This window comes from Pinus tabuliformis, chromosome 9, assembly GCF_031772625.1.
Source record: "Pinus tabuliformis cultivar Carrire ecotype Pingquan chromosome 9, CPIR1, whole genome shotgun sequence".
NCBI classification, from domain to species: Eukaryota; Viridiplantae; Streptophyta; class Pinopsida; order Pinales; family Pinaceae; genus Pinus; species Pinus tabuliformis.
Window position 1 is genome coordinate 651,782,122 of NC_142307.1, and position 144,179 is coordinate 651,926,300.

At 35.7% G+C, this 144,179-nt stretch overlaps 1 pseudogene; it reads left to right on the forward strand.

Moving 5' to 3' along the window:
* Positions 1 to 61,504: 61,504 nt before the first annotated feature.
* On the forward strand, positions 61,505 to 64,853 carry LOC149150349 (LOB domain-containing protein 6-like; annotated as a pseudogene).
* Positions 64,854 to 144,179: the final 79,326 nt, after the last annotated feature.

Consider the following 144,179-nt stretch of genomic DNA (forward strand, 5'->3'; position numbering starts at 1 on the left):
GTATTATTATATTAGTTTGAACCAAAAATGCTCTATAGGTTACTTTGGGTCAGAGACATATACATTAACATAGTTTTGAGAAACGGTGAACCAAAGGAAGTTTTAAATTTCCATGTTATTTCATGAAAACAAGTTTTGTAATTGAATTAAACTCGCATATTTAAGTGACTTTACTAAACCTAAGTATTAGTAATGTACATCACATAATTTACGCACGCCATATTTACAACATAAAAAAATAAATAAAAGACTGAAATCCCACACAAAGTGAAATATGGAAATATGGACATTGCCACTCCTAGTGCATACAAATGTCTTCACATAGTGCAATATATTATTTCTTGCCATGTCGATTCTTGGAGTGGACATATCGTCCTTCTCTTCCAAACACAGTTCCAGCTTGTCGTGTCCACGTCTTGAATTGAACCTGATGCTCGACACTTCGAAGGAATGAACATGAGTGGTAGTGGGAGCATGATAGTCATTTCTGTTCTTGCAAGGAGAAAAGAGGTTCCGTTGGCCGAGTTGAACAAGGAAGAGACTCCAAGCCCTTGACATCTATTCAATTGGATTATTTTTCTTTATCGAGACTCCCAAACATGGGAAGACTTTCCTGGAAAAATCCAGAACTTATTCGATCGATGAGAGCTTCTGTATTTATATGCCTCAAAAGTTACGATACCACTAGAAGTTGATGGCTATTGAAGTGCCACATGAAAAATTGCACTATTGGTTGAAATAATACAAACTGCTCTAGGCCCTTGTTGGGAGAATGCCATTATTTTGGTTGCAGCATCAGAGTAAAACTTCAAAGGATTTTCACACACTCAAAATGTGCCTTCCTGCACAATGAAGCATGCATTTAATTGTAGAAATCAGATAAGTCAGGAAGGTATGAGTCACAAATGCAGACAATGAAAGGCGCGGACACGAATTTTGAAACCTTAATGAGCAACACAATATTCTTATGTGTACTCAAGGAAGCCATATTTCATTCTTCACGTATGCTTGCCATTTACAACATCTGCTGGTTTTATTTCGTCTTACCACAACATCTCTGCTTCTTCTGGTATCAAAATATTATCGGAAAGATAAATAAATAATACTAAATAATAGTATAACATTAACACATACTAGGTTGTTTCTCTAAAATAATGATGATCATCTTTTGATGTACTGGATAATTAACCCATCCATACATATGTATCCCATAATACAACTTTGTGTAGAATTCCTATAATTGCATAAGGGTTCCATGCGGGTTCTATCATGCACAAGCAATCACAATCCCATGTTATGCTTCTACCACTACCTCTTCTTTGGCAGTAAAAGTCACATGCATAAGGTATGTAACCACTTATCGATACATTGGCTAACACATAACTAATGCAATATCATTAAGAAACTCAAATACTTATTAGGTGTACTTCATCACAATGCATAGATTAGATAAATGATACCTTTGTCTCAATAATTACAAACTTAGAATAAAAATTATTCATCATGCAAAGATATTATTCTCCTACACAATTAGCACCCATACAAATAAAACAATAATTTGAAAGCATTACAACCATTTTCAGGATAGGGAGCAACATATAGTACAATCCACGGATATAATACCGACTAAAATTCACTTGGAGGGAAGAGCACCATCACCTAACCATGAATCACCTCTCATTCCCCCCGAGGCAAGGTTCTTTCCAAGGTTCAACTGTCCTTAATTGATAGATTCACTAGGTATTTAATACCCTCTTTCATGATTTAGTTTTCATTAGCGGCATCCTATTTTTATGGATTTTTCCCTTTTCCTAGGTCTTTTTTTGGAAAATCTCGTCTTTATCTCCCACGAGGCTTTTCCTCATAAAAAAATTTATTTACCACCCAAAAAGCTTTTATATTTGATAGATTTTTAGCTCCCATCCATTGATGGATCTTAAATCCATCCAAGCTTATCTAGAATCACATCTAGAAACTTTATCATGAAAGATTCATCTCTATTCCATTCTTAAATGGGAATGGGATTTGATAAGAATCTACTCTCTCTTGGTGCTCCACCCTCCAAGTAATTTATTTTATTAATTTATTTAATAACACATTTTCTTTTCATATTACATATGACACCTACCTTTCCTCAACATAGGTTTAGAATAGTTTAACCCACAAACGAGGGTACCACACCTGGCTTTCCTGAGCTTATGTTTACAATAATTTAGCGCGCTAGGGACAGGTGTTACACTCACTCACCATATGAGAGGTAAACACATGAGTAGTTAGCTATAAAATGTATTTTAAAATACTTAAAACCTTTAACACATTTTTAGTATAAATTTACATTCTGGCACAATTATCTAAATTAAATGGCTAGTAAATGTTAATAATTATCAATCCATAATAAACATCACAAAATGTACTTCATAATACATCTCACGTTGCTAAAATTTCAAAAAGTATGAAATTAACTATATTATTATTATTATTATTATTATTATTTAAACATATAGTCACTTGAGAAAGCATCATGGCTTCTCAATATCACATGTCCAAAAAATCACATCTCCTTTCATATGTAACTTTCTCATGTCATATTTTGTTAATTAATCAATTTAATGAAAATAACAAAAGCAACATAGCTATTTGCACATAAATCTCAGTATTTGATTTGTGTATACTACTAATTTTTTTTATAGAATATCTAATAGTCCTAGCATAAATATAATAATAATTAATAATTAAATTAAAATTTTGTAATCCCTATTTTAAAAGAAACATGTTTATCAATATAAATAAGTTTGACTTCATCTAACTTTGAGTTACCAATTACATTTGAAATGGGTTAACATATAATTTCATATAAAAAACTTGTGACTTTCAAATTAAAAAATACATATCAAACTTAAAAGTAAATCTATTACTATTGAAACCTAAATGAAGACATGCTATAAATAGATCTATTTTAATACTTATACCAACCCTATTTTATCATAAAATAAGCTCTAATTATTCATATGCGTGCGTTTATGTTTGGTGTCTAGTGCCTAACAATGCAGTCTAAGATATTCCCATAGTGAGAGATGCAAAAAAAAATAGAAATGAGCATTCCTTATTGTTGTTTAAATCATGTCTATAGATGACTATGATCAAATATGGAAATTATGTTTCCTTAAGCCAACTAAATTGAATTGTTTCCTATTACATTATATGAAATGAATTATAGATGTTATGTAATAATTTATAAGGGGATGCCCTATTAGAAATGCAATAAGTTGTTGTTATCAATTACATTGAAAGTATTGCAGAGATTCCCTATACATTAAAGTAGTTGAGAGGTATAGTTTTTACATATTTTCCACATAGGGAGAAATAAATGTGGAGTGGCCTCACAAGAGAGAGAAGCCATGCCCTAAATGGGTGCATTTTCAATCCAATTTTTTTTTTTATTAAAAAGAGTTTGCTAAATGGTAAAAATCCTTATGATCACGTATGATAGTATTATGAAGAGATTTCTTTCAATATGGATGTGATGTGAAATGCATCAAACCACTGGTAGAGACAATATAACCCTTGAGAGGTTTAGTTGACCATTATTATTCTCATAATAACAATGAATTTACTCAAGGACATGATATGTGGTACGAGTGAAAAGGAAAAATATTCTAAATATCATAATTCTCTAGAAAAAATAATAGTCGTTTCGAAAATACAAAGATGAAGATTTGGAGACTAGTTTCCTCCAAGGAATGCACTCTTTTAACTATGAATTTTTTTTTTCAACTTCAAAGATAATTTTTTTTAATAAATTTCAATCATAAAATATTGGTTGAAAAAAATAAATAAGATTGGACAAAATATATCTAAAATTAGAAGAAAAAACTAGAAAATTCTTTAAAACCACACAAACTATTTTCACAAAAAACCATTATATTATATTTTTTTAGATCATACAACAAAATAAGATATATTATCTCACTCCTTATATGATTAAAGAAGAAAACAAGTAATTCTCCATGAAATTTGTTTTCAAAATGTGTAAAACCTTCTAATAAAAAAATTAAATATAGTAAAATGTAAATATACAATTAGATGTTACAAATGGATAAATTAGAAACACACTGATTAAAAGGAACATATTTACATTGTAAATTTACATATTAAGTTTGATGTTGTGTTTACCTTGAGTTGCAAATCACATTAAACTAGGGAAAAGTTTGACTTACAGAGGAATATTTTGAAATTATTTATTTATTTATTTAAAATATATTTTTGAATGTATATATGGATTCAGTTCCCCAAAAATTATAATTCTGCATAGTAAACAACTTAAACTCAAAGTTTTACAAATTTTTACCAAATTTCAATTAAAATTAACTAGAAATAATTCTTGAAAAAATCATTTTCCTCTGTTAATTAAAAACACATAAAATTTAATTTAATATTGCAAATGATTAAAATATAACTTTGAATTGAAATAAATCTTACTTTCAATTAAAGAAAATAAAACTTAAAGATTAATTATATGATGGAAATAGAGAAATATAAGGATCATCACTACTTCTCAGATAAGCTTTTAATATTAATAGCTGACAGCGAAAAGGGGAGGAACAGAAAAGGTCCGCGCCAAGATTACATGGTTTATTTTGGACTCATGTGGAGAGAATTTCATGAAAAGCATGTCAGAATTTTTCCGCTATAGAAAATATGGTAAACTGTGATCACATGAGGGAGGGAATCTTTAAACCAATAAATATGGGTGCCTTTAAATGAATAGTTCAAAGTTTTTTTGGTTCACATCCTTCTCTTCTATCATATGTATGGTAAACTGTGATCACATGAGGGAGGGAATCTTTAAACAAATATATATGGGTGCCTTTAAATGAATAGTTCAAAGTTTTTTTTGGTTCACATCCTTGTCTTCTATCATATGTATTTGGAGTGGTTTTTTTTTTTTTTCAATGTGTGTACCTCAATGTTTGGATTTCACTCAAATGTTTGTGTACCTCAATGTTTGGATTTCACTTTGTATGAGTGGAATGCTTTTAACATGTAGTTTTCTTTTAATTTTTGTAATTGTGATATGATATATATTTGACTTTTTAACTCATGTTATTGAATTTTACTTCGGGTTGTTTGATAAAACTTTCTCCCATTCAGTAGAAATATAAAACCTTGTCTTTTTGTGATATTCCAATAATTTATTGAGAAGCTATGACTCTATAAAACACATGAACGTTGAAGTAAAAAATGGTTGCTACATAATCGCGCCCTATCTTATTTCTATTTTCATATTATAATGCTTTAATAACACTTTATTTAATATGTTTTACTGAATTATATATAAGCCCTAATATTTACATGTGCCCTAATATCTACATGTGGTCTAAGTTGATGAACAGCTACTACCTAATGCATTATAAACTATGTGATAATTTCAATGTTTGAGTTAATCCCTTGGAGTTTCGAGGTTACCAACACCTTGTTGTTTCATTTTTCTTGTTCATATTTTTCACATTGATATGCAAGTTAGGGTTTGGTGACCCACTCATTGTGCATTTTCCCTCTATGTTTCACCCTTATTCCTGGTTGAAACCCTCTTGGATTCTAACCATGGAAACACTTATCCAGTTTAAATCCATTGGAACTGAGATAGTAGAGGCATATGATAAATGTGCACACTTGTTTCACAAATTCAACTAGAGGGACTTCATTTAGTTGTTTTATGGTTATATTAAATGGGTTGTCAAGGGTTTAGCCTCTTCTTTCAAAATTAAGAAAGCCCGAGTGGGTGATCTTGAAATGGTTGCAGATATTGATTTTATTGTAGCAGAAACTGATCTCCCATTTGAGATAGAGAAATGTTCTAAAAATTGTGCAATGTGTGACATTCCTTGGAAGAAACTTATAGTCAAAAAGGTTGTGCATATCATGTGAAAGGTATGCCAAATTCCCCTTTGAAATCTAAATGGTGTAATTTACTACTTTTGTTGCATGAGCATGTTACTTGTGAAGGGTGACACAGAGTGATTTTTATATATCATAAAAGATTGTTAATGGAATTTCTCATCCATAAACAAAATTTTCTCTTTTATCTATACAATTGCCCAACTAAAATGTCCTTCACATACCAATCATGTCGTAAGAAATCTCCCATTTGAGAGGGGGAAATGTTCTAAAATTGTGCAATGTGTAACATTCCTTGGAAGAAACTTTCAAAAAAGGTTGTGCATATCATGTGAAAAGTATGCCAAATTCCCCTTTGAAATGTAAATGGTGTAATTTATTACTTTTGTTGCATGAGCATGTTACTTGTGAAGGGTGACACAGATTGATTTTTATTTATCATAAAAGGTTGTTAATGGAATTTCTCATCCATAAACAAAATTTTCTCTTTTATCTATACAATTGCCCAACTAAAATGTCCTTCACATACCAATCATGTCGTTAGAAATATCGAAGAACACTCTTTCATCACAATTTTATCTATATTCCAGTTAGACACCAGTTGCCAAAGACAAGGGATGAATAGGATCATTTCATAGATCGAAATGGTTTCGAAAAACCCCAATTACACAAGTATACTAATTCCTCAACTCTTTGTGCACAGAACCCTACGTTGGACAGTCTTGTTCAATCACAATGACGTCATTAATTATAGAATGATTGTGAAGAATCATTTCATGAAGAAAACCATTTTGTTCCAAATGATAACAACGTTGGAACCCGCAGAGCTAATTGTGTTCTCTTAACTAAAAGATGACGAAGGGTACTATTGTCTTTCATATGGAATTAAAATAAGAATTTAAGGATAAAAGAGAAGTGAAATAATCCAGGGTAAATCTCTGGCACAAAATTGTACCTAAAGAACCTGCAAATTCAGAGGAAAATTTCCTCAGCAAGGTGAAATAGATGTTATAATACTCCTAAAAATGATGATTTTTTCATATAAAGGCTCATCCTGAAACCTTTCCAAAAATAAATACGCCACAGGTCCAAGATAATTTGGGAATTTTAAGTTGATGTCGCTTGTTGTGGTGATAGTTCTCCAAGAAACGTCCATTCGAATGAGCTTAAATTAAGAAAATGTAATGGTACCCACAATACTTGCTCATTTTCTTGTGGGTTGAAAAGTGTATAAGTCAGCTTTTCCATGAAAATAACCAACTTAGAACTTCAATTCAAGCTAAAGAAAAACACACGGAAGATAAATCTTCCAGTACAAAAAAACAAATCACTGTCTAACGATACACATTATTATGAGGTCATCGATGGTGAAGGTAGTTATATATTCTGAAGTACATGGTTATGATCCTTATATGTAATGAATTCATTGTTATCTATGTTCGATATTTTTTAAGTTTTCAAGGTTTATTCCTATTTTGATTTATTTTACTAAATTTTAAAAAAATGACAAATATAGAATCCCTCATTTTGTAGAAGCCCTATCTTGTTGTCCATATAAATGTTTAATATAAGGACTTTTGGTTGTAACGAGTCCTCCATATATCTTGTTGTTCATATAAATATTTAAGATAAAGGTTGTTGGTTGTAACAAGTCCTCTTTATTCTCTAGATGGTGACCTTAGATTCCACAATGGTAGATAACAAAGGTATAAAGGAGAGAAGTCATAATGAGTAGATCTAAGTCATAAAGGAGATGAGTCATGCCTTAAATGATTCCATTGTAAATTTTTCTTATTAAATGGATAGGTTTATTTGTTTTATAATAGAGTTCTCACACTTTTAATTTAATTATTATTAATTATTAGGTGAATGGTAGAGATTTAACCTCCATGGAATATGCTATAATAGTCATAGTAGTATTCACATATCCATATCAAGCGTTAAGATTTATATCCAAGTTAATTATGGTATTTTAATTAATTGATGTCAAAATTTTTAATTAAATAAAACATCATATCAACACATGTCATATTGGACATGTGATATTGATAAGCCATGGTATTGACCCATACTATTGTAATAATAGATATTAACTTGAGTTAAGAATTTCTATGGTAAAATGGGGATAAAAATTTAAAATAAATTTATAATTTAGTTAAATTTTATGATTTCTTTTTATTTGGGTAATGTGAGATGTATAATAGGGAACGTCTTTTGATGCTTATCATGGATTAGTGTATATAGAAATCATTTAATTTATATGGTTGCACTAGTTAAAAAAAACTTGTAAAAGATCACATTATGGGGCATGTAGTCTTGTTGATTTGTTTCTTGTTATACGCTAGGGATGCTAAATACAACATCAACCAATGGGTAAAGACAATGTAACCTTTTATATTTTTACTAGACATTGCTTTATGTATATATACAAAATTGTTCTCAAAATGGCAGTGAAACTACTCTATAGTGGACATGCATATCATGCAAATATATTTGTATATGTCAAGTACATAATATATGGTATATTGAAAAGGAATAATCTTTAAAATCTTATAGTTCTCTAGAATAAATTATAGTTGTTTTGAAAATACAAGGAATAAAGTTTGAAGAATAGTTGTCTAAGGAATACATTATTTAAACTATGAATTTTATTTCTCGTGCTCTAGTACAAAATTGTAGCTATTCAATATTGTATAAAAACTAAAAAAATATTAAGAAAATATATCTAAAGTTACAAAAAAAAAGAGCAATGCGAAGCAAGAAGCAAAAAATAATCAAAATTCTTTGTACACTTCAAACCATACAAAGTAAAATATGCATGTTATTTTGAGAAGAAAACTCTATACTAAAAAAAATTGAACACACAAATCCAATAACCAAAATAAGTTAAATTATCTCACTCCCCATATGATTCACAAAAAGAGGTAAACACATGAATTATTCACTTTAAAATATATTTTCAAATATTTAAGACCCTAAGTATTCAAGTAGATTTAAAATATTTAAAATGTATTTAAATTATGAATATTAAAAAAACGCATTTTTAATATAATTTTAGGTACTAAAACAATTATATAAATTAAATGGCTAGTAAATATCACATATCACATGCCCAAAAAACCATAACTCATTTCATATGCAACTTGTTCATAAGATATTTTGTTAATTAATCAATTCAACTAAAATGAGGAAAAAAGCATAACTACCTTGCACATAAATCTCGGTCCTTGATTTCTCTATACTAGTAAAAATATTATAGAATATTTAATGGTCCTACCATAAATTTAATAATAATTAATAATTAGATTAAAAATTTGGGATCCCTATTCTATTTTAAAAGAAACATGTTTATCGATATAATTAAGTTTGACTTCATCTTAAATATGAGTTACCAATCACATTTAAAATGAGTGAACATATAATTTCATATAAAAAACTTGTGATTTTCAAATTAAAAAATTCATATAAAACTCAAGAGTAAATCTATTACTATTGACACAAAAATGAAAATATGCTATAAATATATTGAAACCTAAATGAAAATATGCTATATATATTATTGAATACATAAAATTGGAAGAAATAACAAAAATGTAACTAGCTCTCTTAGTGCACTTCTAATAAAGTTGAAGGACCATTAATTGTTGATAGTAGAAAGCACAAGGCCAGAAAGAGCGTATGAAAGTATCTGTTGTTACCAAGCAACACAGGTAAGATATAACTACTTCCAATTGGAAAACTTAAGATTTTCAAATTAAAGAAAATAAAACTTAAACTTAAAGAGAGTAACTCGAGTCTACTGGTATTGAAGCTAAATGAAGAAATAGGGAAATATAACGAGCTAACTCTCTACGATCACTTATTCCCTGGTTAATGTTGTAATATTAATTGAATTGATGACAGCCAAAAGTAGAAGACCCGGAAAGGCCTGCGCCAAGATTATATAAATTACTAATTACCGTTATAAAAAATGGAAAGTTAAATTTAAATTCAAATTCAAATTCGAGTGTAAACATTCTTACATAAAATACTATTCACCAAGAGTCAAAGATTCCACATTAAATTCAAATATAAATTCAAACCTGAACATTCCAAATTTGCACCGATGTTGATAGATGATATGGATGTGAAGAGAATTTCTCGAAAAGCATCCCAATCTTTTTGGTTAAGAAAACCCAACTTAACATATATGGAAAATCATGCCTTTTTAACATATATGGAAAATCTGAAAAATGACAAGGAGTTTAGGGTTAGTAAACAGTCATCTATTTCAAAGTCAGTTGAACTATTACCTGTATATTTGGATATGAATATCGTGGTAATCTCTGTAATTCTCTACACGGAGTATAACAATAAATAAATAAATCGATGTAAATAATACAAATTCAAACCCAAAGCATTAGCAATTGAGAGGGTTTCAGTCGCAAGATTTTCCTCCCAACACGTAACACGTCAGGGACCTAATGAGGGAAGCTGAGTGAGACAGGAGGAGGCAGTTACTTTGTAACTCAATATAGGTTCGTGATCGACGTTTAGCCAATTCATCGGATATGGTACAAACGCAGTTGCAATAAGTAGAAATTTCCAAAGTTTCATTGAATAAATATTTTATCATAAAATAATGTATATTGATAAGTAGAAGGACAGAGAGAAAGATTATTCATTTGTTATGCTTTGAAAAGGAAGAAAAGAGACGGAATACAGAGAAAGAAGAAAAATTACCCGCAGAAAAAAGAAAACAAAAATTGAAAATATCAGTAAAATTAGTAAAAATTTGTTTTTCCAATTCTCAATTTAGAAAAGAAACAGAAAATAAGTGAAAGTAGCTTATCCTTTCTTTGTTATAAGATTCTATAAATAGAAATAAATAGAGTTTAGATGACATATATAAAGAAGGAAGATAAAAATTTAAAAAGGCAGAACAAAATAGAAAGTAAAATTTATATTAGAAAATTTCTGTTTTTTCAATCTTGGAAACTGAAATGTGTGAAGTAACTTAATTTTAAGGAATTAGTTTTTATTTATGGAAGGATTGATGTTGTGGAGAAAAGATGAATAGTAAATTTTTTAGATAATTTTATTTCTAAAATTGTTATATTATTTAAAATTAATAAAAAATTATTCATAATTCAAAATAAATTGAGAAAAAATTAATTAAAAAAATGCTTTAATGATGTGTATTATAGAATTTTTTAGGAATTATTTTTTTCATTAGAATTTTTATATTAGAATTTTTATAGTATCGAATCAAATTCAAATTCGAACTTGGTAACTGTTCTTTGTTCACATCTCATCTGTATTTGCAGTGAAAATTTTTCTATTTGCATTTTGGAAGTGATTTCTCTGGTGTATGTGAATGTTTGTGTGGCTGTTACTCTATGTGGATTCCTCTATTTTTGTCTTTTCTGTCTCTGTGTTGTGTTTCTGTGCCGTGTAGATTTTGATGGAGTAGAGAAGTAGGATGAACGAAGAGCCGAATTGTTTCATCATTTGCAAATTCATTGTATTTGCAGCAAAAGAGCTTCGTCTTTGTGTACGACAGTTCATTTTATTTGCAGTAAAAGAGCTTCATGTTGTCGATGTTGATCTCTATGTCTACATGACTGTGACTCTATGCATTTCGTTCCTGTGGGTCTTTCTGTTATGTCTATATGTCAGTACCCTGTGATATGAATTGACTAATAGTCAGCGACAAGGGATGCATGGAAGAATGAAAGTCAATTTCATGAAGGGAGGTATTTACAGTGGAGACGAGGAAACTAGAGAGCCGTAATAGTGGGATTTGTTACAGCTATGACAAGTATTTTATTTATTTATTTTATATTTATATTTATGATTTATTCTTTGATTTTAGTTGGCATAGATTATAGTACTACCTGGCTCGCCTAATGTTAATGTTTTTAAGTATTTAGGATGTGTTATTGCTCCCTCGATGTCATTAATCTCCTTTAATCTTTTTTCTCTCTTCTTCGTCCCCCGCAAACCCATTAATTCCTCTTAAGTTTTAGCTTTCTTTAGATATTCTTGCTTTGTTCGTGGTCCTAAAGCCTTTCAATCTTCTTCTTGTATTCTGTTTGATCTCATTGCAATGTTATTTATCATAAATCCTAGTTTTCTTGAGATATTCTTGCTTTGTTCACGGTCCTAAAGCCTTTCAATCTTCTTGTTGTGTTCTGTTTGATCTTATTGCAATGTTGTTTATCATAAAGCCTGCAAAACAACTTTGGTTCTCGCTCTCCAACAATATATGAAATTTTTTCCGAGTCGGGCCTCTCAAACATGATAAAATGTCAGATACTCAGAGTCCGGTGAAGCTTTTCGTAAGCTCTGGCACGCTATATCCTTCCCTATTTCACCTTTCCAATTTTTTATTCCCTCTTGCAATACTATAAGTTTTTCTTGAGAACCGACGAATCTTGAAACCACCTTCAGAAACTTCGAGACTCCTCCACATATCATGACTATCTGCTTCAACAATAGGGTAGAATTATCTTTCTATTCAACCTCAATCTTCTGGCATTTATCAATTTTTTTTCCTGGAGGCAAAGTTACATTGTCTATATAAATAAAAACTATCTTTGTTTTTCACTTTGTTGTTCTCCCGTATTCAAATCTCTTATTATAATTGTTTATTGAAACTTCAATATATCTATAGTTGATGCTATATTGTCAAATAATGTAACAAAATAAAATCTATATGCTTCTTTGTTTGCATCAAACAGGTGCGCAAACACAACATCGGAAAGGGTAGACTTTCTGACTGCTACAAATGTTGTAACAATAAACTTTGATAAACTCAGTAATTATTTTTTAAAATAACATTTGTGTTCACCAAAATTACCTGCCTTTAGGGGAGCGTCATTTGAGTAGCTCCCCTCATTTTTCACTGCTCATATTGAACTAGTCATTGTGATTCTCATGTGGATAGTGGCATGTACCGAGATAATTCGAATTCTCTTTGTATATGGGTATCTGTTTCATAACTCGGGGACTCATTTCTCCTCTTAACATTCTCCTATGATGTAAGAAATTCCAGGGCTATATGCAATTTCTCTTCGCTCAATTCTATAATTAATATATTTTAATCATTTTTATATCTTTATACATTTTAGACCTGAATTTTTGAACTCTCATATCATTATTTATTGTAAATTTTTATGTAAAAAAACTTTGATATTCTTACTTATTTTCAAATTTTTATATAAATTATTTTTTTATATAAACTATTTTATTACCTTTCTTTCTTTATTTTCTCTTTTTTTTTAATATTTGGATTTTTTTAAATTTTAAATATTTAATTTATTTATTAAATACTTGTATTAAATTATTTTATATATAACAAATTAAATTAATATCATATAACTAAAGTTATCGTTCTATATTTTATTGTATTTGATTTATATCATTTATATTTATATGGTTAATTTTTTTTTTTTTTTTTAAGCTTGGCATGTTAATTCCATTTTCTATTAAACAAAGGCAAATTTACACTACATAGATTGGCTAGGTGGCCTCAACTTGCCTAGAAGGGAAACCAAGTCTCTTAGCCACCTATCCCCATTGTAATTCATACAAAAATAGTAGTGTTAATCTATCTAGCCAAATGAGATATGTCTCTGTTTTATGTCCATATACTAAATATATATTTGAACTTATATTTTCATAACAAAAATTGAAAGCTATCCTCATATAACAAAAGTATGCATGGTTAAGTGACTATCCCTTATGCTCCTTCGAGGTAGATTCGATGGGTGTCAGATCCTTAGCTGATGCCCTAGGAATCTCATTCAGTTCCAGTATTCACGGGATGTGGCAGTCAATTCTATCTAACCTGATGTCTTGTTTTTGAAGCTAGAAGAGAATTTTCTGCAAATATTTCTTGTAACTTGGCATACCTTGGAGTGTTATTGCCATTCCAACATAAATTTGTTCCATTGCTTTGCCCAATAAACTCTTCATCAACCAATAAAGATATAGAGTTTGTTTGAATTTCGTAATTCATCATTTGGTGTTCCCCGAGTCTGGGACTAAAGTCCTCCAGTTGTCCATATCTTATTTTGTCTCACTGCCTTGTTTTATTTCCTCCTCCCACTCTTCTAACAATTTATGAATTCCTTCATATGTCCCCTGATGGCAAGCCTCCACCACTTCAGTGATAAGGTGTTCTATCGACTTCCTTCTTCTGTGGGGCTCCAATGTGCTTGGCTCCTTATCCTTTTCTGGGTCCTGGGCCTCTCCTTCCTCATACTCATCCTCTTGCACGTCAAGCCATGTCTAGATTTCCTAAGTGACAACAACAATTTGTTAATCCAAAACAAATCACTACAGTTTGGTACCTTTACTGTTTTTTTTGCTAGCACAATGAGGCACTCCATACTTATCCTCTCCTCTTGCTCTTTGAGTCTCAATGCTAGGGTGGTCCACAGAATGAACACTACAACGAGGTTGTTTCCAGCTTTTCACTCTCACTCCCCTTTACAATACCCAACAACTTCCGTTCATATGCAGATAAGCCTTCCCTTGCCTAAACCAATTGTGCATTCCCTTCCTCCTCCTTACTGTATGCTAGGAAGAAATTGGGACCCCTTCCCCCTCTGCCCAGGAAATAATAGCTTTGCCTCTCACTTTCTCCCAATTAGATTTCCGGTCGAGGTCTTTGTCTTTTCCATAGCCCCGAGAGAAATTTTAATTAACCCAATGCTTGATTTTTCTGCAACTATAAGGTTTGTCTCCCATGCACTTTAACGACTACTACCCGCTTTCCCCATATTTCATCTCATTTCCCTTACCCATTTTCTTGCTACTGTCAGCCTCACACCCAGTGCAGTTTAAGGGGCCCGACATTATCATACGAGGCAGCATGAGTTTATCCTCCCATTGATCATACGCAAGACCCAACTGGAAAATAATATAGACACAGAACCAGGAAATTTCCACCAATTGCCTTCCCTATTTCCATCAGCAGTTCTCTACCCCCTAGGACATCTTCCTATTTTCCCCTATCTTATGCCAATGAAACGCCAACCATACCTGATTACAGTGAAGGAATAAGGTTGAAAAAAATACCCAAGTTCAATTGCAAGTCTTCTTCGAGCTTAAAGTCATGAGGTTCATCTCCTTCCCAGTCTACCGCAATACCACCTTTCGACACAGGCATACACTCTAACAATGCTCTCATACCTACCGTGCCTTCCTTTATTTCTCACCTCACCTCCTGTCCTGCCACCTTTACCACCACCCTCGCATGCACTCATGCCAAGGGTCACTGCACCCATTTCCCTGAGCATGTGGGGGGGTGATAGTACTAATTTCAGAGGTACTTGTGAAGGGTGACACAGAGTGATTTTTATATATCATAAAAGATTGTTAATGGAATTTCTCATCCATAAACAAAATTTTCTCTTTTATCTATACAATTGCCCAACTAAAATGTCCTTCACATACCAATCATGTCGTAAGAAATCTCCCATTTGAGAGGGGGAAATGTTCTAAAATTGTGCAATGTGTAACATTCCTTGGAAGAAACTTTCAAAAAAGGTTGTGCATATCATGTGAAAAGTATGCCAAATTCCCCTTTGAAATGTAAATGGTGTAATTTATTACTTTTGTTGCATGAGCATGTTACTTGTGAAGGGTGACACAGATTGATTTTTATTTATCATAAAAGGTTGTTAATGGAATTTCTCATCCATAAACAAAATTTTCTCTTTTATCTATACAATTGCCCAACTAAAATGTCCTTCACATACCAATCATGTCGTTAGAAATATCGAAGAACACTCTTTCATCACAATTTTATCTATATTCCAGTTAGACACCAGTTGCCAAAGACAAGGGATGAATAGGATCATTTCCTAGATTGAAATGGTTTCAAAAAACCCCAATTACACAAGTATACTAATTCCTCAACTCTTTGTGCACAGAACCCTACGTTGGACAGTCTTGTTCAATCACAATGACGTCATTAATTATAGAATGATTGTGAAGAATCATTTCATGAAGAAAACCATTTTGTTCCAAATGATAACAACGTTGGAACCCGCAGAGCTAATTGTGTTCTCTTAACTAAAAGATGACGAAGGGTACTATTGTCTATCATATGGAATTAAAATTAGAATTTAAGGATAAAAGAGAAGTGAAATAATCCAGGGTAAATCTCTGGCACAAAATTGTACCTAAAGAACCTGCAAATTCAGAGGAAAATTTCCTCAGCAAGGTGAAATAGATGTTATAATACTCCTAAAAATGATGATTTTTTCATATAAAGGCTCATCCTGAAACCTTTCCAAAAATAAATACGCCACAGGTCCAAGATAATTTGGGAATTTTAAGTTGATGTCGCTTGTTGTGGTGATAGTTCTCCAAGAAACGTCCATTCGAATGAGCTTAAATTAAGAAAATGTAATGGTACCCACAATACTTGCTCATTTTCTTGTGGGTTGAAAAGTGTATAAGTCAGCTTTTCCATGAAAATAACCAACTTAGAACTTCAATTCAAGCTAAAGAAAAACACACGGAAGATAAATCTTCCAGTACAAAAAAACAAATCACTGTCTAACGATACACATTATTATGAGGTCATCGATGGTGAAGGTAGTTATATATTCTGAAGTACATGGTTATGATCCTTATATGTAATGAATTCATTGTTATCTATGTTCGATATTTTTTAAGTTTTCAAGGTTTATTCCTATTTTGATTTATTTTACTAAATTTTAAAAAAATGACAAATATAGAATCCCTCATTTTGTAGAAGCCCTATCTTGTTGTCCATATAAATGTTTAATATAAGGACTTTTGGTTGTAACGAGTCCTCCATATATCTTGTTGTTCATATAAATATTTAAGATAAAGGTTGTTGGTTGTAACAAGTCCTCTTTATTCTCTAGATGGTGACCTTAGATTCCACAATGGTAGATAACAAAGGTATAAAGGAGAGAAGTCATAATGAGTAGATCTAAGTCATAAAGGAGATGAGTCATGCCTTAAATGATTCCATTGTAAATTTTTCTTATTAAATGGATAGGTTTATTTGTTTTATAATAGAGTTCTCACACTTTTAATTTAATTATTATTAATTTTTAGGTGAATGGTAGAGATTTAACCTCCATGGAATATGCTATAATAGTCATAGTAGTATTCACATATCCATATCAAGCGTTAAGATTTATATCCAAGTTAATTATGGTATTTTAATTAATTGATGTCAAAATTTTTAATTAAATAAAACATCATATCAACACATGTCATATTGGACATGTGATATTGATAAGCCATGGTATTGACCCATACTATTGTAATAATAGATATTAACTTGAGTTAAGAATTTCCATGGTAAAATGGACATAAAAATTTAAAATAAATTTGTAATTTAGTTAAATTTTATGATTCGTTTTTATTTGGGTAATGCGAGATGTATAATTGGGTAAGTCTTTTGATGCTTATCATGGATTAATGTGTATACAAATCATTTAATTTATATGGTTGCACTAGTTTAAAAAAACTTGTAAAAGATCACATTATGGGGCATGTAGTCTTGTTGATTTGTTTCTTGTTATACGCTAGGGATGCTAAATACAACATCAACCAATGGGTAAAGACAATGTAACCTTTTATATTTTTACTAGACATTGCTTTATGTATATATACAAAATTGTTCTCAAAATGGCAGTGAAACTACTCTATAGTGGACATGCATATCATGCAAATATATTTGTATATGTCAAGTACATAATATATGGTATATTGAAAAGGAATAATCTTTAAAATCTTATAGTTCTCTAGAATAAATTATAGTTGTTTTGAAAATACAAGGAATAAAGTTTGAAGAATAGTTGTCTAAGGAATACATTATTTAAACTATGAATTTTATTTCTCGTGCTCTAGTACAAAATTGTAGCTATTCAATATTGTATAAAAGCTAAAAAAATATTAAGAAAATATATCTAAAATTACAAAAAAAAAGAGCAAGGCAAAGCAAGAAGAAAAAACAATCAAAAATATTTTTACACTTCAAACCATACAAAGAAAAATGTGCATGTTATTTTGAGAAGAAAACTCTATACTAAAAATATTTAAACACACAAATCCAATAACCAAAATAAGATAAATTATCTCACTCCCCATATGATTAAAAAAAAGAGGTAAACACATGAATTATTCACTTTAAAATATATTTTCAAATATTTAAGACCCTAAGTATTCAAGTAGATTTAAAATATTTAAAATGTATTTAAATTATGAATATTAAAAAAACGCATTTTTAATATAATTTTAGGTACTAAAACAATTATATAAATTAAATGGCTAGTAAATATCACATATCACATGCCCAAAAAACCATAACTCATTTCATATGCAACTTGTTCATAAGATATTTTGTTAATTAATCAATTCAACTAAAATGAGGAAAAAAGCATAACTACCTTGCACATAAATCTCGGTCCTTGATTTCTCTATACTAGTAAAAATATTATAGAATATTTAATGGTCCTACCATAAATTTAATAATAATTAATAATTAGATTAAAAATTTGGGATCCCTATTCTATTTTAAAAGAAACATGTTTATCGATATAATTAAGTTTGACTTCATCTTAAATATGAGTTACCAATCACATTTAAAATGAGTGAACATATAATTTCATATAAAAAACTTGTGATTTTCAAATTAAAAAATTCATATAAAACTCAAGAGTAAATCTATTACTATTGACACAAAAATGAAAATATGCTATAAATATATTGAAACCTAAATGAAAATATGCTATATATATTATTGAATACATAAAATTGGAAGAAATAACAAAAATGTAACTAGCTCTCTTAGTGCACTTCTAATAAAGTTGAAGGACCATTAATTGTTGATAGTAGAAAGCACAAGGCCAGAAAGAGCGTATGAAAGTATCTGTTGTTACCAAGCAACACAGGTAAGATATAACTACTTCCAATTGGAAAACTTAAGATTTTCAAATTAAAGAAAATAAAACTTAAACTTAAAGAGAGTAACTCGAGTCTACTGGTATTGAAGCTAAATGAAGAAATAGGGAAATATAACGAGCTAACTCTCTACGATCACTTATTCCCTGGTTAATGTTGTAATATTAATTGAATTGATGACAGCCAAAAGTAGAAGACCCGGAAAGGCCTGCGCCAAGATTATATAAATTACTAATTACCGTTATAAAAAATGGAAAGTTAAATTTAAATTCAAATTCAAATTCGAGTGTAAACATTCTTACATAAAATACTATTCACCAAGAGTCAAAGATTCCACATTAAATTCAAATATAAATTCAAACCTGAACATTCCAAATTTGCACCGATGTTGATAGATGATATGGATGTGAAGAGAATTTCTCGAAAAGCATCCCAATCTTTTTGGTTAAGAAAACCCAACTTAACATATATGGAAAATCATGCCTTTTTAACATATATGGAAAATCTGAAAAATGACAAGGAGTTTAGGGTTAGTAAACAGTCATCTATTTCAAAGTCAGTTGAACTATTACCTGTATATTTGGATATGAATATCGTGGTAATCTCTGTAATTCTCTACACGGAGTATAACAATAAATAAATAAATCGATGTAAATAATACAAATTCAAACCCAAAGCATTAGCAATTGAGAGGGTTTCAGTCGCAAGATTTTCCTCCCAACACGTAACACGTCAGGGACCTAATGAGGGAAGCTGAGTGAGACAGGAGGAGGCAGTTACTTTGTAACTCAATATAGGTTCGTGATCGACGTTTAGCCAATTCATCGGATATGGTACAAACGCAGTTGCAATAAGTAGAAATTTCCAAAGTTTCATTGAATAAATATTTTATCATAAAATAATGTATATTGATAAGTAGAAGGACAGAGAGAAAGATTATTCATTTGTTATGCTTTGAAAAGGAAGAAAAGAGACGGAATACAGAGAAAGAAGAAAAATTACCCGCAGAAAAAAGAAAACAAAAATTGAAAATATCAGTAAAATTAGTAAAAATTTGTTTTTCCAATTCTCAATTTAGAAAAGAAACAGAAAATAAGTGAAAGTAGCTTATCCTTTCTTTGTTATAAGATTCTATAAATAGAAATAAATAGAGTTTAGATGACATATATAAAGAAGGAAGATAAAAATTTAAAAAGGCAGAACAAAATAGAAAGTAAAATTTATATTAGAAAATTTCTGTTTTTTCAATCTTGGAAACTGAAATGTGTGAAGTAACTTAATTTTAAGGAATTAGTTTTTATTTATGGAAGGATTGATGTTGTGGAGAAAAGATGAATAGTAAATTTTTTAGATAATTTTATTTCTAAAATTGTTATATTATTTAAAATTAATAAAAAATTATTCATAATTCAAAATAAATTGAGAAAAAATTAATTAAAAAAATGCTTTAATGATGTGTATTATAGAATTTTTTAGGAATTATTTTTTTCATTAGAATTTTTATATTAGAATTTTTATAGTATCGAATCAAATTCAAATTCGAACTTGGTAACTGTTCTTTGTTCACATCTCATCTGTATTTGCAGTGAAAATTTTTCTATTTGCATTTTGGAAGTGATTTCTCTGGTGTATGTGAATGTTTGTGTGGCTGTTACTCTATGTGGATTCCTCTATTTTTGTCTTTTCTGTCTCTGTGTTGTGTTTCTGTGCCGTGTAGATTTTGATGGAGTAGAGAAGTAGGATGAACGAAGAGCCGAATTGTTTCATCATTTGCAAATTCATTGTATTTGCAGCAAAAGAGCTTCGTCTTTGTGTACGACAGTTCATTTTATTTGCAGTAAAAGAGCTTCATGTTGTCGATGTTGATCTCTATGTCTACATGACTGTGACTCTATGCATTTCGTTCCTGTGGGTCTTTCTGTTATGTCTATATGTCAGTACCCTGTGATATGAATTGACTAATAGTCAGCGACAAGGGATGCATGGAAGAATGAAAGTCAATTTCATGAAGGGAGGTATTTACAGTGGAGACGAGGAAACTAGAGAGCCGTAATAGTGGGATTTGTTACAGCTATGACAAGTATTTTATTTATTTATTTTATATTTATATTTATGATTTATTCTTTGATTTTAGTTGGCATAGATTATAGTACTACCTGGCTCGCCTAATGTTAATGTTTTTAAGTATTTAGGATGTGTTATTGCTCCCTCGATGTCATTAATCTCCTTTAATCTTTTTTCTCTCTTCTTCGTCCCCCGCAAACCCATTAATTCCTCTTAAGTTTTAGCTTTCTTTAGATATTCTTGCTTTGTTCGTGGTCCTAAAGCCTTTCAATCTTCTTCTTGTATTCTGTTTGATCTCATTGCAATGTTATTTATCATAAATCCTAGTTTTCTTGAGATATTCTTGCTTTGTTCACGGTCCTAAAGCCTTTCAATCTTCTTGTTGTGTTCTGTTTGATCTTATTGCAATGTTGTTTATCATAAAGCCTGCAAAACAACTTTGGTTCTCGCTCTCCAACAATATATGAAATTTTTTCCGAGTCGGGCCTCTCAAACATGATAAAATGTCAGATACTCAGAGTCCGGTGAAGCTTTTCGTAAGCTCTGGCACGCTATATCCTTCCCTATTTCACCTTTCCAATTTTTTATTCCCTCTTGCAATACTATAAGTTTTTCTTGAGAACCGACGAATCTTGAAACCACCTTCAGAAACTTCGAGACTCCTCCACATATCATGACTATCTGCTTCAACAATAGGGTAGAATTATCTTTCTATTCAACCTCAATCTTCTGGCATTTATCAATTTTTTTTCCTGGAGGCAAAGTTACATTGTCTATATAAATAAAAACTATCTTTGTTTTTCACTTTGTTGTTCTCCCGTATTCAAATCTCTTATTATAATTGTTTATTGAAACTTCAATATATCTATAGTTGATGCTATATTGTCAAATAATGTAACAAAATAAAATCTATATGCTTCTTTGTTTGCATCAAACAGGTGCGCAAACACAACATCGGAAAGGGTAGACTTTCTGACTGCTACAAATGTTGTAACAATAAACTTTGATAAACTCAGTAATTATTTTTTAAAATAACATTTGTGTTCACCAAAATTACCTGCCTTTAGGGGAGCGTCATTTGAGTAGCTCCCCTCATTTTTCACTGCTCATATTGAACTAGTCATTGTGATTCTCATGTGGATAGTGGCATGTACCGAGATAATTCGAATTCTCTTTGTATATGGGTATCTGTTTCATAACTCGGGGACTCATTTCTCCTCTTAACATTCTCCTATGATGTAAGAAATTCCAGGGCTATATGCAATTTCTCTTCGCTCAATTCTATAATTAATATATTTTAATCATTTTTATATCTTTATACATTTTAGACCTGAATTTTTGAACTCTCATATCATTATTTATTGTAAATTTTTATGTAAAAAAACTTTGATATTCTTACTTATTTTCAAATTTTTATATAAATTATTTTTTTATATAAACTATTTTATTACCTTTCTTTCTTTATTTTCTCTTTTTTTTTAATATTTGGATTTTTTTAAATTTTAAATATTTAATTTATTTATTAAATACTTGTATTAAATTATTTTATATATAACAAATTAAATTAATATCATATAACTAAAGTTATCGTTCTATATTTTATTGTATTTGATTTATATCATTTATATTTATATGGTTAATTTTTTTTTTTTTTTTTAAGCTTGGCATGTTAATTCCATTTTCTATTAAACAAAGGCAAATTTACACTACATAGATTGGCTAGGTGGCCTCAACTTGCCTAGAAGGGAAACCAAGTCTCTTAGCCACCTATCCCCATTGTAATTCATACAAAAATAGTAGTGTTAATCTATCTAGCCAAATGAGATATGTCTCTGTTTTATGTCCATATACTAAATATATATTTGAACTTATATTTTCATAACAAAAATTGAAAGCTATCCTCATATAACAAAAGTATGCATGGTTAAGTGACTATCCCTTATGCTCCTTCGAGGTAGATTCGATGGGTGTCAGATCCTTAGCTGATGCCCTAGGAATCTCATTCAGTTCCAGTATTCACGGGATGTGGCAGTCAATTCTATCTAACCTGATGTCTTGTTTTTGAAGCTAGAAGAGAATTTTCTGCAAATATTTCTTGTAACTTGGCATACCTTGGAGTGTTATTGCCATTCCAACATAAATTTGTTCCATTGCTTTGCCCAATAAACTCTTCATCAACCAATAAAGATATAGAGTTTGTTTGAATTTCGTAATTCATCATTTGGTGTTCCCCGAGTCTGGGACTAAAGTCCTCCAGTTGTCCATATCTTATTTTGTCTCACTGCCTTGTTTTATTTCCTCCTCCCACTCTTCTAACAATTTATGAATTCCTTCATATGTCCCCTGATGGCAAGCCTCCACCACTTCAGTGATAAGGTGTTCTATCGACTTCCTTCTTCTGTGGGGCTCCAATGTGCTTGGCTCCTTATCCTTTTCTGGGTCCTGGGCCTCTCCTTCCTCATACTCATCCTCTTGCACGTCAAGCCATGTCTAGATTTCCTAAGTGACAACAACAATTTGTTAATCCAAAACAAATCACTACAGTTTGGTACCTTTACTGTTTTTTTTGCTAGCACAATGAGGCACTCCATACTTATCCTCTCCTCTTGCTCTTTGAGTCTCAATGCTAGGGTGGTCCACAGAATGAACACTACAACGAGGTTGTTTCCAGCTTTTCACTCTCACTCCCCTTTACAATACCCAACAACTTCCGTTCATATGCAGATAAGCCTTCCCTTGCCTAAACCAATTGTGCATTCCCTTCCTCCTCCTTACTGTATGCTAGGAAGAAATTGGGACCCCTTCCCCCTCTGCCCAGGAAATAATAGCTTTGCCTCTCACTTTCTCCCAATTAGATTTCCGGTCGAGGTCTTTGTCTTTTCCATAGCCCCGAGAGAAATTTTAATTAACCCAATGCTTGATTTTTCTGCAACTATAAGGTTTGTCTCCCATGCACTTTAACGACTACTACCCGCTTTCCCCATATTTCATCTCATTTCCCTTACCCATTTTCTTGCTACTGTCAGCCTCACACCCAGTGCAGTTTAAGGGGCCCGACATTATCATACGAGGCAGCATGAGTTTATCCTCCCATTGATCATACGCAAGACCCAACTGGAAAATAATATAGACACAGAACCAGGAAATTTCCACCAATTGCCTTCCCTATTTCCATCAGCAGTTCTCTACCCCCTAGGACATCTTCCTATTTTCCCCTATCTTATGCCAATGAAACGCCAACCATACCTGATTACAGTGAAGGAATAAGGTTGAAAAAAATACCCAAGTTCAATTGCAAGTCTTCTTCGAGCTTAAAGTCATGAGGTTCATCTCCTTCCCAGTCTACCGCAATACCACCTTTCGACACAGGCATACACTCTAACAATGCTCTCATACCTACCGTGCCTTCCTTTATTTCTCACCTCACCTCCTGTCCTGCCACCTTTCCCACCACCCTCGCATGCACTCATGCCAAGGGTCACTGCACCCATTTCCTTGAGCATGTGGGGGGGTGATAGTACTAATTTCAGAGGTACCGATCATTGATATGACTAGGTTGTCCCAGCTATTAGCTTGTATCTCGATTGAGGGCTTGTGTTTCTGGTGGACTACTATCCTGGCTTTATGTGAGGTCCTATTCTAGAATTTCCCCCAAGGTTTTGAATTTTTCATCCCATGGTTGCACTGGTTGTCAGTTTTCCAACGTATCGTTTTGGTGATAACATCCCCAACTAGAAAAAAATATGCCCCTTTATTCCCCTCTCTTGTGACATGTCTGGCGATAATGTAGTCAAACTTAGGGATTATTTCCCCTATTTCTTGGATAAGTCGGGGTTTCCTCCAAAGTTGGCTGAGCTTGACCCATTTGGTGCCATTTTTAAGTTTTTCCAATGTGTTTATGACCAAGATTGAGTCTCCTTCCACCACTAAGTTTCGGTACCCCATTCTGACAGCGATTAGGGGTCCCTTTCATGCTACTAGAAACTCAACCCCATTGTTGTTCGCTATCCCACATGAGTCAACATAAATTAGCTGAGGGTTTTCCTGAGGGTCCCTAAAGAGGCCACTAAGGCCTACCTCGACCAGGTTCCCTTTAGATGCTCCATTGAAATCAAGCTTCATGAAACCTTCTTCAGGAGGAGTGAATGAGTTTGGGATATCGAGCCTGCTCGATTTTTTTCCTGGCCAAAGATGCTATCATTTCCAGGGATAGGTTGAGTTTCTGTAGGATACGAGCTTTTTGTGGGGGAACTTGCCAATCTTCTTGGTGCCATTACTCAGCAAGAATTATTTCCCTAATGTTTTGGACTATTCCTTCTGACATCTTTTCTTGAGCTACGGATTTATTCTTAAATACTAGGTTTTGTTCCTTCCATATCGCCCATAGATTGAATCCTAGGGCCAGCCCCCATGCTCGATTTACTACCGTCTTAAGAAAATATGACTTCTCCATAAGAGAATTGTTTCCTTGATGCTAGTATGATCTGGGTCCATTCTTTCAAAAACTCCTTGCATTTTCCTCCACTTCTGCACAACAAACAAACATGTATTTAGTATATGCTCCATGTCTTCTCTGTGCTGATGACAGAGCTAGCAAAAGGAGGGGCCCTAAAATACCCTTTTCTTTAATTGATCCGAGGTCAAGATCCACCCTTTGCAGACCATCCAAAGGGAATATGTGACCTTGGGTCACCATCCTCCCTCCATATTTTTTTCCAAATGATGTCTTGTCTATCATGATCTTGTCTTACTTGAACGTTGTAGGCTTGTCTTATGGTGAAGATTCATTTTGTGGTATGCCCCCATCTCAAAATATATGGGTCATGTCAAATCATTAATTATCTCGATTTCATTTCTTTGTCTAACATTGTCCATTGTTAAGTCTCCATTCCTAGTCCCAGTCTTCCATTTTATTCTATCTCCTCCAACTTCCCATTCCTTGGCCTTCATTCTAGAATTTCTCAACCAAACGAATATTTTTATTGTAGGTATATTGGTATATGTTCCTCTGATATTGCCTATCTATAATTATTTCCTTTGGTTGCGAGGAGTCCATAAAAAATCTTGTTGTTTTTGCATTACGTATCTCCCAAAAGGTATGCCCATTTATAAGATGTGGATTTTGGGCTGCCAAGTTCCACACTGTCGATCCTTTCGGGGGCTCTTGATATCTCAAGATCCTTTGTTCTCTCAGGCATATTGTATTTTCTTTTCCATATTTGTTTCCATAGGTCTGTTCCTCCTTCAAGCCATCGCCACCAGAGTTTTTCTACAATTGTTTGGTTCAGGATATAGGGATCTCTGTTACCTAACCTGCCATCCATTTTATTTTTTCCAAGCCTTGCCATGATACCAGAGCCCATTTCCTTATCTGTTGAGCCCCTCCGCATAGGAATTTCTTGAAAATATCCACTATTTTGGAGCAATCCCCATTAGGGGCTGCTATGCCTGAAAGTTGGTAAATCGGTATCGATTGCAATACAACTTTGAGAAGGACTATTCTACCAACTATGTTGAGGAATCTAAAACCCCAACAACTTAACTTTCCTCGTAATTTTTGGAGTATATGATGCCAAAAATATAATATTAGAGGGTCATCTTATAGGGGCATACCCAGGTTTTGGACGGGATATTTCCAGTGCTAAACCGAAGGATCCTGGCTAGATGAGTCCTGACATTCCCTTGGGTATTGAAGAAAAAATACAAGATTTGTCGTTGTTTATCCTTGTCACCAAGGCCGCCATGAAAGTGATGAGAATTTCCTTTATTCTGTGAGCTTCCTCCAGGGAGACCTGACAGAAGAGCATGATATCACCTACAAACTGTTGGTGGGTGATGGCTAAGTCATTGCCCCATCTCATTAGGCCTCAAAACCTATATTATCTAACTTCATTTTTTATGTACCCACCTAGCCCTTTAGCTGCAATGATAAAAAAGAAGGGAGATATTGGACCCCTCTTACTTAGGCCAAGGGTTGGATTAAGCATCGATGTAGGTGTCTTGTTCAACAAAATAGGGATGACAGGGGAGGATATCATGGAGAGGATCCAATTTATCCATCCTTGGGCAAATCCATAGGCTTGGAGGATGCTAGATAGATAATCCCAAATAAACCTATCATAAGCCTTAGATAGTTCCAGCCTAATCATCATACCTGGAAGCCTTTGAGCCTTGAGTGAATGCATGACTTCCTAAGATGTGATGAACCCATCACGGATTTTCCTACCTTCTACAAATCATGTTTTCTCCAGAGATATAAGGCTCATCACTAGAGGTTTTAATCGTTTTACAATAAGAGTAGCAATAATTTTGTAAATAACATTACCCAAGGCTATATGCCTAAATCATTGAGGATCTTCAGATTTCAACGTTTTAGGAATCAAAGCTATAAAAGTAGAGTTCAAACTGGTGAATGCCTTTTGGTTTGGACGTGATTCCTCCACTACCTCTAGAATAGCCTATCTCGTGAATTTCCAAGTCACTTGATAGAATTTTGCAGTGAAATCATCAGGTCCTAGGGCTTTGTTCTTCTACATTCTGTTGACTATCTCTTGCACTTTGTCCATTGTAGTAGAACACATCAGGGCTAGGTTCTGATCTCGAGTTATTAGTTGGGGAATGTGTTGTGAAATTCTTTGTATGGCTTCTGTTCTATTTTTTGGGGGATCTGAGAGTAGGTCTTTGAAGTGTTGTACAAGGAGCTCCTCCATCTCTTCATGTTGAACTCTTCTTTGCCCTCTCTCATCTTTCGAGTAGATTCTATTATGTTGTCGATGATGCACCATCGCTTTGTGGAAGAATCTTGTGCTTCATTAACCTTCTTACAACCAGTGAAGCCGAGATTTCTGTTTCCAGAGGATCTCTTCCTATTTTCTTCTTTCCTCCATCTTGTTTATTAGCATTCCTTCTTCTTGGACAAGCTATTTACATCTCCCTTCTTGTATAATTTGTTTATGAAATTCCATCATGCACTTGTTTATCTCGTTTTGGTCTTTAATAATGTGTTGAAATTCTTTTCTCCATTTCCTGATTTTATTCTTTAACTCTTTGAGTTTCAATTGGAAGGTATGCATACAGTTCCTTTCATTATTTTCACTCATTTTTCACCATTCCTCGATTATTTTCATGATTCTCGGATCTCTTAACCAGAAGGCTTCGAATATTAAGGGTTGGTTCTTAGGTCATGCCTTTAAGTCCACTTCTAGTCATATCAACCACTAATCGAACCTCATACATGGGAGGATCGAGGCCTCCATAAAGATATATTTTCTTATAACTTGCTCTGAGAGGAGGAACCTATCCAATCGGGACATGATTTGATGTGCCCCTCCCCTTCTATTGTTCCAGGTGTGAACACCATTGATTATTGGCATGCCAATGAGGTGCAAATTTATTATGGTTTCACTAAAGGCTTCCATATCCACATACACCCTACGCATTCCTCCCTTCTTTCCCACTAGGGTTATGATATGTTAAAGTCCCTTCCAACTATCCATAGGTCCTCTAAGTAAAGATTTCTCAAGTTTGCTAGATTTTGTATGAAGGCTCCTCTTTCTATAGGGATATGAAGCCCGTATACCCCAGCAAGTAGCACCCATTCTTGAGAACCTAAGTTTCTAAATTTACTTGATAGAATTCTTGGTAGGCTGACCCAATATTCAGACCAAACTTATTCATGATTTCATAAAAATGCCAATACCCCTGTAGTGCAGCTTGCGCCATGGACCATGTGTTAGAAAATTATATATTATGGAGCAATGGAACACATAAAATATTGCAGAAATATAAACACAGAGAACGCATAAAACAAGAGAGACACAGATATACGTGGTTCACCCAGTCTGGGCTACGTCCACCCCGAACAGCCAGTCCTTCCTTTCTATTATCCAGCAAAATGAAGAGACACAACCTACAACAAATCCGCTGTAATATCCTCTGTTTTCTCTCACAATCTCACCTCTCAGTTTCTCGCTCACAGAATACACATCTATATCTTAGCCTCCAATACAATGCCCTCATACAAAGAGAGGGGTTGCCTTCTCGGGCGAAAAACCCTAAACTAAACATAAGTTCTATCGTCAGATCATCTGCCTAATGAACGGCCCAGATTGACTAGAAATTACTATACTTTTACAAGACAATTTTACATTTGTTTTTAGCTTTGGGGGCTGCCCCCGAGCCCCCATCGGGGGACCGCTGGCCCCGAACCCCCCAGCCGGGGGGGGGTCGGCCCCCCCGGACCCCCGTGGGGGGGACAAGTCCCCTTCGCACCCCCCCGCGTGGAGGGGTTTACAAACTTCCTGGGGTATACATCCGGCTGAAACAAAGACCTCTGAACAATCATGCTCCACACACAACAATCTCCCACTTGGAGAATGATTGTAGAAACTCCACCACTGCTTCATTCGCTGGACAATGACTCCTCTTTGGACCTGGCCGTTTCTCATCTTCTTCGTCATCCTTGAAGACCAATTGAAACTGAGCATATTCTCAGTTTCTCCTTGGTTACAACTTTTGTTAGCATATCTGCAGGATTTTGGCTAGTGTGTATCTTTTCGAGCTTCAACTCTCCATCTTCCAACACTGATCGTATGAAATGGTACTTGAGTTGTATGTGTTTAGTCCTAGAATGAAATGTTGAGTTCTTTGCAAGATGAATGGCACTTTGGTTATCACTGTATAACGTGCCCATATCATGCTCCTTACCCAATTCACCAATAAACCTTTGTAACCAAATCATTTCTTTACTAGCCTTTATAGCAGCAACATACTCTACTTCTGTTTTTGAAAGTGCAGCAACACTTCAGATTTTTGAAATCCAACTGACAGCTGTTCCACCAACAGTAAATACATATCCTGTAGTGCTCCTCCTGTTATCCCTGTCACCTGCCATATTTGCATCAAGATATCCCTGTAGAGAAATGTTTGCACCACCAAAGCATAATGCTTGATTTGTGGTACCTTTCAAATATCTGAGAATCCATTTCACTGCCATCCAATGTTCCTTTCCTGGATTGTTCATGTGTTTGCTTACAACTCCCATTGCATGTGCAATATCAGGCCTTGTGCAGACCATTGCATACATTAAGCTTCCAACTGCTGATGCATATGGAGCTTTAGACATATAATCCATGTCTTCTTGGGTCTTTGGGCACATTTCCTTACTAAGTTTGAAATGGCTAACAAAAGGTGTACTAACTGGTTTGCATTGTGCATATTAAATCTTTTCAACACCTTTTGTATGTACTCATTCTGAGACAATGTTAATTTGCGATTTTTCTTGTCTCTAGTGATTCTCATACCAAGGATTTGTTTTGCAGCTTCCAAATCCTTCATTGCAAATGAATTTGCCAATTTTCTTTTGAGTACATTTATTTCCTGCATATTAGATCCTGCAACAAGCATGTCATTCACATACAATAACAATATAATATAGCTACCATCATTTTGCTTTTTCAGATAAACACAATGATCAGGGTGACATCTAGTATAAACTTGTTCAGACATAAACTTGTCAAATTTTAGATACCACTGCCTTGGAGCCTGTTTTAAGCCATACAAGCTCTTCTTCAACCTGCACACTAGTTTCTCCTTCCCTTTCACCTCATATCCTCGTGGCTGCTGCATATATATCTCTTCCTCCAAATCCCCATGGAGAAAGGATGTCTTTACATCTAACTGCTCAAGATGCAAATCTTCAGCTGCTACAAGACTTAAAATAGTTATGATTGAAGTCATTTTAACAACAGGAGAAAATATTTCATCAAAATTAATACCTTTCTTCCGTGCAAACCCCTTCACCACAAGTCTAGCTTTGTACCTCTATTTTCCTCCATCTTCTTCCTTCAGCCTATAAACCCATTTATTCTTCATTTTAGTTTTTCCTGCAGGCAACCTGACTAAATCCCAAGTCTAGTTATGCATTAAGGAGTCCATCTCTTCTTCCATGGTTACCTCCCACTTCTTCCTGCTTTCAACCTGCATTGCTTCTTCATAACATTCGGGTTCACCAGAATCAGTCAACAATAAATAATATAATGAAGGAGAGTATAGTTCAGGGGGTCTACTTATCCTGGTAGATCTTCTAACACCACTTTCAGGTGTTTGGGGTGCCTGTTGCTGTTGTGGTGGTTATTGTTGTTGATTATTATTATTTTCAGGCACCTTTACCTTTTCAATGATTTCATCAAGAACTGTGTATTCCTTGTTTTCTTTTTCCTGTTTCTTTTCCTGCAACTAATTCTTATACAAGACCCGTTCATTGAATATTACATCTCTGCTCCTAATGATTTTGTGATTTTCGTAATCATATAAGCGATAACCAAAATCATTAACAACATATCCAATAAAGGTACATTTCTTTGACTTTGCCTCAAGCTTTGTTCTATTTTCTTTATCAATATGGACAAAGGCCTCACAACCAAAAGGCTTTAAAAAGGAGTAGTTTACCTTTTTACTTGTCCATGCTTCCTCCGGAACACCACCATCCAAGGAACTTGAAGGCCCTTTGTTTATTAGATAAACAACAGTATCTACAGCATCTGCCCAAAACTGTAAAGGAAATCCTGCATGCAATCTCATGCATCTTGCACGCTCCATGATTGTTCTGTTCATCCTTTCTGATACACCATTTTCTTGTGGTGTCCTTGGAACTGTCTTTTCTCTGCAAATTCCATGTTCTGAACAGTACCTATCAAACTCTTTGCTGCAATATTCACCTCCATTGTCTGATCTAAGACACTTCAATTTCTTTCCTGTCTCAATCTCAACCAAAGCTTTCCATTTCTTGAAAGTATCAAATACATCAGGTTTATTCTTAATACAATAAATCCAAGTTTTTCTAGTTGCATCATAAATAAAAGTAACATAATAACAAGAGCCACCGAGAGATGATACCTGAGCAGGTCCCCATACATCTGTATGCACAAGCTCTAATTTTTCGCTCTTCTTTTCTTTCCCAACTCTGAGAAATCTGACTCTCTTCTGTTTTCCATAAATGCAATTCTCACAGAAATCCAAATCAACATTCTTCAAACCCGACAACAAATTCCTTGAGTGATGAATCTTCATCCCCTTTTCACTCATGTGTCCGAGCCTATGATGCCATAATGCTACATCTGCTCCTTTGGAAGTTAAAGCATTAACTGAGTTAGAAATACCATTGCATAAATACAATGTACCAACCTTTTCGCCTTTTGCTATTACCAGGGCTCCTTTGGTGACCTTCCAAGCTTTATCTGTGAAAGTTGTCACACAACCTTCACTGACTAGCTGCCCTGTTGAAATCAAAATTTTCTTTAGATCTGGAACATGCCTTACCTCCTTTAGTAGCCATTGGTTTCCATTCCGTTGTTTTACAAGAACCTTACCCATTCCAATAATTTTACAGGGTTTATCATCACCCAAACGAACTTGTCCAAAATATCCTTGAACATAGTCATTAAAGTATTTCTTATCAGGTGTGGCATGGAATGAGCCCCCTGAATCTACCACCCAAGAATAAGTAATATTTTCTAAAGAGAGAATCAAAGCATCTTGTAACACCTCACCTGTCACATTTACTTCGTGATTGTTTTCTTACTGTGCATCTCCTTCTTTTCCCTTTCGAAATCTACAACCTTTCTTTAGGTGTCATTTCTTTCCACATTTCTAGCACACTATCCCCGATCTGGACTTGGATCTACCTTTCCTTGATTTACTGTGATATCCCGAGCTCTTTCCACTTTCCATTTTTCTTCCCCTAGACTCTGCACTCAAAGCATTACCCGATGTCTCACTGGAGCTTTTCCTTCACATTTCCTCGTTGAGGATAGCACCGACAACATCATCAAACTTTAAAGTACTAGATCCAGACACAAAGTTACTAATGGCCATTACTAAACCATTCCCACTTTCTGGTAATGAGCACAAGAATAACAAAGCTCTAACTTCATCATCAAAGTTTACCCCTACAGAACATAACTGACTTGTAATAGTATTAAAATCATTTAAATGGTCTGCAACAGATCCACCTTCCGACATTTTCATATTAAATAACCGTTTCATGAGAAATACCTTGTTTGAGGTCGAGGGTTTTTCATATAGTTTCGACAACGCCTCAATCAAACCCTCTGTTGTTGTTTCCTTTGAAATGTTGAAGGCGACTGATGCAGTGAGGCACAACCGTATTGTTCCGAGTGCCTTTCTATCGAGAAGGTTCCATTCTTCATCTGTCATACCCATCGGAATCTTTTTTTTTTTCCGCCCAATGGTAGGTACAGATCTTTCTGATACAGATAATCTTCCATCTGCATCTTCCACAGCGAGAAGTTTTGGCCGTTAAATTTCTCGACCCTAAACTTACCATCTTCCGCCATTGCTCTCGCTCGAACCAGGAACCCTTCTTTCCTGCGAGTTTATCAGCCAAATAGACCTTCGGCTCTGATACCAGTTGTTAGAAAATTATATATTACGGAACAATGGAACACATAAAATATTGCAGAAATATAAACACAGAGAACGCATAAAACAAGAGAGACACAGATATACGTGGTTCACCCAGTTTGGGCTACGTCCACCCCAAATAGCCAGTCCTTTTTTTCTATTATCCAGCAAAATGAAGAGACACAACCTACAACAAATCCATTGTAATATCCTCTATTTTCTCTCACAGTCTCACCTCTCAGTTTCTCGCTCACAGAATACACATCTATATCTCATCCTCCAATACAATGCCCTCATACAAAGAGAGGGGTTGCCTTCTAGGGCAAGAAACCCTAAACTAAACATAAGTTCCATCGTCAGATCATCTGCCTAACGAACGACCCAGATTGACTAGAAATTACTATACTTTTACAAGGCAATTTTACATTTGTTTTTAGCTTTGGGGGCGCTGCCCTCAAGCCCCCGCCGGGGGACCGCTGGCCCTTGGAACCCCCAGCCGGGGGGGATCGGCCCCCCCGGACCCCCACAGGGGGGACAAGTACCCCCCGCACCCCCCCGCGTGGAGGGGTGTACAAACTTCCTGGGGTATACATCCGGCTGAAACAAAGACCTCTGAACAATCATGCTCCACACACAACACCATGACATGATACTCAGGTTTAAAGTGTTCTAGAATCTCTTTCAGTTTTCTTTCACTCATTTTGGTCTCTTGAACTATCATAATATTGGGCTTATCTTTATGCAATCTGTTGGGTCCCTATAATACTAGTGATTACCCCATTACTATTGTAGTTATACCCCTTATTAATATTGTTGTGCCCCTATTGCCCCCATATTTTTATTACTGTGCCCCATAGAATCCCTCTATTGTTATTTTTGTGGCTTTATATTATTATTGTTAGGTCGGCTGGATTATATTGTGACTCTTTAGACTCCTATATATAGAAATGAGGTTTTGTCATTTGAATCATCCAAGAATTGTTCATTTATGTAATGTAAAGGAGGTTTCCCCCTCGAAGAAGCTGAATTCTAAGGCGTTGATCTATCTTTTCTTGAGTTGGTTTCATAACATTTGGTATCAGAGCTTTGGATTCTAGGGTTTTGCTGCTCCAAACATGTCATCATGGCATTTTCGCTATAATTTTTTTTCTGTGACGTTTCAAAAGTCACAAAAAAGCCCATTTGAGAAGAAATCACGCTGAACCTTGGGTCCAAATTTCAGAGACTTTCGCGCAATATTTGAGGATATATGATCTGAGGAAGTTGGTCTTTTTGCAGACTCCTGAATTACATTCAAAACAGGTGACCTGGGGAAAATCGTCATAACTTTCTCTCTGGAGATAAGATTGAAATTTCGTAAGAAGCAACAGAAAGAGGACGGACCGTAGTTTCTTGTATGCATGTTTCAGATCCAAAGGTCGAAACAGTGACTCGTGGCACGTCGTACAAGTTCGATCTACTGAACTAGTATATAAGCAAGTCACCGTGGGAGATTTCACATAACTCTTACTTGGAGAATCCAATTTGGGTTAGACTTGTGGCATTGGAAAAAGGATACAGAGGGCTACTACAACTCACAAATTCAGAACTAGATGATTGGAAAGTACAGATATACATCAGAGGCAATATCGAGCTCCTACAAAGTGAAAAATGGTGTGTAGAATTTCTTAATTTTTTGCTTAAGCTTGGTTTGAAAATTTATTTTGAAGGAATTCAAATGGCATAGTAGAGCATTATTATCGGTAACTGATGCCCCAAGGAAAGAAAATTCAAACACCTAGTAAGGAACCTGAAATCTCTAGCATGACTCATGAAGAAGAGGAAGAAATGCAACATGATATATCAAAATTACAAGACCAAGTGCAACAACTGTCCCTTGCACAAAAGGAACAGAATCTAAGATGGATGGTTTAAAGAAAGATGTAGAAGCTAAGATGGATGGTTTAAAGAAATGTGTATAAGCTAAGATGGACTGTTTAAAGAAAGGCGTAGAAGCTAAGATGATTGACGTGGAATCTAAGATGGATGATTTGAAGATAGATTTGAAGACAGACATGGACGAATTGAAGATAAATATGAATAAGTTGCTACAAGAAATGGTCCCTAAGGGTGAAATGGTACTAAAGGAAACTCATGATGAGAACAAAAGAAATGTTAATCATGATTCCATAGACACTAATGTTGGATCGAAGACTCACCATATTCCAAAAATCGATATGAGGAAGTTTGATGGCAAGGATCCTACCACATGGATATTACAGATGGAGCAATTCTTCGATCTCAATAATGTGCAAAACACACAAAAGGTACGTATGGCAACTTTATATTTGGAACCAAATCAGTTTGTATGGTATCAATGGCTTTGCTCTCGTAAACCATTTATCACTTGGGCAATTTTTACGGAAGAATTGATAGCACATTATGAGGATACAAAAAGCAACACTTTTTTTAGCCAATTGATAAGTCTCAAACAAAAGGGTTCAATAATGGAGCACATTGAGGAGTTCCAAAAATTGAACATAAGGGTAAAAAATATTCCAGAGGAGCATAGGATTGATGTGTTCATAGGGTTTTTAAAGGATAATATCCAACATGATGTTCGCCTTTGGGAACCTGATTCATTAGAGAAGGCATTCAGGTTAGCAAGAAAAATGGAAAGCAAAATTATGGCAACCAGGAAGCATACCACTCAAAACTATAAAGATGGAAGTGTTGTTGCCCCTAGTCTTCCACAACCTATAAGGTTGACACCACAACAATTGGAAGAAAAAAGAGCAAAAGGGCTTTGTTACAGTTGTGATAGCAAATACACTAAAGGTCATAAGTGTGCTGAGAAGAAATTATTCTACATAGATTGTGAAGAGGAAGAAGAAAAGGAGCAAGAAAGGTCAAAAGAAGAGGATATACTCCAGGAAAAAAGCCTAGATGAAGAACAAATAAATCCGACCATATCTTGTAATGCATTGGCGGGAATTACCACTCTTCAAACCATCAAGATAGAAGGACAAATCAAGAAGAAAAAGGTAATAGTGTTGATTGATTCAGGAAGCACCCACAATTTTATTCATTGTAAGGTAGCAAAAGAATTGAATTGCTTCCTATATCCAGCACCAGAGTGTCAAGTGATGATTGCAAATGGAGGAACAATAAATTGCTCTGGAAAGTGCCATAATATCAAGCTATCCATGGGAGAATATGTATTGACTAGCCCAATGTTTTCCATTCCAATGGGAGGTGCTGATGTTGTACTAGGAGTCCAATGGCTACAATCCTTGGGTACAATAGCTTTTAATTTTCAAGAACTTTTCATCAAATTTTCTACGGAAGGAAAGGAAGTTGAATTAAGGGGTATTGCAGGGAAACCAGGAAAGATAATCAGCTCTAATAGTATGACAAAGCTTCTAAAAAAGGAGAAAAGAGGTGTAATTGCACAATTATGCTCGCTAGATGTTTCCACATCGGAATCATCTATTTCTCCAGATCTCCAAAAAGTCCTGGACAATCATTCCAAGGTATTTGAGACTCCCAAAGGTCTCCCACCTATGCGTGATCATGATCATGCTATTCATCTGATTCCAGGAAGTGTCCTCCAAACATCAGGCCGTACAGATATCCCTATGTCCAAAAGAGTGAAATTGAACGTATGGTTCTAGAAATGCTAGAGGCTGGTATAATTCAACCGAGTCAAAGTTCTTTCTCTTCTCTAGTAGTATTGGTGCACAAGAAGGATGGATCATGGCGCATGTGTCCGGATTATAGGGAGCTCAACAAGCTCACTATTAAAGATAAGTTCCCCATTCCTGTCATTGATGAATTACTGGATGAATTGCATGGATCAATTTACTTCACCAAGTTGGATCTTCGTTCAGGATATCATCAAATCAGAATGAAGACTGAAGACATTCCGAAAACAACATTTAGAACTCATGAGGGTCATTATGAATTTTTGGTCATGCCTTTTGGCCTTACCAATGCACCTTCAACATTTCAAGGTTTGATGAATTCAATTTTCAAACCATTCCTTAGAAAATTTGTGTTAGTATTTTTTGATGATATACTAATCTACAACAAGTCTTGGAAGGATCATGTTGAACATGTTGACAAGGTGCTACAACTATTGAAGGAGAAACAATTATATGCAAAAAGATCCAAATGTTTCTTTGGAGTCCAGGAGGTGGAATATTTGGGTCATATTGTATCTCATGAAGGAGTTAAGGTAGACCCTAGCAAAATTAAAGCCATTAAGGAATGGAAAATCCCCACATCCATAAAGCATCTGCGAGGATTTCTCAGGTTGACAGGGTATTATCGCAAGTTTGTTAAGAATTATGGGAGAATAGCAGCACCTCTAACAACATTATTGAAGAAAGATGCATTTTCATGGACTCCGGAAGCAACAAAGGCCTTTGAACATCTTAAAGAGGCAATGTGCCAAGCACCGGTCTTAGCTACACCGGACTTCACAAAAACCTTTATTGTGGAATGTGATGCTTCAGGAAATGGAATTGGTGCTGTTCTAATGCAAGATGAAAGACCCATTGCTTTTGAAAGTCGTCCAATCAAGGGAAAGTTTTTAAGCAAAGCTATTTATGAGAAGGAAATGTTGGCAATACTCCATGCACTTAAGAAATGGCGACCCTACCTAATGGGAAGACACTTCAAGGTAAAAACAGATCATGATAGCCTTAAATACTTTTTAGAACAAAGATTATCCTCTGAAGAGCAACAAAAGTGGGTCACAAAGATGTTGGGTTATGACTTTGAAATCATCTACAAAAAATGGAAGCAAAATGTGGTGGCAGATGCACTCTCAAGAAAGGATGAGGATGTGGAAGCATTGTTGTGCGCGATTTCTATTATCCAACCAGATTGGATAAACGAAGCAAGGGAGGAATGGAAGAATGACGAAGAAGTGTGGGCACTTATTCAAAAGTTACAACAAAATTCCAGTACGTCTGGTACATTTAGCTGGCAAAATGATTCGTTATGGTACAAAGATCGCTTATACCTCTGTAAGAATTCCCAGCTAAAACAAAAGATTCTTATGGAATTGCACACTTCTCCCTTAGGAGGGCACTCAGGATTTTTAAAAACTTACCACAGGGTTAAGAAGAAATTTTTTTGGGATGGCCTTAAATCAGATATTCAAAAGTTTGTGGCTGAATGTTTGGTTTTCCAACAAAATAAAGTTGAAACAATTAAGACACCGGGTCTAGTAAAACCTTTATCCATTCCAAGCCAATGTTGGGAGGAGGTTTCAATGGATTTTATCACAGGTTTACCCAAGTTTGAGGGAAAGAGTGTCATCATGGTGGTAGTTGACAGACTTACCAAGTATGCACACTTTTGTGCATTATCACATCCATTTAAAGCCAGTACAGTTTCTACTGCATTTATGGAAACAATCAAAAGCTACATGGAAACCCAAAGATTATTGTAAGTGACAGAGATCCCATTTTCACTGGAAATTTTTGGACTTATTTTCTTGTCTTGGTACTCAGTTAGCTCATAGCTCATCTTATCATCCTCAATCTGATGGGCAAACTGAGATAGTAAACAAATGTTTGGAAGGATATCTTTGTTGCTTTGTATCTGATAAACAGACACAATGGGTCAAATGGTTGCCTCTGGCTGAATGGTGGTATAACACTTCCTTCCATACAACAACAAAAATGACCCCATTTATGGCACTTTATGGATATCAACCACCATCCATCACATCATATTTAAGAGAAAATTCTAAGGTTCAGGCAGTGGAACATCACATCGAACATCAACAACAAGTCCTCCAACTCTTAAAGGATAACCTCGTGTTGGCACAAAATAGAATGAAACAACAGGCAAATCAACATCGCAGTGAAAGAAGTTTTTATGTAGGTGATTGGGTATTCCTACAGCTACAACCATATAAGAAAATTTCCCTCAAGCAAGCTAAGAAGGATAATAAATTATCACCAAAGTATTATAGTTCGTACAAGGTGTTGCAAAAAATTGGTACTATGGCATACAAATTGGAGCTTCCTGCAGCTTCTCGATTACACCCAGTTTTCCATGTTTCATGTTTAAAGAAGGTTATAGGCGACAAGCTCCCAGTTCAAACAATATTGCCAAAACTTGACGAGGAAGGAAAAATTATATTGGAACCGGAAGCAGTCACAGAAACAAGAACTCGACAGCTACGAAATCATTCAATTTCAGAGTATCTTATCAAGTGGAAGAACTTATCCGCTGAAGATTCCACATGGGAGGATGAAAAGTTTATGTAGAAGTATCCAGAACTACTCAACCGTTGAGGACAACACTTTTTTGAAGGAGAGGGGCATGTTGGGTCCCTATAATACTAGTGATTACCCCATTACTATTATAGTTATACCCCTTATTTATATTGTTGTGCCCCTATTGCCCCCATATTGTTATTACTGTGCCCCATAGAATCCCTCTATTTTTATTTTTGTGGCTTTATATTATTATTGTTAGGTCGGCTGGATTATATTGTGACTCATTAGACTCCTATATAAAGAAAGGAGGTTTTGTCATTTGAATCATCCAAGAATTGTTAATTTATGTAATGTAAAGGAGGTTGCCCCCTCGAAGAGGCTGAATTCTAAGGCGTTGATCTATATTTTCTATCTTTTCTTGAGCTGGTTTCATAACACAATCTCTCTTTAAGGTACCTTTGTTTGCCTCTATTGTTGAGGCCTCTAATATGGCAGGTTGCAATAATCATTTCAACAATTTTAAAGGTTTTTTGAAGACTTCTTATAATGGAACTACTCTTCCAAAATTCACTAGTAGCTCTCCAACCATCTGGATGGGTTCATTCATTATTCTCCTTCCCCGCTTCTTCCCCCTTTTCCTTATGTTCATATGTATTTCTGTTCACTGACTTGAGGCCCTAAATGGTCTAGTTGTGTTATAATCACAGAGTGTTCTTTGTCTCTATATTGTTTGAAGTTTTATTTATAGAGTTGTTTCTGGTCTTTAGGAATGAATTGTTTATCCAAATTCCTCCATTCCTGCAACAAGCATTTCATCACTTGCTCCTCCATATTGAGGCCCTCTTTCTAGTTATTGATCTCCATTAGGTTATGCTCCACCATTTCCATTTTACCCTTCTTTCCTTTACTCAGTCCTACCTCCATTTTCTTCAACTTATTACCCTTTGGTTCCTTTTCTTTTTGTCATTCCATTTCCATGATGCTATCAGGTGTGAGCTCCCCCATTTCATCCTCCTAGAGAATAATGAACCTATCAGGGTTTCTCTTTTATTTCTCATTTTGGTTTTCTCTTTGGTTTAGCTTCCTCCATTGGACCAACTGAAACCCCATCTTCCATTATCGTCGTTTTCTCTACCCTTTTCTCCATGGAGGGGTTCTCCTTTAGGTTGAGCGGGCATGCCTGGTACAAGTGTCCGTATTCATGGCATCACTGGCACCTGAAAGGAATATTTTTATAATCTAGAGGTTGTTGCCATATCTCGTCATGGTATTCCAGTTCTATATAGTCTAGAAGCGGCTCCGTGATGTTCATGTCATAGATCTTGGCATAGGAAGTATGTCTACCTTTTCATGTAGAATCTCCCACTTTGACAAAGTTTCCAATAGAGTTACCAATTCCTTGAAATATTTCTGGATCCTAGAAGGCCAAACAATCATACGGAGATCGGGGCAGCCAGGAATTTTTCCTGGTTTGGGTTGTAGCATTCCTCCCAATGTCTAATTAAGATTCTAGCACTATTGAAGAAATATAGCACATCTTCAAAAAACCTCTCTTTGTCTTCTAGGTTAGAGAAGATCACTATGAAAAAACCCTTTTCCCCCCGTTTGAGATTGATGATCCCTTTCAGCTGCTACCATTACTGAATCCATTTTATCGGCTCTTTCTCTATTGGTCAGGCCCTGATGAATTTGCATATAACGGTGTGGTCCTTCATGTATTTTTGATATTCCTCTAGCTTAGTATTTGTAATAACGAATCTTGTCTTTTTGGCAGCCCTCGATAAGCATTTCCTCCCAAGCTCTCTTGTCATTTAGCTCCAAATACCGGTATTCCTTTTCCTCTTCCTCCATTGTCGTTGGTTGATCCATGCTTGTTAGATGCACCTACTGCAATATTCTGATAGGAGGGGATCTCCCCCCCTGCCATTCCGCTCATTGCTTCTTCAGTAACTTCTTCTTGGGTCGATTATCCAGTCCTTTATCCATTTGTCTTCTCACAGGGATGTCAGAGTGGCTCCATAGAAACCCCAGAACCCTACCTAATCACGTTTTCAAACCTCCCCATCATCTATCCAACTATATATATATGGTTATTAGTGAATGAAATTTTTAATTAATTATTGTATTTCAATTGTTTAGTTATATTTGTGTTTGTATCATTATTTATTGATATGAAATTATATAGGAATAGTTTTGTAATTTGAATTTTTTGATCTATAACTTATTATTTATAATGTGAAAGGATATATTTGTATTATTTTATTATATGTAATTATTTATTTTTTCGAAGTTGGATGATGTAAAATAATTTATTCATGAGTGGAATTGTTTTATTTTTTATAGGATATGTGAAATGGATGTGTTTGTTTATTTAAATGTGAACATGCTTAATTTTTTTTTTTTTTTAAATATAACCATAAATTGTAATTTTTTATAATATGATATATTTGTTATATGACATGACATTGATATTTATGTGTAGACATTATTTTTTATTTATAATGATATGTATATGTTCGTGTATTTTATGTGTTTTTTAAATGAAAACAATTTTTGTTTGTTTATGTGATATGATGGTTGTTTTTTTGCTAATTAGATAATATGATTGCATTGAAAGATAATATTATGTTAAATTTTGAACATTTAATGTGTCTATATTTATGTATGTATTTGTTTTATTGTTTGTTAGATGATATAATTATTGTGTTTCTTAGATAATATGATGATAATTGAGATCTAATTGATAAGGTGTTTTTGTTTGCTACATAATGTGTATTGTATTTGTTAAATGACATTATTATGATAATGATCATTATGCTTTTGTATGTTAAATGGCATGCTTTAGGCTGTTCGATGATATGATGGTGATAATGAGAGAGAGAGAGAGAGAGAGGGAGAGAGCGTTGGGGGAGGGAGAGAGGGAGAGGGGGTGGGAGAGGAGGGGAGAGAGGGAGAGGGTGTGTGAGAGGAGAGGGAGAGAGAGCCAAAGAGGGGGAGGGGGAGGGGAAGAGAGTGGGAGAGGGGTAGAGGGAGAGGGAGACAGAGAGTCGAAGGGGGAGCAGGAGGACGAGGGAGAGGAGGAGAGTCCAAGAGAGGGGTAGGGGGAAGAGAGAGTCAGAGATAGGTGGGGGAGAGAGGAGGATAGGAATAGGGAGTGGGGAAGAGGGGGAGGGAGAGGTACAAAGAGAGAGATAGGTTGGGGGAGGGAAGGGGAGAGGGAGAGGGGGAGTTGGATCAGGAGGGGGAGGGAGTGAGAGAGAGTGAAGGGGAGAGCAAGGGAGGGAGGGAGAGTGGGAGAGAGAAAGGGAGAGTGACCGGGAGAAGGGGAGGGGGAGAGGAAGATATTTGGAGAGGGGGAGAGGGAGAGAAGAAGGGAGAGTGAGAGGGAGGGTGAAGGAGGAGGAGGAGGGAGAGGTGGACAGGGTAGGAGAGGTGGAGGGGGAGTGGAAGAGATAGAGAGGGTGAGGAGGAAGATGGAGGGGGGGGGGAGAGGGAGATGGAGAAATATAGGGGGAGGGAGAGGGGAGGGAGGGAGATAATGTGAGAGAGGATGGAGGGAGGAGTGGGATACAAAGGTAGAGAGAGAGAGAGAGAGAGAGAGAGAGAGAGAGAAAAAGATAGAGAGAGAGACAAAGAGCAGTGGTAGTAGGGGGGAGAGAGAGACAGAGCACTGGTAGTAGGGGGAGAGAGGGAGGTAGGGAGTGGGAGAGGAAGAGATTGAGGGAGATAGAATGAGAGAGAGAGGGAGAGAGAGAAAGAAGAGAGGGGGATGGAGAGGGGGAGACAGAGGTAGTGAGCGAGAGGAAGGGGGTGGAGAGAGAGGGGGGCTATGGAGGGGCTGGGAGACAGAAGGAGAGAGGGAGGGGAGGGGGAGAGAGTGAGAGACAAGGCGAGAGAGAGAGAGAGAGAGAGAGAGAGAGAGAGCAGGGGGAGAGAAAGAGGAGAGTGGGAGAGAGGGTGAGGATAAGAGAGCGGAAAAGGGGAGGGGGGAAGGGAGAGGGAGAGAGGGGAGAGGTGAGGGAGGGGTAGGAAGAGGAGTAGAGATAGTGAGATAAAGCATGCGTGAGAGAGAGATAGAAAGAGAGAGATAATGAGAGCGATACAGATAGTGAGTGAGAGAGAGAGGGAGAGAGAGAGAGAGACACAAAGAGAGAGAGAGAGAGAGAGAGAGAGAGAGAGAGAGAGAGAGAGAAGTGAGTGGGGAGGGAGATGGAGAGGGGGGAGAGTGTGGGAGAGAGATAAGGTGAGATGGTGGGAGGGGGTTAGGGAGATGGAGAGAGAGAGGAAGGGAGATATCGGGAGAGAATATGGAGGGTGGAGAGGGAGGGGTAGAGAGCGGGAGTGAGGGGGAGACAATGAGAGAGAGAGGGAGAGGGGGGGAGAAAGAGGGAGTGAGTGAGAGGGAGGGAGAGAGAAAGAGGGAGAGAGAGAGAGGGAGAGAAAAATGCATAAGGATAGATAGGGAGAAAGGGAGGGAGGGAGAGGGACAAAGAATAGATGGGGAGGAAGGGCATGAGAGAGGGGGAGAGAGATCGAGAGAGTGGGAGGAGAGGGGAGAGAGGGGGAGAGAGAGATAGGGGGCAGAGAGAGAGAGAGAGAGAGAGAGAGAGAGAGAGAGAGAGAGAGAGGCAGATAGGGAAAGAGACAGGAGGAGATAGGGAGAGGAGGAGAGTGAGAGAAAGAGGGGGGAGAGAGTGGGAGATGGAGAGGGAGAGTGAGAGATGGAGTGGAGGATCGTGGGAGAGGGGGAGAGGTGAAAAGGGGATGGGAGAGAGAGAGAGAGAGAGAGAGAGAGAGAGAGAGAGAGTATATAAAATCATAATATGATAGAAAATAATCTACAGGCCATCATAAGAATACAAGATAATTATCCTTACATTGAAAGTATCTAGTAATAAATACAAAATAAAATAAAATATTGAGTTTTATATCCAATGCAACACCTTTCCTGAACAAAAATAGCACCATGGAACATTGAAATACATCACTTAAGTCCTAATTCCAATGTGCATTTTCTTGTTTATTTCCAATTTCATGACCAACAAGAGGCTATTTCATACTCAAAGGAATGTGTCTCATCTATTCTCTTTGTTTTATACTATATGAAACATAGATTAAGCCATAGTAACATATAAATTTGCTAGTCATAAATTATCCTTCAATCAACCCTTGTTTAACAAATTATGAAACATTACCCACTATTATTAAATACCACATCATCCTATCCACAACTAAATTCAAAACATTGTTATGCCTAAAAATTCACAAATCATAGTAATGTCCAAATTGAATATATCTCACAAAATGACATTCCCAACTAATTTTCAACTTATAAAAATCATTTTTTTTTATCTCTCTTACATAGTTTAATATATAAATGCACTTTAATGTAAATCCTACTCTTTAAATTTATTAGATGACTATAATAATTTTAAAATATATACCTCTATACCCAGTTACCTTCCAATATACATATTGATATATTATTTTTAATTTTAAGATTAATAGTATAATCTTAATTTCATGAACAAGAATCATTACAAAATTATCGATTACAATTCAAATTAGATTACATCCATTTTTTTTAACTGTCTAGCATTCATAACGCTAATATTTTAAAATTTCCATAAACACATTCCAAAATTTACTACCAAAATAAATAATTAATGAATAATATTAAACTTACTCATACTTATATCAAACTCTTTGTTCACTTAAAATAAAAGAAATATAAATTGATTTTAATTTTTATATAAAAAATATGTCATAATTTTTTTTTTAAATAACTTAAAATCCCCATTAAATTATATGTAATTTAACTAATAATCTACACTTTATTTTAAACATTCAATATTCTCATTTATTTAATGACATAAATTTTATTGCCATATATAAAATCCAAAATCTAATTATTATTTATTACTTTAACAATAGTAAACACATGACACTTATAAATGCTAAAGATGTAGAGTCATACATCTTATAATGGGTTGAATTAACTAGATATGAAGATTTGTCATGTGCGGCTAAATTTCTCTTAGATTAATGCCTCCCACCATGTGCCAAAACTTGAGCTATGCTTCACATCATGGTTCATGGCCCATTGCAATTGAAATAAAAAGAGCCCTGCAGTATGTATGTCTTCCTAAGGTTACTCAATTTTCTAAGAAAACATATTTTTGATCGCTCTATCAATTTGTATATTTTGAATTATGTGTCCCAAAAATTCATTGTCACTAGTTGTCTACATTATTTTTTTAGAAAGAAATAAAAAGATATTATGTCTTGCTATTCATATTAAATAATATATACATTATAGTTTTCATTTTACTTTCATACATTATAATTCCATTTTTCCGTGATCATGACATTAGCTTCATCTGAAACAATAGTAGCCTACTAATGTTCGTCTAAGGAGAACAATTACAAAAACCATTTTCAATGTATCACCAAAAGTGGAAAAATCTTATGCCAGGTCCAAGGAGCTTTGCTACAATCATGGGTGCTTTTTGGTGGTTTAAAATGATCAAAATTTCCTTCTATCTTGCCATTAATTAATAATATATTTCAATAACGTTCTAACTTTTCTTCAAACTTTTCTTCAGTTTTTTTCCATGTTTTTTTGGGGCAAATGTTTAAAGATGAAACATTATAAAAAAATATTATGCTTCTATTGACAAATGTATATTAAGTAAACCCTTCATAAAATGAATGTCAAAATGAAATAATGTCCTAAATTTTTAAAATATTAAAAATTTAAAGAGTAACTACATTAAAACATTATAAAATCTCAATAGAACATAGTAAATAAGGAAACATTTTCCTCAAATTCCATTAAACAAATCTATGTATATGTTTCTTATATTCATTCGATGATCTTCAAAAGTATTTGGACATACATCATTGAAAATTAATCTATTTGTCCAATGGAAAAGGATTTTTATGTTTCAATTAATTTCCATACAACATAAGTAACATTCCAATATAGGTCATTTAAAGCATGAGGAGCAATAAGAGATAAAAACATTAACATCTACAGTGCCTAATGAAATTCTTTATCTACTATTTTTTTAATCCTATTTAAATTTGAGAATACTCTTTGACACATTGTTGTTTTTGCTCGGATAACGAAAATAGCTTGCCATAACTGCATCAAATATGTAAATCCTTCAAACGATTCAGGTAGACCTCCACATAGATCCCATGTTTCATACATATGTTTTTTGGGGTATGATTTAGAAATAGTACAAATAGATTCATCTATTTCACTTAAACATATAGTAGTATCCACAATAGGTGATTCCCCAACACTAAAGTTTTGACATAAGCATTTCAAACATGTTTTTTCTTAGATTCTTTATCATTCACTTCATAATAATGCCAAGGACTAAAAAACTCAACAACATTAAATACATATAAATTTGTGAATATCCTCTCTAAATATTCAATCACCTTTATAACAAAAAAAATTCCCAAAAGAATACAATCATATAGTCTTCCCGATCTTTGGTTCTTTGGAAGACTTTCGAACTCCTAGGCATGTAAATGTACCATACTCATGTTATCTACAAATTCAATGGTTCCTCCTTGTACTTTAACTAAAAAATATGACTTATGCACTGCACTTACCCCAAAAATGCTTCCCAAAAATCATTTATGAAGCATGCTAATAGAAACATCTAAAATAGTACCAATAGATCTAATATCAACATGGTACTCTTGGAACTTTTGATTCAACTTATTAATTTAATGAGTAGATATGAAAGTACATGGATGCAAAAATGCACTTGAAATATTGTTTTTAACAAGTCTTTCCATGACCTTTCCTCTTGAGATCCACCCAATTTGATTAATTTGTAACACCTCTAACTTATTGATTTAAAATTATTCAATTGTCTCTTTCAAATTTTCATTTCTGTTAGTTGATTTCCAAAGCCACGAATAGACATTGTTTTCAAATTTGTCAGCATATTGCAAGTCAATAAAATGAGATGAAGCATAAATTTTTGTTAATTTTCCCCTATGAGCTATGCAATGGATATCTAATAAATGTGAAGCATATTAACCAACCTTTTAATATAAACCTTCATGAATACCCCTTACGGAAGATGCATCATCTAAACTATAACCAACTAACTTCATCAAAGATAGATCCATTTTTGCTAAAAGAGTTCTCACTGCATCATACATACACTGAGTTGTTATATCCTTTATGTGAAACAAATATATAAACTTTGTTACACATTCACCTCTTCCTCCAGTTGTAAAATATGAGATATAAATAATCAAATGGTGTGCCATAGTTCGATCAATGCTTTCATCAACTAAAATAGAGTAAAATGGGTTGTTTAAAATATCCTGTTTTATTTTGTTCCAATACACCTCTTTAGCATATTGAGCAAACTCTCTCACTATGAGGTATTTGTGTATGAAGAATATTCATTTGTTAGACGCATGTGTGGAGTTAATTTATACCTATTCTAGTCACATATTGACATATACATTTCTAAAGATAAATCATGCATAGCAACAAAATTCGTGTTTTCAATCACTGATATAATTATTTCCTTCTCAACATCTACCATTACTGTGACATGTAGATGAACATAAACTTCATTTTGAAGATTACATGGTTGATCAAATTATTGTGGGAGACCAACTGCATCAAGAATTGACAATTTTTTTTTATCCTTCTTAGCACTACTGATAGCAACCTTTTTTCAAGATTTACACCTATTCAATCAATAAAAGAAATAGAATAAGTAAACACATAAATTGGAAAGGAATAGCATATTCATTGGTGAAATAAATAAAAACAACTTCATATTTTTTTTTTCACTAACTGGTTCACGGATACCCGGGTCAGTGGGTAGCTGCTACGTCCAGGGTTTTAAACACTGAGTGGACGCCACCCGAAGGGCATCAACGCCCCTCGGCCTATTTACTGACCCAACCCCAAGAGCTTTCGGGATTCAACCTTGTGACCTCCCATTGGCGAGGCACTTGATTTGACCGATTGAGCTAACTCTTGGGGCTTAAAACAACTTCATATTAAAACAAAACAATTATAATTTTTTTGAATATAATACTTTATTTATAGGATAATCTTATATATGAATAAAAATTTTGATTTTCATTTGATTTATTAAATTTAGGATTACCGATATTTTATGCTTTTCCAATTATGTTATTGTTTTACACGTACCTCACATGAACAAAAAAATATAGAAGACTTAACCCATTAATCTACGACAAATTTCTAGCCCAATTTTGTTTTCAACTAAAAGATGATATACGTTCTTCTATCTTGTAGAAGCCTAACATGTTTGCTTTTTTTTTCAAAGAGCTCCTTTCATTTTCGAAAATGTTAAAAAAACACAACATTTCAAAAAATAAGATTCAAATCTATTAATGTCAGTTTGAGTTATTACTTTGTTATGTATGCAAAAAAAAAAAAAAAAACAAAGTGTATCGCCATTCACATGCAGTAGTGTGTAGCCAACAAGTTTAGATGTAGAGGAAAGAGAAGATTTCAAATGAAAATAAATTAGGTTCCCTCTAATTGACTTATTTTTAGTTTTCATATCACTTGAAGGGAAACTCACATATAAAAATGTATACACCTACCCAAAACATTCATAAATGTTTTTATGTACAACACACTTCTGTTAAGATAAAAGCAAAGTGCAATTCTTCCAATATCTATAGATATCTAAACACACAACGAACCACTATTTCACACAAACTATTGTATTCCAATAAATTAAATTAATTAGGTTGTGTATATGACATGTAACTAAAATATGCAAGAAACTAAAAAAAATAGACCAGAACCAGGATCTTGAAAAGGGGCTTGATTCCTGGAAATTCCTATAGGGTGCCTACAAGAATGACTTCAAAATCCATCCAAACGTCACATTAAAAAAATGTTTGGACTACAACCGGGCTCCTGAACATGGGATTTATTATTAGAAGTTCTTGCAGGGAACTTACAAGAATGATTTGAACATCGAGTCGAATGTTAACATTGTTAGCGCAAGCAAAGCTATTGCTAGTGTTATATTGATGGTGTTCTTCATTAATAAGATCCTCCATGCACTAGAAATTGGAGAATTAATGAGAAATTGTTATGGTAACCTTATCCTCAAATCCATATTCTTCTTCAACCTCACTGAGGAGTTTCTCAAACAGAGGATGGTTTATATGCACCGTTGGTATTACAAAACGATTTCTTTGTAGTCCATTCCATTTTACTATTTAATATGCTCCATTTCTTGTTTTAGAAGTCATCACTATAATCCATGAATACAACCACATAATTAATGAAGACCAAATGCATACCAGTGAGAGAAATCATGTGGTATAGTGAAAAGAACCATGAGGTTGAGCCAAGGGTTATGAGGCAGGAATATTAGGTGGAAAATTAATAACTTAATCGAAAATTTGGAGTGATAGAAATTGGATAGATTGGTCAAATAGGTTGGTAAAATGGTGCCTACCTCAATAGTGATGACAAGTTGAGATCTGATGGCACTTAGTGAATCAACAATTAGATGGATCATAAATGGAAAGGTGTACGAGATGCAGTGGTCATAGAGTCACGACTCTCAACATGAAAATCTTAGAAAAGAGTCTCAAACTTGTTGGTCAAGTCAACTAATTGTAATATTATTTATTATCATAGCTTAAAACTTCTACAATTCAAACTTTCATAAAGTTAAAAAAATATTGACTAGTTACTAAAAATTATTCCCTTCTTTTGAAATGAAGAAATTTAATATAACCTTGGTGATTGACAAGTGATTTTGATATTATAATTTTTTTCGAAGGGAAATGTTTTTTTCCCTTTTAGGACGAACTAGAAACCCAAGGAAGGGTTAGGACGAGTTCAATTTTGAACGTTGGTATTGAGCAATTTTTTTAGAGTTTGGGCTTACATTTTTTTGGCCAATCATAAACCTATGGAAGAACTAATTTTTTGTTAATTAAGATCATCCCATTAAAACTTTCATTTAAATTTCTTTACTACACTGCTTATAACAAAAATAAAATTGGTTGTCCTAGGGTTGGGATTTTATCTTTCAAACACAAAACACAACTTATCCTTTATAGTGCTCTTTTGTTTTTGTTTTTGTTTTTCTAAAATATAATAAGAAATCTATTCCAGGTCATGTTATCTGTTTTATCTTTAAGATTCAAAATTAAAATTATTTGATCTTGGGTATCACATTAATCATTGTTGTAAAAATCAATATATGTTATTTATAGTGATGTCAAATTAAAATTCTTGGAATTGGGTATGAATTTTATTTGTGATAAGGGAAACTAATTCATACTATATAATTTATTTATGTGATTTTAGTTAAATCATTAATATTAAATCCTTTTCTTCTTTTCCCATTTTCATAATTCATTTAATAGTGTTTTCTTTTACCATATAACAATTAATCAAATTAATTTATCAAGGAAATTAATCTTATTAAAATAAAACTAATAACAACAACAGTTAATGTGAAGGTTGTATAGGTTCTAAGTGTTTGAATCAATCTCTAGTACCATATGTGATGATCTGAAATCAAAACATACAAGCTATTTACATCAATCCATGTTATTAATAATTAAAACATAAATATTCAACTGATTAGCATATAATTTAAAGAAATAGAGAAGTAAAGACTTATCTATAAAGTGAACATCTATGTTACTGCATATTTTGATGTTGTTGTGCTACTTGGATTGTGTTGGCCGCAACCAGTGAAAATTTTAAGCATGGAAATTTATCTTAAAGATTACAATCCTTCGCGAATATTGCTAATCCATATTATGAAAAATATAAAATGCTCGGTCATATTTTAGTAAAAATATTCAAAATTATAATATTTTATATAATCTCTATAAAAATTTGGTGATTTCTAAGGTAAAATCTTTTTTGCTTATAAAATTTGGGTGAATCATTTTTAGGAAAAAATGGGAATTGGCAAATCTTTTTTTGGGAAAAAGCATGGAAAATTAGCCCATTTTCCAATATTAGCCACTAAAATTTTCCCTGGCCGCAATAGTGTTTTGGAGATGACTCTCCATCGAAATAGTGCTTTGGAGATGACTCTCCATTGAATTGTAGACTCAGCTGCACAGAATCTTTATACAGTTGGAAACCTCAAAGCCTTCAATCAACTACTATGGCCAGTTAATCTTCTGTCTCCCAAATTTTGCCTCTGCAAAGAATGAATGACTATCATCTTCATTTCATCCATTAAATAGAAAGGGTATTGGAAGAGGATTCGTGTGTCATCATGACAACTTCTATTTTTCTTTGTCTTATTTTTTCTTAAGTCAACTTTTTTTCTTAATTTATTCATGTTTACTATTTGTGAACTTATTATTACTATTTTTATAGTTTATTTTTATTTACTTATTCAAAATTTCACTTTTTTTATTTATCATATTATATATTTACTATTATTATCTTTATTTATTGTTTGCTATTTTATTTATTTACTATTATTATTATTATTACTTTCATTTATTTATTTATCTATATATTAGCGTTCTCACTTATTATTATTATTATTATTATTATGGGACATTACAATTTAAGACCTTCTATGAGTTGAGAGAAAAAATATCTAGGTACACACGAAAGTCACTTCAATTTTTAGAAGGTAGCAATGACTCCCCTCTTCCTATCCATTTATAAATAAATACCAAGCCCATTACAATCGTGCTTTATATGGTGCTCTACCATCTTCCATATGAATGCCTGATATTGAAACTGAAACTCATGTTACGGTAATATTCATATGATTTCCAAGTCTTAAATAGTTGTAAATTTTTTGTTGTTCACCCTTTCACATATATCTATTCCAAGAAAACAATAAAGGAACATGTATGCCATTTTGTGGGTCTCTTTATAGTCATTCTAATTACTTGAATATTGTTAAATACAATCATAACATTTTCATGTATAGTATCTGCATGAATGGTTATGTTTATAGAAACTTTAACAGGACAAACCTATTATATATTGATTGTCATCCTTGAATTCATGGGAAAATTGTAGGGTTCATAAATACGTATAAGTCTTCATTATAGGGTTAGCAATACTATTGATGTAATGTACAATATTTTAACAATTATGATTATAATGACGAGAAACTTAAATGCCTTGGACTATTACACTGTTAATATGACTTCAAATCAAGAAAATGTTATTTCATGAGAAAATATTATAGAGGAAATATACCAAGTTAAGGATGAAGGCAATGATATAGAGGTTGGTATGGATGATTTCGTATATAATACCCATGCCATGGAGGGAATATTGTTACATGCATTCCAACATAATGAACTAGGGGATGACATTGATATTTCCAATACCTTCTTCCAAATAATGAAATATACTTCCACCCCGCTCATTACTAAAAATAAGTATACTTTCTAATATTGTTTAGACAATCTTTTGATGACACACCATCATACTTCTGATGCCTAAGAAATGGAATATCCATCAAAACAATTTCATCGTAATATTGGTAACCACATATTTTTGTCATAAATTTAATAAGTTTAGACATCATAGTTTTTGTCTCACTTGTGACCCAAATCCCATCACTAGTCCAATGAAAAAATCATTGATTTTTCATCGCACATGTGATGGAAATTTCATAGACTTATCATGAAACTTGTGATGAATAAGACGTAAGAAGTTGTTTTTGTCACAACCCCAATGAACAAACATCCCAAGTTCTTCAAATTGTGGTCACAAGTGCAATGATACAAAAGTCCCAAGTTCGATGGATTATTGTCACAAGTTTGAAAAATGCTACATTGTAATTCTAGTGAATACGAGATATTTTTCCTGTTTAAAAAATGTGATCATGTTGTATTAAATGCGATGATTCAAACATCCCATGTATGTAAAAATGTGGTCATAAGTTCCTTGAACGCTACGTTCCAATTAAAATGAGCAGGGCATATTGTATATCATTAAAAAACATCATGTTCTCACAAATGTGACAAACTAGACCTCCAAAGTTCATGGGAGTGAGTTTACAAGCCCGACAAGCCATACATCAAACTTATAGCAAACATGGCATGATTTATAAAAAAATATAAATCAAACTTAATATTTGATCAAATGATGTGAATGTATTTTCTATCAAATAATGGCATAGTGTTTAAGAATGGCGCCCTTTTCCGAAAACCAATACTAGTTGTAAAAGGAAATCATGATATGTCACAATTTCGAATTTTTTTCATCACCTACATTTCTTAGCAATATTTAGTTATGAAATTTCTATCACCACTGATTTAGGAAGACTTGGATGTGCTCATCTATGGCCTTCACTTTCTTAAGAAGTTCTAAATTTTTACTCTCTTCTGCCACATTCACTTTCACTATTGTGTAGAAGTGTTGATAAGGGGGTTTCTTTATAAATTTACTTTTTTTATGAAAACCAAAATTATTGATGTATGGTTGTACTATATGTCTATAAAATAACCTCTTAACCTCATAGCTATTTTTGCATCCAAGGAACAAGAATTATCTTTTTTCTTACCATGCCTGGGCTTTGAAGCCTTCATCTTATCCTTCTTATCTTCCTCTTATTCCAACACTTTCTTCTCTCCTCTGCATATATTTTTGCACTTCTGAAAGTGATTCCTCATTCCTAAGAAAGGATGTTTTCCTTTAATTTTTTCTACCATTTTTCCATCATTTCTGAGTAGACTTGGGTCTCTTTTTTCTTAGTCAATTTTCTTCCTCTAATAGGAAACAAATACCTATTTGTGTGATATTTAATGGCTTGTAGTTATTGTATGTCAAAATGCTAACAATTAAGTTGTTTGCATTTATTTTCACAAGAAAATCGACGGGTTCCACCCTCAATATTATTTGAATTATAATTTGTTAGGTTTGATATGACTTATGTTTGTTTGTTTGTTTGTTTGTTTGTTTTTTTTTTTTTGTTTTTGTTTTTGTTTTTTTTTTTTTGTTTTTGTTTGTTTTTTTTTTTTTTTATGTCATTCACAGACTCCAGATATCGATCAACTCTAAATCAAAAAAATATTTATAGCAGGAAGATCCACTTGAACAGATTACTTCCTGTCAGGTCAACCATGGATCTTGACCCCGAGGGCATTGAGAGAGTTGAACTTGTGACCTCTCATTAGAAAATATGCGTTAATGACAAGGACTCAACCAATTGATCTAACGCTTGGGGTTAACATCAATTAAGTACTTATTGTTTAAATTTAAAGAATTATAATTATAACATACATAAAAATTGTTAAGCCTTTTCCTTGGAATGAGATAAATTTACATAAGAATTTTTTCATTTCATTTTAATTTCATATTTAACTCACTACTTTTTATTAGATATTCAATCTTTCAAGATGACTTGAAAATCCTATGTGAGAGTCCTTCTACTCAAATCTATATAACTATCTGGCACATTAAACATTAAATTTACTTGCCAATTATGGCTACTCAATGTTATGTGGATACCTAAACAATAATGTACTTGTCATAAAGTTATGCTTCTGTTTTCATTTTTAATTTTTATATTATTTTCTATAACCTTTAAGATGGCCTTTTACTTCCATTATTTGGAGCATTATATCTAATAATTGCTTATATTTATTGGAGACATTATTACATAGACAATGGATGGAACAATTTGAGTGTATTTATAGAGTTATTAGTGAGGTATGGAAAACCATTTCCTTATGCCTCATGATTTGTGTTTCATGATAATATACTAGTAGTATTAATACATTTTATAAATATGTATGAGATATGATGGTTATATCTTCTCACTTGAATACTTTCGAGTTAATCACAATTATGCTAGGAATACAACTTTAAAAAGGTATTACATATTTTGTCTTGATTTTCATCTCATATCTCATATATCATGTATATCTCATACTTGTTTGAAAAATGTTTTTTGAGATTGGATGCCTTGTGTACATGATGTAAGTGTGAACATCCATGGTCAATGTGAAGAGGAAGTACATTTCTTTTTACAACTTTGATTAGATTGAGGGATATAATGCAAGATAGTGGAGATCAAACAAATCCAATACTTATTTCCAAACTTGAAGGACATGAGATAAAAGAGCAATTTGTTGTTAGAAAGTGTGTATTCTTACTCAAGTAATAGGGGCATTGACCTTTAATCTATGGATTAGGACTCAAACCCATATTCATCTCTACCCCATACTCGATTATAGTGTTCTAGGGAGGCTCACCCTCATAACCTAGCTCATTGGGCAAACAAGGTATCAAAAAATTAGACTCTCTTATACTTCAGTGAGGAACTTGAGTGAACACTATATAGAGAAAATATAATTTTTCTTCTTCACATGCATGAAAAATGAGGACTGATATGCCATTGTATCAATAAAATAATAATAAGTGCATCATTGACCTATTTTTGAGCTTGTTTGTACTATGGGGAGCAACCCCGACCCAGCTTGTGTTATTATTTTCCAAGGCAATCACCGAGTCAATGGATCTTCCACTGCACATACCTATTTTGTACCATGCTTCTTGTATAACAACATTTAAGGACCTGTGTTTCACTAATGTTTGTGATGGGGTATACGGGGTGCCTTCCTAAGATAACTAGAGGACAACAACAAAATTTATGGGGATAATTGGTCGGGGACAACAATAAGATGTGTATGTGTGTGTATAAAAGGTTAAATATTAAAAAAAGTAAGCTTCACCATAAACATTTGTAATTTCTTTTGAGTGTAATATTCCATACTATATAGTATCATTTCCATCCTTTACACTTACTAATTCTAAAAATGTTTGGGCTATTAAAAAAGGGTCAAGGGACATTCTCACCTATGATAAATACAAAGTCTAATATTGATATATTCTAACATTCTTAATTACATACTTTCTAGAAGTAAAAACCTAAAGACCTAAACGCCATTTACATTCAATTTTGAATCCAAAAAACCTTATCACTAAAATTCAAAAAAGTAGGTACATATTGACTCTATATACTCTACCAAAACCTCCAATTCCCTTAAGACTAAAACCAAATGAGAACCAAAAAATTTTGAGATATTTTGAAACATTTAGCCATGTGTGCTTATCTAATGCTATAAGGGCCACTAGGGTGTTGAGGAGTGGCTCTTGGATACCTATTTGATCTTTCACATCAATGAGAGGGGTTAAAACTATGCCCACCATTATTGAGGAGGAATGCTTTTATGTAGCCAACTCTCCATGAATCTTCCTAATGCAGTCAACATAGTTAAAGTTTATTCCATTGAATTCCATTATAGTTTTTGGGAAGGTACATTTCATTTTTCACATTGGAGTTTTTTTAAAGTCACATATGTTGGGGAAACACCCCCCCCAAACAACCTATTTTGAGGATGGTACCCAAGGTAAATCTAAGATTCTTCAACATACATGTCTAGGTTAAGAAAGATTCAAATCCTTCACAAAAATATACTCATTATCAACTCAACACACCACTTATGGAAATAGGACTTAGGTGGGGAGAATAATAATCCATCACAAAACTACTTCAGTTAAACCCAATTGATGACTTTCACAGACTATATAGAGGCTTAGACGATATCTTCTTTTCACAATTCTCCGTAGGAGTTCATTTTCAGGTCCAAGTTTTGTAATACCAACAAAACCCAATGTAGTGTCTCCCATATGGCTTCTAATAGATCTTCTATAACATATTTATTCTCTCTAGACAAAATTTCTACATCTTCAAGTCTCAAGCCAATTTCAACATACATTTTCTTATTCTCCTGCTTTAGTTAGTACATTGTGACAAAGGGTAGAGTTTGTCTCCTACTAAATATTCTATTAAGATCATTGAGTTCTTTTATTTTCCTATGCATTCTTATAATCTCAAGCTTGATGGGATGAGAATGAATTAGGATAAATTTCTTATATGATGAATTTTTATCCTATTTAATGATTATTGAATGATATTGACCCTTGGATAGAATATGGTACCACCAAATATGGTACTTAAAGTTATTAATCCCCGAAAACAAGTGCAACTCTAGGGGTAACTCAAAAACATTTCCGAATGTCACATCAACAACACTTACTCACACATTAGGTTGGTTCTCTTATGTCATAAGGTAAATCCTAGGAAGGATTTATGATATTTGTTAAGGTACTTTCTCCATGCCATGTCCCTAATTTCATTATTGTAGGGGTTTTCACCCAATATCTCTTGTACCTTGTAATAACCTATGTTCTTCTCCTCTATCTCACCCATATGTTCTTTAGAAAAACCCAACGATAATGAAACATCTCTTGTACCTTGTGAGAACCTCTACTCTTCAACTTTATCTCACCCATATCTTACTTGGAATCTATAAAAGCATATCCTCCCAAATACAAATCAACAAAATTTACATAATTTGGCCCATGTGCGTCTTCAAACATACCTTCCTTAATCCATTTTCTAAATTAAGGGAAAATAACTTTAACACTAAAATATTAAAATTGAGAACACCATGGATTTATAGGGACTAGGGTGTCTTGGTTCTCATATACCCCTATCATTTTCAAATCCAAAATTTCTCTTAAGTTGATATTGGCCCTTTTTTATTCTTTCTATTCCAATCACTTGTTTTTTAAACTTTGGAAATAGATGTTTCAATTTTTCCATTACTTCGTCAACATTACCATTGCGTCTGTGGTTGAATGAATCATACATATTGCCCTAGGTTTTGTTTCAGCTTTGGAAGTTGATTGTGTTGATGAACCAAGAAAGTGAGCTTATCTCAAGGCAACTATGTTTTGTTTTATATTTATCACCATTTCTTGAGCCTCCCACAAATTCTTCAAACTTTTCTCGGTTAGGAAAACTTAACTCTTCATTGGATGCATCTATATAAGAAATAAGGATTGTAGCAACTAAAATTTATGTTTCTTTAAGAAAATTTTGAAATTTGTGATCAAATATCTTGATGAACTCTTTGATGGTCTCATGGAATTAGATATGCAAAGACAATATGCTAATTTCCCTAGAACAAAAGGTTCATATAATTTTTGTGTTTCAATTATTTTTATGCATAATGGTGTATTTTTTGCATCAATTTTTTTTAATCATTTTCCCTTTACTTTTTTTGGGCATCTTTGATTTGCATACCTCATGTACTTAGTAAATGTGCATTCATCTAGTAATGAACAACTTTCCCAATAAAAGGAAAAATATAAATTAACGTTCGTAGTCATGTGTGCTTGAGTTTTAAGCTCTCATGAGAGCATTTAGTTCCATAGATTGACTCTCCCCATGTGTTCTCCAAGAGTGAAATAAATGCTTTGAACATGAAGCTAGGAATGATTCTATGGAAAATACTTCCCTTATAATGGAGTGTCTTTCTACTTTTTCCAACATCTTTCTAACCTACATAATTTAAATGTAAACTGACCATTCCTTCGTGCTTGCATTAACTAAGGTATCTTCATCCCTCAATTTTCATAAACTCTACAGCGGTAGTAACTCACTACAATGAGAAAATCAATCAATTTGATGATGATATTATGAATAAACAATATAATGATCCCAATAACAAATAAATAACATGATGAATGAATGATACATGCCTACTTAATATTGTTAATTTCCAACTCTAGTGGAATCATCAATCATAAAAAAACATAAATGGAACCCACTATGGATGGGATGGTATTATTCACCATTGCAATAAAAACCTATGTCTATTCTCCATACTCCAAAATAAATCTCGGATGTCTCTATGCACTACTAGCTCCCAAGTTTTGCACTAGTTGGGTTGCTAATTCTATTGTCACATGCATACTCTCTGAATGCACGTCCTTATGCCATCATCAATAATTTCTCCTACACTCACCACATACTCATACACAACTCACTATCGTCACATCTAAGAATCTAGTGTTGTGCCCCTCCTACACAGGACCATAAACACACCCAACTCAAATAAAGGCATCCCCATACCCTGCTCATTGTAAGGTCCTCCAAGTGAAGTTGCTCCAATAACTCACCTAGATTCTCCATACCTAGGTCGATGAGGATAGCAAAAAACTTGTGAATCATCAAATCAATCATGCAACCCTCTCAAGGTCTCTTAGTTCTTGCAACATCACCTCAAGGTGCTCTACCGAGTTTGATTCATATCCATCTCCTACCCTTGTTCAAGTTGCTCCAATCTTGTTGTCCAGATATGAAAAAAATTGAAGCCTTCATGACTCAACTAAACCACTCCCCAAGTGTCTTACACCAATGTCTCACCACAGATGAAGGGACCCGTAATCCGTTTGAATCAAGGATGCACTTGATCCGTCTAGGTCATTTGATCCAAGCACATCAACAAGTCAGATATCCTTTAAGACTATACTCAACCATGTGAAGGCTCTCCTAGTCACTACCACAAATCCATCACTTTGTCATCTCACACATCATCATCCCATTTCTATTGGTATTGAAGCTAAATGAAGACCGTCAATTATATTGAATGCCTTAAAAGAGAAATAGAAAAATATAACAAGCTCTCTCTACGATCATTGTTTCTTAGGTTAAAGTTATAATATTAATTGAATTGCTCCTAGCCAAAAAGAGAGGACTAGAAAATGCTAGAAAAGGCTTGCGCCAAGATTACTTAAAGTACTACTTACGGAGTATCAAAGATTCCACCTTAAATTCAAATTCAAATTCAAGGCTAAACATACCAAATTTGTAGAGACATGGATAAATGACGTGGATGTGAAAAGAATTTCTTGAAAAGCATCCAAACTTATGTGCATTGGAATTTTTAATTTTTTTAAGAAAACCCAATTTCTTTGCACGGGAATTTCAAGAAAGCATCTCACACCTTTTCTGTTATAGAAGTTGTTATGTACGTTGTGGTAAACTGTGATCCGCTAACCGATACACTTGGAATCTTTATGCACAATAATTTAAAAAAAAAGCGTGTTAGGCGTTTTTGTTATAGACGTTGTGGTAAAGCGTGATCCGCTCCACCTTTAACAGATCACAGCTTTTTTGAGATAAAGATAACGTTATTGTGCGGTGCACATATATGGGTAAGTTCAAGCGAATAGTTCGAAGTTCCTTTGTTCACATCTTCGTCTTCTATCTATCATCTGTATTCAATCATGTGGTCCATACTCACCTTTCGTCTTCGTTTCCCAACACAGCCTTTCATTGTTTGGGAAAAGCTGATAGGTACTTGGAGTACCATCTCCATCTTCCAATCCATACAGGCTGTGATGCCAACATTGCCGAACCTAACCGTTAACTCCATTGCAATGCCTCCTTCCGCGTTGTTTTTAGCAACGGCGAAAGTTGAGCCCTTGAGGAAACTGAGTTCTCGATTTAGTCGTATTTATGTGCAGACGCTAGTGACGGAGATCGACCGGCGCACGACCAGGAAATCAAAATTATGTTATGATATTGATACTACTGTTTCCAGAAGCAAAAGGCTTATTTCTGAGATACAATTCTTCGAGGGTTGATCTGTACGCGAGAACGAAATATCTTTGAATTTCGAGCAGCTGTGGCGATTCCTATGAGATACAGGCGTACCATATGACAATCAAAGCACAGTGTTTTGATTTAGGGTTAACTATTCATATAATGCTTTGTTGAGCACAAGTTAGGGTTCCGGCCAATTTCCACTCAAAAATTGAGCCAAGATCACCACCAGGGTTTGGTACTTTGAATGCAAAATTCGTCATCAACGGCCACCGTGTGGCACTCAAATAAACCAAGATTTTCTCAGTTGCGTGTGCCTGTGAAATTTCAGCAACCCAATTCGGGTACTTACCTGGACGATTTCGATCTTGCAGCTAAGTGTGCCCCGTTGGGAATTAAAAAAAATTCTATATCAAGAAAAGGTGCGTTCTCTGGTTATATCAAGAAAATTTCTAGTTCTTTTCCACCATTGTAAACCATGATGGTTTATCTTCCATGGCAGAGATGGCTTCGAATTCGTCGAACTCACCATGCGCTGCCTTCAAATTCCTAAGAAGAAAGTGTACTTCATAGTGTGTATTTGCGCCTTATTTTCCTCCGCAAGAACCTCAAAAATTTGCCAACATTCACAAGATCTTCGGAGCAATCAACGTGGCCAAAATACTCAACGATTTGGAGCTCCATCAGCGGGGGCACGCGGTGAATTCTCTGGCATATGAAGCCGAAGCTCGTTTGAAAGATCCCGTTTATGGGTGCGTTGGAGCGATCTCCATGCTGCAGAGTTAGGTGCAACAGCTACAGAAGGAACTGGCGGCTGCTCATGTGGATCTCCTTCAGTACAGCTCTGCAGCGGAGCCTGTTCTTAGTCCACATAGTCTAGCCTCGACGATGCCAGCTTATTCCAGAGTTCACATGATTCATGCCGCAGCTAGGAAACAACAACAACAAAATTTAATGGAATTTCCTAATTCTAGAGAGGAGCTACAACTGAATAAAGATCCTCTTCTAGAATTGGCCTTGAGAATCATGCCTATGCACTATATTCTTCAGCCAGGCCTGCCAAAGATGGTGGTAGCGGTAGCAGTCGAAGGAACTTTTGTGCATTATCACATCCATTTAAAGCCAATACAGTTTCTACTGCATTTATGGAAACAATTAAAAAGCTACATGGAAACCCAAAGATTATTGTAAGTGACAGAGATCCCATTTTCACTGGAAATTTTTGGACAGAATTATTTTCTTGTCTTGGTACTCAGTTAGCTCATAGCTCATCTTATCATCCTCAATCTGATGGGCAAACTGAGATAGTAAACAAATGTTTGGAAGGATATCTTCGTTGCTTTGTATCTGATAAACAGACACAATGGGTCAAATGGTTGCCTCTGGCTGAATGGTGGTATAACACTTCCTTCCATACAGCAACAAAAACGACCCCATTTATGGCACTTTATGGTTATCAACCACCATCCATCACATCATATTTAAGAGAAAATTCTAAGGTTCAGGAAATGGAACATCACATCGAACATCAACAACAAGTCCTCCAACTCTTAAAGGATAACCTCATGTTGGCACATAATAGAATGAAACAACAGGCAGATCAACATCGCAGTGAAAGAAGTTTTTATGTAGGTGATTGGGTATTCCTACAGCTACAACCATATAAGAAAATGTCCCTCAAGCAAGCTAAGAAGGATAATAAATTATCACAAAAGTATTATGGTCCGTACAAGGTGTTGCAAAAGATTGGTTTTATGGCATACAAATTGGAGCTTCCTGCAGCTTCTCGATTGCACCCAGTTTTCCATGTTTCATGTTTAAAGAAGGTTATAGGTGACAAGCTCCCAATTCAAACAATATTGCCAGAACTTGATGAGGAAGGAAAAATTATATTGGAACCAGAAGCAGTCACAGAAACAAGAACTCGACAGCTACGAAATCAATCAATTTCAGAGTATCTTATCAAGTGGAAGAACTTATCCGCTGAAGATTCCACATGGGAGGATGAAAATTTTATTCAAAAGTATTCAGAACTACTCAAGCGTTGAGGACAACACTCTTTTGAAGGAGAGGGGCATGTTAGGTCCCTATAATACTAGTGATTACCCCATTACTATTGTAGTTATACCCCTTATTAATATTGTTGTGCCCCTATTGCCCCCATATTGTTATTACTGTACCCCATAGAATCCCTCTATTGTTATTTTTGTGGCTTTATATTATTATTGTTAGGTCGGCTGGATTATATTGTGACTCCTTAGACTCCTATATATAGAAAGGAGGTTTTGTCATTTGAATCATCCAAGAATTGTTCATTTATGTAATGTAAAGGAGGTTGCCCCCTCGAAGAGGCTGAATTCTAAGGTGTTGATCTATCTTTTCTATATTTTCTTTAGCTGGTTTCGTAACACTTTATGTATAAATACAAGATTATTCTCAAAATGAGTAATCTTTTAAATAATATGCTGCTCTAGAATAAATTATAGTTGTTTGGAAAATACAAGGATTCAAGCTTGGAGAATAGTTTCTTCAGAAGGAATATATTGTTTTAACGATGAATTTTCCTTCTCGTCCACTAGGATAAACTTTTAGTTGTTCAATATTGTATAAAAATTAAAAAAACATTAAGAAAATATATCTAAAATTATGAAAAAAAGGCCAAAACAAGAAGCAAAAAACAATCAAAATTATTTCTACACTTCAAACCATACAAAGTAGATTGTGCATGCTATTTTGAGAAGAAAACTAAGTTTGAAGTCATCTTAACTTTGAGTTACCAATTACATTTGAAATGGGTGAATATATAATTTCATATAAAAAACTTGTGGTTTTCAAATTAAAAAATACATATCAAACTTAAGAGTAAATCTAATACTATTAAAACCTAAATGAATACATGTTATAAATAGATCTATGTTAATATGTATACCAACCCCATTAACAAAGCAAAAGAACCGAGGTAGGTGGTAACAAAATAGTCCTGCCTAAGAACAAGCACTATTCAATTTAAATTTTGAATGGGCACACACTTGATAAGTGGTGGAAGTTCCATGATAATAGTCTCAAACATAGATGAAGTGATTTTACCATGGTAAGCAACAACTAGATGATTTAGGCTCCTTAATGAAATACATAAAAACTCAATTTTATCACCATAAGCAACAACTAGGTGATTAAGAGTCGTGAAAAAGTTTTCCTTAATGCACATGACAATTGAATTCAAATATGAGAGCTAGAAATAATATCAAATGCCTTCTTATTATTATCATGTCTACAAGTGATTGTGGTCATGAAAGGACAAAACAATCAAAATTGGTTTTAAGGTACAATAAAATCATTCTTGGGCTAAATTTTAAGAAGTAATCATATAGAAGTGTATTTTAGCTTAAACTAAACTCTTAGCATTCATATGTGTGCCTTGTGTCTATCGCCTAACAATGCAAACTAAGGTATTTCCATATATTTTGTAGCTAGAGATGCAAAAAAAAATGGAAATGAGAATTTCTTGATGTTGTTTAAATGGAAATTATGTTTTCTTAAGAGAATGAAATGATATGTAATTATTTTTTTTTTATGTTTTTCTTAAGAGGAGGAGGACAAGGAGGAAATCTAAAAATCTGTAAGTACTATAAATAAAGAGAATGAAATGCTATGTAATTATTTTTTCTTTTTATATGTTTCTTAGGAGGATGAGGAGGGGATGACATGGACGAGGAGAAATAGGCAGATGTTGAGGAGTAAGCGGAGGAGGTTGGGGAGGTGGAGGAGGAGGAGGTGGGGGGCTGAGGAGGTGGGGGAGCAGGCAGAGGCGGAGGAGGAGGAGGAAGAGGACATGTGGGAGGAGGCTAAATAGGTAGACAAGGAGGCAAAGGGGGGGGGAGTAAGAGGAAGGGGAGGAGGGGGAAGCGGTGGGAGAGGAGGCTGAAGAAGTGGAGGAGGAGGAGTGAGGGAGGGAGGGGTAGGAGGAGTGAGGGAGGGAGGGGTAGGAGGAGGGGAGGAGGCGAGGAGAGAGGAGAAGGTGAAGGTGGGGAAGGGGGGAGGAGGCAGAAGGAATGCAGGCAGAGGTGGAGGTGGCAGAGGACGGAGGAGGCAGGTGAGGGGAGGGGAGGAGGAGGATGGGGGATGTAGGGGAGGAGTGGGTGTGCGGTGAGGAGGAGGAGCGAGGGAGGGAGCAGTAGGAGAGGGGAGGAGGCGGGGAGAGATGAGAAGGTGAAGGTGGGGAAGGGGGGAGGAGGCAAAAGGGGGGAGGCACAGGTGGAGGTGGGGGAGGTCGGAGGAGGCAGACGGGGGGAGGGGAGGAGGAGGATGGTGATGCAGGGGAGGAGTTGCTGCGCAGTGAGGAGGAGGAGGCTAGGAGGGGGGGAAATGTGAGGAGGAGGAGGATGTGGGAGAATGTAGACGGATGAGGAGGAGGCAGGGGAGGCGGAAGGGGTGTGAGGAGGATGAGGAGTGGGAGGAAGGGCAAGTGAAGGAGGAGGAGAGTGGGTGGAGGACGAGGACAGAGAGGAGGAGGAAAGTGGGTGGATTACAAGGATGGAGAGGAGGAGGAGAGTGGGTGGAGTACGAGGATGGAGAGGAGGAGGAAAGTGGGTGGAGTATGAGGATGGAGAGGAGGAGGAGAGTGGGTGGAGTACGAAGATGGAGAGGAGGAGGGGGAGTTAATGGGATAGGAGGGGGAAGATGTGGAGGCAAAGGAGGGGGGGAGAAGGAGATGAAGGGGGAAGATAGGGAGCGAGAGTGGGAGGAGAGGGAGGAAGGGCGGTAGGGCTGGAGGGAAGGGGGTAAGTAGAGAAAAGAGGAGACAGGGGAGGAGGCAGAGACATAGAGTGGGGAGGTGGAGGTGGAGGAGGAGGGGGTGGAGGGGAAATAGGAAGAAGAGGTGGAGGGGAAATAGGTTAAGGAGGGGGTTGGTGGAGGAGGAGGAAGAGTGTGAGGATTACAAGCTAGAGGAGGCAGGGGAGGATGGGGCAGTGGGGATGGAGGAGGAGGGGATGGTGGAGGAGGTGGAAGAGATTGAGGGGGAGGAGGCAGCACAGGAGGCAGAGGTGGAGGGGGCGGACGAGGAGGAGGGGCGAAGTTGCAAGGGCAGGGACTTGGAAGGATGCAGGGGAGCAGGGGGAGGAGGCGGAAGAGGTGGAGCAGGAAGAGGTAGAGGAGGAGGTGAAGGAGGCGAGGGAGGAGGAGGGACAAGAGGAGGAGGGTGAGGAAACAAGCAAGGAGGTGGAAGAGGTGTAGGGGCAGAAGCGAGAGGAGGCGGAATAGGTGCAATGAGAAGAGGTAGAGGAGGAGCTGAAGGAGGGACGAGGGAGGAGGAGGGTGAGGCAACATGAGAGGAGGTGGAAGAGGCATAGGGGGAGGAGAGAGTGGGGGAAGAGGGGGAGCAGGAGGAGTCTGTGAGGGAGGGGAAGGAGGTGGAGGGAGAGGTGGAGGTGGAGGTGGAGGCGAGGGAGGGGAAGAGGAGGCAAGGGAAGATGCAAAAGTGGGGGAGAGGAGGTGGGGGAGGAGGAGGAGGAGGCCAAGCCAGAGGGGAGAAATGTGGAGATGGATGGAGGCAGGGGAGTTGGAGGAGCATTAGGGCGAGGGGGAGCTAAGGGAGGAGGGGGTGGCGATGGGGAGGAGGAGGAGGATGAGGAGGAGTGGGGAGGAGGAGGAAGAGGACATGGGGTTGGAGGTAGAAGTGGTAGAGGAGGAGGAAGATGATGTGGGGAACAAGAATCACCTAAAAATACCTATATTTAATAGTTTAGCAACTCTCTCTCATAAGAAAACTTGTTGCCGTTTTATTTGTATTGTTATAGTTTTCCTTATAGAATTACAAAATTAGTTCCACGAATTCTTTCATAATCTTTCATATTTTTTTCACATAATTATATGTTCATATTTTATTACATACTTATAAATATTCACCTTCTCTTCAAAATAAACAGTCAAACATATAACAAATCTTTTCAAAAATAGTTATGTTCTTAAATATTTTTATTAAAATAGTTGACCAACCTAAGTTATTTCCAGGAAAATAGAGATAAAATACTGCCATTCAGAACCCAACCTTGAACCAATACTCTATTTGTTCCCCTATTTAATCCCTAGCTATCATAAAATAAAAATTCATCATAGAAGGAGTCAAATCCTTATGTTTTGCAGCTCATGAACCCTTAGAAATGTCTTGCTAAAATCATTGTGTTCTAGCAGACTTTCTCTCCCATTGGTGTGTTCTGGTTCGAGGCTTGCCTTATTTGCCAAATATATATATTTTCTTACAAGTTCCAAAGTATGGAATTTATTTCCTTATCGCCCAAGTATATTCATTTTATTAGAATTTCAAAAGTATAGCATTAACCTCCTAACTTACATACTTTGTAATATGCCAATATGTCCTCCCTTCTCTTTCTCTTTTTGAAGCACAAACAACTCCCAATTTTTTTTTCCTGAGAGTTAGGAGTAATCTCTCATTTTAGATCTGTGATGTGCATACACCATAACACTCAATTTATTTATTTGTTGAATTACTATCAATTATCTAGTCATGAATTAATTTATGTTTTGGTCTTATGTCTTTGTATGATAATCATTGGGCCTACCTAAATTTACCCATAGAAAATAATCCATGACATATTGATGTTGTATTTATAAGTAGTTCCTTGGAGGAGTACTTACATATAATTTTTTTAGATTTTTGGGCTTGTTTACAAACATTTCGCACATCAAAGACTATACTATCATCCTAAAATCTAACATGAGTTGTCCTATCCTAGTACCGACCTAGTACAAAGACACATCACCACAGAGTTATGGCGATTCCTCCCAAATCCATTGTTGCGTTAGTGTGCTAAGATCTAGAGCATCGATCTGGAAAGGTGGTGATGGATGGTAGATATCACTCCAGGGTGGTTGAGGTAACTATTTTCCCCCTCTATCGGTTCTCCACTCACCATTCTCACACCTTCCCACCGCAACTCTCTAACTCTGATGTAGTTAGGGTTTCATGGAAGGTTCAAGGTGCAGATTGTTCTTGAGGTAAGTTGTTTGTTCCACCACTACGTCTGGTTTCCATACATCTTCTCTCGAGTTTTACTTCCAACAGTGGGGCTACTTTCTTTCTTCAGATGCGATTTCTGCAGCCTAGCCAATTCATTCTAAGTAGTTAACCATGAGTTTCATCTTTTTTTTCTAGTACCGATTAACTGTTTTCTTAATGTGAGTTTCGTAAATTGTTATGATACTTATCTAGTTGCCAATTGCATTGTTTATTTGAATTTTCATGTTTCCCTTCTCCACGAGGTCTGCCCATTTAACCCACCTAGGTGATGGGTTCTACCTGATTCCTTAACAATTAAGTCAGGTTCCATTATTTTTTTTCCTATGGTTGTTTCGTTGACCTAAGGTTTAAATGTTTTATTTACCACTGGGTTCATCTAACCCTTTGCCTCTCTTCTTGCCGCCAGGATTCCTTCGCAGTTGTTGGAACCATCAATAATCCTTTCGATTCATAGTGCCAGGTTACTTTACAAACTTCATTATGCTTGTTGAGGGTTCTGCCTGGGTTTATTAACTGATTTAGAAAGCGTTTCCCCTATAATTATTTTGGGAATTATCTTCTTATTTTTCCTAGGAATAGATATGTCTACATATTTGTCATTTTTGGATAATGTCTCTGTTATTTACTTGGGGAAAAAGTCTGCCACATTCTCATGAAGTTTTCCCTTCTATATCTTTTGCAAAGAGGGGGTTCCTAATTCCAGGAGCACTAAGACCCCTCCCAAGTTGATGAAGTCCTTTTGAGAGGAAGCTTGTACATCCACGACTGTCAATTTTCTATCTTTTATTTTTTAAGTTAAGAATGTCTCTTATTTTTATTACAAGTAGCACCATGCTCTATCTGGGTTCATGAGTTAATTTACTTCTGGTGATGGTTTCCATTTATTCTTTAAATCATGAGTCTGTTTTTGTTTTCCATAGTTCTATATGCAATAAGTGGTTGCTTTTATAGTTTCAGTATAGTTAGTCTCATTCAAATGCATAATTTTCCTCTTGGTGTTCTATTCCTTTCTCGTGTTTAGAAATTTTCTCAAGACCTCCACGATCTCTACTAGTGTCTGTAATGCTTCTCGCTTACTTGGTTACCCAAAAACCTACCAGATAATGGGTTGTGGATGAAAACGGAATTGCCAGACTCTGTTCACCTCCTGGTTATGGCTTAGTTTAGCGGGTAGTGACTAATGGTCTCGAGAAACTTTCCATTGATATTATGAGAATGGTTCTTTATGTCTATGAACTAGACTCGTTTTATTAAAACACTGATTAAAACACTGCTTCAACATTCTTTCTCCTTCACGAGTTATCTACATGCGTAAATTTCCACTTTGCAGACTATTGGCTGTTTCACAAGAAAATGTATAGAATTTACTTATTGTTCTTTTCAACCTTCACTTTAATTGATATTGACTTGTATTGTTCTTGTTTGTGCACATGAAACTCATTTTTTTTTTTTTGTATATTAACGGAATAGTCCCAATTCTTTGCATAAGAAATATGCTCCTTCATTTGTGTTTTAATGAATAGAAGCTTACTGTCTATATTCCATATTTCTAAATTTATTTAAAAAGAATATATATATATATACATATATTGTTGTGACACATCACTACACAACTATTTCCTATTTAACTAATTACGTTCTTGACAAAAGCATATAACACTATATACTTGTATTTATTATTATTATAAAATTATATGGATCACTTATTTTTATTTCATTTTTTTCTCAGTTAGATTCACCAATCTATAACACAGTAACACAACAACACAGTAATGTAAATTATAGTAAGGTAAATTGCATCAACTAAATGAACTAGAACCAGGAAGTCTCTCCTCCCAACCTTGAGACTAGCAATGACATCCAGTCTCCCCCCAAGCTTCCACTCGTCCAAACATTATAGGTTCAAATCCCAAGTAATCTTGTCTCCAAACCTGAAGACCCCCAATCCGGTTTAGAGTCCCAACTTGCAAGGATCTATCAAGGACTCCAGTGTCTCAAGTCTAGCTCAAGATCTCCTTAGAACAATAATACTCTGCTCACCTGCACAATGTCTTGTCTCAGGTCAGCATATCCTTTCACTCTTCTCCTCTCGTTCCTCTGGCTCTCCCTCCATTTCCAAAAAAAGAAGACAATTACTTCCTTGGAACTATCCTTTTCTAAGGAGGAAATGAGACTCAATTGACCTAACTGTCTGGAGAATTTTCTTTATTCAGTTATATATATATCAAACTTTTCTTTTAGTACTGAAGAACTTAACCAAGTCTGAGTCTCTACATTTATTTGGTCTTCCAATTAGCCCAAAATTAGGTCCAGAGTTTATAAAATGTAAATATTGTCAAGGTTAAAACATGAATTCATGAACAATCTTATAGGTGTCACATCTTCTCCTTGGACGAAACATTGTCCCCAATGTTTATTTCAAACTGCTTAATCAAGTTTGGATATGCTTGTCACATAAATTCTTTATCCTCCCAGGTAGCTTCATTTGGGCTCAAGTGATTCGATTGCACTTTAACCTGGGTGATATCTCGCCTCTCTAGCATTGTTTCTCTTTACTCTAGAATTTGCATAGGTTCTACCAACATATCTCCCTCTAATTCAACCCGCAACAAAACATTGATGGTATCAATATAAATCACGTCAGTAATGTTTTTTATTTTGCATTTTAATTCATTATGTGATTTACCTGCATATACTGCCAACTAATCACATGCCTAGGGTTGTAAAAATATGTTTTTAATAACATGACATGTAACACATCATGAATCTTGATTTGGGCAGGTAGAGTTAGGCGATAAGCTACTGGTCCAATCCGCTCTAGAATTTGGAAGGGCCCACAATATCTAGGTGCCAATTTAGTGAATTGCCCCACCAGAGTGTGCTTCTTTTAGGCTTAATTTGTAAATAGACGTTGTCTCCCACTTGGATTCTCGGTAGGTTCTCTTCTCATCTGTGTAAATCTTTTTCCTGTCTTGGGAAGCCTTTAGGTTCTAATGGACCTTTTTAACTATATGCTCCATTTCTGCGAGAATTTTGAGTCCTAATACTAACTTATTCTCGGGATTATTCCAATTGGTAGGCACTCTCCATTTTCTACCGTATAATACTTCAAAGGGGCTCATTCCCAAAGATTCACAGTATCCATTATTATAATCAAATTCAACTAAGTGGAGATACTCCTCCCACTTCATTGTTGCTTCATTACGCGCATTCTTAACATATCAACCAGCACTTCATTCACCCGTTTAGTCTGTCCATCGGTTTGTGGATGATATCCAATGCTAAATTGAATTTGGGTCCCCAAACTCGTGAATAAAGATTTCCAGAAAGAAGAGGTACATTTCACATCCCTATCACAAATCACCACTCGTGGTATACCATGCAGTCAAAATATCTCTTTCATAAAAATATCAGCAATTTCAATTTCTTTTATACATGGATTTCACAGGTATAAAGTGAGTTGTCTTACTTAACTTATCCACCATGACCATGATGGAGTCGTTCAATTTTCTTGTTTTGGGAAATCTTGTTATAAAATCCATTGTAATAGTATCTCGTTTCAATTCTAGAATGGGGAGAGGATGGAGCAACCCAACACAGTGCTGGTGTTTCGCCTCAACTTGTTAGAATTCCAAGCATTTTGCCAAATATTTGGTGAAGTCTCTCCTTATTCCGGGCCAAAAGAAGTTTCTTTTAATTGCGGAAAACAATTTCTGATATCCGGGGTGGGCAACATACATGCTCCAATGAAACTCATCTAACATAAATTGTTTAACATAATTCTTATTAGGAATATATATTCTACCCTTAAAATTTATAAATCCTTCATTGTTTAAAACGTAATCATATTTTCTTTCTCATTTCTATTGTTTATTAGCTTGCTGCCATAAAAATGTATATTCAGAGTCATTGTGGGCATCTTTTTCCAATTTCTCTAAGGATTTTGGTTCCACCCGACTGTACTGGACTTCATATATACAATATAATTTCCTACTCAATGCATCAACCTCTTAGTTGTCCTTTCCTATAATTTTTTTAATATTGAAGTCGAATTCACTCTGGAAAGTATTCCATCTCACTTGATGAGCATTCAAATGCAGTTGGGTAAAAAAAATTCATTAAACTACTATGATCTGTCATTAGAAAAAATTTCTTACCCAACAAATAATGTTGCCAAACCTTAAAGGCATGCACTACAGTATTTCATTCCAAATCATAAGCAGAATATCGCTGCTCATGGTCATTCAGCTTGTGGGATTCATAGGCTATGACCTTCCCATCTTGAATAAAAACCCCCTGACACCTTCCTGACATGCATCCGTGCAAATAATGAACTCTTTTTATGGGTTTGATACTCTTAAAACAAGAGCATAAGTTAATAATTATTTGAGGTGTTCAAAACTTTGTTGACACTTTGTCATCCACTTGAAAGCATCTCCCTTTGCATCTCTGAACATTGGGACCAAAATCACATCGTAGATCGAGCTTCGTTTAGTACATTACAACATATCAAACCTCTGAAAACATTCAGTGAAGAGGATGTTGAAATCTATTGAACGATCACATTGAGCATAACATCCACCTCTTTCACAAGCAAATTCCAAATAGTTGGTTATTGATGAGCCCATGTGGATGATGCTAGGGTGGTTAAGATTGACCATTACTCAAAAATACGTACTTATTTTTAATTTTAATAAGAGTTGAGAATTCAAACCGTAAAAAAAAATCACTAAAAATATCTCTGCATAAATGAAATCATGATAAATAAAAAAATATCTATGCATAAATGAAATCATGATAAATAAAAACAGTAGTAATTTATGTGATTAAAAAAAGGAAAGTTATTTTTGTTTGAATTTGGTCATTATTTTAAAAAAAAATCCAACCATAAGAGTGTTTAAATCATTTTTAAATTGTGGAAATGGATTTATCACCATAAAAAATTATGGGGCACCCAAATCCTAAAGCTTGACAGTGGTAACCTAATTTCATAAACTTTCAGTGAGATTGTTGTCAAAGTCTTCCCATAATTTACACTATTTTCCTAGCAAAAACCAAAATTATGCAGGAAATTAGAATGAAGTCATTCATTTATTTATCTTTGTTGTCTTTATGCCACATGTTACAGACTGAGGAGTCAAGGTAATAAATAGAGTAGTAATTTATGTGATTAAAAAGAAGGAATGTTATTTTTTGTTTGAGTTTGGTCATTATTTTTTAAAAAATTCCAACCATAAGAGTGTTTAAATCATTTTTTAGTTTGTGGAAATGGATTTATCACCATCAAAAACCCTAGAGCACCAAAATTCCTAAAGCTTGACAATGATAACCCATATTTCAAAAAATTTCAGTGACATTTTTTGTAAAATCTTCCTAGAATTTCCACTATTTTCCTAGCAAAAACCAAACTTATGCAGGTAATTAGAATGCAGTCGTTCCTTTATTTATCTACGTTGTCTTTATGCCACAGGTGACAAAGCGAGGAGTCAAGTTTACTTTTTTATTGGTCATACTTGTGATTGTAGGTCCAACTGATCTTCACCAATTTAGACCTATGATTAATTTCGTAATGTATAACAATAGATCAACCCACCAATCGATGGATTGCTTTGATAAAAATAATACAAAAAATTAAATGCTTTTTATCTTCATAAATTAATACATGTATTGTTGGTCTACTCCCAGTTGGACGAACCATCTGATAAATTTTCCTTATATGTTTTATGAATATAATGCTAAATGAATGATCTGCTATTTTTATTTTATTTTATTTCGACTTTCCATGTGTGATGAAGGATTATTTTCCTTAATAGTTTTTATAAACTAAATACATTTGGGAAACAAATGGATGATGAATTTCACAACAAAACCTTCTTTTCTATTAAAGACAAAGGAAAAACTTTCAACATTATTTTGAATGTTATAAAAGCAACTAAATTTTCCTTATATTTTAGCCACACTTCAGGGGGAATTGTTGGAAATGACCAGAGTCTTCTAAGTAGCCTTCTCTTATAGGATGCAATTAATTTGGTTTTAGTTTGTTTCAGTGATGTTGTTGTTCTAATGGTTTCCTCTTGCAGTTTTTTTTCCTAATCCTGGATCCAGTTCATGATCCCTTGCTCCAACTCATGATATAACTCAAAATCCATATCCTAAGATAGATCCCTCTCCAACAAGTAGGAGTTATACACGGTTTCCTTTACAATGGTTTTGTTATAAAGAGGGTTTCATTTGTAGTGGAAGGCATAGTGAGAAGCATAGTTCCTCCCAATTGTGCTCATCCTGTGTTGCAGAGAAAAAAATAGAGAGGATACACACCTTGCATTGCCAATTGTTGTTCCATCCACCCGCTTTAAGATTTCAAAAATTAGGTCACCATTCAAAACCATGATCCCTAAAAGTTCTTGAGAATTCAATGAAAATGCTAACGTAAGTTGAAATGTCACTTGTGATGCTTTCCACTTGACCAAAGAATTGAAATTCAAACTAAAGACTATGGGATATAAAATTCAATAATCTACGTCGTTTTTACCTTTAAAAGATACAAGGTTTCCTGGATTTTCAAACAAAGGTCACACTTGGTTCATAAACACTTTGAGAGTGAAGAAAGACAATGGAATTTCTAAGCATATTTACTTTTAGTCTAAAATATCTAATAGTAGGATTCTTTGTGTGCAGGGGAGGCATCCAAATGATGGTTCCCAAAATTCTTATGGGTTTCCCTAGCCACTGCAATTTCCACCCACTTCAATTATGCTTCCTTGTCTAACATTTGTATCTAACAAATGTTAATCCCTGGCATAGCTTGACAACATTAACAGGTTTTGTAAATTGGAATAAGTAAAATGAATGTACAGTGCTAGAAATATTTTTACTTTATCATTGGGGACAGATTGTAAAGAAAATGGGTTCCTAGATTTCACACATCCTGCATGTTTCTTTGGGTTGTAGTGTAGAAGTAGATCGTTAGAATATGGTGATGGGTTTATCTACTTTGAAAAGGAAGTAGTATGGCATGAGGATTTAGGGCCTATCTCTAGTGAAAATAAGACCTTGTTGTTTGATATGATCGGCTGCAAGGCATGGAAATTATGCAATGTTTTTGCACAGAAGCACTTTATCAATGAGATTTGTATTTTTAATTTAATTCTTTTTTCATAGACTGGAAGTAAGTCATTCAAAAATCAATCAAATGTTGAAATGTATAGGACATTCAAAAATAAATCAACTGCCCTATACGATATTCATAAAAACACTACATTACAATGTTAAAAAACATAAAAATAAAAAAACTTTAAAATTTTTTAAAACTCCTTATATCATGTAATTAGTAACAATAAAAATAATAAAAATAATTAAATAATGGATCGAATCCTACTGACCAATGTACCCACAACCACATGCAAAGTCGACTAAGAGATTGGAATGGATGGATTTTTTAATTCTCAGTTTTTGTTATATTGGACATGCCTACAACGTTTAAATGGTAAATATAAACCTTCTCATAGAATGATGGGTTTTTTTGAATATTTTTGTAAAATCAAATTTTTTTTTTGAGAGAAATTAAGAATTTTACAATATTTAATAGTGAGATTAATGTGTAACAGTTATTTTGACCATAAAATCTCACCAAGTAATACATAGTAGAAAGATTTAAATGTTTTATTATTTTGACCATAATATCTTACCAAGTAATACATAGTAGAAAGATTTAAATGTTTTATTTTCAATTACATTTGTGTTATAATGCAGGAGGGAAAAGCTATTTGTTGATGTGGAGATGTTATTAATTAAGATTGTGTAAAGTTCTGACAAATCTCGTGGGATAACTTTTATTCCCATCATGACTCTTACTCTCAACTCCTTTTTCTTCGAATTTAAACCAATAATCTAATAAGAACTAAACGATGCATAGATAACTTATAAGACTATGCATACTATTAGTAAACCAAAAAAAAATGCTTGGACTTAGTTGCAAATAAACCGAACCACCCTGCTTACTCCATTATTAGAAGGAATACTTCGATACATGCTTTGCGGAAACAAAAGTTGAATTTCTATTATTATAAGTTAAAATTAGGCCTCCTAAGTTCTAGTGAAATGCAAAAGTTATTGCAGGGTTGGTTAGGTGTAGTTAGATTCTTGGCTCACATAAAATTGAGTTGTCTAGGCTAAATCTTACTCCAAGGCACTGAATTTCTTGTAAAAATCAAGACATGAAGGAGTTACCTATTAGTGAACGTGGCTGCAAGCAAATAATATTGATAGAAATGACAATACGGAGCACAAAAAGTCAAATGGTGACAACCCTGAATTTCTCGCAAAAATCAAGATGCATGCAAATCAAGACACATGCAAGTTACCTGTTGGGAATGTGGCTGTAAGCAAGAATATTAAAAAAAATGGTAGTGCTAAGTACAAAAAGTTAAAATGGTGGTAAATTGAAAGAATGAAAGAAAATTAAATTATTTTAATTTTCACTAGGCTAAAGATAGTCTATGGGACAAATTGTTTTTTGGTATTAACCCAAGAGTTGGTTGTGTTGTCTTTGAAGGCTTCACATTCTAGATGTATGTATCACTAGTGCATTCATATGTATTTTTGTTTATGCAAATATACCGAGCCAGAGCTCTTGCTAACCAAAGATCTTGTTACTATTTTAAACTGACATATTACTTTTGGCTACCAAGCCAACCAAATTTAAATTACTTCATTTTATAAATATTCATTCTATTGTGAAAGACTCTGTAACTAGTTTCTTGATATCTATTTGACTCTCTGTTCTATGAGCTCGAACTCATTCAATGTATGGTTATAGTTATTTAGTTATATTTATAGATTGGAATTGTATTCATATAGGCTAATTAAACCACATAAAGCTCAAACTCAGTCAATATATGGTTATAATTGTTTGCTTATATTTCTAGGTTGGAGGTTTATTCATATAGGGTAATTAAACCCCATATTGGAATAATATCGTACAGAAGATCCTAAATAAGCTCTTATTCGCTCTTCATGTAAGTCTACTCAAATTATCATTTTATTTTCATTCCGAAGAATGCAATTCAGAGTAGTTTGAAGGAGTATAGATGTTTGGCATAATGTGCTCTATCACACGAAATGATTGAATTGCTTGTAAATGAATGGAAGGAGGAAGGAATATATGGACAAATTGACAAGAGAAAAGATAAAATAGCAATATGTTATAGTAAAAAATGATAAAGATAATAATTATGTTTTTGTTGAGAAATATAATAGTTAGTTATGCCTTATGACATTTCCTTTGCAAAATCTAGTACAATTGCTAGTATATATCTCTTTTAATAGATATATGATGACTTTATCCTAAAAATTACAACATTTTTCCAATATGCATCACTGCTAAATCAAGGTAAATGTGCCACATAAAAAAAATTGACTTTTTTTTCTTTCACTATTCAATATCCCATAATATCTTTTCTAGCTTATGTTTAAAAAATGACTAACTGATTAGGAAACTTCTAGTATTCTCATGGGTATTTTTGGTAGTAGGCTTCACCATGTACTCATAAAAGGTGTATATATATATCTATAACTTTTTCCTCTTTCAATTGTCTCAACATCTAGTTAAAACATGATATAAAGGACTCACATTTATCTCTTGAGATATATATTTCTTGCTTCAGAGAATTTTGGGTTAGGGTTATTAGGTTCATACATTAATATATTTTATTATCTCATTAGAAAATTTGATGTATCTACATAGTCCCTTAATCATTTTTTAATTATATCAATTACATCATAATCAAATGACAAGAAATTTATATCCATTCCTTACTATTATGATGTTTTATGGATGATTTATGATTTTTATTACACTAGTTCTCTCTTTCTAATGCCATTGACAAAATATATGGTTGTTACATTCATTGCGAACTAAGCACATTTGTTGAAATACTTATAAAAATAATCCTTAAGTCCCACAATATGGTTTTCATTTTAATATGGGGACCCAAAATGATATACACTAGGAAACAAATCTAATATAAATCATACTAATAACAAAATGTGTTTGGAAAAATATATTGTAATATTTTGGGCATGTATTTTTTTATACCAACTTATGTTATGATAAGGGTGAAACCTTGGTGATAACATCAATCTAAAAGCACAATAATTTTAATGTCTTTTTTCATTCGCACCTAAATTGTCATTTCCAATGTAGCTTCCAACCCCTTCGGTGATGGTACATGTTGAATTTCTATGATAACTTATTTACCTTTCACATACTATTATTTTGCTAAATCTCGAAATGCTCCAATAATTTTTGTTTTGGCACATAATGTATTTTAACAACGAGGTATGCTCAATTATATCTATATTTTATTTGTAATAAAATCATTACTTGGACTATCTACTCAATAAGGAAATACCCCCACATCTGAAGAATATTGATGAGAGATGTCTTTGTCATACCTCAATGGCATGTAGTCTTAGGATTAATCATGGGATCCCCTATTTTGTAATCTTTATGCTTTAAAAATGCTTGGTGATACTTTGAATATATTCTCAATGACATCTGAATCCCTATATTTCATTTTTGTCTTATTCAATATAGTAAATATATGGATTTCATTTGAATAATATATTAGTTAGACGCCTATCAAGAAACTTAAAACATATTATTAACACTCTCTAACAAATGCTATTATCTAAACAATATTTACTTACAATTGAAATCTATTAGATCAATATTTTTGATGCTATAAATAAATCACTAAAATATATTTAAACATCAACTAAACAATCATTTTTTATTTATATCAATACACATCGAAATGACAAGAAATTTCTCTCCATTCCTTATTGTTATGACGTTTTATGGATGATTTAAGTTTTTTATTACATTATACCTCTCTTTTTGTTAGGTCCCTATACTACTAATGTAACCCCTTATTGCTATTAGTAGAACCCCCTTATTATGTTGTTGTGCCCATGTACTCCTCATATTGTTATTATTGTGCCCCATAGAAGCCCACTATTATTATTATTGTGCCCTTACATTATTATTGTTATGTCAGCTCTCATTATATTATGACCCCTTATACTCCTATATATAGAAAGGAGGTCTTGTCATTTGTATCATCCAAGAATTGTTCATTTGTGTAATGTAAAGGAGGTTGCCCCCTCAAAGAGGCTGAATTCTAAGGTGTTGATCTATCTTTTCTATCTTTTTGTGAGCTCGTTTCATAAAATTTGGTATGAGAGCTTTGGATTCTAGCGTTTTGCTGCTCTAAGCAAGTCATCGTGGAATTTTCGCTATAACGTTTTTCTTGTGACGTTTCAGAAGCTCAAAAGAAAACCCATTTTAGACGGAATCACGATGAACCTCCGATCCAAATTTCAGATCCTATCTTGCTAGAGTTTCAAAGATATAATCTGAGGAAGTTAGGGTTTTTGCAGACCCCTGAATTACATTCAAAATAGGTCACCTTGGGAAAATCGTCATAACTTTCGTTCTGAGCATTAGATTGCATTTTCGTAAGAAGTTGCAGAAAGAATATAGAATGTAGTTTGTTTTGGTATCAGTTTTAGAACCCAAGGTTGAAACAGTGACCCATGGCTTCGAATATGAATATGAAGTTTGATGGGCTGTGGTCCCAAGTTCGATGGATTATTGTCACAAGTTTGAGAAATGCTACATTGTAGTTGTAGTGAATACGAGATATTTTTCCTGTTTAAAAAATGTGATCATGTTGTATTAAATGCGATGATTCAAACATCCCATGTATGTAAAAATGTGGTCATAAGTTCCTTGAACGCTACGTTCCAATTAAAATGAGCAGGGCATATTGTATATCATTAAAAAACATCATGTTCTCACAAATGTGACAAAGTAGACCTCCAAAGTTCATGGGAGTGAGTTTACAAGCCCGGCAAGCCATACATCAAACTTCTAACAAACATGGTGTAGTGACCAATCTAGGGTTCTAGATTAGACTAAATTTAATGTCAACCAAGGTAGGTAAACTTAGAGGCATGTGTCTAAAGTTTATAGACCTAAAAGGATCTCATCTATCTAAATAAGTGTCTATTGTGACAGGCTACAACACTCTTTTACAAGAGATTGAAATATGTTTCCTTTCACAATTTAAACACTTATATCATCTAATTTAATTAACTGTTCTAAAAACATAGTGCTACTCGTCTGAGTTCTCAATCCTCTTACAAGGACTTAATTCACAAAAACTCTTTCAAGACAACACACTAAGCATACCAAAGATCAAATTCATACTAAGCATACCAAAGATCAAATTCGTGAAAATAGAGTCCATAGAAATATCTTGAAATTCAATGTTCAATTAAACCTTTTACAAAGTCTGATTCAATAATTTTGCAATTGAATTTCCAAGGTACTACTACGAATCATAAAATAACAATAACAAGAACTTCTAATCAAACTGATCAACTCACAAGCAATGAAATAACATCAAACGCTATTCAGATCTAAAGACTAAATCCTATGAAACAGAAATGAAAGTGTACCAATCTTCACGTAGGGCCCTTCCACGCTTTGATGGCACACTTAGAAAAATTGAGATGATAAGAACGCTAAGTCATAAACACCATATGAAGTTCTGCCTTTTGATTAAGTTCTGAGAATCGATTAAATTCAAAACAGAGTTCTGGAATACGCTTACAGCCTCAAGTCTGTCTTTGTCTAATCTCCTTTCCTTACCAGTGTTCCTCTTATTTATTAAAATTTACAACCAAATGTACATTCATTATCACTTCAGATGTTTCTACTTTTACAATAAAAAAGGCTATTTTCGTTTTTCCTAATCCTAACTAATTTCTAAAAAAAACGAAATCAGTTTAGGTAACTTCAGATTTTTGCTGCTTTTACAACCAAAAAGGCTGGGTTTGACCAGCATTGACCATGTATTCAGGAGCTCCAAATTCGATGCTAAATAGATTTTCCACCATGTATGTACATCCTAGATCACGTCCTTATCTTTTGTTCCAATTTTCCTGCCATGCCACGTGTCACAACATAAACCAATTATAGGAAGTCATGACATCCCGTAATTTTGTCGAAATTTTCCAATTTTTAACATAAAAATCCATAAATTAAAGTTAATGTAAAATAACAATTATAATGCTTCATTAATCAATTTCAATGGACTATGAGGGGTTTATGGAAGAAAATGATAGATAAAGATGGATTTCTAGAAGTAAAGAATGGCAATAAAATAGTACCATCATCTCCCCCAAACTCAATGATTTAGCATGTCCTCATGCTAATCCTGATGTGCTCCCTTTATATTCTGTTCCCGCTTGTGCCTCTGCCGCTTGTAGCAATACATCTATATTCTTCTGAACTTGAGCATTCTTCTGAACTTGGAACTCATGTTTCATATTCTTATATTTTTCTTTGAGAACTTTTTTCTGAGTGTACCATTTTGTCGCCCATTTGCACGTTTCAGTTTGATCAGTCCTAAGTTCTTTGATTTTCCTCTTCAGTTTCTCATTTTTCTGCTGAATCTTCTTGCTCTGAGCTCTCAACATTTCATTTTCCTTCTTTATGACCTTCTCCAACATGTTTTCTTCCATCAATTCCTCTTTTAGCTCTTCAATCTATTTCTCTAACCTTATTTGTTTCTTGTTTGTAGGTGCTGGCTCTTTCCTTTCTCCCTTGTTACTCTCAATTTCCAATTTTGCTTCCTGTTCTGGCTGTGAATTAGACTGCTTTCAATTTCCATTGGTTCATTTGCATTCGGCTCTGTTTGATCATCTTGTGTTTGATTCCTTTTTATTCTCCTTGATCTTCTCTTATAAGTAGTGAAGATTTTTTCTTTTTCAATTTTCTTGGCAGTTTCTTGCCTCATCCTTCCTGTCCTTACACCAATGCTGGGTTGAGGAACATTGCTTGACTTACGCTCAGGGATTTCCTCATCAATATCAATCATAAACTCTGTGCGTTCTTATTGTTCCTATTCATCTTCTCTAATTTTAATTTGATTGTCAATCAAAAACTCTTTCCATGTTTTTCCTCTCCTCTGCAACTCAAATTCAATTAGAATTTTGATCAACCCAAAATGATACAAACTCCTATCTTCATTACCTTTTTTTTCTTAATGGTCTTCGACATTTTAGTCAAACTCTGTAACAGAAAATAGGGCAAACTGATGGTGCATTGACCTTTTAAGTGCAACGAAAGTTTTATGTGATATAGGTATACTATACTGTAACGTCCTTCACATGTAACAAATTTTTGAATAATGTATACCATTTCTTCCCACGGGTGAATTAGCCAGCTTCTAGGAACACCCTTTTTCCAATTGACAGAGGAAACCTTTGACCTAGACATAAACTGAGTCCATGATTTTTCCCTAAATTGTTTGGTTTTGAAATACTTTTCCCCTTCTGGACTGATTCCCAATGTTTGTGCTGTGGTATCCTCTGAAATTCTAAAATAGAAATTTCCTATTAAATCTTTCTCTACATTGAAGAAAAATGAAAATTGCTTCATAACTTCTTCATTGTTTCCATTGAATTTCTCTAGAAAAGACAACCAATGTTTTTCCCTTAAAATCGTGACACAGTCTTCATGATATTGTGAACTATCAAATCTTTTGGGCTCTGCTCTATTGGTCATTTTGTTAAAAAACTCTGTTCTAACCCCATTTTTTATGCTCAAAAATTCAATCAGGGCTTTTAACTTGTTACCTCTTTTCCTACGTTCCACTGAGCTGACCTGGTAACGTCCTCGATTCTCTGAGCTGACGTGGTAACGTCCTCTATTCTCTGAGTTTACTTCTTCAATTGCTTGAGCTAACTTGGTTAACGTCCTCAAATTCCAGGCAGATGTAAAAAACTCGGGATAAGCCTGTCTACTATATGTTCTCCCTTTATAGCACCTACTATCTCGGCCCTCTTTAAGAAACTCAAAGTCTGAATACTAACGCTGTAACTAACTTTATGAACCCAGAGTTTATAAAATGAAAAATCAACAGTCGACCTTCATCCAATTGCTATGATGATAATGCAAAGTTGGAAGGCACATTCAAATCATGAATACAGAGGAGCAATACTAATTTGCAGAAGCATAATCATGATAACACAATATGCAATTCGCGTGATGATAACGGATATATTTCATAAGAAAACTTGGGTCAAAATATTGTTTTATAACTCTAACAGTCGCAATGAATGAAATCATTTGAGGACAGACGGTTTAACACTTGTCTTTCCATTGAACGGACTTGTACATTGAGTATCCACTACTTGTTGGTACTTGATTTCCAGAAGGCCGATTTAAAAATGATGAGTTGATGACAAGGTTTGAAGAGCGGTGTATGAAAAGGTTTGAAGAGCGTAGTAGGAATGAAAATAGGCTAAGGTGTGATAGGAAATGATAAGCAGAGTGATAATGAGGTGAGTATTTAGGAATATGACAAAGGTTATGGGGATAAGGATTTTTGAAATTGATAAAAACCAATAATAATTATCATTTTTAACACTAAAATAATTTAAGAATTTTAAATGTTAAAAATGAAAATTTCAACAATACATTACACTTGTTGGTTGACAAAATGCTGATTTGGCGTGCACAGGTATGACTAATCTTCATTGTACAGGTATGACTGATCTTCATTGTCTAAAATAGGGCCCTTTGAAATGAAATTGAATATAACAGGTCCCTTTAAAATCTGAAGAACTCTGAAGAACCATGTTTGTGAAGCTTCTTTTATCCTTGGTGTTGATGTAGCCTTGATTATAATTTTGATGATAAGCAACCTTTGAAAACTTTGTTGAAGTAGCCTGATGTATCTTGAATGCAGTCTTTAACAGGTCCCTTTGATATTGGTGATGTTGACATAGGCTTCTGAACAGGTCCCACTGCATATTGGTAATGTTGACATAGTCTTCTGAACAGGTCGCACTGCATATTGCTTAAACATGTCCCTCTGATTAGAACAAAAACAACTCTTTTACTGAAATACTGAATTAATGAAACAAATTCCTTGAAGATTTAAAAATGAGGAGGTGAGATAGGGGAAAAACCACTATTTATTCTCCCCCACTAAGTCTTTGACTTGTCCTCAAGTCATTATTGAATTGATGAAAAACAGTAAAAAAGTAGAACAAGGAATTCTTACCAACCAAATGACTGGTTTTCTAGTAAGAATTCGAGTTTAGAGTGTGCCAGAGTCTGGTTTTCACATCTAAACCATTATTTTTTTTTAAATTTTTTGTTATTTTGTATTTTTTTATTTTATTTTATTTTGTATTTTTTGTATTTTTATTTTTTATTTATTGTTAAAGCAAAAATGAAATTGAATGAACTAAGGTAGAGATATCACAGCCGAAGGCTGCAATATTTCAACCTCCCTTTGCCGAGATACAGTTTGAAGAAAATCTTCCTTGCTGATGGGCTTATGATAGAGTTTCAACCTATGTCCATTGACAATAAAGGTGTTGCCTTCTCCATCAATTGTAGTAAGCTTATTGATCCATTTTCATATACTCAAACTATTTCATATGGGCCCAGCCAATGTGTTGTAAATTTGGCTTTATGATCTCTGAATTTAGAGTCAAAGAGTAAAGCCCAGTCTCCTTCTTTGAACTGTTTCTTTTTAATGTGTGCATCATGCCACTGCTTCCTTTGTTTATGCATTAGGATTGTTGTCTCCTCTGCTTGCTGCCTCATTTCATCTAACTGGTTCAATTGCCGAATTCTCTCTTTTTGTGCTTCATTGAGATCAATTCCTAAATCTGCAACCATCTTATAAGTATGTATTGGAAATTCAATAGGAAGAATTACCTCTTTTCCATACACCAGCTGATATGGTGTAAATCCTGTAGTGTTTTTCCATGTGATTCTGTAAGCCCAGAGTGCATCGTTGAGCTTCTCTTCCCAATTCTTTATGTTCATTGCTACTGTCTTAGTGATAATTCCTTCCAATGTTTTATTTGTAGATTCCACTTGGCCATTGGCCTGTGGATGGTAAGGTGTACTTTTCCTGTGCTTGATTTTATATTTTTCTGTGATGTCTTTGACCAGATTTGAAGTAAATTGAGTACCTTGATCCGTCACTATCTTCCTTGGTACTCCATACCTTACAAAAATTTCTTCAAAAAGTAAGTTTACCACTGGTTGTTAATTTGCCTGGACTAGTGCTTTTTCTTCAGCCCATTTTGTCACGTAATTAGTACATACTAGGATGTACTTTTTGCCTTTGGAAGTTGGATTGATGGGTCCTATAAAATCTAGAGCCCATTTTTCAAATAGCTCTAAACGTACTTGAGGCTAAAGTGGCATTTCATCTGTAGCTGTTGGTATGCCCATTCTTTGATAGCTATCACAACTTTTCACATACTTCTTGCAATCCTTAAAAATAGATGGCCAATAGTATCCAAGACTGAGAATCTTGAATGCTGTTCTTTTTGCTGCAAAATTCCCACCACACAGTTCATCATGACAAGATTTTAAAATATCAATTATTTCATCATTTCTTACGCATCGTCTAATAACCATATCATAACTGGTGTAAAATAAATCTCCAGTAACCCATGAATATCTAGCACTTTGTTTGATCAGCCTCTTCTTTTCCTTTGGAGTAAAATATGGAGGTGTTTTTCCCGTGGACAAATAATTAGCCAAGTCAGCATACCAAGGGTTCACTATGGAAATTGCAAATAAATTTTCATCTGGAAAAGAATCTTCAACCGGAACAACCTCACCTTAATTTTGCAGTCTAGAAAGAAAATCAGCCACCTCATTCTCCTTACCTGGTCTATCTAACACTCTAATATTAAATTCCTATAATAATAACAGCCATCTGGTAACTCTGCCATTAGTGATTGGTTTATTCATTAAATACTTAATGGAAAAGTGGTCAGTATGTACAAAAACCTCATAACCAGCTATATAATGTCGGAATTTATTCACAACATGTATGATTGCAAGCATTTATTTTTCAGTGACTGTATAGTTTAATTCTGCAGGTGTTAGATTTTTACTAATGAAACAGATGGAATAATTGAAAGACTCTTATTTCTGGCCTAACGAGGCACCTATTGTAGTATCAGATGCATCTGTAAAGACGTGAAATGGTAGGGTCCAGTTAGGTCCTTTTAAGACTGGTGTGGTTGATAACTTTTCTTTGAGTGTTTCAAAAGCTTTCTGACAATTCCCATTCCAGTTAAAAGATGTATCTTTTGCTAGAAGCTTAAACAGAGGTGAAGCTATTTTACTAAAATGTTCAATAAACCTTCTGTAATAGCTTGCATACCCAAGAAAACTTCTTACCTCTTTTTGAGTCTTCGGAATTGGCAAATTGACAATGATCTAGATTTTTGATGGATCAACTTTAATGCCTTGAGAGGAAATATAGTGACCTAATACTATCCCTTCATTTAACATCATAAAACACTTTTCATTGCTCAGGGACAGATTAGCTTCAATACATCTCTTCAAAATTTTTTCAAGATTTTCTAATGAATGCTCAAATCAATTACCATACACTGAAAAATTGTCCATATAAACTTCAACACATTCATGAACTAAATCAACAAAAATAGCTAATACAGCTCTTTGAAATGTAGTTGGAGCATTGCAAAGTCCAAATGGTAAAACATTATAGGCATAAGTGCCCCAGGGACAAGTAAAAGTGGCTTTTTCCTGGTCCTCTAAGGCTATCCTGATCTGGTTATAGCCATTGAAACCATCAAGAAAAGAAAATGATGATGTCCCAGCTAACGTGTCTAGCACTTGGTCAATAAATGGTAGTGGGAAATAATCTTTGAGTGTTTCTTTGTTCAATTGTATGTAATCAACACAAATTCTCCACTTGCCATTTTGCTTGGGCACTACTACCAATGGGGATACCCATTGACTGTCAGAGATAGGATAAATAAATTGACTTTCAATAGTTTTTGTAATTCATCTCTAACAATATCCTGAAGCATGGGATTCATTCTTCTTTGCGGTTGCCTCACTGGTTTGATATTACTATCCATATAAATATGGTAAGTGCATGTTTCAGGGTGAATTCCGTGCATATCGGTGTAATCCCAAGCAAATGCTTTTTGATATTTTCTCAATAATTGAATCAATTTTTCCTCCTGAGATGAATCTAGGTGAGTGCTAATATTCAAAGTTTTTCCTGGACTAATCTCTATGGTCTTGCTTTGTGTGTTTGTGATAGATTGAATGGGAAAAATGTTTTGAAATGTTGTTTGCAAGGAATGAATGGTACATGTTTCGTGAAAATTTTGTGCCGAAATTTCATCTGCAGCATGGTATTGTTCATTTCTTAATTCTTCAGAAATATCAAGTTGAGAAAGGAACAATTCTACCAAATCATCATTATTATGTTCTTGAAAATCATAGATTTGATTGATGTTGAAAACAGATTGAACTTTCTTCCTTATCATTGTAATTATCATCAAGCCATAAATTCTGTGCTACTGCTGGTGATTGTGCTGATGGGTAAAGAGTGAGTTTTTTTCTTTCAGTTCCTCGTGAAATAATCATATTACCCGATCTACATCCTATGAATGCATCAACAGTTGCTAACCATGGTCTACCAAGGATGATGGGGTGTCCTCCTAAATTATATTTTGGCTGAAGAACTAAAAAGTCCACTGGATACTCCCAAGAGTCCAGTGAGACAATTATGTCCTCCAAAATCCCTTCAGGAATCACTTTAGACCTATCAGCTAGTTCTAGTACAATTGTTGTGTGCTGCAAGTTTGTGAGCTGCAGTGTTTTCATTATTTCAAGAGTCATCACATTTATTGTAGCCCCAAGGTCAATTAAGGTGTTTGGAATATGTATGTTGTTAATGATTGTAGTGACTCTGGGAATACCAGGATCAACATACTTTTCCATTGAAATGGTGTTTGTCATAAGGCGGGCTAAATGTCCAATAACATGAATAGTTTGTGGATCAACTCTCTTTCTGGTAGGCTTCTTGAGGCATAGTTCTTTGATTGCTTTAGTATATATGGGAATGTCTTTTATGGCTTGCAATAGTGGAATTTTTATATAGAAATTCTTTAGCTCATCTAAAACATCAAACTGTGGTATAGACATGGGAAGTTTTGCTTAGACCAATCGTTTTGGAAAAGGTGGTGGATGCAATGGTTGCATTTGTTTATTTTTGATGTCATCATTTTGTTTCCTTTGAGTTGGAGTTTTATTTTCATTTTCTTCATTTTCTTCTTGTTTTTTAGCTATTGGAGGTTCTTTTTGAAGTACCTTACTAGACCTCAGCGCGATATTTTGTATAGGTAATGTGGGATATGATGGTCCCTCATGTACATTGTAAGCTGGTATCTCTGCTCTCTTATTTGGATTTGGTACAGGTTGAGCAGGAATCTAAGTGGGTCTACGAGGTTGGTTAGATGGAAGTTGTAATTGAGGTGGATTTATTGGTGGAGGAGCAAGTAATGCGTGTTGAGTGTTTTGGGGTTGATAAACAACTTGCTGCTGAGGATATGTTTGAGGATATTGCGAATATGGCTAATGATACTGTTGATATGGCTGAGAATATGGTTGGTATGGTTGAGGATATGATTGATATTGTTGAGAGTATTGCTGGAATGGTTTCCATTGTTGTTGTGGGTAATTTTGGTGTTGCCATGGCATGGGTACATTCCAAGAATTCTAAACATACATATGATCTTGTGCAGGAAATTGCAAATTTTGGTTTGGAAACATACCTGGAGGTGGAGGTCTTGGTTTCCACGGTCTCTTAGCACCCATGAAATACACATTCTCCATATCTGTGTTAGCTTCCACATTACAATTCTGAAAAATCTTGACTTTAGAGCAATGAAATATATAATGATTTTCAGTACAAAATACACGAACTTGAATGTTTTCTAATGGGCAGTCTTTCAGAGCATGTTTCTTCCGGCATTTTGGACAAAAGACAGCCATTAATTGATCTTCCTCTTCTTGTCTTTTCTTTGCTTTCAAAGTGTCAATTTGAGTTCCTAAGGTACTTAATAGATCTGTTTTGAATTCTTCTAACAAGTTTCCTATTTCAGCCCTTGTGACACTTGCTGAAGTAGATTTTGTGGCTTTAGATGATAGAGATCTTTTTCCATATCTGGCTTTGCTCCTTGAATACGTTTCACATAAATCAGCAATTTCTTCGAAAGGTAAAGTGGAAATATCACCTTTGCCCATCAAATTAAGATCATCTAAGTATTCCTCTCGAATTCCCTTCAAAAATATTGTTCGAATCAGATCAAGAGACATGGTTCTATGTTTTGATTTTTGTAAATTGTAAACAAATCGTTCCGAATGCTCCTCTAAACTTTCATCCTCTTGTTGATTCATTCTAAAGATATCATCTTTAGAATCTTTCGAGCTACAATAAGGTTGGTATTTCTTTAGGAATATTCTTCTCATGCCATCCCAATAAGTTATTGCATGTTCACCAAGTCCCATGAACCATCTTAGTGCTGATGCTTTTAATGTTACTGGGAAGAGTCTAAGCCTATGGGCATCATCTGTTTAACCATATGTTTGACATACTACGTCAAATTCAAACAAGAATGAATCTGGATCTTCTGAAGCAATGCCATAAAAGTTTGGTAACACAGATGGAGGTATGTTTTTCATTTTTATTTCCTCATCATAATTTTCTCCTGGTTCTTGAATAGGAAATTTAAAGGTTGACTCTTCCTCCTCTCTTTGATCTTGATTTTGTGGTCCTCTTGCTGATCCTCCTCCTTCCTCAGCCATTTTGATAGGTTCCTCTTTTGATTTAATTTCTTGTTCAGTGTCACTTGTTTCAAAGAGAAGTTGTTCTAATGATTTTTCTCCTTCTTGAGATTTTTCAAAATCAGTAGGTTCAAGGAGAGATTGTTGAGTTATTTTTCTACTTTCTCTTTTGGAGATGTTTCTTCTGTGATTCGTGTGCCAATAGAATTTGTCCCTCAATGAGTGTGAGTCTTTGCCCTAATTTCTGTTTATCCTCTAATTTTTGTATGGTGACTTTCCCAGCTGGTGTTGTGTGTTCAACTTTTCCTAAAGGGTTTGCTCCTAGTGGTGAATTAGTTTTTGGATGGGGGGTTTTTATGAATATACCTTTATCATCTATAGATCTAGATATAAGTAAACATGACTTATAAAATGATGAATCAAAATTAGATCTATGTTTTTGTTTTTTTTGTTTTTATTTTTTTTAGAAATCCTCTAGCTGCGCCTCGCTGGCAACGACGCCAAAATGTAGTGACCAATCTAGGGTTCTAGATTAGACTAAATTTAATGTCAACTAAGGTAGGTAAACTTAGAGGCATGCGTCTAAAGTTTATAGACCTAAAAGGATCTCATCTATCTAAATAAGTGTCTATTGTGACAGGCTACAACACTCTTTTACAAGAGATTGAAATATGTTTCCTTTCACAATTTAAACACTTATATCATCTAATTTAATTAACTGTTCTAAGAACAGAGTGCTACTCTTCTGAGTTATCAATCCTCTTACAAGGACATAATTCACAAAAACTCTTTCAAGAAAACACACTAAGCATACCAAATATCAAATTCATACTAAGCATACCAAATATCAAATTCGTGAAAACAGAGTCCATAGAAATATCTTGAAATTCAATGTTCAATTAAACCTTTTACAAAGTTTGATTCAATAATTTTGCAATTGAATTTCCAAGGTACTACTACGAATCATAAAATAACAATCGCAAGAACTTCTAATCAAACTGATCAACTCACAAGCAATGAAATAACATCAAATGCTATTCAGATCTGAAGACTAAATCCTATGAAACAGAAATGAAAGTGTACCAATCTTCACGTAGGGCCCTTCCACGCTTTGATGGCACACTTAGAAAACTTCATATGTTAAGAATGCTAAGTCATAAACACCATATGAAATTCTTCCTTTTGATTAAGTTCTGAGAATTGATTAAATTCAAAACGGAGTTCTGGAATACGATTACAGTCTCAAGTCTGCTCTTTATCTAATCTCCTTTCCTTACCAGCATTCCTCTTATTTATTAAAATTTACAACCAAATGTACATTCATTATCACTTCAGATGTTTCTACTTTTACAATCAAAAAGGCTATTTTTCGTTTTTCCTAATCCTAACTAATTTCTAAAACAAAACGAAATTAGTTTAGGTAACTTCAGATTTTTGCTGCTTTTACAACCAAAAAGGCTGGGTTTGACCAGCATTGACCATGTATTCAGGAGCTCCAAATTTGATTCTAAATAGATTTTCCACCATGTATGTACATCCTAGATCACATCCTGATCTTCTGTTTCAATTTTCCTGCCATGCTGCGTGTCACAACATAAACCAATTACAGGAAGTCATGACATCCCGTAATTTTGTTGAAAATTTCCAATTTTTAACATAAAAATCCATAAATTAAATTTAATGTAAAATAACAATTATAATGCTTCATTAATCAATTTCAATGGACTATGAGGGGTTTATGGAAGAAAATGATAGATAAATGATGGATTTTTAGAAGAAAAGAATGGAAATAAATAGTACCAACACATGACATGATTTATAAACAGAAAATTCAAATCAAAACCAATATTTGATCAAATGATGTGAATCTATTTTCTATCAAATAATGGCATAGTGTTTAAGAATGGCACCCTTTTCCAAAAACCAATACCAGTTGTAAAAGGAAATCATGATATGTCAAAATTTCATAACTTTTTTCATCAGCTACATTTCTTAGCAATATTTAGTTATGAAATTTCTATCACCACTGATTTAGTGAAGACTTGGATGTGCTCATCTATGACCTTCACTTTCTTGAGAAGTTATAAATATTTACTCTCTTCTCACACATTCAGTTTCAATATTGTGTAGAAGTGTTGATAAGGGAGTTTATTTATAAATTTACTCTTTTTATGAAAACCAAAATTATTGATGTATCATTATACTATATGTCTATAAAATAACCTCTTAACCTGATATCTATTTTTGTTTCCAAAAATTAGGAATTCCCCTTTTGTCTTACCATGCCTGGGCCTTGAAGCCTTCATCTTATCCTTCTTATCTTCCTCTTATTCCAATGCTTTCTTCTCTCCTCTGCATATATTTTTGCACTTCTGAAAGTGATTCCTCATTCCTAAGAAAGGATGTTTTCCTTTAATTTTTTCTACCATTTTTCCATCATTTCTGAGTAGACTTGGGTCTCTTTTTTCTTAGTCAAGTTGCTTCCTCTAATAGGAAACAAATACCTATTTGTGTGATATTTAATGGCTTGTAGTTATTGTATGTCAAAATACTAACAATTAAGTTGTTTGCATTTAGTTTCACAACAAAATCAACGGGTTCCACCCTCGATATTATTTGAATTATAATTTGTTGGGTTTGATATCACTTAAGTTTTTTTTTATGTCATTCACAGACTCCAGATATCGATCAACTCTAAATCAAAAAAAATATTTATAGCAGGAAGATCCACTTGAACAGATTACTTCCTGTCAGGTCAACCATGGATCTTGACCCCGAGGGCATTGAGAGAGTTGAACTTGTGACCTCTCATTAGAAAATATGCGTTAATGACAAGGACTCAACCAATTGATCTAACACTTGGGGTTAACATCACTTAAGTACTTATTGTTTAAATTTAAAGAATTATAATTATAACATACATAAAAAATGTTAAGTCTTTTCCTTGGAATGACACAAATTTACGTAAGATTTTTTTCATTTCATTTTACTTTCATATTTAACTCACTACTTTTTATTAGATATTCAATCATTCAAGACTTTAAAATCCTATGTGAGAGTCCTTCTCCTCAAATTTCTATAACTATCTGGCACATTAATCATTCAATTCAATTGCCAATTATGGCTACTCAATGTTATGTGGATACCTAAACAATAATGTACTCCCCATAAAGTTATGCTTATGTTTTATATTATTTTCTATAACCTTTAATATGGCCTTTGACTTCCATTATTTGGAGCATTATGCCTAATAATTGGTTATATTTATTGCAGACCTTATTACATGGACAATGGATTGAACAATTTGAATGTATTTATAGAGTTATTAGTGAGGTATGGAAAAACATTTCCTTATGCCTCATGATTTGTGTTTCATAATAATATACTAGTAGTATTAATACATTTTATGAATATGTATGAGATATGTTGGTTATATCTTCCCACTTGAATACTTTCGAGTTAATCACAGTTATGCTAGGAATACAACTTTAAAAAAGTATTACATATTTTGTCTTGATTTTCATCTCATATCTCATATACCAAGAATATCTCATGCTTATTTGAAAAATGTCTCTTGAGATTGGATGCCTTGTGTACATGATGTAAGTGTGAACATGCATGGTCAATTTGAAGAGGAAGTACATTTCTTTTTAACATTTTATTAGATTGAGTGATACAATGCAAGATAGTCGAGATAAAACAAATCTAATACATGTTTCCAAACTTTAAGGACATGACATAAAAGAGCAATTTGTTGTTAGAAAGTGTGTATTCTTACTCAAGTACTAGGGGCATTGACCTTTAAGTTATGGATCAGGACTCAAACCCATATTCATCTCTACCACATACTCGATTATAGTGTTCTAGGGAGGCTGACCCTCATAACCTAGCTCATTCGTCAAAGAAGGTATAAAAGAATTAGACTCTCTTATACTTCAATGAGGAACTTGAGTGAACACTATATAGAGAAAATATAATTTTCCTTATTCACATGCATGAAAATGAGGATTGATATGCCATCACTCATTGGTAATATCAATAGTTTCAAGATGATGGCATCAAATAACTCCACGAAAATTCCCTTTTGGACATGCACCTTCATTGATTCAATATTTTATCAATAAAATAATAATAAGTGCATCATTGACCTATTTTCAAGCTTGTTTGTACTAGGGGAGCAACCCTGACCAAGCTTGTGTTATTATTTTCCAAGGCAATCACTGAGTCAATGGATCTTCCACTACACATGCCTATTTTGTACAATGCTTCTTGTATAACAACATTTAAGGACTTGTGTTTCACTAATGTTTGTGATGGGGTATAGGGGGTGCCTTCCTAAGATAACTAGAGGACAACAACAAAATTTATGGGGATAATGGGTCGGGGACAACAATAAGATGTGTATGTGTGTGTATAAAAGGATAAATATTAAAAAAATTAAACTTCACCATAAATATTTGTAATTTCTTGTAAGTGTAATAGTCCATACTATATAGTATCATTTCCATCCTTTACACTTACTAATTCTAAAAACCTTTGGGCTATTAAAAAAGGTTTGAGGGACATTCTCACCTCTACAAATGATAAATACAAAGTCTAATATTGAGATATTCTACATTTATTAATTACATAATTTCTACAAGTAAACCCTAAAGACATAAAGGCCATTTACATTCAATGTTGAAACCAAAAACCTTATCATTCAAATTCTAAAAAATAGGGACATATTGATTCTATATACTCTACCAAGATTTCCAAGTAACTTAAGACTAAATTCAAAAGAGAACCAAAAAAATTGAGACATTTTGAGGCATTTAGCCATGTGTGATTATCTAAAGCTAGAAGGGCCACTAGGGTGTTGAGGAGTGGCCCTTGGATACCTATTTGAGATTTGACATCAATGAGAGGGGTTAAAACTATGCCCACCATTATTGAGGAGGAATGCTTTTATGTAGCCAACTCTCCATGAATCTTCCTAATGCAGTCAACATAGTTAAAGTTTATTCCATTGAATTCCATTATAGTTTTTGGGAAGGTACATTTCATTTTTCACATTGGAGTTTCTTTCAAGTCACATATGATGGGGAACCCCCCCTTCCAACCCATTTTGAGAATTGTACCCAAGGTAAATCCTAGATACTTGAGCATAAATGTCTAGGTTAAAAAAGATTGAAATCCTTCACAACAATATACTCATTATCAACTCAACACACCACTTATGGAAATAGGACTTAGGTGGGGAGAATAATAATCCATCACAAAACTACTTCAGTTAAACCCAATGGATGACTTTCACAACCCATATAGTGGCTTAGATGCTATTTTATTTTTACAATTCTCCGTAGGAGTTCATTTTCAGGTCCAAGTTTTGAAATACCAACAAAACCAAATGTAGTGTCTCTCATATGGCTTCTAATAGATCATCTATAGCATATTTATTCCCTCTAGACAAAATTTTGACATATTCAAGTCTCAAGAAAATTTCAACATACATTTTCTTATTCTCGTGCTTTAGTTAGTACATTGTGACAAAGGGTAGAGTTTGTCTCCTACTAAATCTTCTATTAAGATCATTGAGTTATTTTATTTTCCTATGCATTCTTATAATCTCAAGCTTTATGGGATGAGAATGAATTAGCATAAATTTCTTATATGATGAATTTTTATCCTATTTAATGATTATTGAATGATATTGACCCTTGAATAGAATATGGTTCCACCAAATATGGTACCACCAAATATGGTACTTAAAGTTATTAATCCCCAAAAACAAGTGCAACTCTAGGGTTAACTCAAAAACATTTCCGAATGTCACATCAACAACACTTACTCACACATTAGGTTGGTTCTCTTATGTCATAGGGTAAATCCTAGGAAGGATTTATGATATTCGTTAAGGTATGTTCTCCATGCCATGTCCCTAATTTCATTATTGTAGGGTTTTTCACCAAATATCTCTTGTACCTTGTGATAACTTATGCTCTTCTCCTTTAACTCACACATATATTCTTTAAAAAAACCCAAAGATAATGAAACATCTCTTGTACCTCGTGAGAACTTCTACTCTTCAACTTTATCTCACCTATATCTTACTTGGAATCTATAAAAGCATATCCTCCCAAATACAAATGAACTCATCTTCATCAACAAAATTTACATAATTTGGCCCATGTGCGTCTTCAAACATACCTTCCTTAATCCATTTTCTAAATTAAGGGAAAATAACTTTAACACTAAAATATTGAAATTGAGAACACCATGGATTTATAGGGACTAGGGTGTCTTGGTTCTCATATACCCCTATCATTTTCAAATCCAAAATTTCTCTTAAGTTGATATTGGCCCTTTTTTATTCTTTCTATTCCAATCACTTGTTTTTTAAACTCTGGAAATAGATGTTTCAATTTTTCCATTACTTCGTCAACATTACCATTGCATCTGTGGTTGAATGAATCATATATATTTCCCTAGGTTTTGTTTCAGCTTTGGAAGTTGATTGTGTTGATGAACCAAGAAAGTGAGCTTATCTCAAGGCAACTATATTTTGTTTTATATTTATCACCATTTCTTAAGCCTTCCAAAAATTTTCAAACTTTTCTCGATTAGGAAAACTTAACTCTTCATACATCATGTACTTAGTAAATGTGCATTCATCTAGTAATGAACAACTTTCCCAATAAATGAAAAATATAAATTAACGTTCGTAGTCATGTGTGCTTGAGTTTTAAGCTCTCATGATAGCATTTAGTTCCATAGATTGACTCTCCCCATGTGTTCTCCAAGAGTGAAATAAATGCTTTGAACATGAAGCTAAGAATCATTCTATGGAAAATACTTCCCTTATAATGGAGTGTCTTTCTATTTTTTCCAACATCTTTCTAAACTACATAATTTAAATGTAAACTGACCATTCCTTTGTGCTTGCATTATCTAAAGTATCTGCATCCCTCAATTTTTATAAACTCTACAGTAGTAGTAACTCACTACAATGAGAAAATCAATCAAGTTGATGATGATATTATTAATGATCCCAATAACAAATAAATAACATGATGAATGAATGATACATGCCTACTTAATGTTGTTAATTTCAAACTCTAGTGGAATCATAAATCATAAAAAAACATAAATTGAACCCACTATGGATGGGATGCTATTATTCACCATTGCAATAAAAACCTATGCCTATTCTCCATACTCCAAAATAAATCTCGCATGTCTCTATGCACTACTAGCTCCCAAATTTTGCATTAGTTGGGTTGCTAATTCTATTGTCACATGCATACTCTCAGAATGCACGTCCTTAAGCCATCATCAATAATTTCTCCTACACTCACCACATCCTCATACACAGCTCACTATCGTCACATCTAAGAATCTCGTCGGATAATTTTTATTCCCATCATGACTCTTACTCTCTACTCCTTTTTATTCGAATTTAAACCAATAATCTAATAAGAACTAAACCATGCATAGATAACTTATAAGATGGTGCATACTATTAGTAAACCATAAAAAAAATGCTTGTACTTAGTTGCAAATAAGCTAAACCACCCTGTTTACTCCATTATTAGAAGGAATACTTCGATACATGCTTTGCAGAAACAAGAGTTTAATTTCTATTATTATAAGTTAAAATTAGGCCTCTTAAGTTCTAGCGAAATGCAAAATTTATTGCAGGGTTGGTTAGGTGTAATTCGATTCTTGGTTCGCATAAAATTGAGTTGTCTAGGCTAGGTCTTACTCCAAGGCATTAGATTTATTGTAAAAATCAAGACATGAAGGAGTTACTTATTAGTGAACTTGGCTGCAAGCAAAGAATATTGACAGAAATGGCAATATGGAGCACAAAAAGTCAAATGGTGACAACCCTGAATTTCTCACAAAAATCAAGACGCATGCAAATCAAGACACATGCAAGTTACCTGTACATGTAATGTACATGCAAGTTACCTATTGGGAACATGGCTGTAAGCAAGAATATTAAAAAAAATGGTAGTGCTAAGTACAAAAAGTTAAAATGGTGGTAAATTGAAAGAATGAAAGAAAATTAAATTATTTTAATTTTCACTAGGCTAAAGATAGTCTATGGGACAAATTGTTTTTTGGTATTAACCCAAGAGTTGGTTGCGTTGTCTTTGAAGGCTTCACATTCTAGATGTATGTATCACTAGTGCATTCATATGTATTTTTGTTTATGCAAATATACCAAGCCAGAGCTCTTGCTAGCTAGAGCTCTTGTTACTATTTTAAACTGACATACTACTTTTGGCTACCAAGCCAACCAATTTTTAAATTACTTCATTTTATAAATATTCATTCTATTGTGAAATTCTCTGTAACTAGTTTCTTGATATCTATTTGACTCTCTATTCTATGAGCTCGAACTCATTCAATGTATGGTTATAGTTATTTAGTTATATTTATAGATTGGAATTGTATTCATATAGGCTAATTAAACCACATAAAGCTCAAACTCAGTCAATATATGGTTATAATTGTTTGCTTATATTTCTAGGTTGGAGGTTTATTCATATAGGGTAATTAAACCCCATATTGGAATAATATCATACAGAAGATCCTAAATAAGCTCTTATTCGCTCTTCATGTAAGTATGCTCAAATTATCATTTTATTTTCATTCCGAAGAATGCAATTCAGAGTAGTTTGAAGGAGTATAGATGTTTGGCATAATGTGCTCTATCACACGAAATGATTGAATTGCTTGTAAATGAATGGAAGGAGGAAGGAATATATGGACAAATTGACAAGAGAAAAGAAAAATAGCAATATGTTATAGTAAAAAATGATAAAGATAATAATTATGTTTTTGTTGAGAAATATAATAGTTAGTTATGCCTTATGACATTTCCTTTGCAAAATCTAGTACAATTGCTAGTATATATCTCTTTTAATAAATATACGATGACGTTATCCTAAGAATTGCAATATTTTTCCAATCTGCATCACTGCCAAATCAAGGTAAATGTGCCACATAAAAAAATTTGACTTTTTTTCTTTCACTATTCAATATCCCATAATATCTTTTCTAGCTTATGTTTAAAAAATGACTAAATGATTAGGAAACTTCTAGTATTCTCATGGGTATTTTTGGTAGTAGGCTTCACCATGTACTCATAAAAGGTGTATATATATATATATATATATATATATATATATATATATATATATATATATCTATAACTTTTTCCTCTTTCAATTGTCTCAACATCTAGTTAAAACATGATATAAAGGACTCACATTTATCTCTTGAGATATATATTTCTTGCTTCAGAGAATTTTGGGTTAGGGTTATTAGGTTCATACATTAATATATTTTATTATCTCATTAGAAAATTTGATGTATCTACATAGTCCCTTAATCATTTTTTAATTATATCAATTACATCATAATCAAATGACAAGAAATTTATATCCATTCCTTACTATTATGATGTTTTATGGATGATTTATGATTTTTATTACACTAGTTCTCTCTTTCTAATGCCATTGACAAAATATATGGTTGTTACATTCATTGCGAACTAAGCACATTTGTTGAAATACTTATAAAAATAATCCTTAAGTCCCACAATATGGTTTTCATTTTAATATGGGGACCCAAAATGATATACACTAGGAAACAAATCTAATATAAATCATACTAATAACAAAATGTGTTTGGAAAAATATATTGTAATATTTTGGGCATGTATTTTTTTATACCAACTTATGTTATGATAACGGTGAAACCTTGTTGATAACATCAATCTAAAAGCACAATAATTTTAATGTCTTTTCTCATTCGCACATAAATGGTCATTTCCAATGTAGCTTCCAAACCCGTGGGTGATGATACATGTTGAATTTCTATGATAACTTATTTACCTTTCACATACTATTATTTTGCTAAATCTAGAAATGCTCCAATAACTTTTGTTTTGGCACATAATGTGTTTTGACAATGAGGTATGCTCAATTATATCTAGATTTTATTTGTAATAAAATCATTACTTGGACTATCTACTCAATAAGGAAATACCCTCACATCTGAAGAATATTGATGAGAGATGTCTTTGTCATACCTCAATGGCACATAGTTTTAGGATTAATCATGGGATCCCCTATTTTGTAATCTTTATGCTTTACAAATACTTGGTGATACTTTGAATATTTTCTCAATGACATCTGCATCCCTATATTTCATTTTTTTCTTATTCAATATGGTAAATATATGGATTTAATTCAAATAATATAGTAGTAAGATGCCTATCAAGAAATTTAAAACATATTATTAACACTCTCGAACAAATTCTATTATCTAAATAATAATTACTTACAATTGAAATCTATTAGATAAAGATTTTTTACACTATAAGTAAATCACTAAAATATATTTAAAAATCAACTAAACAATCATTTTTAATTATATCAATACACATCGAAATGTGAAGAAATTTCTCTCCATTCCTTATTGTTATGATGTTTTATGGATGATTTAGGTTTTTTATTACATTATACCTCTTTTTCTGTTAGGTCCCTATACTACTAGTGTAACCCCTTATTGTTATTAGTAAAACCACCTTATTATATTGTTGTGCCCATGCAGTCCCCATATTGTTATTATTGTGCCCCATATAAGCCCACTATTGTTATTATTGTGCCCTTACATTATTATTGTTATGTCGGCTCTCATTATATTATGACCCCTTATACTCCTATTTATAGAAAGGAGGTCTTGTCGTTTGTATCATCCAAGAATTGTTCATTTGTGTAATGTAAAGGAGGCTATGCCCTCGAAGAGGCTGAATTCTAAGGTGTTGATCTATCTTTTCTATCTTTTTGTGAGCTCGTTTCATAACATTTGGTATGAGAGCTTTGGATTCTAGAGTTTTTCTACTCCAAACAAGTCATCATGGAATTTTCGCTATAACGTTTTTCCTGTGATGTTTCAAAGGCTCAAATGGAAACCCATTTTAGACAGAATCACAAAGAACCTCTGGTCCAAATTTCAGATCCTATCTCGCTAGAGTTTAGGAGATATAATCTGAGGAAGTTAGGGTTTTTGCAGACCCCTAAATTACATTCAAAACAGGTCACCTCGGGAAAATCATCATAACTTTTGTTCTGAGCATCAAATTGCATTTTCATAAGAAGTTGCAGAAAGAAGACAGAATGTAGTTTGTTTTGGTATCATTTTCAGAACCCAAGGTTGAAACAGTGACCTGTGGCTCATCGTAAAGTTCACCCTACTAAACAAGTCTATATTCAGGTTATCATGGGAGATTGTGCATAACGCTTTCTTGGAGAATCCAATTTTGATCAGATTGGTGGCATTGAAAAGAGGATGTAGAGGGCTATCGCAGGTCATGATTTTAGAACTAGAAAATCTATATTTACAGAGTTACAGTTGTTTCAAGATTGAGCTCCTAAAACCAAGAAAAGGCAATATGAGGAAGTTTAATGGCAAGGATCTGGTAAACTGGATACTATAGATGGAGTAATATTTTGATCTACATGAAGTGCAACTGTTACAGAAGGTACTTATTGCATCTTCATATTTAGAACCGGATCAATTTTAATGTTATAAAGGGTTGTGTTCTCGCAAGGCACTTGTCACTTGGTCAATTTTAACGGAAGAAATAATAGCACATTATGAGGATACAAAGAGTAACACCTTCTTTAGCCAATTGATAAATTTGAAACAAAAGGGTTCAATGACAGAGCACATTGAGGATTTCAAAAAATTGAATATAAGGGTAAATGATATTCCAGAGAAGAAAAGGATTGATGTCCTCATAGGGAATTTAAAGGATAACATTCAACATGAGGTTCGTCTTTGGGAACTTGATTCATTGGAGAAGGCATCCAAGTTGGCAAGAAAAATTGAAAGCGGAATTATGGAAACAAGGAATCCTACTACTCACAACTATAAATATGGAAGTGTTTTTTCTTCTATCCTTCCACAACCTACAAGGTTTACACGAAAAAAATTGGAAGAAAAATGGTAAAAAGGACTTTGTTACATTTGTGATAGTAATTACACTTTGGAAAGGTCATAAGTGTCAAAATCAAATTTAGAGAAAGACATTAGAGAAGAAACCCTTACAATTTTTCTATTATCTCTTCGTGATTTAGTCACTTTTGAATTTGGTAATTTCTCTTTTGGGATATTGTTCTGAGTTAATATTTTCCACTACTCCTCTAATTCTCTATTTGGGTAGGGCAACAAAACTTTCTACAATAGAAAATGTAGACATACATTTAAATATTGAATTCCAATAAAATAATATAAAGAAAATACTCAAATAATATAACCAAAATACTCACACTGGCTATTTTGATCAATCTCGCACCTTTTTTTTGGATCTGCTCAAACTGCAACTGGAACATAGCCATCCTACATCCCTGCATAATTCAAAATTTATGATCGGAAATAGGACAAAAATATTTATACTCACAATGGGTACCTTGTTGAATATAGTCAACGTTAAAGTGCATATAATTAAATTTTGAAAAACAGATCTATCCTTAGTAAATTTTAGTGCATCGGAGGATAAAATAGAAAAATATATATATTAATTTATAAAGTTTTAGATAAATACAATTAAGGTTATGAAAGAATCAACATCAAGGCCTTTAATGATCTATAAATTGTACACCATCATTGTATCATCTAATGGATAGATTACAAGTACTCATCAAGATCATTAACCTAGGTTGACTACCACAAAATTGTTTTTGGATCAATATCAATAGTAAAAATATGATCTACTCAACATTTCTTATATTCCCTTCTCACGAGATTGAATTTTGAGTTACATGATTCATCTTTACCTTGCCTATCATAGGCTATTTTAAGTTATAGTTTTATTATTATAGTTAATGTGTTGGGCACTAATGTTGATATACTTTGTAACATTTAAGAGTTACAATGGCTTGATTTCGATAGCGTACTAAGCATCATAGTTTCTATAATTCATTGTGTTAAAGATTACAATGCAATATTGTTTAATTAATTTTAAAGTTAGTCCCTGGAGGATTACAAAGTAGTCAATGCCATTGTTTTCTAATGTTAAAAATTGTTAGAGGTCGCACTATGGAAGTGTTTGTAATTCTCTAAGAGTATAAGTGATCACAATAAATTAGGGGTTATGTTGGTTATGTACCATATCAGTGCTTTGGCATACACAATAGTTTGGGGCTAAGGGTCACATATTGTATTAGATATTATAGTACTCATAGTGGTCAATTGTTATACTAAATAAGGGCTACATGTGTATTATATATATATATGTATATATTTGGGAAACCCAATGGATACTTCCCCAAGATTTCCCTCATTGTCTTAATATCACAACTACTTTGACTATAGCTAATGAAATCCTTGCGGATTTAGTATCTAGGGATTTTGTGATGGCAAGGGTTTTGCAAGAATTTTAGAAATATTGAAAAGCAATTGTGTTATTTGGAGCTCTAAGATAAATAATTTATTTATACAATTTATCGTTGAAATTTTCCAAAATTATAAATACTTAAAAAATATAAATTAGAAATATTTTTATTTTTAATTAAGAATATTATTTTTCCATATGATTTTTTATTTGCTAGTGAAAATTATTAATAAACCATATATATTGCAATGAAAATTTTTCCCATTATATAACTTATTTTCAAATTTTATTTTGATAATTTTACTATTTAACAAAACAATTGTTTACAATTACTTTCATTGTGTGTTGGTTGTTGGTAATTTTGTAAATTCATTCTTATTATTCCAGACATAATTGACATGTATAGATAAAGTTTCAGACAAGTCGGATTGTCTGGATCCGGTTTCAGACAAGTCGGATTGTGTGGATCCCGTCATTTAGATAGTGATTGACATTTTGGATTTAAGAGTTAGCTTTATGCATTCACACTTTGCTTTTTTAAATTTCACCATTACTGTTTTAACTTTCAAGTTCTGTTTTTCTATTTCAAAAGCGACTATTCGCTCATTTATTTTTTACTTCAAAAGAAATTAACCGTTACTTTTAGAATTTAACTTTTAAATTTTTTTAACACGTAATTTTTTTGATTTGCCTTTTTTAAAATTTTACGGTTAACGTTTATATTTTTCTTTCTATGTATAGCTACCTTTTTGCATTATTCCATTGATGGGATGTTTTATTATAAAAGCATGAAGAATTTTTCGAGCGATGGCATTTTTTTTAAAGTGGTTTCCTTCTTTGTTACAACAGATCTGCAGTTGGTTGCAGCAGCATCGTGATGATTTCTTTAAAGGTCGAGACATAAAGGGTAGCACAGTTCGTATGCAACGACCTAACGCTCAGGACGATGGCGTTTCCGTTGCTAACGCCATCGCCTCTATCTTTTTCAAAGTATGAGGGTAGAGGTAAGGAAGTCATTTCTATCAATTTAAACATTTTGTAACATTCTTGAGCCAAGCTTTTCTTCCCTCGTTTTCTTAAAGGCTTGTTTAAAATTAATTTTTTTCAACTATGGATATGGATAGAATTTATTGATACTTTTAGAGTCCCGTTATACTTTTTTTTGTTCACACCTGTATTTCTTAGCACTTTCTCATGAACATTCATCCCTCCTCACCCATCATTAGCCAATTAAATTTTCTTCTGAGATATAACGACAAATAAGAGTTACAATTTTGATAAACGCTCCAATTAGATATAATGGTCTAATGGTGAACTAGAGTGCTGCGGGTACACAGTCTTAATGCATCAATAGATTAGAAATACATCTTAACAAGGAAGGTATTGATACAATGACCATGGCATACGTAAAGAGTGCTGTTGTTTTTGTCGTAACCTGATTTGGTCTAATGACCATATGCGGGATTATAATATTATTTATAACTATATATAGAACATGCATGGTAGTTGAACTTTTAGGTTATTTTAGTTTTTAAAGATTTTATATAATTTATATATTGATTTTAGATTGTTCTGAACATTAAAAATAAACCAGCAACAAAATTTCATATTATCTATATAAATTTTATCAATTATATTGTTTTTTATATAATTAATTATTTATATTTCATCTTTTATTTAGATTGTTTCTTAGATTAACATATATATATTGATATTTGTACTATCATTGTAAAAAAACACGAAAAGTCTTAAGTATTATAAATAAAGAGAAAGGAGGAGGAAGACAAGGAAGAGGGAGCATGGGAGGCATGTGGAGGAGCAAGAGGGGAAGGAGTAGGAGGATGGGAGAGGATGAGGGGTGAAAGGAGGTGGAGGGGGAGGAAAGGGGCCAAGGCTGAGAAGGGAGGAAGGACGTGGAAGAGGAGATGGTTGAGGGGAGGAGGTGGTGGATGAGGGTAGGAAGGCGATGAAGAGGAACCATGGTAGGCATGTGGCGGAGTAAGAGCAAAAGGAGGAGGAGGAGAAAGTGAGAGGATGAGGAGGAAAAGGAGGTGGAGAAGGAGGAAAGAGGTGGAGGTTGACAAGGAAATAAGGCGACAAAGGGGGCCATCATAGGCATGTGGAGGAGTAAGAGGAGAAGGAGGATGAGGAAAAGGGAAGAAGGTGAGGCGAAAAAGTAGGTGGAGGGGGAGGAAAGAGGCAATGGCTGAGATGGGAGGAAGGCATACGAAGAGTAGGTTGTTGATGGTAGGGGGACGTGGAAAAGGAAGAGGATGAGGTGATAAGGAGAGGTAAAAGGGCATGGGAAGAGAAGGGGAGGGAGGATCAAGAGGCAGAGGAGATGGTGGAGGAAAAGAGTAGTGGGGGAAGGGAAGGAGGGAGGAGGAGGATGTTTGGATGGAGTATAAGGAGAAAGAGGAGGATGCTAGGAAGTGGGAGAGGAGGGGATGGGGAGGAGGTGGGGAGGTGGGTTAGCGAGTGAGGGGAGTTGATGGGAGGAGAAGTAGGAGGAGGAGGAGGGAAAGGGGTAGAGAGAGATTGAGGAAGAGAATGAGTCAAAAAGGTTAGACGATAGGGAGGAGCAAGAAGATAAAGGAGGAGGTGAGAAGAGGTGGAGTTGAGAGAAAGGGGAGGGAAAGGGATAAGGAGGAGGTTGAGGAGGATGAGGAGGATTTGATGGGTGGGAGAGGAAGGGTGTGCATGAGGAGGAGGGTACAAGGGAAATAGGAGAGCCAAGGATAGCAAAGAGGAAAGTAGGAGAAAGAGGGGTAAGAGGGTAGAAAAAAGAGGAGGAAATGAAGGAGAGATAGAAGGGAGCAGGTCGAAGTGGGGAAGACTAACAAGAAGACGAGTAGGGGGAATTGAGGAGGAGGGACATGAGGGGGAGGGATAGGTGGCAGTGGTAGAGGACAACAGTGAGTAGGGGAAGTGAGGGGAAAAATATGGGTGTGAGGGGAAGGAAGAGAAGGCATAGAGAAGATGAGGTTGTGGGGTTGGGGACGTGGGAGGCAGTGAGGAGGAGGAGGAGGTGGAGGAAAGAGTGGAGCAAGGGGAGGTGGGGATGAGGGCGACGAGGAGTTGGACGAAAAAGTGGGGAGGCATGGGGGACAACAGTTGTAGGAGGATAAAAAGGATGAGGAGGAGGAGGAGGAGGTGATGGGGAGAGGTAATAAGATGTTGGAAGAGAAGGGTAGAAAGGAGGAAGAGGTAGAGTAGATGGCGGAGGAAAAGGAGCGGCTGGGGAAGGAGAGGAGGGAGGAGGAGGAGGTGGGGGTGGAGGAGAAGGAGCAAGAGGAGGATGTTTGGGAGGGAAGAGTAGGAGATGAGGAGGGGGAGTAGGAAGGAAGGTGGGTTAGTGATTGAGTGATGGGAGGGGGAGGAGAAATAGGACGAGGAGGAGGAGGGAAAGGAAGAGGTCAAGGAAGAAGACGAGGTAGGAGGGTGAGACAATGGGGACGAGAAAGAGCATAAACAGGGAGGTGAGGTGAGGTGAGTTGGAGCGATGAGGCAAGGGAGGGAAAGGGACAAGGAGAAGGGTGAAGACAGGGAGATGAAATTTTAGCTGGAGGAGTAGGAGGAAGGTCCAAGGGAGATAGGAGAGGCGAGGAGAAAAGAGGGGAAAGGAGGAGGAGGAAGAGGGATAGTAGGGTGGTTAAAAGAGGAGGAAATGAGAGATTGGAGGGAGTAGGGCTGAGTGGGGAACACTAACAAGAAGAGGAGGGGGGGCTGATGAGAAGGAGGAACATGATGGGGGGAGGTGAGTGTGGTACGGAACAAGATCGAGGGCGAGAAGAGAGGAGAAAAAGAGGATGTGGGGGGAATGGGAAGGAAGAGGAGGAAGACGAAGGAAGGTGTTGTTAGTGGGGAAATGGGGTGAGGAGGAGGTGGAGGCAAGAGTGGAGGCAGTGATAGCAGAGACCAAAGGAGAAGGAGGAAGAGTGGTATGATGGTGGGAGAAGGAGGAGGAATTTAAGGAGAGACAGAAGGGATGAGTGATTAGTGGGGAAGACTAGCAAGAAAAGGAGGAGGGGGGACTGATTATTGGGAGGAACACATGGGGGAGGGGGGGGGGGGGGGGTAGTGGTAGAAGAATACAAGAGCGACGGTCAGATGTGAGGATAAAAAGAGAATGTGGAGGGAGGGGATGGAATAGGAGGCTGTGGGGAAAGGAGGTTGTGGGGAGATGGTGCGAGGAGGAGGTGGAGTAAAATGGGGAGGAGGAAGAGGGCAGGGGGAAGAGGAGGAGGTGGAGGAAAAAGTGGAGGAGGATGAGGGAGGGATCTGTAGGAGGATCAAAAGGAGCAGGAGTAGGTGGGAGAATGGGGACGTGAGGTGAGAGGAGTAAGAGGAGGGGATATAGGAGGATAAGGGAAGGGGTGAGTGGGATAATGGTAGAGTAGGGAAGAGGAGGAAAGGGACAAGGATTAGGGGGAGGAGGTGTGGGCGGAAGGGAGGATAATATGGGTAAGAGGGTTGAGAGGATTGGGAGGAGAGAATCGAGAGTGGGAGGAGAAGGAGGAGGAGGAGGGGGAGAGGATGAGGTGGAAAAGGCTGTGGAGAAGGAGGAAAGAGGAAAATGTTGATAAGGGAGGAAGGAGGAGTAAAAGGAGGTGGTTGAGGGGATGAATAGTTGGATGATGGTAGGAAGGCAATGAAGAGGGAGCATGGCAGGCATGTGGAGAAGTAAGATGAAGAAGAAGAGGAGGATAAGGGGAGAGGATGATGTGGAAAATGAGGTAGAGAAGGAGGAAAAAGGGAGAGGTTGACAAGGTTGGAAGGTGACGAAGCAGGAACATGGAAAGAATGTGGAGGAGTAAGGGGAGAAGGAGGAGGAGGAAAAGGGGAAGAGGAGAAGGAATAGGATAAGATGAGGAGTTGGTGGGTGGGAAAAGAACAGAGTGCATGATGAGGAGGAGGAAGACTAATAAGTATAGGAGGCTACAAAAAGGAGGAATAAGTGAAGGTGAGACAAAAAGGAGGAGGGGTGAGTGAGGAAGACTAGAAATAAGTGGAAGACGGGGTACTCAGGAAAAATAGGAACATGAGGGGGAGGAGAAAAGGGACATGGGGGTTGAAAATGAAAAGAGATAGAAGGAGAAGCGAGGATAAAAAGAGGATGTGGGCGGGAGGGGAAGGAATAGGAGGCAGAGGGAAGAGGAGGTTGTGGAGGGAGGGGTGATGAGTAGGAGGTCGAGGAATAAGTGGAGTAGGCATAAGGGAGGAGGGTGGCAGATTTGTGGGATGAGAAAAAGGAGGATGAGCAGGAGGTGGGGAAGTGCGAACATGAGGTGAGAGGAGGAGGCATATGAGGAGACAAAGGGGGACAAGGGAAAGGAGGAGTGGCATGAGTGTAGAGGAGGGAGGAGGAGGAAAAGGAATAGGGGAGGACATGCAGGTAGAATGGAGGATGATATGCATAGGGGCATGTGGGGTGTTGATAAGGTTTTGGGGAGCCAAAGGGGGGGTGGGTGCTGTGTAATTAGAAAGATGGGGAGGACGGGGATGGGGGAAGAGGGGAAGGGAGAGGAGGTGTTGGAGGCAATATCTCTGAAGGGGGTGTTGGAGGAAAATGTGGAGGTGGAGGAGGAGGAGTAGGATGAAGCATAAGAGGAGTTGGGGGGGAAGGAGGAGTGAGAAGGAAATATTCCAATAAATTTATATCATAAAAATTCACATTATAAATGCAATCCAAATAATTTAAATGCAAAATATCATGTATTTTAAAAGCCTCCTCAGACATTAAGGTAGTGAGGGAATTTCTCCAAATGTACCTACAATTGTAGTGTTCAATACACATATAATTACCAAGTGCTTAATATATTAAAGCCTTCCACAAAAACATTTGTAAACTACTCTTTAAGACAAAAATTGGAAAAGTCAGTTCCCTGAACAATGTTAAGATAACTCATATTGACAAAAATACCTTGCTTACCTCGAGATAAATTGATACTAACATTAGCATCTCCATCTCTGTCAACATCAATGTGCCTTACCAATTATGCTACCATACTCCATCAAATGATCGATTGATCATGCTTTTAAAATAATTGAGCATGGTCATCATTGTTTATATCCACAACTCACAGGAATCTAGGCCCTTGTCATAACATGACATCGACATGGAGGGATATGGCTCTGTATAGGGAAATGATTTTAAGAATCCTAACAAGGCAAGAAAATCTACATCTTCTATCTACTCACAAAGGCATTTTGTTGCAATATTGTTGTCTGCTTTTTATTTCGTGAACAATAATAAAAGGCAATGGGTAATTCCAAAAAGTCAAAGGTTTCACTTTTGATTTAAATAAACAAGTAAAATCGAAATTGGAATTGAAAAAAGAAAACATTTGCACAAATAGGCAAAAGGTAGTAACGTAACTCTTAAATTCAAAATGTTAATTCCATTTTATGACTTGTCCCATGCTTTTTCTCGATCTACACAATGAAAAGAAATCACAAAATAAACGTAGGGAACCTATGAATAATATAAATTATGCTTTGTAACTATTTATGATTACTAACATGATGTTGGAAACAAAAAATCAATCTGATGATTAACAAATAAAATAGTACACTTTTTCCTATTAAATAGTAAATAATAATCTCTTACAAAATATGACATTTTCTAAAAAGATTTTCTAATTATTATGATTACATTTCAAAATAATTTAGTTTATATATTTATTTACTTATCCCTTAAAAAATCTAAAGATTTATTGGATTTTTTTTAGTCATTTTATAAAAGTTAATGATAAAAACTTATCTTTACGAGATTACTCATTCTAAAATAATTTTAATTACCAAGTGTAGATTGTGGGATTATGATGTGAAACCTAGATATAGGAGAATTATTTGTTTCTAATAATGATGTTGTAGAGTGAAATTTTGCATGTTGTGGGCCATATCAAAACTAAGGCCAATTAGCATCCTACAACAAGATAACCTTAGTTCTATTGCAATATATTTCTTTGAAATGGTGAAATCACTTAGAAATGCCTTTCCTTATAAGAGTCTTGCTTCTTGGATCCATATTGAGATGTTATAAAGGTATTCTGTTGATCATATGCAAAGAATTGTTACAAGATGACGACCTTGTTTGAATTCTCTTTAAGTGGGATACAAACAGGTTGGGGAGCTACCAACAATGACGTAAATCTTGGTTGAGTAAAAAATTCTCTCAACCCAAATGAGATTTTGCCAATCTATGTTGTTCAAATGAAGGATTGAAATTATGTAGTATTGTTATAACTTATGACAAGCCTTTTCTACACGAATTTCTACGAGCATGGAGGCCAATTTCTGGGTTTTGATGGTATGAAGTGCATCTCTAGTGATTGTGATTTTGTCCATTATATTACTTCAAGTGAAAACTTGTTTCATGAGAAAATACCATAATAAACAAAAGAAGTGAAATTAAATGATAAATTGATAAGTAGTAAGCTCCTGAAAACTATTATTTATAGCTGATATTGAAGGCTGAAATTGTGCCTCAATTTCAAATTCATATTTTGCCCTTCCTCTATGTTCCATGGCCAAAAAAGAGGAATTTATTGAAGGATCTGTCTTCACCCATGTTGAATTTCATCTATTGTGTTGTGGGAAAATGTATCTAAATTCTCTCATAGCATGTTAAAGGATTTAGTGGTCAAGTTATCCATGCAGCAGGACTTGTCATAGGGGCATGTGTGACTTGACGATTTCTAGTGATGGGTCTACTTCCAATATTTGCTATGACATCCCAACATCAAATGGGAGAACTTTTCACCCCCAATGACCATATAATCTAGAATAATAATTTTATACATTGATCTTGATAAATATTGATGAGACACATTTGTTACTAGGTATGCAAATTTTCAGGGTAATTTTTCGACCTTCAAATCTTTTGAAGCAACCAAATTCACTAGAAAATTATCGAATTTTGAGATTCAATTTGGAAGAAATGTAGATTCACTAAATATAGTATATACACTACATGGCCCTCTACTACATGAATTCATTTATTACTTGAAAACATTGGAATGTGTACAAGTTTCTGAAATGGGAATGCCTGAAAACATGACCTCCCAAAATGTGTGTGGGAGAAACATGGTATATAGAAAGTACAAAATACATAGATATTTCAAGTAACATATTATCTTTTAAGAAAATAAGCAAGACAATAAGAATGATATTCATAAATGAAATTTTAGGAGTCCAATGTCTATATTAATTCATGTAGAATGATTACATGATGCAAAACCCCATATCTTGGTGGTATTGAATAATACCAATCCCATACCCTCTTACATGATAAAATCCACTCGAATGGAAACAATCATGCCAACACTGAAATGTTGACATTTTCCCTTATCTTACATTTTCTATCATTTTACTTTAAGAAATTTTAATATTAGCATTAATTACCAAGGTGATGAACTCTACAAAGATCAATCCCTTCTTAATTTTTTTTTCATGGAAAGGGTGATATTTTCCTATAGGTCCCATGCCCATCTTGGGAACTTAGGTGGGCTCAAGAACTAACAAAAAAGCTCCTAAATGCCTTGGAAACATTGTTGGTCAAACTGTATGGTCGGCAATACTACATGGCATTTCCATATTAGGAAATGCTTGAAAGATGGGTATTGTCCATGTATGTTACATGCTACTATATAGTGACGTTGTATTGTGGAATGTTGAGGTGTTATCACTATTAGGCTAAAAGTTGAGCTACTGAGCTTGAACGTAGACTACCATTCTTGTCATGTTGAGCCTCTATTATTGTTGTACTAAATTAGGAATTAAAAACTATGATCCCTCTTGTAGGTATGAGATTACATTTCATTGCAACCCAAGCAAGATGGTTTGCCAACAACATCATGTAGATGTACTTGCACCCATAAAAATTGGAGAAATAAATATACAAAGGATGTGCATACTAGCCATTAGGTCACCAACATTTGAGGTTGATAAGTGTGTAGTAACGAAAATGTACCACGTTCACAAAAAAGGGCCAAGTCAAGCAAGCCAAACTACTCTAAAGAAACAACACAAATATAACATTTGCATTGTTAATCTGCAAAAAAATATTTCAATCCTCGTGTTTAGAATCGTTTATTAGAGAGCTACACTAATATCTTGTTTTTATGGAATGGTATACCTAGTTCTATGTATAAAGAGACTGTCCTTATTTATTTTCGAAATTAATTATAGTCCTAGATATATGAAAGTTATGTTATTTCTTAAGAAGGCCATATACAACTATGCATTTGATTTGGATAGGAAAAATTTGTTTTTAAGGAATAGGAATGAGATGTTTATGGACAAATCTTTGACTCTGATAAATTATTTTTATGGGCTCAGAATTGGAGTCAAGACTTCGCAAGGTGTCCAATTTTGGGTATCACTAGACATTTTTACTTGGCAAGGATTTGTGCCAGGGAAAGCTCTAGATTCAAATAGAGAAGAACCCAGAAATTCCTACAATATTTTTTTTTAATATTTGTTAAAGGATTTGTTTATTTCATGTTATTTCCAATGTTCCTATAGCACAAAAATAAAATCTAGGAAAAATATGTGGGAAGTCTTTATTAGGAAAAATATCTGGGAAAAATGAAATTATGATAGATCATATGCAAGAGTGGGAAATAGGAATGTGATGATGATGAGGAGATAAATCAATCATACTACTTGACAATGACCTTCGTTTTAACAGTTTTAGGTGGCAAAAAACTCTTACATAATCAAAAATTATTTTTTCCTCTTTGTTATTAATGTTTAAGTAGTTTTATCAATTATATCGCAACCTGTTTATTTTTATTTTTTTGAAGTTTCCAATGTAACATTTATTTATTTTTATTTAAGTTTCCAATGTAACATTTATTTTCAGGAAGAGAAATATATTTACCAAGAATCTGTATTGTCCATTTAGAATTTCGAAAATAAACATGTATTTTGTCACCATATATTTTTTTTTTTCCCCATGGAAAAAGTCGTAATTTTATTCATAAGACAAAATTACATTTTGTAGATGCTAAAAGCATATGCAGAGATACTGATCCGGTTTTCACAGAAACCAAAAAAATAAAAAATGAAATATTAAAAAACCTCTTCTTTTCTCCCTTTCTTTTTCTCCACCTTTCGCTATCCCCTAGAGTTGGGGGTAGTAGTTACAATGGAGAGCTGATTTCCTATTATAGTTATGGGAGAGACCTTCTCAGATTCGAATCCTTTTGATCCATGTGTTCTCTTGTTGCCAGATATTTCCTTGCCGATTGTCCTGGGGTCTTGTTGCTGCAGTGGATTACTAGGGGCTTCCTCCTGCTCTTGTGTGTTGTGCTGGGCTTTTTGTTCATCCTTATCTACTTTGTATTATGTAGTGTCTACAACATCTTCTTCTTCGCCTAATGGTTTTGTATGTTGCCATCTTTTAGGCCTCCTTTGTTGCTACTTGTTTAGATTGGGGATGTTTCTTGCCTGTGGACAAGAATTGAGAAGGTGGCCTGTTTGTAGGCATCCTCGGCATCGGAATGTTGTGTTTTCATAATCCAAGGATTGTGTCCATTGAGTGTTGTTAAAATTCAGTAATATACTTTCTGGTAGTCCCTGGCTAAGATCTACCTCAACATATACTGGTGAATGTAAATATGCATTTTCCCCAAGGTATTCCCTATAGCGATTAAAACCTTGTGGTGCCAGAAGTGTAATGGAAGGTTGTGCAGCCTGACCCAGACTGGCATCTTTGATACCACCATTGTATGGGCATCGAAATCTGGAAACCATGGTGTGATGAAGAGCCCTATGATGCCCTAGAACCATGGCCCCTTATTAAGGATGAATTCCTTTTCTTGTTCTATTCTGAATCATCCTATAAAAAAACCTTTGGGACATAAGTAAATTTCGCAATTTGGTGTCCAAGTAGTGTGGATCCAGTGGTGCAGATCGCTAGATCTGGGCCAATACTCGTTAAATTTGTAGATGACTAAGTGGGAGTATAGATTTGAGTACAAAGCACTTACCCCAAGCATTTCAATGGCGAGAGAAGGATGCACATTTTTTTCAACAATGTATGGCCCGGGAGGTACAGGGGTTGTTGCGGGATTGGCTTGTGCTTTTCCTTTTCCCTTGACAACATCCTTGAAGGAGCCTAAGTTCTTGGAGTTTATATTCTTTGAGTTGGTTCCAAAACATCCACCTCGCAGATGGAGGTTGATGATGATGGTCGAGTCTGTGGTTATGTTGTAATCCTAAAGGGTGTAGTTGTCCTGTAAGCTGCATCCCTTATAGATCAGTTTTTGCCCCTGTTCTGGTATGACAAGTAGGTTTTGTATTTTGTTCCGTAGATCTTGAATGTTGTTGCCCTTACATAGGCTTAAGTAGTGATGTCTTCCTTCTGGTGCTTTAAGGAAGAACTGGGTGAGATCTACCTCTCTGGTGTTTGAGTATGACCGAGTTTTCCCCCGATCTGTTGCCTAGAACATCTAGATCCCTGATCCTAGATCATCGCCCTTATGTTTGGCTAACTCGCGTTCCTCTGCACTTATGGCCCATGAATCAGGGCATGGGGGTATCTTGATGGTTGTGTGCCCCCAGATCTGGACTTTTTGTAGGCTACTTATTCTTCTAGGTACCTGATCTATTGGTTCGATGGCAGATCTGAGCATCTGGCTGTCTTTCGTGGCAATAATGCTCAATCCAAGGCTTTGCATTGCCATGCAGAGGTGGCTTGGCCAAGTTCGGGTGTGTGGAAGGGGTATATAAAAGTCGAGTTGACCCTTACCTATGAAATATTAGCATGTGGGTTGTTGGATCCTGCCCCATCTGCGCCCAGATCTTCCTCCTGTAGCTCTACCTCCACAGAGATCTGGGAATTTAGAACAGAGTTGAAGTCTGTGGCATACTCCTTTGTGACAGCCTTCTAGTGCCTGTTGATGTGTTCGCAGGTGGCAGAGCCGGTCTGTTAGAGGTCGGTGGAGTGCTCAACATTGTGCATGGCCTTGATGTGATCAACAGCGAGGTAGATCTCGCCTTCCTAGTAGCCGGATCGGGCATATTGGCCGTCAGGTACGAGGGCCACGCTCTGGACGGAGTGCGCGCACCCAGTCTGGCAGCGCCGAGGGTTTCCTTATTCCTCAGACTTCCTAGGAAGGTCTCTTAGGATAATTGCTCTATTTCTGGTTGCAAAGATCATACCCAGGAGGTCAGTCGAGGATACGAAGGTCGTTGCTGCAACGGTGTAACCAGTCTTTGTGCTGCATAGGGCCTGTATTTCCACCATGGCTCCTCGGTCCACTTGGTAGTCACCATATATTTTATTATATTCCATTATTCATTATTTTATTTTATATTTTAATTTGAAAAATATATAACATTTAATTGTTGAGTATTAAAATTTTATTTACATAACGAACTTCTATTAATAAAAACATGTTATTGTTGTATTCAAGTTAAAATTAAGTTACCAAATGTATTTTTCTTATTTATTTTCAACATGTGACTGTTGGATTTAGTTGTTATTATATTAAATTTAAAAATTATAATATATTTAATAATAATTGATGTTTTCGTAATATATATATATATATATGATGTTTTTTTTCATTTGTCATGAGTTTATAATAAATATAAATTTATAACTATTGAATCAGATTTCTAAAAAAAATATAAATTTATAACTATTCAATTTGGTTAATAAATTGAAAGGATGTGAGTCCATCTCTCTCAATGTTAGGGGTAGTGGAAGAGGCTTAGATGTTTGGTGGAAACCACATGAAGTGGTCTTCCAATATTGGATGGCTTATGATAGAAATCTTACAGGTAGATTAAGGTATCTCAGAACAAAAGATTTTGTTTTTCTATCGGTGGTTTACAACCCTCCAGGTATGAGGGACAAGAAGGTTTTTTGGAAGCAACTACAGAAGATGAAACAAATGATAGGAAATTCCCTATGGTTGGTTGGAGGATATTTTAATATCATAAGATCGTTAGAGGAGAAAGGAGGCATTCATAAGTTAGACCAAGCATCATCAAATTTTGACGGGATCATAGATATTACACCTTGTAGACATTCCAACCAACTATAGGATGTTTACCTGGAATATCATCGCAGAGGCACCAATCATATAGCGTGTTGTTTGGATCATTTTTTGTTATCAAAGGAAGTTTTACAGAAGGATATATTTATTGAAGCCTCAACTTTGTCTTGCATGGGATCATATCACTAACCCATTTGATTGAAAATTGATTTGAAAGAAGCCCCACTAAATTTCCCTTTCCGTTTTGAAAGCTTTTGGCTTCAATCCATTGGTTTTATGGATTTATTAGCCAAATGGTGAAAGGAATTGGATATTAGAGGTACCAACGAAATGCACACATTCTAACTCAAGCTAAAATCTTTAAAGACAAGAGAGAGTGGGAAAGTTAAATGTTCATCCAACAAAGAATCATTCTGGAAGGTAGAACCTCAAAGTTTATAGCAAAAGAGGTAGAGACCCTTCAAAATATAGATCATAGAAGGCAACAAGAAGAGACTCTTTGGAAGTAAAATTCTAGGATACAATTGCTTAAGGAGGGAGATCGTAGCTCAAAGTTCTTCCACAATGCTATGATTGAGTGTACAATTTTTTTTACTTCAGAGGCAAGGATGGAGATAGGAAAGTACAACAGTGAGATATAGAAAGTGAATCAATGCATTATTTTAATGATCTCTTGATGGAGGACGGTTCAAGAAGACAATTAGCTATAAATACAGTGGTTCAGCACATACCAAGTGTGATTAATAGTGAGAAAAATATTGCATTAATGAGACCAATATCCATGTCTGAGGTTGAAATGGTGGTTATGAACATGCCTAAGAACAAGGCGCTTGGATTGGATGGCCTTATGATAAACTATTGCAAGCATGTTGGGCATTTTTAGGCAAGGAAATTCAAGAAGTAGTTGAGGAATCAAGATGGCTAGGATCATTTCATGCAACACTCAACGCTATGTTCCTAGCATTAGCCCCAAAAGAAAGTCGCTTTGAAATTCTAGAGGCTTTCAGACCAATTTCTCTATGCAACATGCTTTTTAAAATTATTTCTACGGTAATAGTTGATTGATTGAAATTTCTCCTTCCATTATTATTCTCCCCATCTCAAACTAGTTTTGTAGAAGGGTGTCAAATTGTGAATGGAGTTACTATGGTGCAAGAAATTATTTATTCTTTGAGGTCGCAAAAATTCTTAGGTATATTATTAAACTAGACTTATCGAAGCCCATGAAAGAATTAGATGGAAATTCTTATTTCAAGTTCTCCAAGCTTAATAATGGTTTATCTGAACAATGAATAGAGTGTGTGGCATCCCTTATGTCATTTTTCTTCTCTATTTTGATTAATGGTTCACCCTCTCATACCATTCATCCTTCCAGAGGGCTCAAGAAGGGTGATCCTCTATCACCATTTCTATTTATTCTAGATATGAAAGGATTTGGTCAAATGTTTCAAAAATTTAGTGTATAAGTATACATCTACGACCCTTTCCCATAAGTGGTAGATCTTCCTATTTCTCATCAACATTTGTTGACAACATTATATTATTTAGTTTACCAACCTAGAGAGAGGTGAAAATAATGGGTAGGATTTTACAATTTTTTATGGAAGCCCCAGGAACTATAGTGAACAATGACAAATAAAATTTGTTTTCCTTCAATTGTTCAGAGATGGTTCAAATCATGTTAAGTCAGACCTTAGATTTTAATAGAGGTCAACTTACTTCAAACTATTTAGGAATACCTCTTGTATTTTTATACAAGAAGGTCTCTACCTGGGAAGAACTTATAGAAAGTACTCATCGTAAAGTGAATAACATGAGTATCTATATTATCATTATGAGGTGTTGGTGTTGCACCTATAGGGAAACCATATATATCAAACATGCCATCAGATTTAGATGGTATTTCACGATCAAAATAATCCTCAAAGCCCTTGAAAACACAATCATATCTATTCGTTGAAAACTAAAACATCTTCTGAAAATCCAAGCAATAATGGGAACTACAACACACAAGATTATGGACATAACCATCCACAGAATCCATTTTTTGTGATATTCAAGACAGAGTAAAATTTCATGATACACTTGAACGACACCCACACTCTTTGAAAATAATTCTATATATATCGTTCACGACACCAACACTCTTTGACATGAATTCTATTGAAACGACTAATGCGAGTGTGGAGAAAATGGCATCAAAACTAATTTCATCATTCTTTCTTAACAAATCAAAGAATTCATTAAATTGTTGTATTACACTAAAAGTTGCATCTAAAATGTAATTGGATATTGAAGTAGCTATGTAGGCTATGTAGCTATGCGTCTAGAATTGGATCTGTAACTAGCTATGTAGGTTATGCAACTAGCTAGCTATGCATCTAGAATTGGATCTAGGGTATGTAGGCTTCTTTTGTAGAAAATGCTAGGTAGGTAGCTAGCAATGCATTTAGAATTGGATTTGTAACTATCTATGTAGCTAGCTTCTTTCTTGCTAAGCTCTACGGGGGGGTCTCTACATCTAAATGAATATTCTAGGGTTTCTTTGAGTTGTCACTTCTGAACTGCAAAATCAACAGAAAGGGTTGGGTCTTTCTCACAAATTCTAGATATAGATGTATATGGTTTTGTTATGTAAGGCTTTTGTCTGTGCCTATCTATATGTAGATTTTTGGTGGTTCCTCTCAACTGATTGAACCACCTTTTCAATCTCATGCTTAATATACCCACACATAATATGTTACTTAAGTGGGAGCTTGGTCATGCTACGTAAATTAGTGGTTTTGCAACTGCTGCTAATGATCTTTAAGCAACTTTAGCTTCATCGGGTTATCCACCCAACCAACTACTTATACCAAACTATTATGGATATGGGACAATTTGTTGCGCAAACATGAAATGGGAAAAAGAGGAACTCAAATGGGGATTTGGAGAGATCAATGCTATAGCAAATGGTGCAACCATGAAATGAGAAAATGAGGATCTCAATTGGGCATTTAGAGAGACCAATGCTGTAACAAACAACACATCCATGAAATGATAAATGGAGGAGCTTAATTGGGCATTTGGAGAGATCAATGCTCTAACAAATAATACAACCATGAAATGAGGAAAGGAGGAGCTCAATTGGGATTTTGAAGAGACCAATTCTATCAATAGCCAAAGATATTGATGGGCAACAAGACTTGTTACATGGAAAACCACCTAATTCCTCACATTAGGGCCATAGTCAACACTTATGTGAACACACATGGATACAAAGGACTAAAACTGACTTTGTTGGCATAACTATTCTACAATGGACATGTTTTATGAGCATATCAAATAGATATTCATAATTTGCAACAAGAAATACAGGAGAAGAAGGCCATCAATAATGAATACTAACCTTGCTTCCTAGGAATCTTTCATTTTATGTCAAAACTCCAGAAACTGGTGGTTGCAAAAGAAATAGAAAATCTGCATTCTCTACTGCAAAATAACTAAAAACACTGCTCTAGCTCTTGTATATAAAATTCCAACTCATCAAAAAAGGAAACAGAAAAAAGGGTTGGGAATGAATTTTAAAATAATTCAAGAAAGTATTTCCATGAGTGCCAACTCACTCCAACTCACTGTGAAAGCATTATTTGTTGATGAAGTGAACCCTTCAACCACCAATGCATATTCTCCTCATCCAAGACTTTCTCTCTCAATTAACAAAAATCCATAGACACAAAAAACAAACATTTACACACTTAACACATACAACTACACAACCCAAATTACAAGCATAACACAACACTACAGATGACATTGATGCATCTAACACTACACTAAAAATTTATGGAGCGCTCCATAAGACAGACAATTTTACACCAAAGTGCTTGAGAGAAAAGAATACCCATGCTTAATGTGTAGATTGAACAGAGAAAACAATTTTTCAAGTTACACAAATGTCCATGTAAAATGAATTAAACACACACAAATTAAGGGAAAATAAAATTAATCAATCTCACCTCTCCCTGGTTAACTATTTGAATAAATAGAGAAACCAATTTTTTTGTGGACTGAATTAAAGAGATAGACAAACAAATTAAAGGGAAGAAAAAACTACCCTGTCCATGAATAATCCACTCGATCGCCTGCTGTTGTTTTCAGACTGCAAAAATTTTGATCACCTCCTCTTCGTTCGTAAATTTACCACTCTCATTATTCATTCCTCAGGAGCAAGTATATAACTACTAGGGAATTTGTGAGTTTTATGCTTGCATTTTTAGACCGTTGTGTTCAAAATTAGCTTTAACAAATCTTTTAATTGCCATTCATTAAACAACATTTTAACTCAATATTACTATTTTATAATTTATGATATTTTCTAAAACTCAGCTTTTTAAAAATTATCAATATACAGTTCAATCTTGGTCCATGACTTTTAATTTTTATATTTGCAAGGTTGTAGTTTTTTTACCTGCATTTTTCAGTTCTCTGAGTGTGCATAACAATATTGGGTGAGAGTTATTGATTGGAATACATTTAATATTTAATACTAATGTTGCAAAGGCTCGTCCTATTATTGAGTGGAATATATATATATATATATATATATATATATATATATATATATATATATATATATATATATATATATATATATATTTATTATATATATATATATATAAATTGAAACATTGAAAATTTAAATTTATTTGAAATTTATGTAATAATTTTAAATTAATTTATATATATAAAATTAATTTTGAAAATAGTTGGTCCCCTCTATATATGAAATAATGAGAACCAAATATTATTATTGGTAGCAAAAAGTGATCCAGGTGGATATTGGTGGCCACCTGCCAAGTCCACCTGGACCCCCACCATTGTTTCTCTCAGCATTTTCAGTTTCCTTAATTGTAGCACAACTTACTATTTTTAGCAGTTTTTCGGGTCGTGAACTTCTGGAGCCATTTTGAGGCCCTAAACGACGTTTTTTGGGAAATCTGGGGGCAACATGGGTCCATGGACCGATGTTACCCTTCCCAAAGCGGTAGTGCTTGGATAGATCTTTCTAACGAGCTATTGTACGCGTCAAAAGGAGATCGTATGCCAAAGTTACGACCTCGGGAAGTTGATGTACCAATTTACCCAAACGGGGCCCACAGTTTGGCGTTTCATCTCCTAGGGTTAGGTTTTGGAATGTTAAGGGTTTTCCATTGTTTCTCAATAATAAATAGGCCTTCGAGCCTCATTGTAACACAGTTCAAAGGCATGTAGCCACCACATCTCTTCTCAGAGATAAGCTACCATCGCCCTAGCTGGTTTATTTCCATTTCTGGTTGTAAGCATATTTCAGTATTTTCCATTAATGAAATGAAGTATTATTTCCGCTGCATCTTTGTGTATATGGTTATCTCTGTAATTTGTTGTGTTCCTGTTTAAATCCGGATCAGTGGTATCAGAGCGGTCTACTTTTTCTCTGTTTTTCTTTGCATGTCCCCAACAAGGTCGGGATATAAAGAGTTAGGGCTTGAACTGGTTGAACCTTTGCAAGACCAGCCTCGCAAATCCCGACGGCCTCCCATGGCGGATGAGAAGAAAGACGAGGGGGCAGGAGATCCCATCAAAATCTTGCTCGAAGAAGCCCTCGAGCGACAACGGAACGCGATGATGGACAGCTTTGCCCAGATCCTTCAGCGGCTACCCAGAAGTGACGCATCGGCTTCCAGCAACTACTCTGGAAATGCCACACCCTTTAAGGTACAAGTTAATTTTGAAATCCCCATATTCGAGGGTCAGATAGACGCAGATGTCGTAGATAAATGGTTAAATCTGCTAGAGGGTTATTTTTCTGTTCATGAATTTTCGAGTCGGGAAAAGATTGTTTTTGCTCTTCTCAAAGCAGCCCCCCAAGTCAAGGACTGGTGGGAAACCTACTGCGATCAAAAGGATGAAAGTACTGCCTCACTATTTTCAGCCGCACCCACCTGGAATTCATTCCGGGATGCCATCAAGGAGCAGTACTACCCTGTTGGAAGCTATGAGGATGAATACATAAAGTGGACCACGCTGCGACAAGGAAGGGACCAAGACGTGCCGGAGTTCACCAATCTTTTCCATACCCTTCGCACAAAGTTGGGTATCAAGGATTCGGAGCAACATTTGATACTCAAATACCGTGGCTGCCTGCACAAGTACATCCAGGAAGAAATACAATTCCTGAACATCTCCTCGCTCAACGCAGCATACCGATATGCCGTCAAGGTCGAGCAGAAGTTTAAACAAAACAAGCGAGACTTTGGATCTGCGAATCCAAAGCAGGGGAAAGGTTCCCCTAAACCACAGAACAAAGGACAAAGCCAAGGCGGGACAGCCCAAGACAACCCACTGAAGCTGCAAGCAAAGAACAACGCCGCAAAGCCGAGAAAGGACACTGGAAAATGGTGTGAGTTCCATAAGAGCTCCACTCACAACACGAGTGTCGGGCCAAGCAGTCACTGGTGGCTGAGCTAAAGGTTTCAGAATCAGATGCATGTTCTGACTCTGAGTCAGAACCCGATAAGGGGAATGAAAAAGGGAAGCAGATCATTGATGCGGATCCCAACGCCACTGTTGCTACCACCAAGATCCAGAAAAATGAACCCGAAGATCCAGAGGAGGAGGAGCGTCTCTTCCACTCCCAGATGTGGGTAAAGGGCTCCCCGATACAGTTCATTGTTGATAGCGGGAGTCAAAAGAACCTCATTTCGGCAGAGGTCGTGAAGCGGTTGGGCTTACCGACCACAACACATCCACAACCATACACCATTGGGTGGCTTCACCAAGGACGAGATCTTCGCGTGAGCCAGCAGTGTCGCCTTCCATACAACATCAAGCCCTTCACGGATGAGGTATTGTGTGACATTGCTCCCCTTGATGTTTGTGATGTATTACTAGGACAACCATACTTGTGGAAGCGACATGCTGTGTATGAATCAAGGCCCCGTGTTGTTATTATTACATTGGGAAATAAGTTGTACAGGATACCAGAGGTAGCACCACCTACCGCCATCTCTTTTATTACTGCAAAACAATGCAGTAAGATCATTTCCAAAACCAGGAAATTTGTTTTCCTGATGATATGCCCTCAAGGAAAGAAGAAGACAGTGGCCGCGGCCTCCAGACGGGGTCCCTCTGCACGACAACTACAGATGGACAAGGTTTTGGAGGAGTACGAGGACATCTTCACCTCCCCTGCAGGGGTTCCTCTGCACTGTCAAGTCAAGCACTCCATCGATCTGACCCCAGGTGCGCTGCTACCCAATAGACCAATTTATCGGCGCTCCGTTCTGGAGAACAACGAAATCAAGAGGCAGATTCAGGAGCTCCTGCAGAAAGGTCACATCCGTCCGAGTTCATCACCTTGTGTGAGCCCGATCGTGTTGGTACAGAAGAAGGATGGGACGTGGAGACTCTGTATTGACTATCGGGCGCTGAACAAGATCACTGTCCGTAATAGGTACCCGATCCCGCGGATTGATGACCTCCTAGACCAACTAAAGGGGGCGAAATATTTCAGCAAGATCGATCTGAAGTCAGGATATCACCAGGTACCAATCGAACCCTTTGATGTGTGGAAGACTGCCTTCAAATCCAAGGAGGGCCTTTTCGAATGGTTGGTTATACCTTTCGGACTGACGAATGCTCCTGCAACCTTCATGAGGCTAATGGATGACATCTTGCGGCCATTCACCAACTCCTTTGTAGTAGTATACTTGGATGACATTCTGATCTTCAGCCAGAGTTGGGAAGAGCACCTCCACCACATCCGACAGGTTCTCCAAACACTGCGGCAACATAAGCTATGTGCCAATTTGGAGAAATGCACTTTTGGCATGACCCAGGTTCAGTATCTGGGATACATCATTGATGAACAGGGGGTGCATGTCGATCCAGCCAAGATCCAAGTCATTCGGGATTGGCCCTCTCCAACCACTCTAACAGAGCTCCGCAGCTTTCTAGGTCTTTCCAACTTCTACCGCAGGTTTGTGTTGGGGTTTTCTCATATTTCTTGGCCCTTGAGTCAAGTCACCAAGGGAGGGGCGAAAGCAAAATTATTTTGGTTTGAATCTCAACAGAAGGCATTCATGGAGTTGAAGGATCGCCTTTGCACAGCACCAGTGCTCGCATTACCAGATTTACAACAACCATTTGAGGTCGAGACAGATGCCTCTGACTATGCTATTGGGGCAGTCCTTACTCAACATGGACATCCAGTGGCATATCACAGTGAAACACTTTCAGACACAGTCCGGAAGTACCCCACTTATGATAAAGAGATGTATTCCATTGTACAGGCCTGCCGACAATGGAAGCATCACATTTTGGGGAAGGAAACGGTCATCCACACAGACCACCGACCCCTGTAGTTCATACAGACCCAAGGGAAATTGCAGAATGATCGCCATCAGAAGTGGTCTACATACCTACAACAGTTCCACTTGAATATCAAGTATAAGAAGGGAAGCACCAATAATGTTGCAGATTGCCTCAGTCGACCACCGATCATGGCGTTAACCACCGTGCTCAACTCTTGTGGGCACGAGACTTCTGATTGGCCACTTCTCTACAAAAGCGACCCAAAATTTGGCCACACATACCAGACACTCTTGGAGGGTCGGCATGTTCCAGATTTTCACCTCCAGGATGCCCTGTTATTCCACCTCGGTCACCTTTGTGTTCCCTCAAGCGAGCGTGCCAAGATGATTTGGGAAGCACACTACAGTCGGGCTGCTGGGCATTTCGTGGTCGAGAAAACAGTGGCAGTACTGCAAAATTATTTCTATTGGACGAATCTTCGACAGGATGTTTACATCAGATCATGTACTCCCTGTGCCATTGCCAAACCGGCCATTAAGAAGCACGGCCTCTATACCCCGTTGCCTACCCCTAGTCGACCTTGGGAATCCATCTCCATGGATTACATGTCAGGCCTTCCTTCCACTAAGCATGGAAATGACTGTGTTTTTGTGGTCGTCGACAGGTTCTCGAAGATGGCCATTATGGTGGCCTGCAAGAAGAATATCACAGCAGAAGCCACTACTAAACTCTTCTTTGAATGAGTGTGGGTGCACTTTGGGATCCCACAGTCTATCATCTCAGATCGAGACAGTCGGTTTCTCATCACATTTTGGTCCAGTCTCTGGTCAATGTTGGACACCAAACTCACGAAGTCCACAACCTTCCATCCTCAAACTGATGGCCAGACAGAGGTTGTCAATAGGATGATTGTGCACATTCTGCGCATGTATAACTCAAAGCATCCACGCACATGGGACGAGAGCCTCCCCTATGTTCAGCACAGCTACAACCGAGCTCTTCACAGCTCCACTGGCCATAGCCCTTTTCAGGTGGGTTTGGGATTCCAGCCACTATGCCCCATTGATGTGGCCATGCCACTTGCAGCTACTCACATAAATTCAGCTCATGTCCAGTCCGAAACAGATAAGGCCACCAGCTTCATTGAGCGCATCCAACATATTCGCCAGCAGGTCCATGACATTCTTGAGAAATCAAATGCCAAGTACAAGCAACGACATGATCAACATCGGGTGCCACATAAGTTTCAGGTGGGCGACAAAGTCTGGTTGCATTTGCAAAAGGAATGCCTTACTGGAGCCTATCGGAAATTGAGACCACTCCGATATGGTCCTTACACCATTACTAAGGCTATGGGAGACAATGCATTTGAGCTCAGCATTCCCCCATTCCTTGGCCTGCACCCAGTGTTCAATGTGGACCGCCTTCGGCCATACTTTCCACCATTGCTAGACACATCCGACATTGCAGAACAGCTCAAACCCACAGAATTAAATCCAGATTGCATGGAAGAAGCTGCAACTGATCGGATCATGGACACACAGATCAAGAACACTCGCCAACAGAATATCCAACTGTATCAAGTTGTCAAAGCAGGCCAACTCCTTCAGCAGGGCAAGTGGCTCACCAGGGAACAAGTTCAGCAAAAGTTTCCTCATCTCATGGAGGAGCTCAACGCAATGGGGACCATTGCTTCCTAAGGGGGGAGGAATGATTCAGGTGGATATTGGTGGCCACCTGCCAAGTCCACCTGGACCCCCACCATTGTTTCTCTCAGCATTTTCAGTTTCCTTAATTGTAGCACAACTTACTATTTTTAGCAGTTTTTCAGGTCCTGAACTTCTGGAGCCATTTTGAGGCCCTAAACGACGTTTTTTTGGAAATCTGGGGGCAACATGGGTCCATGGACTAATTTTGCCCTTCCCAAAGTGGTAGTTATCGGATAGATCTTTCTAACGAGCTATTGTACGCGTCAAACGAAGATCGTATGCCAAAGTTACGACCCCGGGAAGTTGATGTACCAATTTACCCAAACGGGGCCCACAGTTTGGCGTTCCATCTCCTAGGGTTAGGTTTTGGAATGTTAAGGGTTTTCCATTGTTTCTCAACAATAAATAGGCCTTCGAGCCTCATTGTAACACAATTCAGAGGCATGTAGCCACCACATCTCTTCTCAGAGATAAGCTACCATCGCCCTAGCTGGTTTATTTCCATTTCTGGTTGTAAGCATATTTCAGTATTTTCCATTAATGAAATGAAGTATTATTTCCGCTGCATCTTTGTGTATATGGTTATCTCTGTAATTTGTTGTGTTCCTGTTTAAATCCGGATCAAAAAGACATTTTTAATGTTACTGGTAGAGGAGGACTTTCTCTTTAGGAATGACTAGAGAATCAAAATTGTTCTTCCTCCCTATGTATTTTGAAATGGACAACAATTTTTTATACATACGCTTGGCAACTTAGTAAAATTTTCAACATAAAATAGATATTTATAAGAGTTAATATCAAACTAACAAATATTTTCATTGATAGATTTTTAGATCCTTTTCTTTGAAAATATTTGTTAGTTTGATATTAACTCTTACAAATATTAACTCTTACATAGTTTCTTGACATCCAATCGGCCTTCATTTTTAGAGTCCATTTTTAGAGTCAAGGTTTTATGGCAATGATTTCTCACATAATTTTAATTCACAGGAACATTTTTTACTCTCCGATAGCATTTCAATTTTTCTCGTGTATTTCCTTAGGTGTTTTATCAGTTTTTATGAGAAAAATTTCAATGAATAACTGAAGGCTTTATGGGATTTTATGGACTGAAGGTAACTTATATACATTATATACCCATGCCTCTTATATTAATTCTGTCATTTATACGTGCCTATACCATTGGTGTATCAATTCTCATGCTAGTGCACCTAATTGAGGAGGAGATAATTGAGGAGGAGAAGATTGTGTTGCTAGTAGAATTCTAGAGTATCCTTTAATGTCTATAGGCATATTTTTTTTTTTCATTTCTAGATAATAATTTTTTATCTAATATAAATAAGTCAAAGGATGGTTTTTAAATGATATGTTAGTCCTCTTTTTCATGGTCTTCTAAGATTTAATTTTTTTCTTTTTTTTTCTTTTGCATTATCTACTATTTCCCATGTGTTTCAATGATAAACAACAAATTTCTTAGACCAATTCCCATGATTCTTTTTGCGATATTTAAATAACATTGATCAAATGATCATTCCGTTATTGTTTTCTGTGTTCCATTATGTGTTATAAATATTCACAAGGGTTCTGTAAAAGGTCATGAAGATGCTCTCATTTGTCGTGAAGAATAAAATTTAAGATGCAATTTTGACAAGCTTAAATTGACCCCAGTTTTCCAAAAAAGAAGGGGACTTTTTATAAGAGCTCAAATTAGATTTTTCTTTTTCAAGGTTAAGGATAATGCTAAGAGGTTCCTTAATATGAACATGTGTAGAGTAATCCTGAATATGGACATGTGTGGTGTAAATTGAAGATAGTGTAACTTAAAATAAAAGATATTATCCATGTGAATTTATGTCATGATTGGAAACATTTTTTTATACCTGAAAATAAATTTTAGGAAGCATTACTTTGATTCAGTGGGAGAGATATTCATAGACCTTTAATGTATCCATTAGGAAGCATTCTAAAGCTTTTATTATATGGAATTGTTATATTTTTCCAAAACATATCGTGATGGAGAAAACTAACCATTATATGTTTAACCCACACATTTTCCTAAATGCAATAATGCTCAAATTCAACATTTCCTTAATTTTGTTAAACTTGCCTATGTCAAGAAATGTAATCTTAGAGATAATTAATATTTTTAGTGTTTATATACAACTGTGCTACTAAAGTTCCAAAGGATTATGATTTGTTACAAACAAAAAATACAAGGAAGTGAAAAAGGACCATTGTTATATTTCATGTCTTTCTTTAAGTATTCTTTCTTCAAGAAGAATCTAGATTTAATTTTATATATTGAACCATTTCTAAATTTCCATTGCTCTAGATTTCTTCAATACAATTATTCTTCATTAGTTACATATTTTCATACCTGGATATTGCATGATATGTTTTAAAAGCATGGCTCAAGCTTATATGATCCTATGAAAACTTATCTTTTATTAGGTCGTGAATAATACGTGAATCTATTGCACTTATTTTACATTATTTATGAGTTAAAAAATATTGGACATAGATATTTCATTTAGCTCATTTAACACATACACACTTCATTCAAGTTAAGAGTTGAAATATCTTTGTGACTTGCAAACTTTCCTTCTTTGTTCAACTCTTTTCACACTTAAGGTCAAGAGTTTATGGTAATTATTCATTTATGTTGGTTATTATATATCTCTCATTAATAATGGTATGATATCCATTATAGTCAAGATTTAAAATAAGTCCAATCGCATAAAACAACTTTCAGTATCAATCTTAAAATATGTTTCATTAGGTTTGCATAAAATGCATACTTATATATATCATTTTTCCGTTTCTTTTAAATATTTGAGCATCTTAACATAGTTTCTCAACATATTTTCTCTTGATAATGTGATGATGGAGAAGGCCTCAAGAACCTCTAACTCTTTTTTATAAATATTTTTGACTTCATAGCATTTTATATAAGGATTTTCAGATTCATATATTCAACTATTTCATTATTTCCTTTGCAACCATGGTGTACTTACACAATTCATTTGTCATCTTTTGAATTCCATCGATATATATGGTCTACAAAAGTGAAAATCCAATATTTTCTAAACATGCATTGATCTAGGTTGCTTGAATCGATTGTCTCTTCGTTACTTACATCTTCTATTATTTGGATATCATACCATAAATTTTAATAATGTGGTTTCAACTTATTAAATTTATAGCTTAGCCACGCGATTTTTAAATTTTAATAGTGTGCTTGAATTTATTGCTTTGCTATAAATAATAAAAAGCGATTTGAAACATTATTTAGTATTTATTGGTTAGCCACGCGATTTTTAAATTTGAAATATTCCCATTTTTCTAAACAAACGAATTTATGCGAAGTGGTGGGCACCTGTAATTTGTTATAATATCTGACAATAAAGCGGCATATTCCACTCGAACAATCGCTCGTTCGTGTGTTTTAGTCAAGTTGGTTATATTCTCTGACAAAAGCAGCGTTTGTCAGCGTATAACACTCCGGTATGTACGGGCGCGTGTTAGAACATAAGCATGTATGTCCAACAATAAACAACCTATAACACTCGGAGTGGATGAAACGTTCAAAACGGCGTGAGATTTACATATACCCGGTAGCCCGGGAATATAGTCGTCGAAGGAAGTGGGGAAATTCTTATCATTTTGCAGTATTTTTCTCCTCATCTATCTATATTCAGATTGGTAAGTTTGTGTGGTTGGTTTGAGTCTGAGTAAGTCTGTTGTTTGAGTATGTCGATCTGTGCGCGACACTCATGTCATGTTTATGTAGATGGCATTGAATTCCTTATGATTTTAAGTTTTGTTATGGCATCGAATTTTATTGAAAATATTGCAAGTTTAACAACGTGTTTGTTGCAGATTTAACTACGTATTCATTTCTTGGTATCGTGTTCATGTCATCCTATCTGAGTAAGTCTGTTGTTTGAGTATGTCGATCTGTGCGCGACACTCATGTCATGTTTATAGATGGCATTGAATTCCATTTATATAGTATGATTTTAAGTTCTGTTATGGCATCAAATTTTATTGAAAATATTGCAAGTTTAACAACGTGTTTGTTGCAGATTTAACTACGTATTCATTTCTTGGTATCATGTTCATGTCATCCTATGTTGCACGAGGATGATGATAATATTGATTTCTTCGATATAGACTTCAATATAATGCAAGCTCTTTAACATTTTTTACTAGATTAATTCGAAATACAAGTATGTAATAACTTCCATTCTCATTCAATAGAATAGATTCCTAGCAATGGCTCCACGAATTTGCCATGTCAACTAAATTCAATATTTTATGAATAATAGTTTTTAAAAACAATATCATGTTTTCCATAAACATGTTCAGTATATTTAATCAGTTTTTACATTCTTATGGTATTTTTATCTAATTAACTTTTTTATTATTCTCTATCTTTGTTCAATTAAATTTTTATTGGTTTCATGCACGTTTAACTACTTTATTTTTTCTTGTGAAATTAAAAATTGTTTTTGTTTCCATCAACCAGACTATTTCATTAGTTGATTGACTCGTTACGCAATTTTTTCCATCAATTTAACTCCCGTGCATCTGGCAAAAGAAAATGCTTAACTTAATTACAATTTAACTCTTATTTACCATCCAACTTAATTACAATTTTCACCCGATTACAAAATATCTAATATTATTAAGCTACATTTCAAATTATTGTTCTAATATATTAAAGATCCATATCAAATCTTGTCTATTACAAAATTTAACTCTCATAACTAATTACAAGATATATAATATTATTGAGCTCCATTTCAAATTATTGTTTTAATATATTAAAAGTCAATATCAAATCTGGTCTATTACAAAAGAATATTTGCCTTTGCCTTTGCTGTAGAGCGTGAGTGTATAAATATTTTTTCACAAATAAACTTCAACGAAATATGTCCGTAATATTCGAACTTAAATCTTGTTGTACAGCGTGAGCCTATAAATATACATAAATCTCGTTGTACGAGAAGATAAAGCACCTGTAACAGCGGTTCTCTAACTTTGAAGGGCATCTTCTCCCCATAATTCCTGGTTGTGATGGATAGGATTTATGGATAATTCCTTCTGAAATGCTGAGCCCTTGTTTCGAAGTATTGTTTCTAATTATTTTTCTTCAACTATGGATAGCATTTATTTATATTTTTAGTGCCCTATTATACTTTTGTTCACAGATTTGAAATTTTTAGCAATTTATTATGGATTTTAATCTAGCCTCACCCCAATCACAGTTAGTCCTCATCCATCGCTATCCATTAAATTTTCTTGGCAGATATAAATAACAATAACAACAAAAGCTGAATGGTTACAATTTCGAAACACCATTCTTTTATGGTATCATGGTGATCGATTAGTTGAAACAAAGCGCTCAGAGGTGCATATAGTGGTGATCAATTAGTTGAAACAGAGCGTTATACGTAAATTATCTTAATTGGCCTTTAGATTAGAAATACATTGAAGATAATGAGAACAGAGAAAGCTATTTGAGAAGATGCGTGGTGGCGTTCCATCGTACTTACGTCTTCTGAAGTTTTAGCGTGTTTGAACGTTATTTACATGCGGGGGTCTTTGGTAATTGGGTTTTGTTTTATTTTAGTTTTAAAAGATTTTATATAATTAATATCTTAATTTCAGATAGTTTTGGATATTGACTAATAAACATCGAGTTATGTTTGTTATAGCTCAACAACGTTTGATATGAGTTATATAAATTTTAAAATTTAAATTCTTATTTGCTTAATTAATTATTTACATTGTATTTTATTTAATGTAGATTGTTCGTTGGATTAATATTTATGTATTGATATGTGAATTATTATTGTAAAGAAATATGAGAATATGTAAGTGGTATTATAAATAAAGAGAAGGAAATGATATGTAATTATTTTTGTTTTATGTTTTTCTAAAAGGACGAGGACAAGGAGGAAATCTAAAAATCTATAAGTGCTATAAATAAAGAGAATGAAATGCTATCTAATTATTTTTTTTTTATATGTTTCTTAGGAGGGTGAGGAGGAGGAGGAGGAGGGGATGATGTGGACGAGGAGAAATAAGCAGAGGTTGAGGAGTAAGCGGAGGAGAACGAAGCAGGGGCTAAGGAGGTGGGGGAGCAGGCAGAGGTAGAGGAGGAGGAGGAAGAGGACATGCAGTAAGAGGCAAAGGAGGCGGGGGGAGTAAGAGGAACGCGAGGAGGGGGAAGCGGTGGGAGAGGAGGCTGAAGAAGTGGAGGAGGAGGAGAGGCGGATGGGGAAGAGTGGGAGAGGGAGGGAGGGAGGGGGAGGGGGAGGGGAGGGAGGGAGGGGGAGGGGGAGAGGAGGGAGGGAGGGACGGACGGAGGAGCGAGGGAGGGAGGGGTAGGAGGAGGGAAGGAGACGGGGAGAGAGGAGAAGGTGAAGGTGTGGAAGGGGGGAGGAGGCAAAAGAGGGGGAGGCAGAGGTGGAGGTGGCAGAGGACGGAGGAGGCAGGCGAGGGGAGGGGAGGAGGAGGATGGAGGATGCAGGGGAGGAGTGGGTGCGCGGTGAGGAGGAGTGAGGGAGGGAGCGGTAGGACGAGGGGAGGAGGCGGGGAGAGATGAGAAGGTGAAGGTGGGGAAGGCAGTGAGGAGGCAGAAGGGGGGGAGGCACAAGTGGAGGTGGGGGAGGTTGGAGGAGGTAGACGGGGGGAGGAGAAATAGAAAGAAGAGGTGCGAAGAGTGTGAGGATTATGAGTTAGAGGAGGCAGGGGAGGAGTAGGGGGAGGATGGGGAAGTGGGGAAGGGGGAGGATGGGGCAGTGGGGATGGAGGAGGAGGGGATGGTGGAGGAGGTGGAAGAGATTGAGGGGGAGGAGGCAGCACAGGAGACAGAGGTGGAGGGGGCGGACGAGGAGTAGGAGGAGGATGTGGGGCGAAGTCACAAGGGCAGGGACTTGGAAGGATGCAGGGGAGCAGGGGGAGAAGGCAGAAGAGGTGGAGCAGGAAGACGTAGAGGAGGAGGTGAAGGAGGCGAGGGAGGAGGAGGGACAAGAGGAGGAGGGTGAGGAAACAAGCAAGGAGGTGGAAGAGGTGTAGGGGCAGAAGCGGGAGGAGGCAGAATAGGTGCAATGAGAAGAGGTAGAGGAGGAGCTGAAGGAGGGACGAGGGAGGAGGAGGGTGAGGCAACATGAGAGGAGGTGGAAGAGGCATAGGGGGAGGAGAGAGTGGGGGAAGAGGGGAAGTGGGAGGAGCATGGGAGGGAGGGGAAGGAGGTGGAGTTTGAGGTGGAGGTGGAGGCGGGGCAGGGGAAGAGGAGGCAAGGGAAGATGTAGAAGTGGGGGAGAGGAGGCAGGGGAGGAGGAGGAGGAGACCAAGCTGGAGGGGAGGAAGGTGGAGGTAGATGGAGGCAGGGGAGTTGGAGGAGCATTAGGGCAAGGGGGAGCTAAGGGAGGAGGGGTGTAAGGACATGTAGTCCTTGACACGCCCACCAGGTGAGATGCAACACAACCGAACGGAGGACGAGCGGTTGGAGGCACAAATGAACAACATGAAACAACAAACTGCGAGCTTGGACCATCAACGCGATGGAGTTATAATGCGAAGTGTGTAGGAGGAGGGCGAGATGACTTATATGCGTGGGAGTGTGGAGGAGCACCCACGGGCCAACCAACAAACGATGTAAGGCCGACCTTACTTGGGAGCATTTGGAGGATGGCCGACTTGAGTTTTGGAGCATAGTTGCGATGGCGTTGAGGGCGTAGGCAAGTCGGTTGGGCAACCATGACCTTTCTTGCCACTCGTATATATTGGAGGTGTGTTGGAGTCATTTCCACCATCGCTCAACATACGACTTCGCTCAACATGTGAAAAAGACGCAGATCTAAGGTGTGGATGCAGCAAGGAAGGAAGGCACAAAACTTGGGTGATGCACCCATTCTTGGGCGAGGCCACACGGAGGTAGCACCGTCTATTGGTTTTGGGTGAAGGGCGCGGGTTGAGGTCGCCCTCCGGTTGGAGAAGGGCGTGCATGGGTGTGGTGCCTGGTTGTGCGAAGGAGCGCTTGATGGTGAAACGAAGGTGTGGGCGCACAGTTTGTGCGTCAACTTGGCACGGGTTCTTGGGTGACGCAGGTGAGCGCCCGCCCGTTATGCAAGTGTGCACAATGTGACTTTTGGTGAAGTGTTGAGATTGTCAACGAATGTGTGACTTGTGCGGAGGCGCCCGTGTGTGGTGACTTGGTTACGACGAGGCGCGCCCAAGTTGGGAAAACAACACGATCGTGCGACGAGGTGAAAGAAGGGTTGGTGAGTCATGCAGCGACCATGTGGAGATGCCGAAGAACTGGGCAACCGAGTTTACCGAAGTTTGAAAATTGGATAAGTGTAAATTTGGGGTTTCCAAATATTTAACTTGTACTTTGTAAAAGTGAAGATTGTATAATATATTGATTCGGGCAGACTCATATTGCAGGGAGTTTCCCCTCCCTTTATACTGTTGTGCATTTCTATTGTATAATGTTGTTTATGTGAATGTTATGGGCTTTCAATTGTATAAAGGTACACATTAATAATACTTGGTTGCGAAACACAAACTAAGTAGGATAAGTGGAATGTTAGGCGTAGTCTACACTCGTAAGTATTGGTGAAAAGAAAACGATTGGTAGTGCCGCACCTCGCTATAAGTGGTTGAAAGACTACCGCGGGTGTAGGGGCGTGACAGGTGGTATTAGAGCTCATGGTTGGAGCTGGTGAACTGAATCAAGGAGCTGATTCTGCGAAGAACAATGTAAACTTTGAAACGGGAACTGATACTGTTACCCGTTTCGTAGAGATAGCAAAAAAATGACCCGATTTTCAAAAGTGGTGATGCAGAATACACATGTTTTTTTTAGAACATGGTTTTTGGAACTTTAATATTTTTTCATGTTCAAGGATGAAATCAAGTTTTAGAATGGTAGTGATTTTCATGCTGATTTTAAAAAGTGAGTATTCTGCATCACACCCTTTTTTTAAAAGACCTATTTTTTGACTTTTAATTTTCTAGTGTGTGAAATGTAAAAAATTATTTTCTAAATTTGATAGTTTTTGAAGTCGTCATTTTATTCATATTTTCTTGTTCTCTATCTTAATTTTTTTTTAAGGGGGGTTTTTATTGTTTTGCGTTTTTAAATTAGAAAGTCGATAGTTTGAATTTTAGATAATCTACATATTTATACATCCTTAATTAATTTTTCAATCCACATGAAATAATTGTTTCTAAAAAACAACATTTTTTAACAATGGACATAAAAATAACCATTTTTAACATAAATATAACAAAAAAACTAAACGTTTTGATAATTTTTTGCTAGAATTAACATGTCAAAATCACAATTTTTATACAAAAATATTAACTAAAAATGATCAAATAATAGTTATTTTAATGAATTTCATGTCAAAAAATAATAATAACAATTTTTTTTTCAAAAAATAATAATTAACTTAAAAATCAATGCGAAAATCACAGTTGTGCTCTCTCTTTCTTTCACATACCAGACTCTTGATGGAAATTTCACCTCTTTTGAACTTTTCCAATCTGAGATTAGCTTCTTATCACTTAAAGCACTTGAAATATTTGTAATCATGAGCTCAGGTGGAGTTCGTTCACCAATGTTTTTTGAAGATACACCTTTAAGACTCTTTGGTTCAGAAAGATTCACAGAAATTTTCCTTGATGCCATTTTCCTAAAAAAAACACATAAATTAGTAAATAAAAAAACATACTAACTTAAATTAACAACAAAAATATACCATAAATTTTTTATTTGTATAATCAGAATTGCCCAGCCACCTCTAACGGGCAGGCGGGTCGATGGCGGAGCGGGAGGTCAGGTGAGGGATAATGAGGCTAAGTGCACAATTAGGCAAGTATGGGTGAGCCCCTACCCATGCGCCCCCCACAACCCCTTGACGACTACATTGAACCCCCGGCCCCATTAACTTATTCCTCTCACGAGAGATCTCTTGTCTGGATTCACTACACATTAATAATTAAAGTAACACGCCTGATCCAATCTCTGAAAATGATGATGATGACAAATCCCTCGATATGATTACCAAGTTATTGTACTCCCTGCATCCATCAAATCTGTGTTTTCTCTTTGTTTCGCTCGCCAATTCTGTATTTCTTCGTGGTCCATCCTTTGCATGCCACGCTAGATATTTGTTTTCAGCTGAATTTTCTGTTTGAACGAAGCTTCCTAAGCTTCCGCCCCTCCCCAGCCCCCCTCCTCTTCCCTCACCCTACCCCCTACCGTCCCCCCACACTCCCGCGCCCCATCCCCCCTCGCCCCCCCCCCGCTCCCCATCCCCCCAAACCCCCTACACCCCCTAACCCCTCCCCGCAGCCGCCCCTCGCCACTGCGCGCACCCCCCCACCCCCCGCCCAACTGTACCCTTCCCGAGCCCCCACCCACCCCTACCCGCTCCCCCCCCCCAACCCCCCACCCTTATCACCCCCATCCCCCCCCCTCGCCCACCCCCTACCCCCCACCTTACCCCCCACCCCCCCCCCAACCCCCTACCCCCCCCCCCCCCCCCCCCCACATAATGTTTAAATAAAAATTGTTTTGGTGTTAGTTTAAGGAAATTAAATAAAATCACATAATTCTATTTTATAGTTAGTGAATTGGACATACTTTTTAAAAGATATGTAGTTAAAACTATATTTTATTATTATAATTATTATTACTATTGCAATTATGCCAAAGTGGATATGTTACCAGGAGATATAGGGATTAACCGTTCATCTTTATTACTAAAGAAATTCAACATTCACAAACTACTCATACTCCCATAATTGAGGGTATGTTTCCATTAAGATTTTTGCAAAACAAAACAAATACGGTGTTTATATGCATTATATTAAGTATTCGCACTTCCTTTTTTGGGAAAGTCTAAGTGCTCCAAAGTGGATATGTTACTAAGAGATGTAGGAATTAACCCTTCCATTTGATTACTAGACAAATTCAACAATCACAAGCTACCTATACATCATATACTTATAGTGTCTCTCCATTAATATGTTTTCTAGACAAGTCAAAATTGGTGTTATGCATGCATCATATATGAAGAATACCCACTTCCTTTTGTATCATACTTTATTCCTGATGAAATAGCTTAATATTTGAACCATACCTAAACACATTGATTGTATATCCAAGAATTTTATCAATATTAAAGGTCATGTTTCCATTGCAATTATTGTTGGACAAATCTAACATATTCAACTCAGTGAGATTTGTAACAAATTGAGGATTAACGCCATGAAGAAAATTATAAGCAACACCTAAAAATCTTAAGTCATGAAAATGCAAGATATCAAAGAATTTCACAAATCAATATATTTTTTTAATCCAAAATTATAATGGACCAAAGATGTACAAGTCCAAGAGATGTTATTAGATTGGAAAAGTGATCATTCAAAGAAGTGCAACTACCAAAACATTTAGGAATTGGTCTCTTTATGTTTTTGTGTGATAGATCTAAAACTTGAAGTGAAAAAAATAAGTGCATCTACCAATACCCTTAGGAATCAATCCCTTTAGGTTATTTTGTGATAGATCCAAAAACTCAGGTGGAATAAAAGCATTGATTCTATTAGGGATGCTCATAGTTAATTTGTTCATATAAAAAAATAATGCCTCCAACAAATGGTGATTTCCTATCAATGTTCCCAATTAAATTATCTGAAGACAAAGTTAATCTCTCTAATAAATGGAGTTTAAAAGTCAATGCTACATTACTTCTAGTTAAAGTGTTTGAAGATAAATATAATACTCCCAAAGAATGAAGTTTTCCCATGCCTTTCCAAATAGTTCCTTTAAACCCATTGAGATAGTAGAAAATGTTGGAGAGAATGCATATAGACTCAGTGTACTCCCATACATGCACATTTACTTAGTACTGAATGTAGAGAATATAAAACACGAGGGTTTTTGGCCCCTTTGTCAAGAAGGGGGATGTGGCCTGGACTGAGGATATTTAGATAGCCCAAGTCTTTTGGAATAGTCACTCTTGACGGGTTTAAATGGTTTGTTGGCATTTGGATGTCTTCCTCTTGTAAAGAAAGGAACCATGGAATCCTAAAGTTTCCTATTGTTATATGTACGTGATTCCTAAGTTATGTTCTATGTTAAGTATGCCTAGACTACTAGTTAAATAATTAGTAAAATATGATACAAAGAAGAGACACATGTAAATGGTGCTAATAATAAAGGATGAATGATGTTCTCTTCATAAAATGTTGAATGTTCAAGATGCAAACTAAATACTATGGCTAAATTATAAATGCAATTATAATCAAGAATATGAATTATTCTTAATGAGATATATTAAAAACTACAATAATGAAAGCCTTCGATCTTTTAAACAAACACAGAATAATCTAGAGTTGTTTTTAGATTTCACATCAAGAATTACTATCTAGTTGTTATTTCTTGGTGAGGTAAATTAAAAAGACCGTAGTAATAATTTCTATAGTTGAATTATCTTTCAATTATTCATTTATGAAACAATTCAATAAACATATAACCAAATGAAATAATAAATTAAAAACTCCTACAACAATAACGAAATGAAATAATAAATTAAAAAATCCAACATGAGGCCACCCCATGGGTGCAAGATCCAGCGTCTCGAACGGTAGCAAGGCAAACTTTGGCTTCCCATCTGCGATGCTGAAACCTATGATGCCATGCCGTTCACGACGAGGAAGGTTAGTATTGATCGCTAGACTATAGCAGAATCCATTGCAGAAGATCAATCTTCCACCCTCTGCCACTCTCATACGCATTACCCTTACATTACCAGGTAATTGCCTGACAATCCTCCAACAATTTTCAGAGGAATCGTACATTTCCAAAATCTCTACATTCTCACTGTGCGATTTGCCAACTGCCACCACGGTGTAGGGTGATTTACTTTCATCATTATTAAATTCTGAAATATTCCTGAAATTCAATTTGTGTAAAAATAACTTTCTCAATAATCTGAATCAGTGGAAACAATTTACAGGAACCTAAATCAAACCAAATCACAACACTTACACAAAATTATTTTAGATCAAATAATTCCACAATCATTGTATAATATAATTCAGCATTTGTTTCCCCTCTATTCAACCTTTCAGTATGTGTGCTACCCTATTCTACAGATATTGATACCCCTTATTACATTTATGGCCCTTTTTATAATAATACAAAATTAATCCAACCAAACCCCAGTTCAACGGTTTTTCTTCAAAAAGAAAACTCAATCTTCTTCAAATATTTGTTGGTCCCCATTAAGCAATGTTCATTTGGTCCTCTTCCAATTTCTAAAGGTCAAAATAGTGCTCCAAATCTCCAGATCGATCTCATCCAACAGACTTACGATCTTCAACAACGAACACTGTCAGGAAGACAAATCGCAAGTTATAACAGATATAGCTGCAAAATAAATCACATAACTCATACACAATTTAAGATTTTGTAGTTGCTCTAAATTTACACTAAATCAAAAGCAAATATAGGTAAAGATTGAATTCTTATGGCAATAGCTTCAAAAATTCCTATCATATGAATTGGACTTTTCCAATCTAACTGAAATAGAACTCAGTGTGACTTCAGGTTTGATAAACGATTATTTTGCATGCCAGCTTTCCGCAGAGCGTGAATCTTTCAATTGCCAGGAAATAACAACTGAATCCGAAGATTAATCTTGTGATTACGACGAAATTGTAGTGATATTCAGAGTTATTATTTCGGTGATCTTGGTGTAACAATCACTAGTAACATAGTTAGTTTTCCTGCGATTTGGTGTTGCCATTGTTGGTATGTTAAAATCTAGTCGATCTTTCCTCCGTGATTTCAGCTTGGGGTGACACAATTGTAGTTGAATGTTTAATCAAACCTCGGATGACAGGGACCTTTTGCAAGAATTGGTTGTGTTTAAGAATGGGTTGTATTTAAAATTAGTATAGATTTATTTTTGATTTCAGCTTGGGGTGACACAATTGTAGTTGAATGTTTAATCAAACCTGCGGGTCGATTCCGAGAATCGACCCGCCGCTGGTCGGGCGGGGCGGGGCGGCCCGGGGGTGGCGCTGCGCGCCATAGCGCCACCCCCAGGCCGCCCCGCCCCGCCCGACTGGCGGCGGGTCGATTCCGGGAATCGACCCGCATGAGCATTACTATAACCAAATGGCCCGTTGGAAAAATGAATGGTGAACAGTTCAATTTAAGTGAGAAGGAAAATGAATGGCGAACAGTTCAGTTTACATGTCGCGCAGCGCCACCCCCGGGCCGCTCCGCCCCGCCGCCGGTCGGGCGGGGCGGGGTGGCCCGGGGGTGGCGCTGCGCGCCGCAACGCCACCCCCGGGCCACCCCGCCCAGCCCGACCGGCGGCGGGTCGATTCCGGGAATCGACCCGCATGAGCATTACTATAACCAAATGGCCCGTTTAATTACTATAACCAAATGGCCTGTTGGAAAAATGAATGGTGAACAGTTCAGTTTACGTGAGAATGAAAATGAATGGCGAACAATTCAGTTTACATGCATTTCAATTTACTACAGTTTCAAATTCATTACTTAATCATTTGATTTCATTTTATATTAGCTTCTTAACCACGCTTTCATATTCGTGCATCAAATTCACCTAAATTAGAATATTTTTATATATTCGTACCATAACCACATTCAATCCCTTTGTGCCAAAATTTGTTTTACTTTGTAGGTTGATTTGTGTAGTTCACTTTTCCTATGAACTCATGTCTGCAATATTTCGAACAGTAAATGCCCACATAGTACGAAGGTTCCTAATAATTTTTGAAAAGGCCAAATGTTTAATGTAGTTATTACCTTTTATAATAAGCTCACCCCCTTTACATGAATCTTTGAAGTGTGTCATTCCCAAGTGAGGGCTAGTGCATGGTTTGCAGCAACTATTATTGTGGCAGCCAACATGTATTTAAAATATACTCGAAGTTGCAACTTAACTATCTTTGAGAGAACACACTATCCGAATCAAAGAACGACTTTAAATCTGTCCCAAAGTTTAATAAATGCATTTCTTCCACAGTTTCATAAATACCATTCAATTTCATAAATGCTTGAATATGTTTGGAAGTTTTATGAATGTACTGAATTTTTTAAAAACAAATACATAAATGTTTAGATTATTTGGTTTATAAATTCTTTAACTTTAATTAAATACTTTAAGATTTAAATGCTTCGGCTTTTAATATTTAATACATGTTTTGATCTACACTTCCATCACAAAATCACAAAATGGCTCCATCACTCTTTCTGGTAAAATGCATAAAGAGAACTATAAACTTGACCTCTGTAGCATGTGGAAAAGGCTTGTTAACAGGGTAGCGTTTCTCGTGTGTGGAAAACAGGGAGAGAGTTGTTTTATATTTTTGGGTTTTTTTAATGATGAAAAATTCAATTAATTTTACAGTCCAATGTGGGGGAATTTGTAAATTTTTATGTTGGTTAAGTTGAACAATTTTTTTTTAAAATAAAAGTAAATAAATTATGCTATGAATACAAAAATAATATTAGATTTAATAAAAAAAATGAATATGTTGTTAAGTAATTAGAAGTAAAAAAAAATTGTGAGTAAGATGTTTAAACCTTATACTTTTCAAAAATATTTGAATAGCATATTTAAATAAACTATTTGAAGAAGATATCAATTCCATATATATCTATATATAGAAAGGAATTTGTTAAATAAAATATTTTAACGTTGTATATAAAAGAACTTTCAATGTGTACTATAAATAAAAATTTTTATGATAAATTGATATTGACATATACCTAAAATTTATTAATAAAAAAAAAAAAAAACATTTTAATTTGTGCTATAAAATGTCTGAATGTACATGTTATGTAAAAAAATTTAATGTTAACTATGTATATATTATAAATAATTTTAAAAAAATATGTATATATCATGAAAAAAATAAAAAATTATGGTCAGAGGGTTTATTTGGCCCTATATATACTCTATATAGCATTTAAAAATGCAATTTAAAGAATGAAAAATTACACATTGTATTTTTCACTCTAAAAGATTTTGCACTTGAAGAAATTTGATCCCTCTCGGCTCATGTTAGATCGTACTTAAGATGGATCTATGCTGGTGTAATTGTTTAAATAATGTGTTTTGAGTTTATTACATTGATTCAATTTTTCATCATTAAAAAAATTCCCAAAAAGTATAAGACAACCCTCTTCCGGTTTACCACACACGAGAAATGCTACCTTGTTGACAAGCCTTTTCCACATGCTACAGAGGCCAGGAAAGATTTTAGGCCCCAACAAATGGTTGTTAACTTCGCATGTGTGAGATATACATAACCAAAAACGTCGATTTGATCTTTCCCTGCAATCTTCTTCCTTCTCTAGCAACTTCGTACTTATTTTTCCTCTCTTTCTTGTGTATCGAACTTGTTGAATGAGTGGTGAAAAATGGATCAAATTTCCTCTCTATATATATCCTTTTTTGTTGGTTGAATTACCCTAATGTAGGTTGAATTCGTTAGGAGGTCGACTTGGTGTGGAGGTGCCAAATGACCTATTTGACTAAAAAATAATTATTTTTACATGATACAAAATCCCAAGAAGGGTATAATAAAATTGACAATGGCTCTATTTCCTTAATATAAAACCTAGAAGCCTAAAATTGAGGATTCTACCTACAAATGATGACCCAAGAGTGAAACTCATGCTTTAATCGACCTGCCGCCGGTCGGGCGGGGCGGGGCGGCCCGGGGGTGCCGCTGCCGCGGAGGGGGCGGGGGAGGGGGAGGGGTGGGCGGGGAGGGGGCGGTGGCGGTGGAGGGGTGGGTGAGGGGGCCGGGAGGGGGCGGTGGCGGGGGATGGGTGGGCGGGGAGGGGGCGGTGGCGGGGGAGGGGTGGGCGGGGGGGCCGGGGAGGGGGCGGTGGCGGGGGATGGGTGGGCGGGCAGGGGTCTGTGGCGGTGGGCGGGGAGGGAGCGGTGTGGGTGGAGGGGTGGGGGGGGGGGCCGGGGAGGTGGCGGTGGCGGGGGAGGGGTGGGCGGGGAGGGGGGGCGGTGGCGGTGGAGGGGTGGGCGGGGTGGCAGTGGAGGGGGGGCGGGGAGGGGGTGTGGGCGGGGTGGGGTGGGCCGGGGCCGGGGAGGGGGCCGAGGATGGGCGGGGTGGGGAGGGGGCGGGGGGTAGGGGGGGGGGGGTAAGGGGGGTGGGGGGTAAGGAGGGTAGGGGGTAAGGGGGGTGGGGGGGGTAAGGGGGGTGGGGGGTAGGGGGGTAAGGAGGGTAGGGGGTAGGGGGGGGTGGGGGTGGGAGGGGGGTGTAGGGGTGTAGGGGTAGGGGTAGGGCGGGGGGGTAAGGGGGGTGCAGGGGGTTGGTGGGGGTGGGGGGGAGGGTAGGGGGTTGGGGGGGGGGGGAAGGGTAGGGGGTGGCAGGGGGTTGGTGGGGGGGGTAAGGAGGGTAGGGGGTAGGGGGTGTAGGGGGGGTGGGGGGGGAGGGGGTAGGGGGTTGGGGGGGGGGGGGGGAGGGTAGGGGGGTGGGGGGGGGTTGGTGGGGGTAGGGGGTGGCAGGGGGTTGGTGGGGCTGGGGGGGGAAGGGTAGGGGGTGGCAGGGTCAGGGGTGGGTAGGTGGGGGGGGTGGGGGGGGGGGGGGGGTGTAGTGGTAGGGCGGGGGGTAAGGGGGGTGCGGGGGGGTGGGGGGAAGGGTAGGGGGTGGCAGGGGGTTGGTGGGGGGGTAAGGGCTAGGGCAGGGGTGGGGTAGGGTAGGGGGTGGCAGGGGGGGTAGGTGGGGGGGTAAGAGTAGGGGGCAGGGGGGGTTGGGTGGGGGGGTAGGGTAAGGGTAGGGGGGTGGTGGGGGGTGGGGGGTAAGGTAAGGGTGGGGGGTGGGGGAAGGTAGGGGGTAGGGGTAAGGGTAGGGTGGAGGGGGGTAGGGCGCGACGCC